This window comes from Oncorhynchus mykiss, chromosome 18 (assembly GCF_013265735.2).
Source record: "Oncorhynchus mykiss isolate Arlee chromosome 18, USDA_OmykA_1.1, whole genome shotgun sequence".
Classification (NCBI taxonomy): domain Eukaryota; kingdom Metazoa; phylum Chordata; class Actinopteri; order Salmoniformes; family Salmonidae; genus Oncorhynchus; species Oncorhynchus mykiss.
This window is the reverse complement of record NC_048582.1, coordinates 27,061,777-27,205,955: the sequence shown is the minus strand read 5'-3', so window position 1 is coordinate 27,205,955 and position 144,179 is coordinate 27,061,777. Positions and strand designations below refer to the sequence as shown.

The window sequence follows — 144,179 nt, the reverse complement described above, 5'->3', positions numbered from 1 at the left end:
ATTTAACCAGATAAGTCCTTGAGAACACATTCTTGTCACGTTCTGACCTTAGTTCCTTTGTTTTGTCTTTGTTTTAGTATGGTCAGGGCGTGAGTTGGGTGGGTTGTCTATGTTCCTTTTTCTATGATTTGGGATTTCTGTGTTTTGGCCTGGTATGGTTCTCAATCAGAGGCAGCTGTCTATCGTTGTCCCTGATTGAGAACCATACTTCGGTAGCCTGGTTTTACTTTTGAGTTGTGGGTGATTATTTTCCGTGTCAGTGTTTGTTTCCACATGGGACTGTTTCGTTTATCGTGTTTTGTTGTTTTTGTTCGAGTATTCGTTTTCATTAAAAAGCATAATGAATACATACCACGCTGCACCTTGGTCCTCCTCTCTTTCTCCCAACGACGAACATTACAATTCTCTGTTACAATAAAGACCAAGATGAGAGCGATGAGAGGGTTAATTGTGTGTGTGTGTGTGTGTGTGTGTGGTGGGGGGAGAGGATATGTAAATATAATCATTAGAATACGCAAAGTGCGAAGTGTGAGAAAAACATTTCCTTGTTTGCTGCTTCTTTGGGCTTAATGTGTCACTTAGTGTATCAAGACAGTCAAGATAACACTAGCCAAGAAACAATAAGGTGCTGCTTGGATATTGTTTAGTACTATTTAAGTATTAAGGAAGCAATAGAGAAGTTTTGAGATGATGGCCAATGTTTTTTTCATGGTTTTGTTTGTCCTTTCAACATTCCGAGGTAAGAAGTCAAAGGTTACACTCATATTATGCAAAGTCTATATTTTAGTTATGGATTTTTTATCTTTAAAAATAAATGACGACTCAATCAAATGTATTTCCACTTTGTAACACGATAAAATGTAAATGAATCCAAAGGGTCTATATACTTTTGCAAGGCACTTTATATTGTTTTATGTCCTGCGGATTCAAGAAGAAAGATGACAAGTTCAACAGGAAAGTGAGCCTGTCAGATAGCCAGCAGCCTTGATTCTTGCACAGAATCCAGATTTTTTTTTTGCAGAGATGTGTGCTCTTTTGTGTGATGAAAATGTCACCCACTGTATTCTGCTGATTTCTACTGTCTCTCGATATTGTTATTACATATTGTTGTGTACTAAACAGCACTATGATTACGTTTTATTAACCTATTGGACACACAGGTAAATATTCTCTGAACCTAACCGAACCTTGTAAGAATGGAACCACTGGAACAACAGATGTAAAAAAGCTTGGTGAGTTACAGGATGGCATTTAGATATTTAATCCATATTATATGCACATCATATTCAAAACATAGATCCCCTTTACACACAACTGATATACAATACATTTGACACAGTTGTTGTGATATACACTCTTAGAAAAAAAGGGTTCTTCGGTTGTCCATAGGAGAACCCTTTTTGGTTTCAGGTATAACCCTTTTGTGTTCCATGAAAAATACTCTGTTGTATCACAATCAATCTGCCAAATGTGTTGTACATCAGTTGTAAAAACCTGACTGTGTACAAGGCCAGTAACATTCATGATAAAGCAGTAGAATTGCCACAAAGCAACAAGTTAAACGTCCCCCCCAAAAAAATATTTTTTATTTCCTTGTTCTTCAGAACGTCTTGGCTTTATTCGACTGTCTATCACGTGTCTGGGTTTGTCGATCATGCTCATTCTCTCATATGCTGTCATCACCCTCCTTCACAAACTGAAGATACACAGGTTGGTGATACTTGCCCTTTTTGGATTTTAGAAGTGCATTATCATATATGACCATTAACAAAAGCATTCAAACTGGATTTTGTAAATGAATGCATGGATTTTTTCAATTTCGGTGAGTCTCTTATTCAATGGGTAAAAGTAATGTATAGCAACCCAGTGTTGTGTTCGAGACCACCTAAAGCGAGACTGATTATTGACTAAGACTGGAGCAAATCAAGTCCGAGTCAAGACCAAGCCCGGAGGGGGTGGGGGGCGAGACCGAGTCAAGACCGGGAGGGGGACAAGGGGTCCGAGTCAAAGCCTATTCCTGAAAAATGCGAGTCCAATTCAAGACCATGATTGCAGTTTTGTCAAATTGCCACCATAATAAGAGTTCAAAATGTCCAGTATTTCTGTGTTCATTTTTCAGAACAACATTATTGCTAACCCAAACACAGTGGAGAACAATGGGTCTTCTAAGGATTAAAATAATTATGATTATAATAATATACTTAATGATTATACTATTACTGTTATTTTCAGTGATATTCTAATGTAATCTCTTCAGTTTTTATTGGGAAGGAAAGGGTTAACACTGAAGAGAAAAAAGACCCAATCAGGATTTTTCTTAGCTGGTCTCTGGGGAGATGAATCTAGCAAGCTAAATCAGACATATCCTAGGCCATCGGAAGCTAGATAAAGGCATCTGCCATTCAACTGTATCAGGGCCTAATTTTGCAGTGACAGTGGAATCAACCAATCACATTTTGACTTAATGGGTGGGAAAATTTTTTAAAACCTACGTTAACTTCTGCCTTCTTGAAGACCAACAGGTCACTGCGCAATAGTGAGCAGCAGTTTTCCCACAGTCTAGCTAGCTTTTGTTGTCGCTAGTTTGCAGTGAATACAGCAGGTGTTATCAAAGAGGATGTTGGTGCTAATTTGTTACCCTCTCCCCTGTCAAAAATAACTTTAAACAGGAAGTTAAGTTTCAAAAGATCATCAGCATCTGGGTGCTTGCTGTCTCTGAAAATAACTTGTGTGTGGAAAATGATTGCATTTAAAGCGGAACTGACAGAATTTTAGCAACATGACATCTTATTAAAATCTTTTCATAAACACCGCGAGGAAGAACTGACACTTTGCACAATTGTTTTGGACAAGAGGCCACATAGATATGGTCATTTTCATGTTTTCATAAATTCTTGTAATGTTTGGGAATTATGTAACGTTATACTAAGGCATTTGTGAAAATTCTAAAGCAATATCAAGTGGGAAAGTGGCTGTGCATTTGGACAATTAATAGATGCTGCAGTAAATTAAAGTGAATAAAAACATCTGTCTTGTCCAAATGCAGTAAGCCTTTATATAAACAAGAAATTTATATAAACAAGAAATGTATATAAACAAGAAATTTATATAAACAAGAAATTTGCCACATGACCTGGGATCCTTCACTTTGAACTGGACTGTGTGTTTTCAGGCAGTTGCAACAGCATGACTTTAGATCATTAGAACACATTCGCCAAAAGTCACAAAATAAACCTGAATGGATTTCTGCAAATATGTCAACACCACGGGAGTCCTTTTACATTTGGGAACTTTACATTCCTATTGATCAAACAACCATAAAAGATAGTCTCTCTCTCCCTCAGTTATGCAGATCAACAACAACAAGATCAACAACTAATCTTAGCCAGAGCAAGATGAGCTAAAATCTAACAAAGGAACATTAGATAAACCCTCTCAAACCTTTTCAGCTAGTTGGTTGTCAGAATTGCACTGATAAACTATTGGAAATTGTAGCCTCGTTATTCTTCTGCAGCTTGCCTGCCTATGCATGCTTGTCCCAAGCAAGCACCCAAGCTAACTGTCTAAAGTTGGCTAGCTTGCTAACTGGCTACTTCCAGACACAAATGAGAGTTCACCTCACCCTGACCATTTTACTCAACGTAGCAGAGCGGGTTGTGCTGTTTAAATGGTATCTAGAGCGTTCTTGACTAACTATTACTTTTTTTGTCTACGTTTACTGACACCGGTCATATTCAGCGAGTGTTGCGCATTCATAAATTCATTGTTCTGCGCTCTGGCGAGAGGGTTCTGAAATCGGAGTAGATAGCCAGAGTGAATTTGCAAACGCAAGAGATAAGCTAACTGGATAACAGTCGTTCAAGTTCTTGCTAGCTAACCAAATGACTCCTGCATCTCTAGCTGTGTATAGCCACCGAAAAATAATATTTGGGGAAAAAGTAATTCACTTACCCACTCCTCCAATAGCATGACATGAAATACTCCTAACAGCTATCCAGCTAATGTTAGGCTCCTGTATTTTACATTGCTACATAAATAGATACGCTAGCCTATTAGCCACATTATGACTGACTTGTGAATATTGCCCTTGCTAGTTTGATTGCACTGACATTCCCAGCCTTAGTTACATTCACCCGTTTTTGTCCAGAATATTGAGTCCTTGAAACTGAAACAGTGCATCCCGAATGGAGGCAGCAAACAATGTACCAGATCAGCTATGATTCAGACCCCTTGACTTTTTAAAAACATTTTGTTACGTTACAGCCTTATTTTAAAATTGATTATATCGTTTTTTCCCCTCATCAATCTACGCACAATACCCTGTAATAAAAAACAGAAATAGCCTATTTACATAACTATTCAGACCCATTACTTAGTACTTTGTCGAAGAACCTTTGGCAGCAATTACAGCTTCGAGTCGTCTTGGGAATGACGCTACAAGCTTGGCACACCTGTATTCGGGGAGTTTCCCCCATTCTCTTCTGCATATCCTCTCAAGCTCTGTCAGGTTGGATGGGGAGCGGCGCTACACAGCCATTTTCAGGTCACTCAAGAGATATTTGATCGGGTTCAACTTCGGGTTCTGGCTGGGCCACTCAAGGACATTCAGAGACTTGTCCCGAAGTCACTCCCACGTTGTCTAGGCTGTGTGCTTAGGGTCGTTGTCCTGTTGGAAGGTGAACCTTCACCCCAGTCTGAGGTCCTGAGCGCTCTGGAGCAGGTTTTCATCAAGGATCTCTCTGTACTTTGCTCCGTTCATCTTTCCCTCGATCCTGACTACTCTCCCACTCCTTGCCGCTGAAAAACATCCCCACATCATGATGCTGTCACCACCATGCTTCACCATAGAGATGGTGTCAGGTTTCCTCCAGAGGTGACACTTGGCATTCAGGCCAAAGAGTTCAACCTATATTTCATCAGACCAGAGATTCTTGTTTCTCATAGTCTGCATCCTTTAGGTGCCTTTTGGCAAACTCCAAGTTGTCTGTCATGTGCCTTTTACTGAGAAGTGGCTTCTGTCTGGTCACTATACCATAAAGGCCTGATTCTATTTTTTAAAATACATTTGCAAACCTGTTTTCGCTTGACCATTATTGGGTATTGTGCGTAGATTGATGAGGGAAAAAACACATTTAATAAATTTAAAAAAAAGGCTGTAATGTAACAAAATGTGGAAAAAATCAAGGTGTCTGAATATTTTCCGAATGCCCTGTATGATTGTCTGTTTGTTTCATATCTGCAAATTAGTTAAAACACTGTCAGTTCCACTTTTAACTGTAGGTCACTGGTTACTTTGTGTGCTAAACGTGAAATGTTTTTTCCAATGGGAAGTAATAGTTGTACATCTCCATTGGGAAATGCTTAATGATGGTGTTTTTGCATTCTTATGATTGGGACATCCTGGCTCATTATGTCAAAGTTTATGGATTGCTCATCCTTAAACATCATACTGTGTGTGACTGCTGTCTTTCCATCAGCTCTATGCAGTGGTGTAGTGAATCCTGGAGAAGTGTGTATACTCAAATTTTGCCCACAAGTTCCTAAACGTCCGGCCCAGCAAAGGAAAGGCCTCCAGTCTGAAAAATCATATTATTTCTTATGTTTTTAAAAATTTGTTTTCCTATAGATTTTTTCAGATTTTCACTCTCAAAATGATGGTCTAAATCCACAACAATGCTTAAACCAAACCAATCTGATTGTGTGGGCCTGTCAGGGCCTGGCTCCCCAGTGGTGAGCCTCTTTCCACCCAGGCCTATCCATGTCTACTTCCCTGATGCAAACAAACAACACTTTGGACTAAACATTTTCAAAACCTGCTTTGCATACCCATTTTTGCCTAAGCATTATTTGGTAGGTATCATAAATTCAAACGTCTTTCCTACCCTACCGGCTACCGATGTCATTTTTCTGTGCCAAAACCAGTTGAGAGCTACTCATTCTTGCTGCCTGCAGATGATATTCAGCTGAAACTAGGCTGTGCGCAGCGTGTGTGAATATTTGTAACGTGCTTTGCGATTGTGTAGGATACTTTGTGCATGATTTCTCTATTGTACTACATAATTGATAAACTGTATACCTCCACTACACTACTTTGATATGCATTAGTAGGAATTAAGAAGTGAGTATACGCAATGTCCACTGAAAAATAATTTGGTATAGGGTTTATACTTTACTTGCGTATAGCCTCCACTACACCACTAAGCCTTTGTGTTTTACAAAAAGTGCAGTCTCCTACATGACTGCGCTGGTATTACGGTGGCTGTCTTTTCAGAATCACAAATCTGTCACACACTTTACTACTTCGCCAACATGTCTATAATACATATAAAGGCTGTTAAGATACCGTTTAATGTTTCAAGAAAGGAGTGTATATATTTGGCATGGCGAAGCGCTTTAATGCACTGACTGAATGGAAGCTGATTGTTAATTAGTTTTTACTCCGCTAGTCTTGGCTGGTCTCTGAAGAAATAACAAGTCCTCACTGTCCAAGACCAAGTCAAGACTGAGTACAAATGTATCTAACACCAAGACAAGACCTAGACACTCAATATGTGGTCTCAAGACCGGTATCGAGACCAAGCACGGTGTCAAGCACTACAACACTATAGCAACCGGCTTCTTCTCAGAGAGTGTGTGGCTCACTTGTTAGAGCATTGCGCTGGAGACAGTATTACAAATGTATGCACTCATCACTGTAAATTGTGCTGTATAAGAGTAAATTACTTAAATGTATGAAGTGATCTCTCCCTTTAAGGCTGCATATCAATCTGAAGCTATTTACCTACAAGTGTTATTGAATGTTGTGTGTGTGTGTGTGTGTGTGTGTGTGTGACAGCACTGATACTCTATTTGTGTTGTAGGACTATGTCTCAACAGGATGTGGTAGAACACCAGCCCGAGGTAGCTCATTAATCTATTTATTTGATTGAATCGTGGCCTTGAAAGGTGTTAAAATGAAAATACCAAATTATGTTTGTTCTGCAAAGCCAGCTATAGATGTGTCTGCTTAATATAAAGTATGTGATGATATGTAGCCTCTGTTGTTCTCAGGTCCCTGGTATGCGTGAGAAGAAAGTAGGCAGAGGGCACAGAAGCTACAAAGAGAAGATCAACTCAATCTACATGCTCATGCCTGACAAATTACCAGCACAGGGAGCAGGACATGACCTTTGACCTGGAAGGTCTCTATCTGGGTGCGTCCCAAAAGCATCCACACTTGTACTTTCCGATCACTTTATATGGTGTCTAAATTAGTTTGCTATAGCCTGTTAATGGAATGCTGCACAAGGTCCACCTTATGGCAACACCTTTATGTACACCACCCACAGACTGTGCCATATAAAAACACCCTTTGGATAATAGTAGAGAAAGAATGCACACATAAATCACTTTGGATAAAATCTGTGGATAAAAGCGTCTGCTAAATGGCATATATTATTATTATGTTACGAAACTCTCATTATGTGGTCATATGGCTCATCATGTGAACATATGAACATACAAGGAGGAATGTCATACCTCACACACACCAAATTGATATGTGCAATCTATGCTCTAGACTGCTTGGCCACTTGGAGTCAAGTCTTCAGTTTTAATCAGCTTTTAGACAAGTTAAGGCACACAGTATGCATTTGCAGTCCCACGAGCTAGCTCACAGTGTAGCAAGCCTGGCTCCTGAAAATGGTCACAGTTTGTGGCCAGGGCTTGAATCCCAGATGAGATATTATTTTAACACTTTATACTGTAGAATTATAATTATTGTGTTAGTGTGTTGCGAAGGGAAGTGCAGCCAACGCCTTGAAAAGATGAAGAATAAACGTAATGAGGAGCTACGTCTTTCTTCAGCCATATAGACAAAAATACATGGCTAATAATGATGTTTATTGTATAGGCTATATTACATAGACGTGTACACTTAAATGTAGAATATATTAAATGCATTATTATAATAATCCTCCACTTCGTCACATGTGCAACCAGAAGTGAATCTTTTTTCCCTCTAACGCCCAGTTACTGCAACCCAAAGATTCTGAGTTTACCGCCTTAGTGGTGTATTCCACCTGGCAGCCTTAACACTGCGCCACTCAGGAGGCACATGCCAGTTATCTGACAAGGCCATTAACCTCTTTGACTTAAAAAAAACAAAACAATGTACAAATATAAATTGTCATGTTGTATAGACCTATGTATTTATCTTTTAAAAACGTGTGTGAAACGGATACGCAAACAGGTGGAATTTTATTGTACAGATGTCGGATCTTAATTTGAGCCTGTTTCATAGCAGGAGGAAATAATCCTGCAGCAGGAGGGTTTGAATAGCTGAAGAAGTATTTATACATAGCCTAACTATAAAACAGGGGTGAGCATGAAGTTTATCGTTCTACTTAGTAGACCTACATCTGTCAATCAACTGATGGGCCAAATCATCTCAACACCACCTTTCATTATATGTTTAGGCTAACGGGTAGCCGACAGAACACTTTGGATAAATGCGTCTGCTAAATGGCATACATTTTATTATTGGGATATAATCAAATAACAAGGGGCCTGTTGCAACCATCTATGGCACTAGATGAACCATCAACGGCACGAGATTATCGCTAGCTGATGTTTTGTTAAATCATCACTTCGTGTGAAATTCACCCACAAAACTGATCTCAATTGCAGCCATTATTGGTCACATCATTACTGCTCAATAAAAGATTATGTAAGTGTTACTGTCACGTCCTGACCTTAGTTCCTTTTTTACGTCTCTATTTTGGTTTGGTCAGGGCGTGAGTTGGGGTGGGAATTGTTGTTAATTCTATGTTTTATTCTGTGTGGTGTATTTCTGTGTTTGGCCTGGTATGGTTCCCAATCAGAGGCAATCGTTGTCTCTGATTGAGAACCATACTTAGGTAGCCTGTTCCCACCTGTGTTTGGGGGTAGTTGTTTTCTGTCTCTGTACCAAACAGAACTGTTTTGTGTTGGTCTATTTTTATTATTTTGTCTTAGTGGTCTGAGTTAAAATAAATATTAACATAAACACTTACCACGCTGCGTTTTGGTCCGATCTTGACTACTCTTCATCAGACGAAGAGGATCATTACAGTTACCTCAGTCCTTCTTGCAACCAAAGTCCTTTAAGATATGTTCACCCTCTGGTTGGTATTATCTTCGGAACTATTTAGTCCTTTTTAACAGGCTAAGGGTGATTTATCTAGTGGACAAGCATTCCATACAACATAAATCAAGTATTTGCTCATTTACCACTGCAAATCTACTGTGGCAATTTACCCGACACTTTGTATGAATGAAAACTTTTGGTGTAGCCTGTTATTATTTTTATTTGTGTTAGCCATTAAAATACTACTGTCTTTAAAATAAAAGTGTCTGTTATGGTCATTTCTTATCAATATTGTGGTATTTAAAATGTGTAACTAAATCAAAGGGGGGGATTGAGGTATTGTGCTAGAAGGGTATGGGTCGGAAATCAAATCCATACCCGCAGGCCTATACAGTTGAAGTCAGAAGTTTACCAACACCTTAGCCAAATACATTTAAACTCAGTTTTTCACAATTCCTGACATTTAATCCAAGTAAAAATTCCCTGTTTTAGGTCAGTTAGGTTCACCACTTCTTTTTAAGAATGTGAAATGTCAGAATAATAGTAGAGAGAATTATTTATTTCAGCTTTTATCTCTTTCATCACATTCCCAGTGGGTCAGAAGTTTACATACACTGAATTAGTATTTTGTAGCATTGCCTTTAAATTGTTTAACTTGGGTCAAATGTTCCGGGTAGCCTTCCACAAGCTTCCCACACTAAATTGGGTGAATTTGGGCCCATTTCTCCTGACAGAGCTGGTGTAACTGAGTCAGGTTTGTAGTTCTGCCCACAAATTTTCTATAGGATTCAGGTCAGGGCTTTGTGGTGGCCACACCAATACCTTGAATTTGTTGTCCTTAAGCCATTTTGCAACAACTTTGAATGTATGCTTGGGGTCATTGTCCATTTGGAAGACCCATTTGCAACCAAGCTTTAATTAACCTCCTGACTGATATCTTGAGATGTTTCTTCAATATATCCACATAATTTTCCTTTCTCATGATGCCATCTATGTCGTGAAGTGCACCAGTCCCTCCTGCAGCAAAGCACCCCCACAACATGATGCTGCCACCCCCGTGCTTCACGGTTGCGATGGTGTTCTTCGGCTTGCAAGCTTTCCCCGTTTTCCTCCAAACATAACGATGGTCATTATGGCCAAACAGTTCTATTTTTGTTTCATCAGCCAGAGGACTTTTCTCCAGAAAGTACGATCTTTGTCCCCATGTGCAGTTGCAAACCGTAGTCTGGCTTTTTTATGGCGGTTTTGGAGCACTGGCTTCTTCTTTGCTGAGCGGCCTTTCAGGTTATGTCAATATAGAACTCTGTTTACCGTGGATATAGATACTTTTGTACCTGTTTCCTCCAGCATCTTCACAAGGTCCTTTGCTGTTGTTCTGGGATTGATTTGCACTTTTCGCACCAAAGTACGTTAATCTCTAGGAGACAGAACGCATCTCCTTCCTGAGCGATATGATGGCTGCGTGGTCCCATGATGTTCATACCTGCGTACTATTGTTTGTACAGATGATCGTGGTACCTTGGAAATTGCTCTACAATTTATTTTCTGAGGTCCTGGCTGATTTATTTTGATTTTGTCATGATGTCCATCAAAGAGGCACTGAGTTTGAAGGTAGGCCTTGACATACATGCACAGGTACACCTCCAATTGACTCAAATTATGTCAATTACCCTAACAGAAGCTTCTAAAGTCATGACATTTTCTGGAATTTTCCAAGCTGTTTAAAGGCACAGTCAACTTAGTGTTTGTAAACTTCTGACCCACTGGATTTGTGATACAGTGAATTGTAAGTTAAATAGTCTGTCTGTCTTTTTGGAAAAATGACTTGCGTCATGCACGAAGTAGATGTCCTAACCGACTTGCCAAAACTGTAGTTTGTCAACAAGAAATTTGTGGAGTGGTTGAAAAACGAGTTTTAATGACTCCAACCTAAGTGCATGTAAACTTCCGACTTCAACTGTATGTATACGCTGAAGGCAATGGCCCTAACCCCTAGACCATCCCAGGCCACGCTTGAACTACATTTTGACACTTGATACGTAACCTTAGGTTCACTAGAAACCATAAGCCGTCCTATTTTTCAATAATATAAACTGTAGATCTAAAAAATCCGGGGCTGTTTTTTTTGTTTTTTTTTGCCAGAGTCACTCTCTTTCATGCGCCATTCCACTCCATTCCGTAGACTACCTCACTATTCTCAAATTCATCTTGTCTTCACATCTGCTATTATATTTATAAATGTCCAGTGTGAATCAGTTGGTAGGGCATGGTGCTTGCAATGCCAGGAGACATATGAAGTTGCATATGAAGTTGCTCTGGATAAGAAATCAAACTTAATTTGTCCCAGGCGCCAAATACAACCGATGCTTGCTTACAAGCCCTTCCCAACTAACCTTGTATGAACCATCCTGATCTTGGGGGTTTACAATCTGTTTTGCTAGATGGAAAGGCTCGCTAGATCAGGACGGTTCGTGCTCGTAAACAAACATTTCATGGTAAAGTCTTACAACCAGTTGTATTCGGCGCATGTGACAAATCACATTTTTACGAATGGAGCTACAGTATATACAGGGAGTTCCAGTACCAGATCAATGGCAGAGGTAAATAGGTATTTTGAGGTAGATACTGTACGTACATGAAGGCAGGGTAAAGTGACTAGGCATCAGGATAGATAATAATGAGAGTACAATAAAGAACAGAGTAGCAGCAGCAAATCATGTGTGTGTGAGTGCATGTGTGTAATGTGTATGTATGTGTGTTTGTGTTACGTTGGTCTGCGGGGGAAAGAGGCGCTGCCGTGCCCTCTTCACAACTGTGTGAGTGTGTGTGAACCATGTTAAGTCTTTATTGATGTGAACGCCAAGGGAATTTAAGCTCTTGACCCGCTCCGCAACAGCCCCGTTGATGTGGATGTGGGTGTGTTCTCCCCTCTTTCTCTTATAGTCCACGATCAGCTCCTTGGTCTTACTGACGTTGAGGGAGAGAATGTTGTCCTGGCATCACACTGCCTCTGACCTCCTCCCTGTAGGCTGACTCAGCAAACTTGATGATGGTGTTGGAGTTGTGCGTGACTGCACAGTCTTGGGTGAACAGGGAGTACAGGAGGGGACTAAGCACATACCCCTGAGGGGTCCCTGTGTTGAGGGTCAGCATGGCAGAGGTGTTGCTGCCTACCCTCACCACCTGGGGCTGGCCCATCAGGGAGTCCAGGATCCAGCTGCAGAGGGAGGGGTTCAGTCCCAGGGTGATGAGCTTGGCGATTTCTCACCTCGTACTGGACTAATATTTTTTCTTTAACTTGTCAGACGCAAAGGATTTACTTCAGACACCGGACAAGGCCCAAATCCCTGTCATTCGCATGAAGAAGAGATGGAGATATCGGGGACGTAGGTCAGTGTGCCTTGTAAGGATCTGACGGCGAGTGGGTAATCCTCCTCTACCATCAGTCCTATTAGCCAAAGTGCAATCATTGGATAATAAACTGGATAAGCTCCGATCAAGACTATCCTACCAACGGGACATTAAAAACTGTAATATCTTATGTTTCACAGAGTCAAATCAAATTATATTGGTCACATACACATGGTTAGCAGATGTTAATGCGAGTGTAGCGAAATGGTTGTGCTTCTAGTTCTGACCATGCAGTAATATCTAACAAGTAATCTAACAATTTCACATCAACTACCTTAAACACACAAGTGTAAAGGAATGAATAAGAATATGTACATATAAATATATGGATGAGCGATGGCCGTGCGGCATAGGCAAGATGCAGTAGATGGTATATAGTACAGTATATACATATGAGATGAGTAATGTAGGGGATGTAAACATTATATAAAGTGGCATTGTTTAATGTGACTAGTGATACATTTATTACATCCAATTTTTTATTATTAAAGTGGCTAGAGATTTGAGTCAGTGTGTTGGCAGCAGCCAATGTAATTGATGGCTGTTTGATATCTGTCTGATGGCCTTGAGATAAGAAGCTGTTTTTCAGTCTCTCGGTTCCAGCTTTGATGCACCAGTACTGACCTCGCCTTTGGATGATAGCGGGGTGAACAGGCAGTGGCTTGGGTGGTTGTTGTCCTTGATTATCTTTTTGACCTTCCTGTGACATCGGGTGATGGTAGGTGTCCTGGCGGGCAGGTAGTTTGCCCTCGGTGATGCGTTGTGCAGACCTCACTACCCTCTGGATAGACTTACTGTTGTGGGTGGAGCAGTTGCCGTACCAGGCAACTGGTACGGCAACTGCCCGATAGGATGCTCTCGATTGTGCATCTGTAAAATTTTGTGATTGTTTTCGGTGACAAGCCAAATTTCTTCAGCCTCCTGAGGTTGAAGAGGTGCTGTTGCGTCTTCTTCACCACCCTGTCTGTGTGGGTGGACCATTTCAGTTCGTCCGTGATGTGTTCTCCGAGGAACATAATACTTTCCACCTTGTCCACTACTGTCCCGTCGATGTGGATAGGGTAGTTCTCCCTCTGTTGTTTCCTGAAGTCCACGATAATCTCCCTTGTTTTTTTGACATTGAGTGTGAGGTTATTTTCCTGACACCACGCTCCGAGGGCCCTCACCTCCCCACTGTACGCCGTCTCGTCATTGGTGGTAATCAAGCCTACCACTGTAGTGTCGTCTGCAAACTTGATGATTGAGTTGGAGGCGTGCATGGCCACGCAGTCATGGGTGAACAGGGAGTACAGGAGAGGGCTGAGAACGCACCCTTGTGGGGCCCCAGTGTTGAGGATCAGCGGGGTGGAGATGATGTTTCCTACCCTCAACGCCTGGGGGCGGCCAGTCAGAAAGTCCAGGACCCAGTTGCCCAGATTCTGAGCTGTAATCGATGACACTTTACATAGGTATTCCTCTTGTCCAGATGGGTTAGGGCAGTGTGCAGTGTGATTGTGATTGTATCGTCTGTAGACGATTCTTGCCATTCTCTTTCGACCTCTCTCATCAACAAGCTGTTTTTGCCCACAGAACTGCTGCTGACGGGATGTTTTTTCTTTGTCACACCATTTTTGGTAAACCCTAGACACGGTTGTGCTTGAAAAGCCCAGCAGGGCTTTCATTTCTGAGACCCTGGATCAGGCGCATCTGGCACCGACGATCATACCGCGGTGCAGGGAACAGATACAGGTGCAGACCTACAATAGAACTGAAGTAACAGTACAAGTTACTGTAATTAAGCACCATTTTTTCAAGATGTTGGAGGAAATCTATGCAAACACAGGAAGAGTGGAAGATGAGTCAAACGCAATGAAGATCATGGATATCGACAACAAAACATATGAGAATGTTGTAACTTTCAAGCCAAGCTTTTTTAAATGTATTTTATTTATTTCACCTTTATTTACCAGGTAGGCTAGTTGAGAACTGGCCAAGAAAAAGCAAAGCAGTTCGACACATACAACAACACAGAGTTACACATGGAATAAACAAACATACAATCAATAATACAGTAGAAAGATCTATATACAGCATGTGCAAATGAGATAGGATAAGAGAGGTATGGCAATAAATAGGCTATGGTGGCAAATGAATTACAATATAGCAATTAAACACTGTAATGGTAGGATGTGCAGAAGATGAATGTGAAAGTTGAGATACTGGGGTGCAAAGGAGCTAAATAAATAAATAAGTACAGTATGGGGATGAGGTAGATTGGATGAGCTATTTACAGATGAGCTATGTACAGGTGCAGTGATCTGTGAGCTGCTCTGACAGCTGGTGCTTAAAGCTAGAGAGGTAGGTAAGAGTCTCCAGCTTCAGAGATTTTAGCAGTTAGTTCCAATCATTGGCAGCAGAGAACTGGAAGGAGAGGCGGCCAAAGGAAGAATTGGCTTTGGGGGTGTCCAGTGAGATATACCTGCTGGAGGCGCGTGCTACGAGTGGGTGCTGCTATGGTGACCATAGCAGCACCATGCTCTCTTGGAGCATGAACTGACATATTGTCCACCCAATCAAAGGATCAGAGAATGAATCTAGTACTGAAAGCATAATCTAAAGCTAGCTAGCACTGCAGTGCATAAAATGTGGTGAGTAGTTGACTCAAAGAGAGAGAGGGACAATAGTTTAGCAGTTTTGGACAAATTAATTTCTTCCAAAATGAAAAAGAAGCAAGAGAGAGAGATTTTTTAAACTTTCAGTTTCACTTACTTAGCTAGCAAATGCAGGTAGCTAGTTTAGCATACTCAAACACTCTGCTCAAACAGAGAGATGCTACGTTAGTAGCTGGCTATGACTATCCAATACGACACTGGAACTCTTCCAAGTCAAGAGATCAAGTGACACAGTTAAATGTTGATCCTGAAACCATAATCACTCATAAGGATTAAAGAGAGAACATTCTGACTAATGTGGAAAACATTTGTGATAAACTTGCGAAGGAGACAAAGACTAACAACCAGAAAAAGTTTGAAAGTGATACTGCTGACTACAAGGAGCAGAAGGTATATTTCTGGAGGGATGGCCAGAGACAGCCAATTGGCACTCCACCACGAATAAACTGGAAGTGTAAACGCCAGCCCAGCCATAATCCAAGAGGGCCATTAATGTAGCGATCAACCAACTCTCTCACATCTGACTCCAGTGACCAATCCAGAGTCAGAGCATCTTCTTTTTTGGGGGATCCCGATGGACGACGTCATCAAATAAGCCATCATCACGACCACTGCCCACCCTGTGTCCCCGCAAGAAATGCAGGAGAGGACTACGTATGAAGACGGCAACACCCAAAGTCCCCGCCCAACACAATGTCATATCGGCTCCTGCAATGCCATCTACTGCTCATCCTGTGTCTCCTTGACCTTCTGCCACTCCCCTAGTACTCTCTCCCTCTCTCTGTGTGTGTGTGTGTGATTGTGTGGGTGGAGACAGGTGTGTAGGAGTCAGAGCAGATCCCCACCAGCTGCAATCTGTTCCATAATTGTAACGACGTTCGTCTGTAGAAGGAGAAGCGGACCAAAAAGCAGCGTGGTGGTTACTCATGTTCTTTAATGGAAAGTGAACGATACATGAAATAACTTAAATCTACAAAACAACAAACGGAACGTGAAAAACCTATACAGCCTATCCTGTGACAACAAACACAGAGACAGAATCACCCACCAACCAAAGACCAAGCAGCGTGGTAGAAAACAGCGGCGACAGCAGCAGCAGCAGCAACAACAGCGGCCGGTATCACAGGACTCCTGGACATGGGAGGAGATACTGAACGGAGAGGGACCCTGGGCACAGGCTGGGGAATATCGCCGCCCCAAAGCAGAGCTGGAGGCAGCGAAAGCTGAGCGGCGGCGATATGAGGAGGCAGCACGGCAGTGCGACAGGTACGAGAGACAGCCCCCACATTTTTTTTGGGGGGGGGGCACACGAGGGGTGGAGCTAAGCCAGGTAGCAGACCTGCGCTCACTCCTCGTGCTTATTATAAGCAGCGCGATACTGGGCAGGCACCGTGTTATGCGGTTAAGCGCACTGTGTCGCCAGTACGTGTCTATAGCCCGGTGCGCTATAGGACAGCCCCCCGAGAGTGTCATGCGAGTGCGGGCATCGAGCCAGGGCGTATGGTGCCTGCTCAGCGGGTCTGGTCGCCGGTACGCAGTTTTGGTCCAGGGTATCCTGCGCCGGCTCTGCGTGCTGTGTCTCCGGGGCGCTGGGAGGGTGCAGTGCGTCCTCTGCCTGCGCTCCGCTCGTGCCGGACGAATGTGGGAATGGAGCCGAAGGGAGAGGTGCGTGTAGTAAGCACTAGATCTCCCGTGCTTACCCACAGCCCGGTTCAACCTGTGCCTGCACTCTGGAGGGTCCGGGCTAGAGTGGTTATTCAGCCTGGGGAAGTGGTGCCAAGGTTGTGCTCCAGTGCTCCCCCACAGCCCGGTCCTTCAGGTGCCTCCTCCTAACCCCAAGCCTCCTGAAGGTCTCCTGTGGCAGCCCCACGCACCAGGCTGTCTCTCTGTCTCCTCCCTGCAGGTGGTCCCGCCTGTCCGGCGCCGCTGCCGGAGCCTCCCGCCTGTCCGGCGCCGCTGCCGGAGCCTCCCGCCTGTCCGGCGCCGCTGCCGGAGCCTCCCGCCTGTCCGGCGCCGCTGCCGGAGCCTCCCGCCTGTCCGGCGCCGCTGCCGGAGCCTCCCGCCTGTCCGGCGCCGCTGCCGGAGCCTCCCGCCTCTCAGAGCTGCTGCCGCACTTGTGTCCCGAGCAGCTGTCCCTCTGTCCCGAGCAGCTGCCCCACCTCTGTCCCGAGCTGCCCCTCTGTCCCAAGCAGCCCCTCTGTCCAGTGGGGTCATGGAGTAGGGTGGCCATGGTGAGAAAGCCACGGAGGCGGACAATAAGGCGGACTAAGACAATGATGAAGTGGAGTCCGCGTCCCGCGCCAGAGCCGCCACCGCGGACAGACGCCCACCCAGACCCTCCCCTATAGGTCAAGGTTTTGCGGCTGGAGTCCGCACCTTTGGGGGGGGGGGGGGGGGGGGGGGGGGGGTACTGTCACGTTCTGACCTCTATTTCCGTTGTTTTGTATTTATTTAGTATGGTCAGGGCGTGAGTTGGGTGGGCAGTCTATGTTTGTTTTTCTATGTTTTGGGGCATTTCTATGTTTTCTGCCTAGTATGGTTCTCAATCAGAGGCAGGTGTCATTAGTTGTCTCTGATTGAGAATCATACTTAGGTAGCCTGGGTTGCACTGTTTGTTTGTGGGTGATTGTCTATGTTAGTGGCTTGTGTCAGCACAGGTCTCATTTTGTAGCTTCACGGTCGAATTTGGTTTATTGTTTTTGTTACTCTTTTGTATAGTGTTCAGTCTTTCTTTATTAAAGGTTTTACCATGGACACTTACCACGCCGCATATTGGTCCTCTGATCCTTCTCGCCTCTCCTCTTCAGACGAAGAGGAGGACGACCGTGACAATAATCAAGACCTCTACAAATACTCAGCCCTGCCACTTCCACGCTGCCAGATCGTAATCTCTGCTCAGTCAGTCTACGTTTCTAGCCGTTTGTTACTATTCAGATCCTGTTATTCTGTTGTGCCTGTTTTCCTTGTCTGACGCTGTTTTCCTCTCCACTACAGTTCTGCCCGCTCTGAATCTGGTCCATGTCTCCAGTCCCACGTCTCGTCATCCTGCTACTCTGTCCTGGATTCTCCACTCTACTACTCCCTTGGATTCCCCTCCAGGCCTGCTTACCCTGTCTCAACCCCTCTCGCTCCAGCCTCAACCTCCGCACCTGGTTTCCAGCAACCCTGACCTGCACTCCATCTCCTCCCTGTGTTTCAATAAAAACCTTGGTTATTTCATCCCAGTCTCCTCGTTTGAGTCTGCTCTTGGGTTCTGCTGTTCCACTCCGCGTAACACACACAGCTTGCAAGACACAGTAATAAACTTGTCCAACATCTGATACATGTTCATCTACCCTAGGTAATGGACCATCATTTGTCCCAACATAACAGGCCAAGGACTATGATACAGTTATAGACTTTCAAAAGTTTTTCCGCAGTCTGAGTTTTTTGGTAATGGGGTTGCTCCCCATGCACCTGCCAATGTTAATCTATTGAACAATATTAGTAACGAGACAGGAAACAGTGCTAATGTTTTTCCTATTGATAACCTGAATGACAGCTAACCTGACTCTCGCCCTGAGGACATGACAAGGGAAAATATACAGTTGAAGTAAAAAGTTCACATACACCTTAGCCAAATACTCAGTTTTTCACCATTCCTGACATTAGATCCTTGTAAAAAATTCCCTGTCTTAGGTCAGTTAGGATCACCACTTTAGTTTAAGAATGGGAAATGTCAGAATAATAGTAGAGAGAATTATTTACTTCAGCTTTTATTTCTTTCATCACATTCCCAGCGGGTCAGAAGTTTGCACACACTCAATTAGTACTTGGTAGCATTGCCTTTCAATTGTTAATCTTGGGTCAAACATTTTGGGTAGCCTTCTACAAGCGTCCCACAATAAGTTGGGTGAACTTTGGCCATTCCTCCTGACAGAGCTGGTGTAACTGAGTCAGGTTTGTAGGCATCCTTGCACGCACACTCTTTTTCAGTTCTGCCCACAAATCTTCTATAGGATTCAGGTCAGGGCTTTGTGATGGCCACTCCAATTCTGTGACTTTGTTGTCCTTAAGCCATTTTGCCACAACTTTGGAAGTATGCTTAGGTTCATTGTCCATTTGGAAGATCCATTTGCGACCAAACTTTAACTTCCTGACTGATGTTTTGAGATGTTGCTTCAATAAATCTACATAATTTACCCCCTCCTCATGAAGCCATCTATTTTGTGAAGTGCACCAGTCCCTCCTGCAGCAAAGCACCCCCACAACATGATTCTGTCACCCAGGTGCGTCACGGTTGGGATGGTGTTCTTCGGCTTGCAAGCCGTCCCCTTTTTCCTCCAAACATAACGATGGTCATTATGGCCAAACATTTCTATTTTTGTTCCATCAGACCAGAGGACATTTCTCCAAAAAGTACGATCTTTGTCCCCATGTGCAGTTGCAAACAGAAGTCTGGCTTTTTTATGGCGGTTTTGGAGCACTGGCTTCTTCCTTGCTGAGAGGCCTTTCAGGTTATGTCGATATAGGACTCGTTTTACTGTGGATATAGATACTTTTGTACCTGTTTCCTCCAGCATCTTCACAAGGTCCTTTGCTGTTGTTCTGTGATTGATTTGCACTTTTCGCACCAAAGTACGTTCATCTCCCTTCCGGAACGGTATGACGACTGCGTGGTCCCATGGTGTTTATACTTGCGTACTATTGTTTGTACAGATGAACGTGGTACCTTCAGGCATTTGGAAATTGCTCCCAAGGATGAACCAGACTTGTGGTAGGTCTACAATTTGTTTCTGAGGTCTTGGCTGATTTCTTTTGATTTTCCCATGACGTCAAGCAAAGACGCACTGAGTTTGAAGGTAGGCCTTGAAATATATCCACAGGTACACCTCCAATTGACTCAAATATTGTCAATTAGACTATCAGAAGCTTCTAAAGCCATTTTATAATTTTCCAAGCTGTTTAAAGGCACAGTCAACTTAGTGTATGTAAACCTCTGACCTCTGGAATTGCGATACAGTGAATTATAAGTAAAATAATCTGTAAACCATTGTTGGAGAAATTACTTGTGTCATGCACAAAGTAGATGTCCTAACCGATATTCCATAGTTTGTTCACAAGATATTTGTGGAGTGGTTGAAAAACGAGTTTTAATGACTCCAACCTTAGTGTATGTAAACTTCCGACTTCAACTGTAGGCTAGACCTACACAGTAAATCAAATTAGGAACCATGGATGGCACATGTATTTTGGGACAACATTAAACTTTGAATCAACTCTCTCCCCGGCAACTGTCCATCCTTGAGCACTTCTCTTCTTGCTGCTGTTGCTCCGTCCAGCTTCGAATGCCTCGAGCGCTATTGGCCAAGTCAGAGAGGGGGGAGACAGACGAGGGAAATTCCTTCGTGGTGCTCAAATTTCGCCAATCTAATTTTCCTATCCTCCTTTGTCTCGGTCTGAACACTGACGTCTCTCCTCTGCCTTTGAGTCATCACCCGCTAACATGGTAAGTTTTTGGAAAAAGGATAACATCTTCGTTTTCATAAATACTCAAGTTTCTTCGGTTTTGTTTTGACTGTCAGGCCGTCACTGAAGCAACTGTCTTATTTGTGTTCTCTGCAGATGTTTCGAAGTGCCCTTTTATGTCTACTAGTCGCAGTCGTTTGCTGTCATGCCGAGGTAAATGCTTTTTATTATTTAGATGTAAAACAATATATACGCTCTAGAGTACGATTAGTCTGTTGACAAACGACTGTTTTCCTTTTTTTTTTTAAATGTATACTTTTTCATTATTTGGCTAATGTACATAATCCAACAGTAACGTGCTTGTCTGATTGGTCAATTTAACTTGGGACATTCTGATGTGTGTACGTTTTTATATAAATAACTAAACAGTAATTTAAAGAAGACAGAGTTTAGAAAAAGAAGGGGCAAAGCCTTGCACATCTGTCCAGCTTCAAAGGTGCAATGTCAACATTCACCAAACCAGTGCATTTGAGTGCATTTTGTGTGTACATTATGTGCCAATGAAATAGCAGCCTATTCTAATTAGCTCCAGACCGTCAGTATCTCTAGGAAAAGTCTTTATCACACATACTTGATATGTAATATATTTTAGAGAACATTAGAAGATAATTAATGTGCTTTCTGCCTTCCATTTACATCAAGCAAATCCTGATCACTGCTGTTGAATGTACTTCACTTCAGCATAGTTTTTTAAAAGTTATTTTTTTGGGGGGGGGTGTTTCACCCCTGTTTCCTGTAAACTACTTCTGATTGGTTGCCATGCAGGAACAGTTGTTCACAGTTGTTTGTAGAGGTGGCCACTTTCGTCATTGACCACCAGTGTAGTGTTGTTGACATGTTGGAGGCTCTGGCTAGGTTCATGGCACTTCTTAATGAACTGGTCTTGTGCTGCGATGGCCAGAGGGGTGATTGATGGTCTCAGAGAAAATAGACCAATATAACAGACAGTTGGGAAAGCCAATGAGGATTTTTTTTTTTTGGTCACACCTCAACCACACACACACAAGCACTGCAGATAGACAAGCGTGCACACCCACACACATGCACAAACGTAGGCACGCACACACACACACACACACACACACACACACACACACACACACACACACACACACACACACACACACACACACACACACACACACACACACACACACACACACACACACTACCAGTTCCCTGCAATGAAAGACTCTAGGTGGTTTTTTTTTTACTATGTATTTGTGTGTGTTTTTTAAACCATCTTTCCCTGTTTAAACAGCTGTGAAATACACAGCTTGGCAGCTCTTAGGTGTTGACAAACGCAGATAACAGATGTGTCAGTCTTTTCATCTACAGCCCTGGGGCCACATCTTCTATATTTGGGATGTATGTGTGTGTGTGCCTGTGTGTGTCTATATCCTCATCTAGCTGCACATGTACACTGAGTCAGAGAACATGCCCTTAGACCTCAACATCCAAAGAGTGGCAGTCCTGACAAGGAAGAAAGAGGAAAAGTGATTGCTGTGTTCAATCATTTTGCTCTGTCTGTCTGGATTTTCCAGTTGTTGGTTTAGATTTCTAAAGGTTCATTTCAAAGCCAGCCTCCTTTCCTACCTGTTTCCCTACAGGTTATACTGTGTCGCAGACAGCAACGACAGTGTTGACTTTTTGAATACCATAGTAGTGAATGAGTATCATTGAATATGTTTTTTTTTAAAACATGCTGCTCCAAGCAGAAACTAGGTTGTTATTTCAGATGTCCTCATTTCAGTTGTAATCTGTTAGTGTGGACACGGACAGTCAACATGGTCTCAGCTGTGTACAGTTTGTTCTGCTTCATCCATGCCCTCCCAGGCCCTGTGAGTTCATTCACAGCCAGCCTGAGGGACTGAGTTATCCAACCCTGGACATGAACATGTAACAGCACTAGAGGAATACATGCCAAATCTGTCAAACTCAAAGCTGTATTTGTGCAAAGGCCCTTGAAAAAGGATACCCAGACAGGGCCATTTTCTATAGATTTCAGAATGGAAAATCGATGTGTTGTTGGAAGTAGGACATAGCTCCATAACCTTTGACTGTTGTCTGAAAGAAAAATAGCTTTAGGTACCAGCTACTGACTGGTAGCACAGTCCTTCTGTAATCTAAAAGCAAGCATTATAGGCAGTACCATGATGCCCATAATGGCCCATAAGAGCCAAGGTGGCTGTTTGTCCTTCACCAGACTGAATTTACTGCTGTATGTCCTTCGGGCCGGTCCTACACAGAAGGCCAGGATTCATGGTTTAGGGGTCCGAGTGGAGCAGGCTGGGATCTGACAGGCATGTGTGATGGCTGAGGAGCCAGCTAAGCCTTAGACGATGAGGAGATCCAACTGCCTCTCTCTCTATTTCCCTCCCTTCTTCCATCTTGTTTTGTGAACATGGTTATGGTGTGTGTGTGTGCGTGCGTGCGTGTATGTGGTTGTGGTTGACAGGCATGTGGTGTGGTGCAGTGCACCCATTCCCCTACTTCTGGCACCACTTCAGAGCCATCCTTAATGCCCTCAGTGGAAAGGCTTGTTTGCTCTCCTACACAGAGCAGCTTGTGAAGCTCATTAAGGGAAGGTTGATGTTTTTCACTGTGTTTTATGCCAGTTTAAGGTTTCCCCCCTCTCTTTCTTTATCTTTTGTCTCTGCTTTTTTTTCCGCTCTCTCCCTGGCTGGCATGTTTCCCAGATTCATAGAGCGAGAGAAAAAAAAGGGAGGGAGAGAGAAGGAGACAGAGAGAAAACCAGACGATTTCTAGCCCTATTAGGGGGGCAATTAGTCTCAAAATGTGGTCTGGATGACTGAAGCTGTTGCCTGGACGGCTGATAAGGAACACAGCACAAATGAGTGCCTAACCGCCAACTGATAAACACAACCTTGTAGTGCAGAAAGGCTATTTACAGCAAGGTTGTCTTGTATTTACACAATGGTATATAACTGTTTATAACTGTGGCAGTTGATACGTCTATTAAGTGTGCTAGCTTGGCCCTCCTCAAGAGTGTGTGATTGGAACAGTGCTTTGCTTAAGAATGCATGCCTTTTCCTAGAGTGTGTCTCCTTCTCCTCCTCCTCTAAACATCTGTCAGCCATTAGCTCACCCTCTCCGCCTGCACAGAGCAACACAGGAACAAGCCTGTTCTGCCATGACACCACTCAGCACCAGCCAAGACTAGCCAGGAAGAGAGGGGGGGGGAGAGGGAGATGAGTTATAGACAGAAAAATAAGAGATTGAGACAGGAGGGGGGAAGAAAGTGAGTGGGTGGGAGAGAGAGAGAGTGGGATGAAGAAGTGAGAAACAAGAGTGGGAGAGAGTGATATAGGCGATGAGAGTTAGTCGAGAGACTAGCCGGGAGAGAGGGTGGGAGGACGGGGGAGAGGAAGGGAGAAGAGGGGAGCTATACACAGTTAGGGGGAGAGGAGTTGAATGGACTGAGCTTCCCAAGGATTTATGGGAGATGGTATATACATGGCTTTTGGGTGGATGAGAGGAGCACTGTAATGGAACTCCATTCACCTAGCATGAGAACGAACTTGAAACAATAAGGCTATAGGCTGATTAGGCTGCTAGAGCCCGCCTTTTTGCTCATGACATCACCTTGGCTTTTATAGGTTCAAACAGTCTTTACGAACGAGACGCTCTATCTAAACCAATCACTTTTAATACGGTGAATTAATTCATGAAAGAATGCAGATGTGTAACCAATATTCAGACGTGTAAGAGGACATCTGGCCTGGGGTGGCCCAGCTGGGAGTGAAACTTTGTCTTTATTCAGACGTGTAACCAATATGACACGGCTAGCTAGTTAGCGGGGTGCGCTCTAATAGCGTTTCAATCGGTGACGTCACTCGCTCTGAGACCTTGAAGTAGTTGTTCCGCTTGCTCTTGCAAGGGCCGGCTTTTGTGGAGCGATGGCTAACGATGCTTTGAGGGTGGCTGTCGTCGATGTGTGCAGAGGGTCTCTGGATCGAGCCCAGGTAGGGGCGAGGAGAGGGACGGAAGCTATGCTGTTACAGATGAAACTTCCAAGAAAATCTGTGAAAAGAAATGGAAAAAGAGGGAGAATCAGAAAGAGCATTTTCAAATAGAATTTGTATCAGAAGTTTTTAAACCACGGAATCGAGTTGTCAGTGCTCAGGTCGAATGTGTGAGTGGAGGAAAAGGATGTGAGTTCTTGGGTTAGAAAGCTGGCCTTTTACCGGGAGGTCCGTGGGGCGACGCACAATTGGCCTAGCGTCGCCCGGGTTAGGGAGGGCTTGGTCGGTAGGGGTGTCCTTGTCTCATCGCGCACCAGCGACTCCTGTGGCGGGCTGGGCGCAGTGTACGCTAACCAAGGTGGCCAGGTACACGGTGTTTCCTCCGGCGCATTGGTGCGGCTGGCTTCCGGGTTGGATGTGCGCTGTGTTAAAGAAGCAGCGGCTTGGTTGGTTGTGTATCGGAGGACGCATGACTTTCAACCTTCGTCTCTCCCGAGCCCGTACGGGAGTTGTAGCGATGAGACAAGATAGTAGCTACTACAACAATTGGATACTACGAAATTGGGGAGAAAAAGGGGGAAAATTGAAAAAAAAAAGAAAAAAAAAAGAAAGCTGGCCTTTTTGGATGCTAGCCGAGGTGTGAGAGACCCTGGGAGGAATTGACTGCCCACCTTAACGCCCTCCTACCTCTGTAAAGCTTAATGTGAAAAAAACGTGTGATTTTTGTCCGAGCAGGACCCTCTGACAAAATGTTCAGGTAATCCCATGTTTTGATTTATTTATGCAAGCATTCTGCTTGTTGGGAACGCAAAACAAAACAAGACAGTAGAACAAAACTCATTACCAGCTTTAGAAAGAACTGGGGTTCATTGCATAATGAAATATGTATGCGTTGACTCAATTCTCTTTGTCAGGTACCATTTCAGGGGGGCACAGCGACTATTATTAGTACCTATTGACCTATCTGATGCCTGAGTCAGGGTCTAAAACGGAGAGGTTAACAAGTCACACATGCCAAAGAATCACTTTGTGCTAGTGCCTTCTAATCCCGACTCTGTCTCGTAAGTAGTGACCGCAAAACCTGGGGTTAAGCAGCTGCTTCTTCCCGAAGAAGTCTCATAAAGACAAAGTTTCACTCCCAGCTGGGCCACCTCAGGCCAGATGTCCTCTTACAAGCCAGGGTCACCTCCTCCGTGATCAGAGCCCTCTGACCCACCCCCCCTACCCACCACAGCAGCTTACTTCCCAACATGGTGATGGTGTCACACACAGCTCAGACCCTTGCGCGTGCATGTGTATTAGGCCTGGGAATTCCCAGGGACCCCTCGACACGATATTATCACGACATCTATTGCGATTCTCACGATTCTATATGTATTGCAATTCCATACTGTGATTTTATTGCGATTCGGTGTTCCAAACGTATTGCTCACCATCTGATGCAGACAAGAGACAGCCATGATGAAATGCATTTTTGATCAGTCATGGAAATGAAAGTGCTGAAAACAAATGGGCTCTGTATTTAGAAAGAAGACGGAGAACAAGCTATGGAGGAACGTTTTGGCGCAGGTACAGCAAACTAGTTCAAAATAATATTGCAATAGGATATGATAGGATATGATATATCGTCAAAATGAATATCCCGATATGTAATTGCCTTGTTTTTTTCACCCATCACTGAAATGTGTGTGCGCTCATGCATGGGTGAGAGCATTCCAGTGTGTGTGCAGGCTAAGCAGCAGTAGCTGGGCTGTGCAAGTGCTAAATGGGTCAGCACAGCTAGAGCCCGCAGCCATGGCTCTGGAAGTCAGAGGGTTTGTCTGGGTGAGCAGTCCCCCGAATCAGGCCTTTGACCTGGGCAGGAATGTCTGGTATGTGGGGTGAGCTCTCTCATTTGGGCCTGATCTGGGAGATAGAGGGAAAGAATGCTGTTCACTTTAGACACACTTATTAAGGCACGACTTAACGGATTGGTATTTTTTTTTGTGTGTGTGTAGTTTAAACTAAAATCATGATCCTATGTAGATGAATGAGACAAGTTTGAAGTTGTTCTGCAATTACATGTAGTTCAAGTTATGTGCTGTATGGAACTGTCACACCCTGACCTTAGATATCTCTGTTTTTCTATATATTTTGGTTAGGTCAGGGTGTGACTAGGGTGGGTACTCTAGTTTTTGTATGTCTAGGGTTTTCGCATGTCTAGGGGGTTTTGTATGTCTATGTTGGCCTGATATGGTTCCCAATCAGAGACAGCTGTTTATCGTTGTCTCTGATTGGGGATCATATTTAGGTAGCCATTTTCCTAATTTGTGTTGTGCGATCTGGTCTATGTGTAGTTGCCTTAGTGCACATCAGTAGCGGCATGTTTCGTTTGGTTGTTTGTTGTTTTGTTAAGTGAGTTTCGATTTTTTTTAAATTATGTGGAACTCTACTCACGCAATGCCTTAGTCCGATCCTTACGACGAACGTGACAGGAACGTAATTGCTGGAAAAATAAAGGATAATTAATGACTCAAGTAAAGGTGAAAGTCACCCAGTAAAATACTACTTAATTAAGAGTCAACAAGTATTTGGTTTTAAGTATACTTAAGTATCAAAATAAATGTAATTCCAAAAACATACTTAAGTATCAACATTAAAAGTGTAAATCATTTAAAGTTCCTTATATTAGTTTTTTTTTACGGCTAGCCAGAGGCAACATTATTTTGGCTACCATGGCTATGCCCCCATTAGATGACAATGCCCCCATCCACGGGGCACGAGTGGTCACTGAATGGTTTGACGAGCATGAAAACAATGTAAACCATACACCATGGCTGTCTCAGTCAACATATCTAAACCCAATTGAACACTTATGGGAGATTTTGGATTGGCGCCTGACACAGCGTTTTCCACCACCGGCAACAAAACACCAAATGATGGAATTTCTCGTGGAAGAATGGTGTCGCATGCCTACAATAGAGTTCCAGACCCTTGTAGAATTCATGCCGAGGACCTTTTAAACTGTTCTGGCTCTGTTCTGCTCTATTAAGATACTATGTTGGCAGTTGCTTGTATATTCTCTCTGCAGGGAGACAAGAGGCCTTTCTTTGCTGTTTGTCCTTCTGTTTAGATGTATAAGGCCCCCTTCCCCAATAGCCGCAGACAGAGCCTTACGTGAGACAACATTTCCTCTACCTCCCATCTCAATTCTTTTTTTGGTCTGATTGCAAAGGACTAATGTGACTCATATGTTCAGTCCACTGTGGGCCCTCTGATTTGGGTCATGGTGAGTTATGAAGTATAGACATTACACACACTCCTCTTCTGGAAAGCACTTCTGAATGAAAGGTCTCAGCAGTCAGCCAGCTGGAAAGATTAGTCATAGAGTGTAATCAGCCCCCACAGCCTTTTTCCTGGCTTTCAAAGAAAAGTATGACATTGGCAATTACATTTTATGTTAAGGGCTTTTGAAGCTTTGATGACGAAGGATCTTGAAGTTACACCTAGGGTGTGACTTTGGTTTGTTTCGTTGAACGGTATCTTTCCATTACTCATCCAAAGTAGTCCATGCATACACACACACACACACACAAACACACACACAAACACACACACACACACACACACAGACACACACACACACACACAAACACACACACACGCACACACACAGAACAGAAAGGAGAGAGTCTTTTCGTCCAATATGACATCGTAATGACCTAAATACAGTAATAGTTTATTATAACTCAAACCCTCACATTGTTGTTTATCAACCAATTAGGAGGATGACAGTGAGTGACACGTCCTTTGTTTGAATCGAAGAAAACCATGTTCATTTGTTTTTGGGACTAGGTCTGTTTCTTGTCTACAGCTGGGCGCTGGAAGGTTTCTCCAAAGTGATCACTCACGGTTGTGTAGAATTGTGCACTCCTTGTGTTTTGCTCACAGTCTGTCCACACTCACTTCCTGTGTTTGAGCCCTGCGGTTCTCTAGTAACTCTCTGTGTTGCTGGTATTAACCTCACCGAAACTCAGTGTTGGCCTTATAGCTCATTCTGTCTGTAAAATACCATTATCCAACACATATCCAATTAATGCACCTTTTGGTTGTCTGACAATGTATAGTCATTAGTCATAGTTTAGTGTAAGTTGTGGTCATCCCCACTACAGTACATCCCAAGTGATAACTCAATCATGGCGTTTTAGTCTTGGCCGCCATTGGAGAACACAGTTGCTCTCCTCACCCTGTGGAGTGGCCAAACCAGGCCCATGTTTGCTGTCTGTCTCTCTGCTAAAGTAATCACTGTTCCCTGTGTGTTATTTCCTGCCTGGCCCCTTCTAGGCCTCTCCCTCCCAAAAAATCCAAAGCGGCTGTGAAATAAAGAGCAGAAACAGTTATACCTGTGTAGCCATTTTAACATTTTCCCCTGAGTCACCTCAGAAGGTGCTGGTGGAGCCAGAATATTTTTTATTGTGAAAGCCATGTAGGCAGTGTTGTGTAGAATTGTGTACCCGTTATGTTTTGCTCACAGTCCCATTCACACTCACTTCCTCTGTTTGAGCCATATGGGCAAAGATGGTGGATAAATGAAGATAGTTCACTCAGTTTACCATTGGGGAAATAATTGTCAGTCTCACATAGACACCAATGCAATAGCAGCTGGGTCTGGTCTAGTTAGTTCAGTGACTTTCATTGAACCAGAAAAAAAACTGGGGGGAAAAACAGCGATTGGGGGTGTCTCGCTTCCTTTTCCGTCTCTGTTATGGGTCTCCAGTAGCTCTCTGGATACACCAGAGAGGATGATGTGATGCGTGAGCATTTACTCTGCCCAAGATCTGTACACGAAAAATAATACCAGAAAGTGAGGGATTTTGGTATTAGGTCAATGAGAGAGTGTCGCATTTGGGTTTAACCGGAGATCATTTAGGTCATTTAGAAACGAAGTTCCTTGGATAACAGATGGAAGGCTCTCTCCCCAACTGATTGGTTCATCTAGTGCTATTAAAGCCATGATTGGTTTGATATGCCTCTGACTTACAGCTTTCTTTTTTCAGTGTCTTAACTTTGCCCTATAAAACAAGTTAGGATTGGATGGGAGAGTCACAGGTTGGACATGCTCCCAAATTCCTCATCTTGGCTCTGCAGGGGAATGTTTGCGCCCTCGTTTCCCTGAAGTGTCTTTCTTGTTGTTGTCTTCCACTCACGCTATCCATCTCCCTCTGGGCACACAGAGAGAGAAGTCAGTCCAGACCAGACACTCCAGCTGAGAATGCAGATCTGTGTGTGTGTTCAAGTGTGTGTGTGTGTGTGTGTGTTGATGGGTGTACTGCTCCTCTGTTAGACAGCTCGAAGACAGAAGTATTTTTTTACCATCAGTTCTTGGCCTGTGGACCGACCCTGCCATAAGTCTTCATGTGGACTAATGAAAATAACATGCCTGAGACAGGAGGTCTCGGCCTGACCTGCATATCGTACAGTGTGTGTGTGTGTATGTCTGCGTGCTAGAGTGCGCACATACTGTACATTCCAGTGCGTACATGTGTGGGTCAGGTCTAGGTTCAAATAGTACAGTGCCTTGCGAAAGTATTCGGCCCCCTTGAACTTTGCGACCTTTTGCCACATTTCAGGCTTCAAACATAAAGATATAAAACAGTATTTTTTTGTGAAGAATCAACAACAAGTGGGACACAATCATGAAGTGGAACGACATTTATTTTATATTTAGAATTTTTTTAACAAATCAAAAACTGAAAAATTGGGCGTGCAAAATTATTCAGCCCCTTTACTTTCAGTGCAGCAAACTCAATCCTTCAGTGAGGATCTCTGAATGATCCAATGTTGACCTAAATGACTAATGATGATAAATACAATCCACCTGTGTGTAATCAAGTCTCCGTATAAATGCACCCGCACTGTGATAGTCTCAGAGGTCCGTTAAAAGCGCAGAGAGCATCATGAAGAACAAGGAACACACCAGGCAGGTCCGAGATACTGTTGTGAAGAAGTTTAAAGCCGGATTTGGATACAAAAAGATTTCCCAAGCTTTAAACATCCCAAGGAGCACTGTGCAAGCGATAATATTGAAATGGAAGGAGTATCAGACCACTGCAAATCTACCAAGACCTGGCCGTCCCTCTAAACTTTCAGCTCATACAAGGAGAAGACTGATCAGAGATGCAGCCAAGAGGCCCATGATCACTCTGGATGAACTGCAGAGATCTACAGCTGAGGTGGGAGACTCTGTCCATAGGACAACAATCAGTCGTATATTGCACAAATCTGGCCTTATGGAAGAGTGGCAAGAAGAAAGCCATTTCTTAAAGATATCCATAAAAAGTGTCATTTAAAGTTTGCCACAAGCCACCTGGGGGACACACCAAACATGTGGAAGAAGGTGCTCTGGTCAGATGAAACCAAAATTGAACTTTTTGGCAACAATGCAAAACGTTATGTTTGGCGTAAAAGCAACACAGCTGAACACACCATCCCACTGTCAAACATGGTGGTGGCAGCATCATGGTTTGGGCCTGCTTTTCTTCAGCAGGGACAGGGAAGATGGTTAAAATTGATGGGAAGATGGATGGAGCCAAATACAGGACCATTCTGGAAGAAAACCTGATGGAGTCTGCAAAAGACCTGAGACTGGGACGGAGATTTGTCTTCCAACAAGACAATGATCCAAAACATAAAGCAAAATCTACAATGGAATGGTTCAAAAATAAACATATCCAGGTGTTAGAATGGCCAATTCAAAGTCCAGACCTGAATCCAATCGAGAATCTGTGGAAAGAACTGAAAACTGCTGTTCACAAATGCTCTCCATCCAACCTCACTGAGCTCGAGCTGTTTTGCAAGGAGGAATGGGAAAAAATTTCAGTCTCTCGATGTGCAAAACTGATAGAGACATACCCCAAGCGACTTACAGCTGTAATCGCAGCAAAAGGTGGCGCTACAAAGTATTAACTTAAGGGGGCTGAATAATTTTGCACGCCCAATTTTTCAGTTTTTGATTTGTTAAAAAAGTTAGAAATATCCAATAAATGTCGTTCCACTTCATGATTGTGTCCCACTTGTTGTTGATTCTTCACAAAAAAATACAGTTTTATATCTTTATGTTTGAAGCCTGAAATGTGGCAAAAGGTCGCAAAGTTCAAGGGGGCCGAATACTTTCGCAAGGCAGTGTATTCAAGAGAATTTAAAATGTTGGGTTTGATTGGGCTTGCCCAGCTCAATGGAACCAATAGAATCAAAAAACTGCAAACCCTCTTGATTGTTTCGCTGATGTATAAAAGGGTGATTATGTATCTATAAGGAGGGATATATATAGAGAGAGATTACACAAGGCTTCATATCGTGTGTCTGTGAAAATCTCACCACACACGCCAGCCAAGCAGTGACATACCAGCAGATACTTATGATTGTTACTAATCATGTCCTGTAATACTTAAGTAGGGCTGTGTGGCCTGGCAGGAAGAGTGGCTGTGTGGACCCTAATGGGGATCCTAATAAAATACCCCAAAATATCAATGGTGAGAGGTCGGGGGTCACAAGGCTCAGGCAGCTGGTGCTCTCTGACCCCCAGTCATGCCTGTCATATCTGTGACACCAGGCTACAGTCTATACATGGTCCCCCATTGGAACCCACTCATATATGCATAAAATATATAATAACATATTGGTGCCATATGTAATATACACTACCGTTCAAAAGTTTGGGGTCACTTAGAGATGTCCTTGTTTTCCGTGAAAACATACATGAATTGAGTTGCAAAAGGAATAGCAAATATAGTCAAGACGTTGACAAGGTTATAAATAATGATTTTTCATTTAAATAATAAATGTGTCCTTCAAACTTTGCTTTCGTCAAAGAATCCTCCGTTTGCAGCAATTACAGCCTTGCAGACCTTTGCGATTGTAGTTGTCAATTTGTTGAGGTAATCTGAAGAGATTTCACCCCATGCTTCCTGAAGCACCTCCCACAAGTTGGATGGATGGGCACTTCTTACGTACCATACGGTCAAGCTGCTCCCACAACAGCTCAATAGGGCTGAGATTCAGTGACTGTGCTGGCCACTCCATTATAGACAGAATACCAGTGGATTGCTTCTTCCCTAAATAGTTTGTGCATAGTTTCATAGTTTGGAGCTGTGCTTTGGGTCATTGTCCTGTTGTAGGAGGAAAATGGCTCCAATTAAGCGCCGTCCACAGGGTATGGCATGGCGTTGCAAAATGGAGTGATAGCCTTCCTTTTTCGAGATCCCTTTTACCCTGTACATTTCTCCCACTTTACCACCACCAAAGCACCCCCAGACCACCACATTGCCTCCACCATGCTTGACAGATGTGGTCAAGCACTCCTCCAGCATCTTTTCATTTTTTCTGTATCTCACGAATGTTCTTCTTTGTGAAGACACCTCAAACTTAGATTTGTCTGTCCATAACACTTTTTTACAATATTCCTCTGTCCAGTATCTGTGTTATTTTGCCCATCTTAATCATTTATTTTAATTGTCCAGTCTGAGATATGGCTTTTTCTTTGCAACTCTGCCTAGAAGGCCAGCATCCCGGAGTCGCCTCTTCACTGTTGACGTTGAGACTGGTGTTTTGCGGGTACTATTTAATGAAACTGCCAGTTGAGGACTTGTGAGGTGTTGGTTTCTCAAACGACACACTCTAATGTACTTGTCCTCTTGCTCAGTTGTGCAAGTGGTCTCCCACTCTTTCTTTTCTGGTTAGGGCCAGTTTGCGCTGTTCTGTGAAGGGAGTAGTACAGAGAATTGTACGAGATCTTCAGTTTCTTGGCAATTTTTCGCATGGAATAGCCTTAATTTCTCAGAACAAGGATAGACTGACGGGTTTCAGAAGAAAGTTCTTTGTTTATGGCCATTTTGAGCCTGTAAACCCACAAATGCAGATGCTCCAGATACTCAACTAGTCTTAAGAGGGACAGTTTTATTGCTTCTTTAAACAGAACAATAGTTTTCAGCTGTGTTAACATAATTGCAAAAGGGTTTTCTAATGATCAATTAGCCTTTTAAAATGATAAACTTGGATTAGCTAACATAATGTTCCATTGGAACACAAGAGTAATGGTTGTTGATAATGGGCCTCTGTACGCCTATGTAGATATTCCATTTTAAAAATCAGCCATTTCCAGCTACAATAGTCATTAACAATGTCTACACTGTATTTTTTATGAATTTTATGTTATTTTAATGGACAAAAAATGTGCTTTTCTTTCAAAAACAAGGACATTTCTAAGTTACCCCAAACTTTTGAACGGTAGTGTATGTGTGGGTTTGTTTGTGTTCTTCACACTCCATGACATATTGGTCCAGTGTCTGTCTGTCTACCATCTGCCCTATAAAATTGTGGGTGTCTTTTGTCTGACTGCGTTGGCTGAGAGAACATGTGTCACTATGCGTGTGGGAGGGCATTTGCCGAAACATTGTTATGCTAAAGTCACTGTGGCTTAGCGGCCCTCGCTGTGAATGAAAGGTCACAGGTCAACGGGCTGTTCAGACTTCCATCTGAAACTGAGGGTCTGGATAGCAGTCTGGGGGACTTAGATAGCAGACAAAAGGGCAACACACTTCTCTCTCTCAATGTTGGTGTGTATGTGTTTGAGTGTAGAAATCGATATATACTGAAATTACATAGTGTTTCTTAAAATGTAACATACTGTTTATCAAGACATCTGAAACAGAACATAATTATAAGGGCGTAATTATAAGGTGAGACCCAAATGCAGACACAGGAGGCAGATGGTGGAGCTCCGATATTTATTATAACAAAGGGAGTAGGCAAAGGCAGGGGGGACAGGCGAGAGTTCATAAACCAGGTCAGAGTCCAAACCGTACCAGGGGAAAGGCAGGGGGGACAGGCGAGAGTTCATAAACCAGGTCAGAGTCCAAACCGTACCAGGGGAAAGGCAGGGGGGACAGGCGAGAGTTCATCAACCAGGTCAGAGTCCAAACCGTACCAGGGGAAAGGCAGGGGGGACAGGCGAGAGTTCATCGACCAGGTCAGAGTCCAAACAGTACCAGGGGAAAGGCAGGGGGGACAGGCGAGAGTTCATCAACCAGGTCAGAGTCCAAACCGTACCAGGGGAAAGGCAGGGGGGACAGGCGAGAGTTCATCAACCAGGTCAGAGTCCAAACCGTACCAGGGGAAAGGCAGGGGGGACAGGCGAGAGTTCATCGACCAGGTCAGAGTCCAAACAGTACCAGGGGAAAGGCAGGGGGGACAGGCGAGAGTTCATCAACCAGGTCAGAGTCCAAACCGTACCAGGGGAAAGGCAGGGGGGACAGGCGAGAGTTCATCAACCAGGTCAGAGTCCAAACCGTACCAGACGATAGGCAGTCTCGAGGTCAGGACAGGCAAGGGTCAAAAACCAGATCCGAGTCCAAAAACAGTACAAGGGGATAGGCAGGCTGGTAGTCAGAACAGGCAGAGTGGTCAGGCAGGCGGGTTCGGAGTCAGGACAGGCAAGGGTCGAAACCAAGGAGGACTAGAAACAAACAGAGACTGGGGAATAATAGGAGCAAGTAAAACCGCTGGTTAACTTTGCAAACAAGATAAACTGGCACAGGGAGACAGGAAACACAGGGATATATACACCGGGATATAATAAGCGACACCTGGAGGGGGTGGAGACAATCACAAGGACAGGTGAACCAGATCAGGGTGTTACAGTAATGGTATACACATTAGAAAACCCTACTGCTAGGAAGTGAAGGGCATTTCACCATCTAGTGACAGCCTTCATGAATGCGTACTGTCTGTCTGTCTGTCTGTCTGTCTGTCTGTCTGTCATTTTGTCAGGCTATCTGTCTGTCTGTCTGTCTGTCTGTCTGTCTGTCTGTCTGTCTGTCTGTCTGTCTGTCTGTCTGTCTGTCTGTCTGTCTGTCTGTCTGTCTGTCTGTCTGTCTGTCTGTCCGTCTGTCCGTCTGTCCGTTTGTCCGTCTGTCCGTCTGTCCGTCCAATACACCAGTGAGTAAATTGTGGTCACTTACTTGTGATCACAGCAGAAAATTATCAATCTCAATAACATTATATTATTTTATTGATTTAATTGCGCAGTCTTTACAAATACAATGTTATCTGACTCAAGCCAAGTAGACCTGGTTCTAGTAAAATCACCCTTTTTCTAAATCTAACATAACTGAAGAATTGTATAGTAATGCATATTGTTCAAATAAACCTAAAATGATTGCATTCCAGTCAAATGTTATACCTGTAAATCTAGCTATTTTAGTCAACACTAGATGGCGATGGCCACCTTCGATGAGATCGCTCTGTAGTTTACTTACGGCAGTAAAGAAGGACCCTTCCTTTATTACTTATTACTGTTAATTCTTTGGAATTTCCTTAGTGTTTCCTTGTATTTTTCTGATCGTGTAGATTAGAAGAATGCATTTAAGAAGTGGCATGTAATCTCAATGTCTTTGCGGGAGGAGATGTTCATTTTGTATTTACGGACATCATCACACAAGTAGAAGGCATCAGATGTATAATCTCCCATGTCTTCTGTGTCTCTGTGTCCCTGTAGGAGGGGAAGAGCAAGTCCAAGGTGTGTGCCAATGTATTCTGTGGGGCTGGCAGGGAGTGTGCTGTGACAGAGAAAGGGGAACCTTCCTGCCTGTGCATCGAGGTGAGTCTTAGCCTATACACACTCACACACACACACACGCAGGCGTGCATGCGCTCACACAAACACGTACACACATACTCGCATGCATGCATGCACGCATGCATACACACTCCTGGCAAAGACCAAAGGTCTCACTGCACAGATTGAAAATGGGTGTGCTCTCTCTCTGTCTTCAGCAATGCAAACCTCACAAGCGCTCTGTGTGTGGCAGTAATGGTAAGACGTACCGCAACCACTGTGAGCTCCACCGCGACGCCTGCCTGACCGGCCTCAAGATCCAGGTGTACCACGACGGACACTGTGAAGGTAGGGGACCCTGAAAAGAATCCCCGGGTTGTCTTAAGGCATAGAAATATATTTCTAGAATGGACAAAGCCCCTCAGACCATGCACATTTCAATGAAACACATATGTACACTCAATATGACTGCTGGTCTTCCCATCACAGAGCATTACCTTGAATTGAAAGTCTGTTCTGGGAGTTCTATTTCTGTGTTCCAAGGAACATTCTGCAATAAAGAGGAGATTAAGCGAAGTGCTTGCAGTTGTTTTGATTGTGTTGTGATTTCTTTCAGAGAAAAAGACAGACAAAGCTGTTGCTGCTAGCCCAAGTAAGTATCCTGCCTAAGGTCATGAGGCCCATTGTCTCAGAGAGGTTAATGAATAATTGATTACAGTTTTTCTCAGTCACTTTGGTGCATTTTTCACATCATCCCTAACATGTGCAAAATAATAAGTGCATTTCTCAGAACTATTTGTACAAACTGCAATATACAATGGATGTGTTTCTAAAGCTAGTCAGTCACTAAAAATCCTGAGTACATCTCTCAAAAGTAAATATTCATGCCAATGATCATGTCAGTGTCATCAGAATGATAAGTCATTGAGTCATTGTTCACGAACAAGGTCGTCAAAATGTTTAGGCATGTTGTCAATGTAACTGTGTACTTTGACAGTATTACCTGATGTAAACTCAGGCTACAGTTTGGATGACAGTTACTGTATTGAAAATGCACAAGGCTGCACTTCTATGGCATATATCAATTTCAACAGTACTATTTACATATTACTGTATGTGGGTTATTGATTGAAGAGACTGGACAAGCCAAGGGGCACAAAGGAAAAAAAACTAAATGAGAAAGAAACACAGGAAACCACCCCTAAGGCACAACTTTGCCCGCAGCACTGTTGTGCTGTCTCTACACATCCAGACGTTCCTGTCTGTCGGCCCACATATTCTCATCCACATCACACCGGATATTTTCCCTTCCAATGCAACGTGGAAAGAATCTTTTGGAATGCCTTATCCATCCTCTGCAGGCGTCTACTGTGATGTCCTCACATGCTGCATCCATTGCAGCCAGCAGGGTCATCTGTGTGTGTGGCTGACGATCGTACACCTTCTACCTCCATGCTGAAAATAACTACTCAATTGAATTAAGGAATGGTGAATAAGGTGGGAGGAATTCTATGAGCATCCTCGGGTGGGTCACAAACCATTGCCTTATGATGTTTGATCGATGGAAACTCACATTATCACAAATGACCACATACTTTGGCAAATCCTCTCTAAGCAGACCCCTCTCATCATCAGGGATGAGAGCCCTGTAGAGAGTCTCTAAAAAGTTGAGTAGATGCTGGGTGTTGTATCGCCCTATAAGGTGGATATGGGTTAGGACACCATGCTCCAAAATAGCAGCACACATGGTGATATTTCCTCCCCGTTGGCCTGGCAAATCCACAGTAGCTCTGTGACCGATGATATTCCGACCCCACCTTCTGCATTTGGTCAGGTTGAAGCCAGCCTCATCCACGTATACAAAGTTGTGAGAGGGTTCACTTGATTCCAACTCCATTATACGCTATATCCCAGAACACACAGTTGAATTTGTTTTGGTAAGGAAGAGTGACATAAAATGTACATACAGTATATTGCATGTTCCTTCCACAGCAATGGACATGTGTGCAGTTTATGCTTACTGTACTATGTTGCTGTAAAGTAGTTACATAGATATATGTTTTACCTGTACATACTGGTACCGTAGCTCCTTAACTCTGTCCTCATTCCTTTGGAATGGTACACGGTACAGCTGTTTCATACTCATCTGGTTTCTATGCAGCACCCTGTCGATGGTTGAGATGCTAACCGTATGGATGTTTTCAAAGACATCGTTGTCTTCTATAATGGTCCTTTGTATTTCCCTGAGTCTCATGGCATTGTTTACTCGGACCATGGTGCAAATAGCCTCCTCCTGTTGAGGTGTGAAAAGGCGTCCTCTGCCACCGGTTTGAGGTAATCTTGCAGTCAGTCCTATGTGGGGAAATGCAGTGATGCATCGCACACTTTCACATAGACAAAAACTATGCGAACACACATTTTACTGTAAAACAAACAGGTGGGTGCATGTAAGGTGCAGTATGTATCTGTATAGAGTATATTTCTGTATGCTGTGAAATACAAGTGGACTACTGTAATATGAAGCATTGTAGGAAGTATACAGTATACTGCTTATATACAGTAACAGTGCACTGTACATTGGTGGACATACCTGTTCTCTCTTCAAAACGTTTGAACTATTGAGGACACTGTTGATCTCCCAATATTCGGCTGCACCCTTCGACCCGCCTCAGCCATTGTAAGGCCATGATTGACAACACGGTCTACAATAGTGGCCCTTATGTCATCAGATATGCGCCTATGTCCTCTTCTGTCTCTTCCTCTGTTTTGCCTTCCACCACGCATCCTTGCTCCTCTTCCTCCTCCTCTTGGCTGTTGACCCTGTTCGTTTCCTGGTCCATCCATTATTGGAAAATTGCAACTCTGTGTTGTGGTCTGTCTATATATGCTTGCCGATTGATTCTTCATGAGATGCAACTTTGAGCAATTTAGACAACTGGTTGATTGTTGGTTGAACTAACACTTTACATTCCTTCATGAGTGAGGGTCAATTTCACCTGCACGATTCATCAATTCACGTTTTTGTACAAAAGGTCTAATAGAAAGGTGTAAAACTGTGCTTGACAGTTAATGACAAATAGTTCAACAATTTTGCATGTAATGGCTTATGCAAGGAACTAATGTCTAGATGTTTTGAGGGGTAAGACTATTCAACAGAGAACCATCTACTATATTTTGATCAACATGACATGAGCAATTGATAATGCTGACACCTGTTCAAAAGGAATAAGAAATTGCTTTAATGATGTGCACAAGTGACTCGACGATTTGGAATTTGTACAAGTAGTGTCAAGAATTGCACTTTTGATCTAAGAAATGCACCAAAGCGACTGAGAAAAACTGTAATAATAGCAGTATGTTCATTTCATGCTATCCTTACATGCACTGTGGAAGATACACTGTTGGATATTCCATTACACTTTCACACGACAGCTATGTGCTCAAGGGAGACACACACACACTCACAACCAGCCCCCCCCCAACACACACACACACACACACACACACACACACACACACACACTCACAACCAGCCCCCCCAACACACACACACACACACACACACACACACACACACACACACTCACAACCAGCCCCCCCAACACACACACACACACACACACACAAACAGCAGTACTCTCACATATTTAGTTCCAGTAAAAACACGCGGTAAATATTAGCGAGTCTGTATAGTCATTCAGCTGTCTGCAGTACTGACCCTCTCTACTCTCTCCCTCTCTGCCTGTGTAGTCGTGTGCTACCTGGCCAACAGGAACGAGTTGCGCAGCCGGGTCATCCAGTGGCTGCAGAATGAGGTGGTCCCTGACGGCTGGTTCGCCAAGGGCTCCAACTTCTCCGACACCCTGCTCAAGTACTTCAAGGTAGGTCGGACTTGTGCGTGTTTGTGGGGTTGGGTGGGTGGATAGGTGTGGGTGTGTGTGTGTGGTTGTGGGCCCAGTGTGTGTGTGTGTGTGTGGTTGTGGGCCCAGTGTGTGTGTGTGTGTGTGTGTGTGTGTGTGTGTGTGTGTGTGTGTGTGCGTGTGGTTGTGGGCCCAGTGTGTGTGTGTGTGGGGAGAGGTAATGATACTTTCATAGTTTAACTATTGTTGTAAAATCATGGAAAAACTGCAGGGGAAAGTACCGCTCACATTATTTAAAGTGGAATGGAGTATTTATTTCTAGTCCTGTACTTCTAGAAAGTCCTCCTCTGTCCTCACCTTAATAAAACGGCTAAGATTACAATCTGTTAGCATGTATGGACTACTTAATGACTCCGTAAGCAGCAGAATGATACATTTCACTTGCAGCAGTTCTACTGAGACAGAATCTGTTGAAAGTTCACCGAGTTCTCCCCCTCTGTCAGTTCGTTTGTTCTGTGGGCCAAGCTTCACAGCATAGAAAAGGCCCCACAGCAAGAACAGACTGTTTAACATTCTTCCCACTGCCCAGCACTTGAACACATAACAGCAGTTATGCAACAGCTCTCCTGCTCTGGCCCCCCAAAGAGTCAATATCATCTCCCACTTTTTGCCTGTGTGGTTAACACTTCTCACAGAAAGCCCATAGAGCTCTGATGGTCATCACCATTTATTTTCATACTCAATACAGCAAAAATAATCATACTAAAGAGTGGTGGAACTGTACTCCTTTAAAGAAGAAAAAAAACACATCTACTGCATCCTCATAGGCTCAAAATAAAATGTATGAATGAATATTCCTACAGGACTATGACAATGGAGACTCCCAGCTGGATTCCACTGAGTTCCTTAAGTTCCTCCAGCACAACGAAACAGCCATCAACATTACCTCATATGCTGACGAGGAGAACAACCGCCTGCTCAGGTGAGCCCCCACCACTGGCCCAGAGTCAGTAGCGCACAGCTGTCACTCGTCACAGACCAGCTCAGATGAGCTGCGCCCACTGGTCGATTCTCACTGAGCCCAGACCAGCTCAGATGAGCTGCGCCCACTGGTCAATTCTCACTGAGCCCAGACCATAATTGGGTAACACTTCACGTAAAGCCTGCAGGTATAATGCATTCTAAAGGTTATTGATAATGCACTGTAAGTCATGAGCAAGTATGACCTGATTATAATGTCTTATAATCATGTCATAATGGTCCTGACTAAATTCCCGACGTTTTGAGTCCGTTGAAATGTTTAGACATATAATGCCAAGTGTTACTTACTGACATTTGCTTAGTGCAGTGCATTCACGTCAAGTAGTAGCAACACCATGATTGTTTGTCTCTCAACATATTGGTATCTCGGTGTATTTCTGTGTTGAATAAGAGTACTTACTAAAAAGACTAGTGACTGTAACCTTGCCGTCATTGTTTTCAATTGCTGCTTGAAGAGAAGAGAAGCGATCTCTACCAACACCTGCTCATATTGTGAGTGGGGCCCAGCACTTATTGAGCTCCCTAAGCAAATGAACAGGGTTTTAATTTCCAGCACCTAACCAGCCATGGTGAGTGTTCTGTAGATTTCTACAGTTGTGACTGTATGGAATCGTCAAAGAATGTAATTGATAAGACTAGGATGAGTGATGTAGATTTATTATATCACAGTTGTTTACATGGTGACCTCGAGACAGGGTGTACGGGGGCAGGGTTGGGGTAGGGGGATGGGTGATTTGGTGGGGCTGAAAGTGCTGTTTTGGCAGTTCTGTTATGGTGAGGCGGCTTGTTTTGATGGGAAGTGGTGGTGGGTGTGGGTGGCAATGGGGCTCAGTGGCACAACACTGGCTGTCCCGTGGGACCATACTCTTCTCCCATGCATCATGGGTCTGGGAGCGAGCGCAGAGAGCGGCACAGGGATTTGGGCAGTATCAACTCTCATTCATGTGTGGAACCTTCCTCCCAATGTGTGTCGGCTAGCTATCTGGGGTCATCTGTGAGATAGACCAGAGTTAAAGGGCAACTGGACTGGCATTAGCCTGATCCCAGATCTGTTTGTGCTGTCTTGCCAACTCCTGTGGTCATTGTCATTCCAATGTTTTAGTTTCAAAAGATGCCAAAAACAAAATAGTGAGGCATGATTTGGTTTCGGCGTGGTTTGTTTTAGGCCCAGTCTAAGGAACATTGAGGAACATTTACAGTGCATTCGGAAAGTAGTCAGAACCCTTCCCTTTTTCCACATTTTGTTATGTTACAACCTTATTCTAAATTGGATGACATAAATCCTCATCAATCTACACATAATGACATAAAAACGTTGTTTTTTTATGTTTGCAAATGTGTTAGAAAAAAAACAAAACAGAAATACCTTTGAACAGGGTATGGTAGTAGGTGCCTGGCGCACCGGTTTGTGTCAAGAACTGCAACGTTGCAGGGTTTTTCAACGCTCAACAGTTTCCTGTGTGTATCAAGAATGGTCCACCACCCAAAGGACATCCAGTCAACTTGACACAAACTGTGGGAAGCATTGGAGTCGACATGGGCCAGCAACCATGTGGAATGCATTCGACACCTTGTAGAGTCTATGCCCCTACGAATTAAGGCTGTTCTGAGGGCAAAAGGGGATGGGTTGCAATGTTTTGTCAACGCAGTGTATATACATTAGCTCCAGTGAAATGAGGGTAACAGTAGTCTGTTTTACTCTATTTCCCTCCTGTGTCTTATTGGCCCTATTGTTAATTCCCACACCTCTCCTGTTGGTCACTAGGAGCCTGTGTGTGGATGCCCTCATCGAGCTCTCAGATGAGAACACGGACTGGAAGTTGAGCTTCGATGAGTTCCTAAACTGCTTCAAGCCTGGCTTCAACCCACCAGAGAGAAGTAAGACTTACACCATATACAGTATCTTCCTGGTATGTTTTTTTTATGTCCAATGTTCAAGCCTTACGTTTAAAAAAAATTAATGATTTGATTATTAGACCCTTTTAAAAACACACCAAAAAAGACACGTTCATAAATAAAATACTGTTACCAAAGAAAATATACATGAAGATGTCCAGAAACTGCTTCTCCAATCAAAATCACAGATTACGCTTGTAGGCGATGTCATGGCCGCGTTAGCTACCTAAGGTCATGCGCAGAAACACATCATCGGGTCTAACGATGTGCAGGTCGTCAAATCAAAAGCATTCCTTCGATATAAAGTTGTTTTTGACGAAAATGAAAACGTGTCAGTTTGTCACTTGCACAAAGTTGTAGTAATTACATGTTCTGCTTCCAACATTGGCTCGAATCTACTGTAGGTTGTGCCTATAGATTTAAAGAAAATGTACAAATAAGGAAGAATTTTCTCCTACTGATTTCCCAAAACCTGGTCCGTTGAGACTGCTTCGCAAGGCGCTCCCGAACGTATTGACCACTTTCATTTCTGGGTTTGAAAACTGTTACTGATCAACATGTCCATTAACTTCCTGTTATCCACTTCCTGCTTCCTGTAGAGTGTGCCCTGGAGGATGAGACCTATGAGGACGGGGCCGAGACTCAGGTGGAATGTAACCGCTGTGTCTGTGCCTGTGGGAACTGGGTCTGCACAGCTGTGACCTGCGAAGGTGAGACTAGCTGTCTCACACCTGCCGTTATAGTAGGCCTTTACTTATCTGGGTCATAGTGTGAGGGGATTTTGAGTTAAGATTAGTTATGTTCTTTCTCTCTCACTCTCTCTATTTATGTCTGACTCTTCCCTCGCTTTATCTCCTTCTTTGTTGCTCTCTATCTCTGTCCATATTGGCTTGTGTCTCGCTTCCTCTGTCCTCCCTCCTCTCTTTATCTTTCTCTCTCTCTTTTTCTCTCTCTCTCTCTATTCCTCTCTCCCTCCCTAAGGCACAGATAAGATGCCTGCTGTGGAGAAGACTGAAGGTGCTGACCAGGAGATGACAGAGGAGGAGTGGACACGGAGAGTGGCTGAGCTCAACAAACATCAGGTTAGTCTGGCACCATGAACAGCACATGACGTTTCACTGCTACTTGATCAAGGGGCAATCTGCAGTTGCTACATCAATTTTTGGACTTAGAAATGAATGATATGTACCCATTGATTCTTAAAGAGTATAGTTTGTAAATGCCTCATGAACTTAGTTCAACTGTCACATTCCATCCGAACCCAACATATAAGCTTGTTTTACTCCAATGTTTGTGTAAGCAAAGTAAATGTAAACAAACATTGTATAGCCTTAAAACATGGTTAAAACTATAATTCTGATATCATGGACGGTCGGTCCTTACATCCATAGCTCTGTCTGTGAATTTGAGAGTGGTTACAGTACATTTCTCCAGCCAATCCCTCAGCTTTTAACCGAAACACTTGAGAAGTGTTCTTGTTTCAATTGTGGATTGCCCCTTTAAGTAACAGTATAGGTCAATGAGGCTGTGTACTTATACAACACACACACCTGTACTTAGAACTTTATGAGTCAATTACTGTCATAATCAGAGCCGATATTTGTCATAGTTTACATGCCCATGCTTCTAGGAATGTCTCACTTTTTGGCTGCATCTTTACTGTACATCAGACCTGGGTTTTGCTTTCTTTTTAGTACTAGGCACATTTGATTGGGCCTGCCTGAGGTGCCAGATGGGCGGGGTTTGCACATTTGGGACTATTTCATTGGTTCCATTGTGTCAGGCAAGCTCAATCAAGAGCGGCTAATGTATTTTAAAGGGGGGAAAACGATATGAACCCATGCTGTGTACACTGTGTATCATAACGGTACTTGTACTACAGTAGCCAATAATCTTGTTCCTTTAACTCTTGTAAGGAAACTGTGGAGAAGATGAAAGTGAGCACTAAGGACATTTAAGAGAGAGAGAGAGAGAGAGAGCCCTCCTTCAGTCCCACCATCAACAATCACTATCTGGCTGAGGCTTTGGAGCTTGTACTGTTGCTAAAGAAATGCATCACTTGTGTTTAGTTTTTATATTTTACAATGTGAATTATTGAGATTTTTTTTTTAAATGTACCAATGTCTATTATAATATTATTGTGTATAGGGGAGACTAGTTGAATTGTGTGTACCTACAAACACAGTACTGTTATCCTATTTGAGTAACACTCCCAAGCCTTGGTAAAAATCCCCATCACCTAGTGGTGGGTTAATATTTGTATTCATTTTAGTTCATTTGTTGTTTTCGTTGTTGTTTCTGTCAGTCAAATTAGCTCATCTGTAGAGAAGAGAAGAGTGTGGGAATTGGAGCTATAAAGAAAGCACAGTTGTAAAGAACTACTTTTCGCAGAAAATGACTTCACAGTTGCCACGACACACACCAACCACATCACAGAGGACAAGCGATTCGGCGAGAAAGCCTTATCAGATGCATTGACCTTACAGGGTGCTATTCCAGACACCTGAGTATTTTACAGGGCCAGTAAATCACATGAAAGATGAACACATGGCTCAGTTGTAAATGTACCTGAATACCATTGTAAATCCATCAACAGTGTGATTACACTTTCCTGGCAGTATAACTACTCATATCATATCTGTGATATATACAGTAAAACCCACTGACCCATAACATCTGATGGTGCCAGGGTTCAATCTGTTAGGAAAAGGAAAATGAAGAGTGTCCGCACTCAGTCTTAGACAAGAACATGTATTCCATCTCTATTTTCTTGTCTATGCACCAACAATATGACAATAATCTATGATTAGATGTGTGCAGGGTTTCCTGCTTTTTCAAGGTAAAGTGATGATTCTAGGGTTCAATCTGTAGGCTACATGTCTACACTGATGAGGTAATGCTGTCCATCTATTTACAAATGGCTTTTCTATCATAGGGTTGTAGAGTTATTACACCATAAAATGAATCTAATGCCAAAACACTAGCCTGGATACTTGTTCGGATTGTGAAGTGAAACTGAAGAATTCAGTATGGATCCAGGCTACCAAAACACACAGATGGTAGTGACAGTACTGTATTGCTAGGAGAGTTTGTGATAACGCCTGTGTCTCCTCAAACCCAGCAAAAAAGATGATCAATTGTAGAATGTTCAGGGGGAAATATTTCAAGGATGCTGCAGATATGGACTAACTAATAGTACTAAAAGTACTTAATAACACAAGTACTCCAGTGCTATGGGTCCCTCCTACTAGTTTGAAATACACAATTGTCTGGTCCGTCTGAGACATACATAATCTGTGCATGCTTTGCCAACAGTACTGCAATCCGTTTCTTTTGGAAGCTGACGCATGTCGGTCTCTCAGGATATAGGTGCTTTGATGGGATGACTTTGTTAGGCACAAGGATTGGGAAAAACTGCCAAAACAACCTCTAGAAAACATTTTAGATTGCATTACTTAAACCAAAGTTCAAATGCAAGATACCTGAAGTACAGTATGTGTAGTAACTTTTAGAAAATAGGTTCACAGCCTAGACTCGAGCTTTCCTTTCTTTGTTCAGAGCTGTATGTCCTGCATGTCAATATTTGAATGTGGTGGATCTCACTTCAATGTCTTTATAATGTGTGGTATTCAGTGCCTTAAATGTTCACTAAGACCTATGGGACATCCTGCTGTCGTTCTCTTAGAGCAATGGCTGTCACTATGAAACCATGCCAAATGGATGGTCTAATTGAAGTTAAAAGCCTGTGTTTCTTTTGTTTGTAATGATTTATTGTCTCACTTTTAGAATAATACCAGCTCGCGTTGTTCGCTGTTACAGTAGACTTTTAATAAAACATTTACTCCCTGTTGATTATTAACACTACTGTACCGTCAAAAAGGTATGCAAGCTTTATACATGTCAATAAATACATTTAATAGACGTAATGGAATGGTTAAGCACATTTTTATTGATACACTTTTGACTGAATGTGTGTGTGCTCCTAGACCTTAGTGCTGCTTTTGATACCATCGATCACCACGTTCTTTTGGAGAGATTGGAAACCCAAATTGGTTTACACGGACAAGTTCGGGCCTGGTTTAGATCTTATCTGTCGGAAAGATATCAGTTTGTCTCTGTGAATGGTTTGTCTGACAAATCAACTGTAAATTTCGATGTTCCTCAAGGTTCCGTTTTAGGACCACTATTGTTTTCACTATATATTTTTCCTCTTGGGGATGTCATTCGAAAACATAATGTTAACTTTCACTGCTATGTGGATGAAACACAGCTGTACATTTCAATGAAACATGGTGAAGCCCCAAAATTGCCATCGCTAGAAGCCTGTGTTTCAGACATAAGGAAGTGGATGGCTGCAAACTTTCTACTTTTAAACTCGGACAAAACAGAGATGCTTGTTCTAGGTCCCGAGAAACAAAGAGATCTTCTGTTGAATCTGACAATTAATCTTAATGGTTGTACAGTCGTCTCAAATAAAACTGCGAAGGACATCAGCGTTACTCTGGACCCCGATCTCTCTTTTGACGAACATATCAAGACTGTCTCAAGGACAGCTTTTTTCCATCTACGTAACATTGCAAAAATCAGAAACTTTCCGTCCAAAAAGGATGCAGAAAAATTCAACCATGCTTTTGTTACTTCTAGGTTAGACTACTACAATGCTCTACTTTCTGGCTACCCGGATAAAGCACTAAATAAACTTCAGTTGGTGCTAAATACGGCTGCTAGAATCCTGACTAGAACCAAATAATTTGATCATATTACTCCAGTGCTAGCCTCTCTACACTGGCTTCCTGTCAAGGCAAGGGCTGATTTAAAGGTTTTACTGCTAACCTACAAAGCATTACATGGGCTTATCTCTCTGATTTGGTCCTGCCGTACATACCTACACGTACACTACGGTCACAAGACACAGGCCTCCTAATTGTCTCTAGAATTTCTAAGCAAACAGCTGGAGGCAGGGCTTTCTCCTATATAGAGCTCCATTTTTATGGAATGGTCTGCCTACCCATGTGAGAGACGCAAACTCGGTCTCAACCTTTAAGTCTACTGAAGACTCATCTCTTCAGTGGGTCATATGATTGAGTGTAGTCTGGCCCAGGAGTGTGAAGGTGAACGGAAAGGCTCTGGAGCAACGAACCGCCCTTGCTGTCTCTGCCTGGCTGGTTCCCCTCTTTCCACTGGGATTCTCTGCCTCTAACCCTATTACAGGGGCTGAGTCACTGGCTTACTGGTGCTCTTTCATGCCGTCCCTGGGAGGGGAGCGTCACTTGAGTGGATTGAGTCGCTGATGTGATCTTTTTGTCTGGGTTGGCATCCCCCCCTTGGGTTGTGCCTTGGCGGAGATCTTTGTGGGCTATACTCGGCCTTGTCTCAGGATGGTAAGTTGGTGGTTGAAGATATCCCTCTAGTGGTGTGGGGGCTGTGCTTTGGCAAAGTGGGTGGGGTTATATCCTTCCTGTTTGGCCCTGTCCGGGGGTATCATCAGATGGGGCCACTGTATCTCCTGACCCCTCCTGTCTCAGCCTCCAGTATTTATGCTGCAGTAGTATATGTGTCGGGGGGCTAGGGTCAGTTTGTTTTATCTGGAGTACTTCTGTCTTATCCGGTGTCCTGTGTGAATTTAAGTATGCTCTCTCTAATTATCTCTTTCTCTCTTTCTTTCTCTCTCTCAGAGGACCTGAGCCCTAGGACCATGCCTCAGGACTACCTGGCATGATGACTCCTTGCTGTCCCCAGTCCACCTGGCCGTGCTGCTACTCCAGTTTCAACTGTTCTGCCTGCGGCTATGGAATCCTGACCTGTTCATCGGACGTGCTACCTTGTCCCAGACCTATTATTTGACCATGCTGGTCATTTATGAACATTTGAACATCTTGGCCATGGTCTGTTATAATCTCCACCCGGCACAGCCAGCAGAGGACTGGCCACCCCTCATAGCCTGGTTCCTCTCTAGGTTTCTTCCTAGGTTTTGGCCTTTCTAGGGAGTTTTTCCTAGCCAACGTGCTTCAACACCTGCATTGCTTGCTGTTTGGGGTTTTAGGCTGAGTTTCTGTACAGCACTTTGAGATATCAGCTGATGTACAAAGGGCTAAATAAATACATTTGATTTGATTTGCGTGCGTGTGTTCTTTGGATACTTAAGCAATAAGGTACGAGAGGGTGTGATATATGGTCAATATACCACGGCTAAGTGCTGTTCTTACGCACAACGCAATGCGGAGTGCCTGTATACAGCCCTTAGCCGTGGTATATTGGCCATATACCACAAACCCCCAAGGTGCCTTATTGCTATTATAAACTGGTTACGAATGTAATTAGAACAGTACAAAATAAATGTTTTGTCATACCTGTGTTATACCTCTCAGGGCTGAACCACCCAGTTTATAGTAGTCATTGTATCATTGCACATGTATTTTATGATTTCACATGTCTCCAGACTTTTGTGACATAAGGTCTACCACTAAAACTAGTAGGGCATATTACAAAATATTAGATATGGTTCCTCATAGGCTAATAGAAATGAGAGCTGGGGTTTCCTATTGCAAAGTTAATTGACCATATGTTTCAGCGTGAAAACATTTACAAAGCATCCACACAGGCGCAGACTTGATTTCTGGACATGGAGACCTGTGGCACCAGAGCAAGCAGGCATGCACGGGTTAATTTAAACTGGGGGCGTAGAATCCAAAGTCTGACCAGCCTTTTTATACCGACTACATATGAACTTGATGCAAATGTGACAGCTGTGCGTGTGCGGTCTGTCTTTAATGGAAAAGGATTTGCACATGAGCAGAATGCATAGAGGCTTTATACGGTCGTGATCAGTGCTGAAAGAGCATATACTTTGTAAAATCACATTGTAATTCATTCATATGTTTGAACTAGGTGGATAGCAATTGGTATTGAATATGGAGCTATTTGCAACAGTTGATCAGGGGGGTTGCATTTTGGACATGTCCCATCTGAATCTGGAGAGTTTAAATTTGGACACTGTCGGTGACGAACGGAGGAGAGTGACCCAACAACTCTACCTGTATAACAACCGACTGACAGTGTTTCCCGCTTCGGTATGTCTGTTCTCCAAATTGGAAGTTCTGGATATAAGCAACAATGGATTAACGGTTCTCTGTGAGGACATTCAACGTTTGTCAAACCTCAAAACACTCATAGCCAAGAACAACCGTTTGAACGAATTTTCGTTCCCAAAGGAATTTGGGTCCATGCAGATAGACACATTGAACTTCAGTGGGAACATGTTTGAAGAGGTGCCCACTCAGTTTCTAAAACTCCAGCGATTAAAATATCTGTCTCTTGGGGGTAACAGACTCAAAGCTATCCCCGCAGAGATAGAAAATATTACCAGGTAAGAATACCGATACATTATAGCGGTAACAATTTAGGCTAACGGTATTTGTTACAAAGCAACTAACTACCTCCACGTTAATTACCATATAATCATAGGTTTTATAGCCACTTAATATAAAGGGGGACTTTTAACAAACAACTATCTGTACACAGCTATGCATGACGAAGGGAGGTTGCTGAAACTTAGATGAGCTTTAAGCTTTTAAGCTTCTGAGCTTTTAAAAACACTTAGCTTCTAATAACCCAACGTTGGGACACTCAAATGTGAATAAAGAAATTGCCATATCAAGGTTATGTTGCCCTTATCATATATATTTTTTGTAATTTAGCATACACTTATACAGAACGACTCCTAGGAGCCATTGGGGTTAAGTGCCTTGCTCAAGGGCTCATCGATAGATTGTTCACCTAGGTCAGGGGTTCAAACCAGCAACCTGTCACTTACTGGCCCATCACTCGTAACCACTAGGCTACCTGCCACCCTACCTGATAATAGCATGCTCATAATAACCATTATGTAGTAGCCGGCTAGAATAATAAGCTCTGTTGCTGTCTTAATGAAATGACTGGGCCTCCAGGACTGCTGCTGTGATTTCATAGTGTGCATTCAGGAACTAGATGGCGAGGGTTAAGATAACGGGCAAATACGTTTGCATAAAATCAATACTGTCGCTGTATTCACCTAGATAGGTTCCACATGAGCATGTGGTTCCTGATCATGTCCTGCATGATGGTGCAGGGGCCCATCGTCTCCGTCTTGGTGCTGCATTGACACACTTCTCTGGAGTCGGCTCGTCAGTGTGGCTTAGCCTGTCTGGCTGGCTGTGTGCCATGTTACAAAATCAGGTCATTTGACATATTGCCTTACCACAGTCCTAGGGACTGGCACCGTGAGAGGAACATGGGGGTTTGGGATTTGGAACAGAGTGGAGAATAAGTTATAGAGTAAAGACAAGATGAAAAGGTCCATTGGACTCCCCCCAAAAGCCCACAGCATCCTTCAAACGGTGTTGTAGCTAAGTTAGCAGCTGTGCTTTGCATCATAAGGCCTTCCCTCTTGACATTTCTATCGTAGGATCTCTCTTTCTCTCTCTCTCTCTCTCTCTCTCTCTCTCTCTCTCTCTCTCTCTCTCTCTCTCGATCCCTTTCTAAAAAGAGAAGACGTTTTACAATCGGAGTTATTTTACCATCATCTCACCTCTTCTGTATATCTTCTGTTGACATAAAATTGTCAAACAGCGGAGTTAAATTCCGAACGCTCCCTCTATCTCCTCTCTCTTTCTTCTGTTGTCAGCTTGATCAGAGATAGTTGGCAGGTGTTCTGGAGGTGTTCAAGAGTGTAGTATGTGTGTAACCTTATCACAGTGGTTCTCCAAAAGCAAACAGATCACTCAGTCAATACAGCCTGTCCTCTGGGATCTTTGAACCCCGGAATTTCAACATGCTTCCTCTGGATTTAAACTCAAACTGTTTAGGCCATTCTTGACCTTTGAACACTGTGCTTTATATAATCCACAGGATTATTTTTGGGCTGTAGAAAACTGGTTCAATTTAAGATCCTACATCTGTATGTTAATTTAGCAATGTTCCCTGTCATTCCAAATGTGAAGAAAAACACTTTTCTCTGATCTGATGCAGTCTGGAGATGCTTTATTTGGGTGGGAACCTCATCATCTCCATCCCCCCAGAGCTGGCCAACCTTCGCGGTCTCAGATACTTGGTCCTTTGTGATAACCGGATACAGAGTGTACCCCCCCAACTCACAAGGTGAGGGCCATCCCATAGGAGAAACACTGACTTTACATAATTTTCTCATGTGACCGACAGTTGTTTTTTTGTTTTTTACTTAGGTCTCCTGTGTGTCATAAGACTGTGTTAGCCTGCTGAGCTAAAGCCATGATTCACGGTCATGTCTGAATATGTCTGTTTGTAGACTCTACTCCCTGCGCTGCCTCAGTCTCCATAACAACCTACTTACCTACCTACCGCGGGAGATCCTCAGCCTGGTGCACCTGCAGGAGCTCAGTCTCCGCGGCAACCCCCTGGTGGTCCGCTTCATCAAGGACATGACTTACGACCCCCCCTCCCTCTTGGAGCTGGCCGGACGGACCATCAAGTCCCGCAACCTTCACTACCACCCCAATGACCTGCCTGGAAACCTGGTACAGTACCTGGACCTGGCCAGCAAGTGTCCCAACCCTAAATGTACCGGTAAGTGGAGGAGAGGGGACAGGTTTAGGTTACATACTTATGTACTAGTATTTGTGAGTGGATCAGAGGAGGCTCGTCCAGGGAGGAAGAGAAGGCTGGGATTCGTCAATAATTTGAGGAAAAATTCAAATAAAACATATTCTTTGTAATAAAATCACACCTTGAGATATTTCTATTGCTCTCATATTGTTGTGCTTACTTGCCTTCTTCCTCTCAGGTGTGTACTTTGACTCGTGTGTGAGGCATATCAAGTTTGTGGACTTCTGCGGGAAGTACCGGCTACCCTTCATGCACTACCTGTGCTCCCCAGAATGCACCTCTCCCTGCAGCTCCAACCCGCAGAGCGACGCTGAGTCGGAGGACGAGAGATGCGTGTCGGCCGACAGGCTGCAGAGAGTGCTTCTGGGATAGAAGAAAGTCAAAGGACCTCGAGTTCAGTGACACACATACTGGATGATGGACAGTTTCCATGACTCCCAACTGACCTGACTAACCCAACTTCTCCTGTGCCAAACACGATAAACACTGACACTAAGCTGTTCACTTACAAAAGAGTGCCACTTTCAACATGAGATGTAGGATTCCTCAAGGACTGATTGTAATGTAAATTAACCACAGTTTATTATTGATATTTGGAGCCGTAGTGTTTTAAACATCTAACTGAAGCTTATGGAGTACTGATTTTGTTGTAGACCACTCATCAAATGTATTTTCATGTACATCCTCAGTTTGTAGTTTCTGTGTTAACATGAAGGGCTGAATGAATTGTATGTCAAATTGATTTTCTTTACAATATAGATTCAGAATCACCTCTCTTCTTAAGTTACCCTTTAATCGTCATACTTTTGTTGACATACTTTTGTCATACTTTTGTTGACGCATGCTCGCACATGCAGTCCTAATATACAGTAGTCTCTGTCGCCTGTAGCATTTACACACCATGCATTAATGCCTTCCCTTATCTCACAAAACAACAACTTTTGTTGTTACTAACCAAGGGGAAAGTTGTGTATGTTAATGAGATGATTTCTTGTTCAAAGAGACTAATCCAGAGCTTGTACTGTGAATTAAATGTTGGTTTGATTATTTTAAATTAACCATTTATTTGAATAAATCGAAATGAATATTTATATATTTTATCTGTTTATTTTATACATACAGTGTATCATTGATATGAGTACTGTTCTGTGAACTGGATACATAAGATAATGCTGTTTTATTTTCATTTTTATGTATTGAACCATTATTTAACTAGGTAAGTCATTTAAGAACAAATTCCTATTTACAACGACGGCCTACCAAAAGGCCTCCTGCGGGGATGGGGGCTGGGATTGAAAATAAAAATATAAGTCAAAACACACATCCCGACAAGAGAGAACACAACACGGCATGAAGAGAGACCCAAGACAACAACATAGCATGGTAGCAACACATGGCAACAGCACAACATGGTAGCAGCACTAAACAGGGTACAAACATTATTGGGCACAGGCAACAGCACAAAGGACAAGAAGGTAGAGATAACAGTGCATCACGCAAAGCAGTCACTGTCAGTAAGAGTGTCCATGATTGAGTCTTCGAGTGAAGAGATTGAGATAAAACTGTCCAGTTTGAGTGTTTGTTGCGGCTGGTTCCAGTCAATAGCTGCAGCGAACTAAAAAGACGAGCGACCCAGAGATGTGTGCTTTGGGAGACTGGCAGAACAGGTGTTGTATGTGGAGGATGAGGGCTACAATAGATATCTCAGATAAGGGGGAGGGAGGCCTGAGAGGGTTTTATAAATAAACAACAAGTGGGTCTTGTGACGGGTATGCAGAGACGACCAGTTTACAGAAGAGTATAGACTGCAGTGATGTGTCCTATAAAAGAGCATCGGTGGCTAATCTGATGGCAGAATGGCAAAGAACATCTAGCCACATCTAGCTGTTCATACCCCTGGCAATAATTGTGTCAATAATTATTCCAATGTGAAGAATTTAGCATGATGTACTTTCATTCATAAAAAAAGTGTAGTATTTTATGATATTGTTTTTGTTCCATTTTATTCCATTTCTGTGTCCAGGTTGTGTTAAAGTTGGCCCTCAGGCAGCAAAGCAGTCCCAAACCATAATGCCACCGCCTCCATGCTTTACGGTTGGTATGGTGTTCTTCTGGTCAAAGGACGTTTATTTTTTGCCAAAGATGGCGTCTGGAATTTTCTCCATTTGTAGATGATCTGTCAGACAGTGGAACGATGTACTTCAAATTGCTTAGAAATTGATTTGTAACCCCTCCCAGACTCACAGGAATCAATAATCTTTCTTCTGAGGGCCTCAGATAGGTATTTTGACCTTTGCTCGATGTGTTACCACACACGCCCATATGGTTGAGACCAAACCAGACCAAGTTTCTAATCTTTGTGGAAGGCTGGACCCTCCCAAGGTACTCTCTAATGATTTCCTAATCATTGTCACCTGTTTTGGTGCACCTGATCCTAATTTTTGCCATTTTAGGTGACGGTAAAGGTAGGGGCATACACATTTTTTCTGCATTTGGAAATTCCATTTTTGTTTATTTTAATTGCATAACCTTTTCAAAGTTAATGTTTTTGTGTGTGATTTGTTAAATTCGGTTACCTTTATCAATGAATGTGGTTGGAATTTAGCTCAAATATCCATGTGTACAAATATGTAAAAAACACATTAAAAAAAGACCACTTTCCAAAGGGTGTATTTACTTTTTCACATGACCGTATTTAAGTTGTTAAGTTATTTTGTCTTCCATATTGTTGATGAACATGCAAGATAGCAACAACAAATTAAGCATTCCTAATCTTGTACCATGGCCATCCCTTTAACGTGTTCTTATTCCTAATCTTGTACCATGGCCATCCCTTTAACGTGTTCTTAAACAGCTCTTAATTGGGTGGTAAAGTAATCCTGCGGATAAAGACATTGCTCTGAATGCTCTTGCAAAAATCCCCATTTCTCTGTGCCCTGGCTTGCACTCATCAACCCTACAGAACTGAAGTGGCAGTGCCAGTTGTATGATGACACATCTCTATTGAGATACACTTATAGGCGAGTGAAAAAAAATTCCCAGGTCTTCTAATTTGAAGAGAGTGAGGATAGAAGTCGCAGGTGGCAAAGGGAAGTCCAAAGACAATTGTAACAAATGAAAAATAACACCTTGCTACTTTTGTAAAACTATCCATGGAAGGCTCTCCCCATTAATGTTAATCAACTCCTGGAACTGTAGAACTGTAGAATTCTGATATCAGGGAAGTGTTATCTCAATTATGGAGTTGAATTGCTTCATTTATGCATTCCACAGCAATGCTGTCACATTTGTGTCTGGGCTGAAGTACAGTACATCGATCTGGGCACTTTTTTCAGTAGTGTCCAACTGGGAGGCAGCTGCGTGGGAAGATAGTTGAAGATGGTATGGCTCATAAAGATACCTGAGGTAAAAGGATAAAAGAGTTTCTATGGATAAGACAGCACTATGAATGTGTAGAACTGCATATATGGGAATGTGCTGACTACAGTGGGTGGGACATGATACGTGACATTTTAAACTTAATGTGTAAAATCAGTGGTGGAACAAGTACTCAATTGTCATAGTTGATAAAAAAGTAAAGACACTGTACCTTTAATAAAAAATGACTCAAGTAAAGTATAAGTCACCCAGTAAAATACTACTTGAGTAGAAGTCAAGTAGTACATAGTTTTAAATGTACTTAAGTACAGTGGTGGATAAATGACTCAATTGCTATACTTCAAAATAAAAAAGTTAATGCTATAAGCAAACCAGACCACATGATTAACTTTTTTTTCTTTACAGACAGACGGGCACACTCCAACACTCAGACATCATTTTCAAATGCAGCATTTGTCTTTAGTGAGTCCACCAGATCAGAGGCAGTAGGGATTACAACGTGTTATATTGACAGGTGTGTGAATTGGATCATATTGCTGTCTTCTGAGTAACGTTTTAATTCCCAGAACTGTAGTAGCCTATCACCTTTCCTCTTTTATGTTGTGTCCAGGACCTCAATGAATGGAAAGCTGAGTAAATAATGCCCTCTTGTGGTGTAAAAGAGTCATGACACCATCACTGTAAAGTTGCAGCTCAACAGACCACGTGTTGTTAGATCCAGACCCTTTTACTGTCAATGGTTTGATCTTGTGAGTTGTAAGAAGAGGAGTTTTTTTGTATTGTTTAACAAAAACTACATCTCCATGCACAGTGTCAAGAAGAGCCATGTCTCTAGCATATGTCCTTCAGTCTTTCTGGATCAATCAAGAGAAAAAAAGATCATAGCACCTGAAAAATAATGTACCTTGTGTTGACTTGGGTTCTTATTCTTGTCCTTGAGCATGAATCAATGGTAAATTAGCTGTGCGACTCTGTGAAAAGAACATGTCATTACGGTGCTTTGTTATGAGTTTCCCGAATTACATAATTAATATTCTCTGACAAGATACACTCAGACAGAGGCAAAGAGGAATGAGGAGCACACAGACATTGCAGGAGAAAGGATTGTAGCAACCAGGGGCACAACTTTCACTGCCCCCCCACACACACACACATTCTGAAATTGCATTTCTGTCCCCCCCCCCCAGTTTTATAATTGGAATGTGATACAAAACGAGGCTACAGTGTACTTTAGGACCATGCAGACGCCTGGGGAAATTATTTTACAAATAATAATAAAATGTCCCCCCCACAAAGTTGCGCCCCTGGTAGCAACTATGCTTTGACTGTATTGAACAGCCTCACAAAGAGTCTGCATGGCAAGCTGGGAAAGTATTCCTCAGGTCCTGCCACTGCATGAATGCCAAGTTCTGTCTATGTAAAGCCTAGTAGTTTCACTGAATGACACCTCCCACTGGGCACACACTGGTTGAATCAACGTTGTTTCCACATGATTTCAATGAAGTTATGTTGAACCAACGTGGACTAGACGTTGAATTGAAGTCTGTGCCCAGTGGGCTATGCTTCAGCAGCTCTGTAAATGTAAAAACACTATAATGAGTAGACCTAGCAGGCCTGACTTTACTGCAGCAGTCCACCCAAGTGAAAATATAGAGTAGGTCTAATCAGCACCACTTAAAAGCAGGTGCCCACCCATAATTTTATTAGGCTATAAAACTCTTGGTGGAGTTTCCCTCTGTGGATTTTGCAGTACTCCCGATTGGGACTGGAGATCCTCCTGGCATTTAAAAATGTTGATGGAATATGATTTATGGAACTCGTTGCTGCCTTGGCTCCATAATGACTCAGCAGGAATCCCACTCAATTACCTACACACATGGAGCTAAGCACCTAGTTACTGTGCAAAAAGAGCCTCCTCACTCAAACTCAGTCTCATCTGCAACACCTGGCAACACAATAGTCTCTCGGCAAGCCAACAAATAAAATACAGCAAATCTACAACTTACTGAACACTTTAATGAAATAGTGTGTCTTAGAGCATCAATCAATCTTCTGTCTCAAAATGCACTGTCCCGTTGAACACTGACATAACTTGCCCAAAAGCAAAATCATTATAGAACATTGTAGAGCCATTATTTTTGTTTCAGATTTTCTGCCATACTCCGGACTATGACTCTTTGTTTGGTTAAGGTGTCAGTTTCCATATAGCTATCAAATATAAATGTGACATTACAAAATGTTCAAGCAATATTGCAGGAAAATACATTTTAGATACAAATGTTGTTTGTGAAAATTTACTGGGGAAGGTCAATCAAGTTTTTTTTTTTCATGAATTCAAGACTTTCTGCGTTCCATTAGTCGTGTCTTGAACATCACAAAAAAACTCATATTCATTTCCTCAAGTGTTTTGCTTGACGGAATACCTAGACTTTTATTTCAAAAAGGTTTCTAAAATGACGACATGTCATTGTGACCAGAGATTAGAAATTAGCCATTAGCTTTTCAACACATTAAGCTAAAGGTGGGTGAGAGAGGAGTGGGTCATTAGGAACTTTTAAAATCTTATAACATTTTTGCGGGGTGGGGGGGAGTTTAAAGAGAGATGTGTTGACGATGATAGCTGGAGGCACTGTATTGCTAAGAAGGCAACACTGCTCCCATTATGGATGCAAACTTTTTGTGCTGAATTATGATCGCCAAGAGCCAGCCAAAAGCCTTAGAGACAGACATAAATATAGCCCGCCGCTGCTGTGGGTTATGAGCATGTGCGTTTACAGCACTTGAATCTTAGATCGACTGGATTTCTTGGTCAGTGGGAATGTATGTAATTGTTTTCATAGGGCCTATTACACATTGGATAACTAAATAAAATCACTCATCTAAATCTAATATTTTTTTTCTAGCTTAAATGATCCTGTTGTCCAAGTCCAGATGTGTTTGCCAACAATGCCACCATAAATGGTCTAGCTAGCCTGTGTCCCATGCCATTATAATCTGTAGCATAATGATAGGAACATTTCTCTCCCTTAACATTTTCCATTAAACTTTAATGTGTCCCGCATCTGACATCCTTGAAGAGGATCAACCTGCCTGTTACTCATACTGAGCTTACCTGAAGTAATTCATTGTCTACTCACACCAGGATGGACAATGAATGGATGAATGAATATATCAGGGTGAGGGAAATAAACTACACAGTTTACTTCTGGATTATCAATCAGACGACAATGTATTTAAAGAATGATGTGGTACAGCAACATCATTCCACTTGTGCAGTCTGGCTGGTGCACCCTCACCCTTCATGTCTACATCCTTCATGTAGCCTACCTGGTTCCACCGTTACAGTAGCGGTGTTTTGGTATAACCACTGAGGAAGATAAACCAAGCAAGTAAAAGAGACATATTACAACCTATGTTGTGATAATTGCGTTGTTTGCTCTATAACCCATTCGTTCATGTGCCACCGTGATATACAATAAGGCAGTGACAGCAAAAAGACAACTGTCACACAGTGGCAGTGTCACGTTCTGACCTTTGTTCTTTTGTTACGTCTTTGTTTTAGTATGGTCAGGGCGTGAGTTGGGTGGGTAGTCTATGTTCTTTTTTCTATGTTGTGGTTTTGTGTTTGGCCTGGTATGGTTCTCAATCAGTTCGTTGTCTCTGATTGAGAATCATACTTAGGTAGCCTTTTCCCACCTGTGTTTTGTGGGTGATTATTTTCTGTTCGGTGTTTTGCTTCACCGTTCAGGACTGTTCGTTTTCTCGTTTTATTGTTTTTGTTCAGTATTCTTATTAAAACAATATGGACACTTACCACGCTGCGCATTGGTCCTCCTCTTCTTCCACCCACGACAGCTGTTACAGGCGGAATATGTTCAGCTACACACATACGTTTGATTTATCCCAAAAAACGGAGAGCAACATCTGTCCTGTGAAGTCCATAAAGCAAATATTTCATGTAACAAACAGTTATATCACCTGCAGCATGGTCGAGCAAGTTCATGTTTGACACTTAACTAATCAACTACTGATTTAGAACCACAGAGTTACTACAAGTAAGCACAAAGGCAACAGGAGCACTGCCTCCGCTATTCCAGCACCATTTTAACTTAAGCATCATCAAATCAATAAGGCTATATATGCTTTGTTTAATTCACTGAAAACAAACTTAAAGATACCAAAAACAATTTAGTCCAATCAAGTGGCGATTTTAGCATGCAAATCTTGATGGGGCAAAGCCACTACACTACACTACACTACACAACACTACACTAAACAATACATTCATTGCACTATAATGGTGACAAACGGTGCCCATAATATGAGAGCAGTCTTTTCAGCACCATGGAGTGAATCCTTACCACCGCTACACCTTTCTACCAGCGGAACCTTTTCTGCCAGTGAAACAGTTCATTCAGCCTCCTTTACTGCCTTTAAAAAAAACATAGCTGATACGGCTGACTTGCTTAAACAAATGTGGTTTCTACTGACATTTGAGATGTACAAACTATGAGCAGATTAGGGGAAATGCGTAATTTTGATTAAGACATTACTAAGCAAGCTAGGATGGACGTAGTCAATAAAACTATTTGTTCAGCACTTTTGAAATGTACAGCAACAGAATTCAGAACATGGTCTGTTTTTACAATATTCTCCCTGTACACCAAGTCAGAAATGTAGGATAAATAAAGGGGGCACATCATCAGACAATGAAAGCTATTACAATATTTTATGATTACGTTTCACTAAAACAGGCTTTAGGCTACATGTGCACCATCGAGTCAGAACAGTAGGCTAAGTTATGAGGGAGGAAAGGGACCAAATTATTAGGGACCCTGATCTCTCTTTTGAAGAACATATCAAGACCATTTCAAGGACAGCTTTTTTCCATCTACGTAACATTGCAAAAATCAGAAACTTTCTGTCCAAAAATGATGCAGAAAAATTAATCCATGCTTTTGTCACTTCCAGGTTAGACTACTGCAATGCTCTACTTTCCGGCTACCCGGATAAAGCACTAAATAAACTTCAGTTAGTGCTAAATACGGCTGCTAGAATCCTGACTAGAACCAAAAAAATTGATCATGTTACTCCAGTGCTAGCCTCTCTACACTGGCTTCCTGTCAAAGCAAGGGCTGATTTCAAGGTTTTACTGCTAACCTACAAAGCATTACATGGGCTTGCTCCTACCTATCTCTCTGATTTGGTCCTGCCGTACATACCTACACGTACGCTACGGTCACAAGACGCAGGCCTCCTAATTGTCCCTAGAATTTTTAAGCAAACAGCTGGAGGCAGGGCTTTCTCCTATAGAGCTCCATTTTTATGGAACGGTCTGCCTACCCATGTCAGAGACGCAAACTCGGTCTCAACCTTTAAGTCTCTACTGAAGACTCATCTCTTCAGTGGGTCATATGATTGAGTGTAGTCTGGCCCAGGAGTGGGAGGGTGAACGGAAAGGCTCTGGAGCAACGAACCGCCCTTGCTGTCTCTGCCTGGCCGGTTCCCCTCTTTCCACTGGGATTCTCTGCCTCTAACCCTATTCAGGGGCTGAGTCACTGGCTTTACTGGGGCTCTCTCATGCCGTCCCTGGAGGGGGTGCGTCACCTGAGTGGGCTGAGTCACTGATGTGGTCATCCTGTCTGGGTTGGCGCCCCCCCCCCCCCCCCCCCCCCCCCCCCCCTTGGGTTGTGCCGTGGCGGAGGTCTTTGTGGGCTATACTCAGCCTTGTCTCAGGATGGTAAGTTGGTGGTTGAAGATATCCCTCTAGTGTTGTGGGGGCTGTGCTTTGGCAAAGTGGGTGGGGTTATATCCTTCCTGTTTGGCCCTGTCCGGGGGTGTCCTCGGATGGGGCCACAGTGTCTCCTGACCCCTCCTGTCTCAGCCTCCAGTATTTATGCTGCAGTAGTTTATGTGTCGGGGGGCTAGGGTCAGTTTGTTATATCTGGAGTACTTCTCCTGTCCTATTCGGTGTCCTGTGTGAATCTAAGTGTGCGTTCTCTAATTCTCTCCTTCTCTCTTTCTCTCTCTCGGAGGACCTGAGCCCTAGGACCATGCCCCAGGACTACCTGACATGATGACTCCTTGCTGTCCCCAGTCCACCTGGCTGTGCTGCTGCTCCAGTTTCAACTGTTCTGCCTTATTATTATTCGACCATGCTGGTCATTTATGAACATTTGAACATCTTGGCCATGTTCTGTTATAATCTCCACCCGGCACAGCCAGAAGAGGACTGGCCACCCCACATAGCCTGGTTCCTCTCTAGGTTTCTTCCTAGGTTTTGGCCTTTCTAGGGAGTTTTTCCTAGCCACCGTGCTTCTACACCTGCATTGCTTGCTGTTTGGGGTTTTAGGCTGGGTTTATGTACAGCACTTTGAGATATCAGCTGATGTACGAAGGGCTATATAAATAAATTTGATTTGAAATTTGATTTGAAGGTGGCACGGCGGTCCTTCTTGTGGGCTCTAGAAAGAAATCCCGACTTGGAATTCCGAGTTGGACGACCATTCAAAATTACTTTCTGTATTTTCCCAGTCGGAGCTAGTTTTGTCTGAGTTCCCAGTTGTCTTGAACTCACTGAAGTCTGAGATTTCCCAGTTCCGAGTTTCCAGTTGTTTAAAAAAAGGCAGAAGTGATGCTGGATTGACAGCATGGCGAATGTATTGAAACTTTTCTGATCTATAGCGTTACCCCCTTTTTCGTGACATCCAATTGGTAGTTACGATCTTGTATCATCGCTGCAACTCCCCTACGGACTCGGTGAAGGTCGAGAGCCAAGCCGCACTGCTTTTTGACCCACTGCTTGCTGAACCCGGAAGCCAGCTGCACCGCTGTGTTGGAGGAAACTGCAGTGGGGGCTGCAGTGGTGCCTTAGCACTAATTGTTGAATTTACCATTTCCAACTTGTTGTGTAATGTTTATGACCAATGAGCACCCCGATACGCTTTATATATAATTTCTCTTCATATGGCAAGGATTGAAAACAATTTGCCAGTAGATTGCCGACTTGATGCATGATGATGACTGCTAGCTTCCCAGCTAAGATTTTGAAAGTATGATGTTGACATGATCAGTCCCAATCAAAGCTATGATAGACATAACATGATCTGATGTAATTTTATCTGTGGCTAATGACCTTGAGTCTTCTTGGATGGGCACTTCTAATGTAAGTCTATGGCAGTAACCAAGGGGCTTGCTGTGACGTAGTGTCCCCATGAGTGACAGAACACTGAGCCAATCACGGAGCAACAAGAGAACATTATCAACCCCTACGCAACGTATTTTCCGTTGGCTGCTCCAACACCACAGAAAGCGCTGAGCTAGGCTAAAACACCTGCATTTTGGAGCTGCCTTACTCAGAAAAAAAAATACATTGTTTGTATGCGGCTTTATTAACTCAATGTTTTTTTCGTTTTTTTTACACTGTTTGCAAACTGATATGTGAAATGTATTAATGACACGTTAAAAAAAATATATATATTATAGCTAAACAGGTGTGGCTCTGCCCTGAATGACGGGTTGCCACTGGTCCAATCAATTTAGCTAAATATCATGTGGTAGTCCATGGTACTGATTTATTTCTGTGTGTGTGTAAGTAAAAACACCCTACTTATAAACTAGTTGAACACCAATGCTATCCTCCTCATTCATGTTGGCAAAAAAGATCTATGGCTCTGTCATACAGTACACGTTTCATTTTTGTTGTCATAGGCTACCTAGCCAGAGCAAAAACCAAGCCATGATCGGGGGAAGGGTACCAAAAAACTTCTACAGCATTGAAGGTCCCCAAGAACACAGTGGACTCCATCATACTTAAATGGAAGAAGTTTGGAACCATCAAGACTCTTCCTAGATCTGGCCACCCGGCCAAACTAAGCAATAGTGAGAAAAGGGCCTTGGTCAGGGAGGTGACCAAGAACCCTATGGTCACTGACAGAGCTCTAGGGTTCCTCTGTGGAGATGGGAGAACCTTCTAGAAGGACAACCATTTCTGCAGCACTGCACCAATCAGGCCTTTATGATTGAGTGGCTAGATTGAAGGTACTCCTCAGTAAATGGCACGACAGCCCTCTTGGAGTTAGTCAAAAGGCCCCGAAAGACTCTCAGACCATGAGAAACAAGATTCTCTGGTCTGATGAAACCAAGTTTGAACTCTTTGGCCTGAATGCCAAGCGTCACGTCTGGAGGAAACCTGGCACCATCCCTACGGTGAAGCATGGTGGTGGCAGCATCATGGTGTGGGATGTTGTTCCGCGGCAGGGACTGGGAGACTAGTCAGGATTGAGGCAAAGATGAACGGAGCAAAGTACAGAGAGATCCTTGATTGAAAACCTTCTCCAGAGCGCCCAGGACCTCAAACTGGGGCGAAGGTTCACCTTCCAACAGGACACTGACCCTTAGCCCAAAGCCAAGACAACGCAGGAGTGGCTTCAGGGCAAGTCTCTGAATGTCCTTGAGTGGCCCAGCCAGAGCCCGGACTGTAACCAGAACGAAAATCTCCCCATCCAACCTGACAGAGCTTGAGAGAATCTGCAGAGAAGCATGTAGCGTCATACCCAAGAAGACACTATGCTGTAATCGCTGCCAACGGAGCTTCAACAAAGTACTGAGTAAAGGGTCTGAATACTTATGTAAATGTGATATTTAACTTTTTTATTTTTAATAAATTAGCAAACATTTCTAAAAAATGTTTTTGCTTTGTCATTGTGGGGTATTGTGTAGATTGATGATGGAAAAAACGATTGAATCAATTGTAGAATAAGGATGTAATGTAACCAATTTTGGAAAAAGTCAAGGGGTCTGAATACTTTCCGAAGGAACACATACTGAAACAGAAGGGAGCTGTTTCGCTCGCTTGGATGCTTTCTCTGGTGAGAATCAGACACTTGCCAATTGACGGAAAATTATTAAAAGAAAGCAAGAGACGAAAGGGAATGTTTTTTACATTTGTTTTATTTGTCAAATATTTGGCTAAGTCTGGCTTTCCTTGGCACCCATGAATACACTCTACTGCACCATTAGGTGGTATGTCGAAATACCTTTAAATACATTTTTTCTTGACAGTAGCGGTAGTAGACGCGCTCATCAACGCGCTCATTGGGCGTTCGTTCTCTACACAAAATTTCGTATGGATTCGCTTTGGATTGGTCGACGTGACCTCCTCGCGTCTGATTGAGCGTGCACAATTCGATATTCCCGTAGTTTAAGATTTGCGTAGAGGGTCGTCCCTAGTTACCACAGTCACAAAGTCATAAACCCCGCCCATTTCTAAAATATATTTTCTTAAAATGTTTTTTATCCTTACCGTATACCTAACCATGGCCTGTAATTAAGACCAAAAATGTATGTTTTCTTTTAATGAATCTTTACAATAGGGGCACATTGACTTTGTGGCTGTGCTATCTAGTGGAAATCGTGAAAAGAGATTCACCCACTCAATAGTTTAAGTAATTTGCGTTGTTCTGCTCGTAGTCTGACAAAGAGAAGTAGCAGACAGAGAAAGAAGGAATCAAAGGAGAATTTCAGATTTAGTGGAGCTGTATCATAACTATTTTCAACAAAACATTTGCGATAGTCTTTCACGTCGCCGTCAGCCAGCAAGGACTATCCACAATTGCTTCCGTGTTTATGGGGGCGAAGTTGTCACTGAAACGTCCGTGCGTTTCTTTCGGCCTAAAATCGTGAATTTTGTTCATTTGTGTCCGATTTGAATGTTGGTCGGTCTGAGACTGGGAGCCGCCATGGCTGGTGCTGTCGGATCCTTTAGTCTCCATATAAGAATATGAAGATTTGTTATTGGACCTGATATTGGTTTCTTTGGGGAATCATTCAATGTAAGCAGACTTGACGTTCATGCCACTGTATGTAGCCTATTCCTGTTTACCGTTGTGTTTAAAAAAAAATGTACTGGCAACTTTGAGAGGCCCAATTTATGAGACACCTATCTCAGGACGTTATTTCATAGAATGCCTTTATAACGTTAGCCTAGGTAAGTGAAAAGAACATACAAAATAAAAGGAATGACAGATTCTTGCTGAATGTGGCTGGACGACAGCTCAAGACCTGACACAGCTGACCGGTTCGAAATTAGTTTGCTAGCTAGCTAGCTGGCTGGCTAGTTCGTGCTAGAACGATATAAGAAGAAGCAGACCTCTATCGTGGAATTAGCTACCAATTATCTTTTAAGTCAAAGACTAATAGAACTGGAAAGTCAAAAGACTAATAGTACTGGGAAAAGTACGATTCGACTGAAGACGAAGCGGGGATATCTTGGATTGGAATATGTCGGGTCGGCCCAGAACCACCTCCTTTGCGGAGAGCTGCAAGACAGTGCCGCAGCCCTCAGCATTTGGCAGTATGAAAGTCAGCAGTAAGTATGACCATAGAGTTAAACGCTAGTTTACGACAACAAAAAATCTGAAATGTTCTCTGTGCTTTTTTTTGTCATAATATTCTGCTGCTGCTATTATGAGAAAATGGTAAATTATTGATATATTGAAGTGGACTAAGCCTAGCCTAATTCACATTTAATACTGAAATGCCATATGGGTCCACACATTTTCAGACAGTAACGTTACTCTCCCATTCACTGTCCAAGTCATATGCTTAGTTAACCGTTGTCACCTAGACCCAACCAGTGCACTTAGAGCCACCGTCTGGTATTTTGCATGACGTTATTAGCATTATGTCTGGGATTATTGAGAAACGTGATCATAAAAAATGTAAATGGATGGTAAGATACCATTGGAGCTTTCCAAATGATCACTGATCATATTATTAACGACCATAAAATAGCCTAGATGCAAAAGTATGTTTGCTTGTAGTGCTCAATGTGTAAACTAGTCAAAATGCCTAGTGGCAGGAGGAGTGATCACTGCATTTGAGCCTTACCTCTACTTTAGAGATTTACCCCTTGATTTTTGGGAGTATTGAAACAATGGATTGGTGAAAGAGCTGATAGGGCATGCCTAGGGGAACACTGTCATGTCCAATCCACTCATTCCCCACCCTGCAGCTCTGAGGCAGACACACCATGGGTAGTGTTGATTGAGCTCTCTCGGGTATCGAGCAGGGTTAGGTCAGATGAAGCCCCGGGGCTGCAGAATTAATCCAGACCAGTAGATTGGAGAGCCTACAGTATGTACTGCAGGTCGGTTTTGCTAGACTGTTGGGTCAGGTGTCACCCACAGTATCATTGGTCTTTGCCAAAGGGTTTGTGAAAGTGGGATAAAAACCTAAAACGCCACTTAACTTTTCTGTAGGATTCCATTGTAGCTCCATTTCATTATACTCGCATCTAATGCCAATATAAGATTGCTTGGTTCATCAAAATAATAACTGGCACATAGAAGCATCAGCCTTTCACCAAATTCATTGATCTTCATCTAAATTCTCCATACTGGATGCTTTTGCTGCATAGGTCTACTTCTAGTAAAGCTTCAACATCTGGTAAATGAGGCTAGTTCTGACTACTACTACTTTTGGAGCTTCACACACAGCCAGCCAGGTCACACAGCTCATCAGCACTTTGTTCAGCTCAATAATTGACAAGTTGCTCAGCGCATGGAGAGCTGCTGGCCCCTGCTCTGCCGTGCAGCATCAGCAGACCCCAGAAAATGGGGGCAGCACCGGGACTTTCTGATTGGTCTGCAGAATCGGGTGTCTGCCTGCGTCTCTGAAGGTATCCATGGTTGGTCATATGACTCCAGTCAGTCCTGACCTGCTAGTGCTTTTTAAAATGTCTGTCTACTGAAAAGCCTGGTCAACCCTTGGAGAGCAAATAACTGTCTCGTTTCAACACATCGACTTAATTACTTTATAAATGGGTCAAAACCAAGTTCCCATCTTTGGAGAGTCATCCTGTTTATGTGTGCACATAAGATGACAGTGGGCTATGCTCTTTTCTCTCACATCAGTGTAGACTTACAGGGCTTGACATTAACTTTTTAGTCACTTGTCCTAGGACAGATTTTTTTTTACTTGTCCAAAATATCAAGTCACTTGTCCTCTTTACAAAATACAATACATATTTTTTACCATAGAGAATCAGACAAAAATGTAGGCAACATGCTTTTTAAATTTTTTACGTTTATTATTATTATTATTATTATTATTATTTAGGCTTTTTTAAGGCTCTCCTGGAGGATGGTTGGCCCCCCTTGGTAGCCTATAAAATATTGCAACATTACAATGACAACCAAGTACTTGTGTTTTTATGAAATAATTCCCTCCAGGGCTCGAAATTAAGAGTGTCCCGCCATCCCTGGGACGATAAAAAAACATGCCTACAGTCCAAAACAGACTCTGGGACAGTTATGGGACCACTGCACATATATTTTTTTATAAACAGAAATGAGGCTGATGCAGCAGGTCAGACCGTTTAGCTTAAAATGCTGATAAATATTTATTACTTCATATTATATGCTCAACAATACGCACATGGCTGTAGGCTATGCATGAATGTTCCAAAATGCAATAAGGGGGAAAACACTGTGCGTGCGGTACGCTTTTGAGACAATCTGTTTAATGTGACGGAGATGAAAATATCCTTTAGAAATTAAGAAATAGGGGAGTTTTAAAGATGCGTCAACTAGCATGGGTTACTATTATGACTAGAATTATGCCTTTGGCTGCTGGACAATAAAACAAAGTTGATTTGAAAACCAATGGAACATGAGAAATGCTGGTTTCAATAGCATATTAATCAAGCCTTTAGACATTAATGTTAATTATCCTTCATTATATTTGTCAAACATGACTGGCGTTTAACTTATATTTATTTCATTAAAAGTCTCATTAAAGTTTGCCTACATTTTCTGCCGCCTTCCTCATATCAGCACCGTTTTGGACATTAGACTAGCCAATATGCATATCACCTACATTTTGAAATGTAAACATTTTGAAAATGAAAAATTGATTTGAATATTATTCTGATCGAAGTAATTGTTTGATATTGTAATTTATATATATTTTTTACTAAAATCTATATTTTTACTTGTCCCGGACAAGAGGACAAGCGTTAATGTCGAGCTATGCCTTGGTGTTTGTTTGCTGATGTACAAATTAAAGAACCTGGACAAAGATGTTGGGAAATAGCTCACCATAAGATTACCTTTTTAGCCCTCATTTATATTCGGAGAAGGCTTTGCCCCCTAGTGGTGTATTACATAGTCTATTGTGTACTAGCCAAGAGGAAATGGAAATAGGGATCTGGACAAGAAAGCATCAGATGTAATGTCCAGCTGGGGAGAGGAGGAGAAGGAGGACGTGAAGGCTGAGTATGTGAACATGGACGGATGACTGGGTGATATGCGGGTGGGTGAGGTGGCGGCATTGATCATAATTAGATATGTTCTCCAAGGGAAACGTTCAGTAGGCACCAAACAGTTGAAAACAGAGTAAACCCTAATCTTTGAGCAGGTAGCCTTGCAGTTAAGAACGTTGGGTCAGTATCTGTAAAATCGCTGGTTTGGAATCCCAGAGCCGGCAAGGTGAAAATATCTGCCGCTCTGCTCTTGAGCAAGGCAGTTAACCCCCAACAACAACTGTTACCGGGCGCCAATGACGTGAATGTAGATTCATTTGGATTAAATGCGGAAGACACATTTATGTTGAATGCATTCAGTTGTGCAACTTACTAGGTATGCCCAATTAGAAATACAAATCTTCATTTGTTTGCTATGGTGAGTCCTACTGAACATTAAACATGGTAATGAAGGTCAGTTGACATGCCTTGGGCTGCGTTTACACAGGCAGCACATTTCTGAAGGTCAGCTTTGAAAAAGATCTAATGTGAAAAAACCTGATGTGATTGGTCAAAGGACTAATTTAGGGTTAAAGGTTTTTTAATATGAATTGGACTGCCTGTGTAAACGCAGCCTTGAAGATGCAGTTAAAACAGCTGATAAAGAACCCTAATTGATTTGGGAGTCTACTGAAGGGAAAAGTAAGTTTAAAGTCCTCATCTAATTGGATCATATGAGAAGACCAAAGTCCACCACATTTTCAAAAATAGCCTTTTTATGGTTGGTTCAAGTCATCATATATTATTTACCTCCATATGTTATCATCAAAAGCGCCTAATTTGTCTTATTCTTCCATGTGGCCTTGCGTTATGCTGTAACCTGTGAGATGCTCATAAAGAAGAGAGGTGCCGTTACGTAATTCCATTTCAGCTGCCCTTGATCCACTCTTAGTAACGCTTAGGGGAGAAAATTGGAGCCAGATATGAGACCTCAGCAGATCCTTCAAGACTGTCGCTAGCTGCCTGGCTCGTTGAATTGGCCTTTTTTCCCCCTCGCACCGACTCACTCCCCTCTGAATGAAAAATAGGATTACATTTGCTGTTTATTCTCAGCAGGCTTACTACGACCCGACTGTCACAAACATGCCAAGGGTCTTGTGACCAGTTCAGTGAGTTGTGCGTCTCCTCTGGTGTCCTGTTTCCTTCCTGTTGCTGAGCTACTGCTGCTCCGGCGTCAGGGCTTCTCCCCCTGGCCTTTGGGATTAACTTCGCTGGTAAGGAACCTCAAATAAATCAATGTCCTTATTGGCGGTTGTGCCACCGGCATACATATATTTGACTCGTGCACATGGTAGTCTTGACATCAGCTAATGTAGCCATAAGCAAAGTATAGCTGAATATGCACATTACACATCAATGAAAAGGGTTTGGGATTTTGTTACATCCCCCAGGTGTTAAGCCCTTGGTCTCAGTGTGTGGGTTATGTCTGTGTTTATTTTGCGGGATTGGCCTCACCTACAGGGCAGTATTTTGGGCTGAGTGTGTGTATGTAGCAACAGAGAAGCATCCTCCGCTTACAACACTATACTTAGTGGCACGGGTGCTCTTTCCCTCCCCGTTGTGCTAAACCGCACCTTATCAGAGGGAATCACGTGCTGACTCACCGTGGCAGAGGCACTATGGCAACCTACAAACCAAGCAGCGTTAGGATACGTCCTCACCTGGTTGTGGTTTGTGTTGGAGAAGGAATGCCAATGTGTTAAGACACATTCTCATAAAAAAAGCTGAAATTTATAGAAATGATGAATTTCTGTCAGTTGATAGCTTATGAGTATTGTCCATCAACATTCTGAATGACGGCAAGAAAAGGCTGGTTCCACCCATCTCTCACAGCTAAACTGAAAAAAGTTTAGGGAATTGGATGATAATAGCAATACTTTCTTTAAAAAAAAAAGTAAAGGTGGCTCTGTATGAAAAAGGTTGTTCACAGCCTGTGTGTATCAGAGAGATTTTGCGTGGGTGGGAAATGTGCCTGTGTTGTCACAGGCTCTGCTCTGACTCATCACATAGCAAAGTGCTGAGCCGGTATCGGGCTCCTCGTCACTCTGCTCACTTTGTTCTCCGAGGAACAGCTTTTGATCCAAAGGCCCTAATCAAACATGCTGTAAGGCAATGTTGAATACTCACACACCCACGCCTACAGTAGTATCACTAACTTGTTTCAGTTCTCTTCACACACACACACCAGCTTTTGGCAGCATTGGGCTAAGACACAAAAACACACGCCTTTCCTTTACAGGATTGCTCAAGCAAATCAAACCCTCATTGCATTCATCCCCTCGCCACGTTGAAGTGAGACATTATTCCTAGTGGATAAGCTGTTGTGTGCGATGAGCTTCACTTTCTCCCCAGTGTACTGCCCTGCTACAGTGCGTGCAGAAGGTAGACCCTTGTAATATAACGGCTAACCATATAGTGCTCAGGCCCTGCAGGCCTGCGCTCCAATTGTAATCGCATTTGTCTGTGTGAACGCATTGGTCTCAGTCTGTCTGCTGAACGTGGCGGTTGGGAACATGGCCCCAGATCTGAAGAACTGGTATTAGCAGCATCATGATGCAACTGCAAACCTAGAACAGCTTGTGGCTCGCTCGCTTGCTTAGTTACTCGCTCTGCTTCCTGCCCCCTCTGAGGAGTTTCCAAAGCAGCTGGCCATGAACAAAAAAAGTATTTAGCTGAAATCTATACTGCAGTCAATGACAGTACTCTGTGAATGCAGGGTTGGGTAGGTTACTTTCTAAATGTAATCTGTTAGTTACTAGTTACATGTCCAAAATTGTAATCAGTAATGTAATTTTTGGGATTACCCAAACTCGGTAATGTAATCTGATCACTTTCAGTTACTTTTGGATTACTTTCCATTAGGCATTAGAAGAAGACAAATTATCTATCAAATGTATTTGGCATCATCATAGTGGTCTCTGACTTGGGCCTTGTTTCAACGCTGAATTTAATGTCATTGAGAAAACAAAGGTGCGATAATATATTTTTTCACAAACATACTTTCTGAATGTAATCCAAGAAGTAATCGAGTTTTTCAAGTGTCTGTAATCTAATTACAATATTTTAGCTGGTCATGAAGCTGGTTAGTTGTTTCATAGTCAGATTACATGTAATCATTTACTCCCCAACCCTGTATTTGTGTGAGGAGGACCGTTTTGATTGCGAAGCTTGTTTTCAAGAACTGAGTGACCAAATGGCAGCTGTGTCTCTGAAACCAGATCTCTATCATTTCCAACCTAAGAGCATCATGTGTTGTCTGTGTCCACTTGTTTGCGTTGCCTGCAAGTGAATGGTTCTCAGCTTACATCCCTCCCTGCGTACATTTGATAATGTGCATCTGGGTAGTGTATCGACTCAGTGTTGATAATGGTAGCCAGTGTGATGTTATGATGATAGTGTGAGTCAGTGTACAGAAGGAAATGAAAGGCTTTGATGTAGCTGTTGACGTGGGCCGAGCCTCTGGTCCCTGTGGGGAGGGGAAATGGCTCACCACCAGTCAGGCTTTGGAATGTGCGAGGAAAATGTAGGTATCTGTGCTCAGAACTCGGTCCTACCGGGAACACATTACATGAGTTCTGCAATCCAAGAGGTTTCGCATTACCTTTCCATTACACAACTCTGAGAAATGTCTAATTAAAAGTTGTAAGATGCCTGGCTTTCATGTGTAGCTCATAGCATAATGTTATTCATGCTATGGAAAGTGTATCAGTGACATAACAATTTCAAACATAATATTTTCATAGTATTAACCCCAATGATTTTTATTTTTTATTTTTTATTTCACCTTTATTTAACCAGGTAGGCAAGTTGAGAACAAGTTCTCATTTACAATTGCGACCTGGCCAAGATAAAGCAAAGCAGTTCGACACATACAACGACACAGAGTTACACATGGAGTAAAACAAACATACAGTCAATAATACAGTATAAACAAGTCTATATACGATGTGAGCAAATGAGGTGAGATAAGGGAGGTAAAGGCAAAAAGGCCATGGTGGCAAAGTAAATACAATATAGCAAGTAAAACACTGGAATGGTAGATTTGCAATGGGAGAATGTGCAAAGTAGAAATAAAAATAATGGGGTGCAAAGGAGCAAAATAAATAAATAAAATACAGTAGGGAAAGAGGTAGTTGTTTGGGCTAAATTATAGGTGGGCTTTGTACAGGTGCAGTAATCTGTGACCTGCTCTGACAGTTGGTGCTTAAAGCTTGTGAGGGAGATAAGTGTTTCCAGTTTCAGAGATTTTTGTAGTTCGTTCCAGTCATTGGCAGCAGAGAACTGGAAGGAGAGGCGGCCAAAGAAATAATTGGTTTTGGGGGTGACTAGAGAGATATACCTGCTGGAGCGTGTGCTACAGGTGGGAGATGCAATGGTGACCAGCGAGCTGAGATAGGGGGGACTTTACCTAGCAGGGTCTTGTAGATGACATGGAGCCAGTGGGTTTGTCGACGAGTATGAAGCGAGGGCCAGCCAACGAGAGCGTACAGGTCGCAATGGTGGGTAGTATATGGGGCTTTGGTGACAAAACGGATTGCACTGTGATAGACTGCATCCAATTTGTTGAGTAGGGTATTGGAGGCTATTTTGTAAATGACATCGCCAAAGTCGAGGATTGGTAGGATGGTCAGTTTTACAAGGGTATGTTTGGCAGCATGAGTGAAGGATGCTTTGTTGCGAAATAGGAAGCCAATTCTAGATTTAACTTTGGATTGGAGACGTTTGATATGGGTCTGGAAGGAGAGTTTACAGTCTAACCAGACACCTAAGTATTTGTAGTTGTCCACGTATTCTAAGTCAGAGCCGTCCAGAGTAGTAATGTTGGACAGGCGGGTAGGTACAGGTAGCGATCGGTTGAAGAGCATGCATTTAGTTTTACTTGTATTTAAGAGCAATTGGAGGCCACGGAAGGAGAGTTGTATGGCATTGAAGCTTGCCTGGAGGGTTGTTAACACAGTGTCCAAAGAAGGGACAGAAGTATACAGAATGGTGTCGTCTGCGTAGAGGTGGATCAGAGACTCACCAGCAGCAAGAGCGACCTCATTGATGTATACAGAGAAGAGAGTCGGTCCAAGAATTGAACCCTGTGGCACCCCCATAGAGACTGCCAGAGGTCCGGACAGCAGACCCTCCGATTTGACACACTGAACTCTATCAGAGAAGTAGTTGGTGAACCAGGCGAGGCAATCATTTGAGAAACCAAGGCTGTCGAGTCTGCCGATGAGGATGTGGTGATTGACAGAGTCGAAAGCCTTGGCCAGATCAATGTATACGGCTGCACAGTAATGTTTCTTATCGATGGCGGTTAAGATATCATTTAGGACCTTGAGCGTGGCTGAGGTGCACCCATGACCAGCTCTGAAACCAGATTGCATAGCAGAGAAGGTATGGTGAGATTTGAAATGGTCGGTAATCTGTTTGTTGACTTGGCTTTCGAAGACCTTAGAAAGGCATGGTAGGATAGATATAGGTCTGTAGCAGTTTGGGCAAGAGTGTCACCCCCTTTGAAGAGGGGGATGACCGCAGCTGCTTTCCAATCTTTGGGAATCTCAGACGACACGAAAGAGAGGTTGAACAGGCTAGTAATAGGGGTAGCAACAATTTTGGCAGATAATTTTAGAAAGAAAGAGTCCAGATTGTCTAGCCCGGCTGATTTGTAGGGGTCCAGATTTTGCAGCTCATTCAGAACATCAGCTGAGCAGATTTGGGAGAAGGAGAAATGGGGAAGGCTTGGGCGAGTTGTTGTGGGGGGTGCAGTGCTGTTGACCGGGGTAGGAGTAGCCAGGTGGAAAGCATGGCCAGCCGTAGAAAAATGCTTATTGAAATTCTCAATTATGGTGGATTTATCAGTGGTGACAGTGTTTCCTATCTTCAGTGCAGTGGGCAGCTGGGAGGAGGTGTTCTTATTCTCCATGGACTTTACTGTGTCCCAGAACTTTTTTGAGTTAGTGTTGCAGGAAGCAAATTTCTGCTTGAAAAAGCTAGCCTTGGCTTTTCTAACTGCCTGTGTATAATGGTTTCTAGCTTCCCTGAACAGCTGCATATCACGGGGGCTGTTCGATGCTAATGCAGAACGCAATAGGATGTTTTTGTGTTGGTTAAGGGCAGTCAGGTCTGGGGAGAACCAAGGGCTATATCTGTTCCTGGTTCTAAATTTCTTGAATGGGGCATGTTTATTTAAGATGGTTAGGAAGGCATTTAAAAAAAATATCCAGGCATCCTCTACTGACGGGATGAGATCAATATCCTTCCAGGATACCCCGGCCAGGTCGATTAGAAAGGCCTGCTCGCTGAAGTGTTTCAGGGAGCGTTTTACAGTGATGAGTGGAGGTCGTTTGACCGCTGACCCATTACGGATGCAGGCAATGAGGCAGTGATCGCTGAGATCTTGGTTGAAAACAGCAGAGATGTATTTAGAGGGCAAGTTGGTTAGGATGATATCTATGAGGGTGCCCGTGTTTAAGGCTTTGGGGAGGTACCTGGTAGGTTCATTGATAATTTGTGTGAGGTTGAGGGCATCAAGTTTAGATTGTAGGATGGCTGGGGTGTTAAGCATGTTCCAGTTTAATGATTAATGGGGGATAACATTAATATGAAGGTATCAACATAATATGGCAAAAAAATCCTGTGACACTGAGACAGTCTTGTAACTGTCTGACTGTCAGTCAGGCAGTATCTCTGTCTGTTCAGCAAGAGGTCATTTTTCTCTCTGGACTTAAGGCAGTCTAAACCTTTCCAATCTAAGCCTTAAGGGTGTCCCACAACAAGGGGTGTAAACCTGTTGACAGAGCAATAATACTAAACCCTTTGTTCAGAAATGGTTAGAGCTCTATCTGGTCAATTGTTTCCATGTTTTCTGTGGGGCTGACCCTCCATAACCCACATCCGAGCCCTGATTCAGGAAATGGGAAGCCGCCAGTGTTAGGGGCCAGTCAGTGAGTCCCTTATAGGAATGGAGGGAGGGTTGGGCTGTCAGTAGACCAGGGCTCTCCAACCCTATTCTTGGAGAGCTACCCTCCTGTAGGTTTTCGCTCCAACCCTAATCTAGTGCACCTGATTCTAATAATTAGCTGGTTGATTAACTGCTTCAGGTTAGTTACAACCGGGGTTGGAGAGCGAACCTATAGGAAGGCAGCTCCCCAAGAACAGGGTTGGAGAGCTCTGCAGTAGACCATTGAACTAATGGATCTGGTCATGTGATCAAATCAAATGTTATTAGTCACATGCGCCGAATACAAGTGTAGACTTGACTGTGAAATGGTTACTTACAAGCCCTTAACCAACAGTGCAGTTCAAGAAGAAGAAAATATTTACCAAGTAGACTAAAATAAAAAGTTATAATAAAAGGAACACAGGAATAACAATAACGTGGCTATATACAGGGGGCACCGGCACCAAGTCAGTGTGCAGGGGTACAGGCTAGTTGAGGTAGTCTGTACATGTAGGTGGGGGCGAAGTGACTATGCATAGGTAACAAACAAACACAGCGAGTGTACAAAAGGGATGCGGGGAGGGGTCAATGTAAATTGTCCGGTGGCGATTTTATGAATTGTTCAGCAGTCTCATGGTATGGCTTGTGGGTAGAAGCTGTTGAGGAACCTTTTGGTCCTAGACTTGGCTTGCCGTGCGGTAGCAGAGAAAACAGTCTAACTTGGGTGACTGGAGTCTCTGACAATTTTATGGGCTTTCCTCTGACACCGCCTATTATATAGGTCCTGGATTAGAGGTCAACCGATTAATCGGAATGGCCGATTTAATTAGGGCCAATTTCAAGTTTTCATAACAATCGGAAATCTGTATTTTTTTTTGCCGAAGATTTTGCCGAATTTTTTATTAATTAATTTTTTCACACCTTTTGTCTAGGCAAGTCAGTTAAGAACACGTTCTTATTTTCAATGACTGCCTAGGAACGGTGGGTTAACTGCCTGGTTCAGGGGCAGAACGACAGATTTTTACCTTGTCAGCTCAGGGATTCAATCTTGCAACCTTACGGTTAACTAGTCCAACGCTCTAACCACCTGCCTCTCATTGCACTCCACGAGGAGCCTGCCTGTTACGCGAATGCAGTAGAAGCCAAGATAAGTTGCTAGCTAGCATTAAACTTATCTTATAAAAAACAATCAATCAATCATAATCACTAGTTATAGTAGTTGTACATAGTTGATGATATTACTAGTTTATCTTGCATGTCCTGCGTTGCATATAATCGATGCGGTGCGCATTTGTGAAAAAGGACTGTCGTTGCTCCAACGTGTACCTAACCATAAACACCAATGCCTTTCTTAAAATCAATACACAGAAGTATATATTTTTAAACCTGCATATTTAGCTAAAATAAATCCAGGTTAGCAGGCAATATTAACCATGTGAAATTGTGTCACTTCTCTTGCGTTCATTGCACGCAGAGTCTGGGTATATGCAACAGTTTGGGTCGCCTGGCTCATTGCGAACTAATTTGCCAGAATTTTACGTAATTATGACATAACATTGAAGGTTGTTCAATGTAACAGCAATATTTAGACTTAGGGATGCCATCCGTTAGATAAAATATGGAACGGTTCCATATTTCACTGAAAGAATAAATGTTTTGTTTTCGAAATAATAGTTTCCGGATTCGACCATATTAATGCCCTAAGTCTCGTATTTCTGTGTGTTATGTTATAATTAAGTCTATTATTTGATAGAGCAGTCTGACTGAGCGGTGGTAGGCACCAGCAGGCTCGTAAGCATTCATTCAAACAGCACATTTGTGCGTTTGCCAGCAGCTCTTCGCAATGCTTCGAGCATTGCGCTGTTTATGACTTCAAGCCTATCAACTCCCGAGATTAGGCTGGTGCAATCGATGTGAAATGGCTAGCTAGTTAGCGGGGTGCGCGCTAATAGCGTTTCAAATGTCACTCGCTCTGAGACTTGGAGTAGTTGTTCCCCTTGCTCTGCAAGGGCCGCGGCTTTTGTGGAGTGATGGGTAACGATGCTTCGAGGGTGGCTGTTGTCAATGTGTTCCTGGTTCGAGCCCAGGTAGGGGCGAGGAGAGGGACAGAAGCTATACTGTTACACTGGCAATACTAAAATTCTTATAAGAACATCCAATAGTCAAAGGTATATGAAATACAAATGGTATAGAGGGAAATAGTCCTATAATTGCTGTAATAACCTCAACCTAAAACTTCTTACCTGGGAATATTGAAGAATCATGTTAAAAGGAACCACCAGCTTTCATATGTTCTCATGTTCTGAGCAAGGAACTTACACGTCAGCTTTTTTACATGGTACATATTGCACTTTTACTTTCTTCTTCAACACTTTGTTTTTGCATTATTTAAACTAAATTGAACATGTTTCATTATTTATTTGAGGCTAAATTGATTTGATTCATTGTATTATATTAAGTTAAAATAAAAGTGTTCATTCAGTATTGTTGTAATTGTCATTATTACAAATAAATAAATGTTTAAAAAGTAATCAGCCGATTAATCGGTATCTGCTTTTTTTTTGGTCCTCCAATAATTGGTATCGGCGTTGAAAAATCATAATCGGTCGACCTCTAGTATACATGCAGGGGACACTATGTTTCTGTGCTTTTCGGGACCATAATGCAATTCTTCCATTTTAAGAAAATACCGCAAATAATTAAGAGAGAAGAATAACAAATAATTAAAGTGTTGTTCAGGAGTCAGGGGCAGGTCCACAGAAATATAATTACTCGAAGGGATAAAGACCCATCAGGCCAGTGCAATTTTACTCAATACTCATTGTAGAACAGGACTTAGGAATGTTAGGAATGTCTGTTCTAGTAATTGTATTTCTGTGGTAGACTGGCCAATTGGATTCCTATCAGACCCAATCTCTTCATGCAGTGCTAAACTGAGAGCGAGCAGCCAATGGATAGACGCTCCAGTGTGTGACTAGAGGATTATTGCACAGCTGCCCAAAGCATGATGCAGTGGTCAGGGTAGGGATTTTCATTAAGGGCCTTTTGCTCTAATGTGCTTTGCTCTGTCTCTCCTTTCAGACCCAGAGATGAGTACGGGGGGTGTTGTTAGAGGATTTACCACAGGAAGAGGTGTTGAGGCCTACACCCTGGTGTCGGGTTTCTCTTTTGACATTTCGAGGATAAACAATAGTCACTGACTGTAGACACTGTCAAACACATTAGAATAATGAACAGTCTCGTCAAATCTGTAATCTCTGATTGTCAGTCTTTAACTTCAGTGATCACCATTATAATCAACATTGTCCTCATTACAATTCCATCCCCTGCAGTAGTAACATGGTGTCAGGCTTCCGGTTGGGTGCTTGTTTTCTGTGCGTGTGTGTTCAGAGGAGGAGGAGATGCCTAATTTGGCAGTACTCTCTGCTCTGTCCCTCCCTTCCCCGTCAGGCTTTGGCAGCTCTGACAATTTGCTCCACTTTCCTGCTACTCAGCACAGAAAGGGAGGAAGTGCGTGACCTGGAGTGGTCTGACCCGCGAGACCAAATTCCCATCTATTCTACCGCATTACGAGCTCAGTGGCTTCCTACATAGAGATGCAGCGTGTTCAGACAGGATTGGCACATTGATAATGTGTATTTAACATTTTGTTAAAACTCTAGTATTTCCTCTATCCCTTGACTTCTGACCCAGACGGTAGCAACGCTGTACAGAGTTCAGTGCTGGATCCCCCGATGTAGCTGTTGTGAAATTCTGCTGCTGCAATGTCTCTTCCCTCGTCAAGCCTCTGCTGTAGCCAAGGCAGTAATATCAGAGGTCAGTGTTAGAGGGGCATAAGGGCACTCTCTGTGTGTGTGCACACAGAGATATGTAAGTTCTGGTTGTAAAACAGATTGCAAGGTGCTAAGAGGTCAGTGCTACACCAACACTCCTACATGGTATAATCACTAATATATAGGCCTAGAGCTAAATCTTCAAAGTATGGAGTGGCCATTTTAAAGCGTCTGGAAAAAATAATCCCCCTGTATTTAACAAACCATCAAGCCCACTCTACGTTCCTTGCAAGATCTGAGATGCTAAATTATCTCTAGTAAATTGGTGAGAGTGGCTGCCAGGCCAAGGTCATGTTCATTAGGACTCGCAACTGGAATGCTTTAAAACATTTAGCCAAGGAAAGCAATTAGGCTTTTTTTACTTATTGAACATGTCCAGGTAGTTTCTCCTTGTTCCAGAGTGTTTTCTAATTATTCCGTTTTGGTGTCTAATGGATAACCAGGACTAATATTTTCCAAGCAAGTCATGTATTTTACTTCCCCGCGTGTCTTCCTTGCAAACAGTGGTGTAGAAAGGCTCAATGGTAATAATGGCTCTTCTCCATTTCTCATGTTGCTAATTCCTATGCAGGGGGACTCTGTCAAGTCACTCATGGACAGAGGTCCAGCTGTTCTTGTGAGATCTGTTTTTTCAGTCATTATGTTTCAAGACCAAACTCCTTCGGCATATCATTCACTTTATGGAATACTTCACCACAGGTGTCTTTCATGCCAATTGGAATGTGGCATGAATACTGTTGAATATCTACTGCCTGGTATGACAACTGCTCGGCCTCCGACCGCAAGGCACTACAAGAGGGTTGTGCGAACGGCCTTGTACATCAAGCTTTCTTACATCAGGACCTCTATACCAGGCGGTGTCAGAGAAAGGCCCCAAAAATTGTCAGACTCCAGCCACCCTAGTTATAGACTGTTCTCTCTGCTACCGCACTGCAAGCGGTACCAGAGCGCCAGGTCTAAGTCCAAGAGGCTTCTAAACAGCTTCTATCCCCAAGCCATAAGACTCCTGAACATCTAATCAAATGTCTACCCAGACTTTTGCAGTACCCCCTCTTGACAACAGAGAGTAGCAGTGGTGTAATCTATTCATAGTCACTTTAATAAATCTACCTACATGTACATACTACCCCAGCACATTGACTCTGTATCGGTACCCCCCTGTATATAGTCTCACTATAGTTATTTCACTGCTGCTCTTGAATTACTTGTTACTTTTATCTCTTATTCTTATCTGTATTTTTTAAACTGCATTGTTGGTTAGGTGCTCATAATTAAGCATTTCACTATAATACACCTGTTGTATTCGGTGCATGTAACTAATAAGATTTGCTTTGATGGGGCATGCTGGTGGAGTTTGCTAGCAGTTTTAGGCTGTATAATGTCGTTTTGGCTTGTCAATTTCCAGAAACAGCATTGTGGTAGACTTCATCATGATGATGCACTTCTTGGAGCGTTCAACCACATTTTAGTTCGTAGAAGAGTAGTACTTTAGGGATTGACAGGTTCTGGCACTGCTATTTATAAAGCTTTGTCAATCAATCAATCAAATGTATTTATAAAGCCCTTTTTACATCAGACAATGTCACAAAGTGCTGTATAGAAACTCAGCCTAAAACAGCAAACAATGCAGGTGTAGATGCACGGTGGCTAGGAAAAACTCCCCATAAAGGCAGGAACCCAGAAAGAAACCTAGAGAGGAACCAGGCTCTGAGGGGTGGCCAGTCCTCTTCTGGCTGTGCTGGGTTGACATTATAACAGTACATGGCCAAGATGTTCAAATGTTCATAGATGACCAGCAGGCTCTAATAATAATAATTACCACAGTGGTTGTAGAGTGTACAACAGGTCAGGAGTAAATGTCTGTTGGCTTTTCATAGCTGTGCATTCAGAGTTGGAGACAGCAGGTACGGTTGCGAGAGAGTCGAAAACAGCAGGTCCGGGACAAGGTAGCATGTCCGGTGAACAGTTCAGGATTCCATAGCCGCAGACAGAACAGTTTAAACTGGAGCAGCAGCACGACCAGATGGACTGCAGACAGCAAGGAGTCATCAGGCCAGGTAGTCCTGAGGCATTGTCCCAGGGCTCAGGTCCTCTGGTAGGGAGTAGGGAGAGAGAATTAGAGAGAGCATACTTCAATTCACACTGGACAACGGATAAGAAAGGAGAAATACTCCAGACATAAGACTGACCAAAACCCCCCCCGACACAAACTAATGCAGCATAAATACTGGAGGCTGAGACGGGGGGTCGGGGGACACTGTGGTCCTGTTCGACGATACCCCCAGACAGGGTCACCCAGGCAGGATATAACCACACCCACTTTGCCAAAGCACAGCCCCAACACCACTAGAGGGATATTTTCAAACCACCAACGTACTTCCCTGAGACAAGGCTGAGTATAGCCCACGAAGATCTCCCCCACAGCATGAACCCGAGGGGGGCTCCAAACCCGGACAGGAAGATCACGTCAATGACTCAACCCACTCAAGTGACGCACCCTTCCTAGGGACGGGATGGAAGAGCACCAGTAAGCCAGTGACTCAGCCCCCGTAATAGGGTTAGAGGCAGAGAATCCCGGTGGAGAGAAGGGAACCGGCCAGGCAGAGACAGCAAGGGCAGTTCGTTGCTCCAGTGCCTTTCCGTTCCCCTTCACACTCCTCGGCCAGACTACACTCAATCATATGACCCACGGAAGAGATGAGTCTTCAGTAAAGACTTAAAGGTTGAGACTGAGTCTGCATCTCTCACATGGATAGGCAGACCATTCCATAAAAATGGAGCTCTATAGGAGAAGGCCCTGCCTCCTGCTGTTTGCTTAGAAATTCTAGGGACAATGAGGCCTGCGTCTTGTGACCGTAGGTATGTATGGCAGGACCAAATCGGAGAGATGGGTAGTAGGAAACCCATGTAATGCTTTGTAGGTTAGCAGTAAAACCTTGAAATCAGCCCTAGCCTTTACAGGAAGCCAGTGTAGAGAGGCTAGCACTGGAGTAATATGATGGAATTTGGGGGTTTTAGTCAAGATTCTAGCAGCTGTGTTTAGCACTAACGGAAGTTTAGTGCTTTATCCGGGTAGCCAGAAAGTAGAGCATTGCAGTAGTCTAACCTAGAAGTGACAAAAGCATGAATTAACTCTTCTGCATCAGTTTTGGACAGAAAGTTTCAGATTTTTGCAATGTTACGTAGATGGAAAAAAGTTGTCCTTGAAACAGTCTTGATATGTTCGTCAAAAGAGAGATCAGGGTCCAGAGTAACGCCGAGGTCCTTCACAGTTTTATTTGAGATGACTGTACAACCATCAAGATTAATTGTCAGATTCAACAGAAGATATCTATGTTTCTTGGGATCTGAACTAGCATCTCTGTTTTGTCCGAGTTCACAAGTCAAAACATTTGCCGCCATCCACTTCCTTATGTCTGAAACACAGGCTTCCAGGGAGGGCAATTTTGGGGCTTCACCATGTTTCATCGAAATGTACAGCTGTGTATCGTCCACATAGTAGTGAAAGTTAACATTATGTTTCCGAATTACATCACCAAGAGGTAAAATATATATGTGAAAACAATAGTGGTCCGAAAACAGTGCAATCTAGGATTGTTTGGTGCTCTTTGGGTTTGTGTTGAGGTCCACGGCCAGGTGCCAGCCATAACGGTAGGTTAGAAGAGCCCTTGCGATCTGCATACAATGAAGGCTTAGGGCCAAGCGGGGTGGGTAAAGAGTGATTTCGGACCGGCTGTTAGTGTTCGACTTTGCCTGTCAACTCACACCTCCAGTAGACTTTCGTTTTCATGTTGTCAAAAGTTGCGATGGCGATGTGCAGTTGTTGAATTGGAGCTGTTTTGTGGGGAAACATTTGGTGCCTGCAGCGCTGCTTCAAACTAGGAACAGTACTAGGAAAGTGCTTAGCTGTTTGCAGTGCACGCCACCCACACATTATCTTAGACTAAAACTACATCCTCATTTTCACCACAACCTTTACGCCTAAACCTTTTATCCTTCTACTGTACTTTCAGGCTGTCTTCATTACGGTGTCTGCCAGAGCCCGTTAACATGGGTAGCCCTGCTCCTAGGAAATTACTCATAGCAAAAAAAGTGGGTTAGTACAGCTTCCAATTTCTGGCTCACATGCTTCAGTCTGAGTCTACGTCTAGAGATGCAGTGACGAGAGAGGATGAGAAATGTTACAGGAGCTTCTTGGTGTAAAGACTGTGTGGCTGAATGAGTTGTCCTATACTGCATCTCTTGTGTGACATTGCTTTATTCTCTTTCTTTCTCTCAGGAGACAAAGATGGCAGTAAGGTGACCACAGTGGTAGCGACCCCAGGCCAGGGCCCCGACCGGCCGCAGGAGGTCAGCTATACAGACACTAAGGTCATCGGCAACGGCTCGTTCGGCGTGGTCTACCAGGCTAAACTGTGTGACTCCGGGGAGCTAATAGCCATCAAGAAGGTTCTGCAGGACAAGAGGTTCAAGGTGAGTACCATTTCACTGCAGAGGCGAATACATTGGAGAGTATTTGTTGCACCGTGTGTTTTTGAGTAACGACAGTTCTTTGTCTTGAGGCCATTGAGTCGCTGTCAGTATGACGTCACTGAAACATCTCACATTAAATGGGCTCACATTTATACTGTCATTTGACTGAAAATACTAGGTTTGTCAGGTCACTTACCGCTGTGAGACTGCTCTCTCATGGTGATCGTAGCCTGCCGTACCACACTGATAGGCGTTTGGTTAATCATCCTGGCAGTCGGTCTGTGCATGATGCCCTAGTCCCCAGTGATGTCATGTCTTGTGAGAACACGCCCCTTCCTGTTGGAGCTGAAACGGGGCGGAGTCTCGTCCCTCCCTAGTCCATCTTCAGCTCAAGCATTGAGTTGATGATTAGTTCATCTCTTCTTGTCGCACCCGAAAGGAAACTCAACCCATGGATTTCCTTAGACTGACGTAACTGTGCTAATAAACAAGTGCTGCAATGGCTGCACAGTGCCAGTGTTTGAAATAGCTTATAATGTGTCTCTGTGGGTAATTTACTCCCTGTTCAGATATCACTGACATGATTTGACCCCCATTCAATTATGGCTGTCACTGTTTTACAATGATCTATGATAGTTGTAGCTGGCCTAAATTATCCTTGTGTGGGCTTCTAATTTAAGACCCTAACAGGGTGCCAAACTCAGACTAGATATTCTCAGTTTCTTATCTTGAACGTTTCATTAGCTCTGTGATGGACACACATGGTTGTGTTTTAGCTGTTTCCCAAATCTCTCCTCGAGTACCCCTTGCCATTCCACTTGTTTGATCTATTCTAATACTAGCACACCTGATTTAACCAACAAGGTGTTGAACCAGGCCTCGCTCGCTCGCTTCCTCCTCCTCTCTCTCGCTTCCTCCTCCTCCTCTCTCTCGCTTCCTCCTCCTCCTCTCTCTCGCTTCCTCCTCCTCCTCTCTCTCGCTTTCTCCTCCTCCTCTCTCTCGCTTTCTCCTCCTCCTCTCTCTCGCTTCCTCCTCCTCCTCTCTCTCGCTTCCTCCTCCTCCTCTCTCTCGCTTCCTCCTCCTCCTCTCTCTCGCTTCCTCCTCCTCCTCTCTCTCGCTTCCTCCTCCTCCTCTCTCTCGCTTCCTCCTCCTCCTCTCTCTCGCTTCTTCCTCCTCTCGCTCGCTTCCTCCTCCTCTCGCTCGCTTCCTCCTGCTCGCTCGCTTCCTCCTTCTCGCTCGCACGCTTCCTCCTTCTCGCTCGCACGCTTCCTCCTTCTCGCTCGCTCGCTTCCTCCTTCTCGCTTCCTCCTTCTCGCTCGCTCGCTTGCCCCTTCTCGCTCGCTCGCTTGCCCCTTCTCGCTCGCTCGCTTGCCCCTTCTCGCTCGCTTGCCCCTTCTCGCTCGCTCGCTTGCCCCTTCTCGCTCGCTCGCTTGCCCCTTCTCGCTCGCTCGCTTGCCCCTTCTCGCTCGCTCGCTTCCCCCTTCTCGCTCGCTCGCTTCCCCCTTCTCGCTCGCTCGCTTTCTCTCTCTCGCTCGCTTTCTCTCGCTCGCTCGCTTTCTCGCACGCGCTTGCTTTCTCTCGCTCGCTCGCTTTCTCGCACGCGCTCGCTTTCTCTCGCGCGCTCTTTCTCTCTCTTGCGCTTTCTCTCTCGCTCTCTCTCTCGCTCGCTTTCTCGCTCGCTTTCTTTCTCTCTCTCTCTCGCTTTCTCTCTTGCGCTCTCGCAACAGCCTTTTCTCTAATCCTGGATCTGTCAGCCCATCTCCGATGAGCCTCCAAAAGCCTTTTAAGACTCATTGAAGAGAGTGTCTGACTGGTCCAGAATCAGAGGAATGTTTCTTCTGGGAGAGTGCAACTAGCTCAGTGTGACAGTAGCTTCTCTAGCCTGTTTGACTTGTCTAATGCTCACATATCAATGTCTCTCTGTCTCAGAACCGGGAGCTGCAGATCATGAGGAAACTGGACCACTGCAACATTGTGCGTTTACGCTACTTCTTCTATTCCAGTGGAGACAAGGTGGGTGGTTGCTGCTCATACGTCAGTATGTCTCTGTGTGTTGTTGCAGGTGATGGAGACTCCCTATTCAACAAGTTTTTGTTTGACACTGGCTAGGCTAAATGTTGCTCCTGAACTTCTGTTTCTACCACTTATATTCTTAGGCTTTCCGTTGTGAATATTTTCATATTAAGTTAAGCTGTTTAGGTTTATACTCTTATATTGTTGGGATTAGGGCCGACCCCATTTTAATAAACTAGTCAATTATTTGTTCAATAAGCTGTTGGTCGACCAAGATTTCTTTAGTCAAGCAGTAGCAAAAATAAAGATATATAATAGAGTATCAGTCAAAGGTTTGGACACCTCATTCAAGGGTTTTTCTTTATTTTACTATTTTCTACATTGTGGAATAATAGTGAAGACATCAAAACTATGAAATAACACATATGGAATCATGTAGTAACCAAAAAAGTGTTAAACAAATCAAAATATATTTTAGATTCCTCAAAGTAGCCACCCTTTGCCTTGATGACAGCTTTACACACTCTTGGCATTCTTACAAACAGCTTCATGAGGTACTCGCCTCGCTTCTAGTCCTTAGGAAACTATGCAGTATTTCTTTTTTTTAATGTATTATTTCTTACATTGTTAACATTTAAGATTTTCTGGGCTATTACATACGAGCGACGTCAACTTACCAACATTACGACCAGGAATACGACTTTCTCAAAGTGGATCCTTTGTTCGGACCACCACCCAGGACATTGGATCTAATCCTATAGGCCGGCCCAAAACGATGTCTTTGTAGAAGAGGTAGACGGAGCAGCCTCCTGGTCAGACTTCGAAGGCATGCACACCACCCACCGCTTCTGAGTATATTACCCGGCAATAGGGTTGCAAAAGGTCGGACAATTTCCAGTAAATTTCTGTACATTTTTGATGGGAGGTTAAGCCCGGGAATTTTGCTTAACTCCTTGACGCTACCCAACCTTGTAGCGGGATCATTTTCGTCAGCAACCTCTGAATAGCATAGCGCAACAGTCAAATAATATTACTAACAAATATTCATATACATGAAATCACAAGTGCCATATTGCGAAACACAGCTTAGCCTTTTTTTTAATCACCCTGTCGTCTCAGATTTTGACATTATGCTTTACAGCGAAAGCAATCCAAGCGTTTGTAAGTTCATCGATAGCATAGCATTATGTACACTTAGCATCAGGAAGCTTGGTCACACAAATCAGAAAAGCAATCAAATTAACCGTTTACCTTTGATGGTCTTCGGATGTTTTCTCTCACGAGACTCCCAGTTACCCAGCAAATGTTCCTTTTGTTCCATAAAGATTATTTTTATACCCAAAATACCGACGTTGGTTTGTCGCGTTATGTTCAGAAATCCACAGGAAAGAGCGGTCACCGCTATATTCCAAATAATATCTATAATGTCCATAGAAACATGTCAAACGTTTTTTGTAACCAATCTTCAGGTAGTTTTAAAAATATATATTCGATAATATTTCAACCGAGTGTGTAGCTTTTTCCATAACAGCGGGAGGAAAAATGGCGGCTTTACTCAATTGGGCACAAACTCACTCTGAGAGCCCCCAGCTCTCCACTTAGGCAATCTGATCCTTCATGCTCATTTTTCTAAATAAAAGCCTGAAACTATGTCTGAAGACTGTTGACACCTCAGGGAGGCCACAGAAAAAGGAATCTGGTTAATATCCCTTTAAATGGAGGCTAGACATGCGTAGGAACAAAAGGGTTTCAAAATAAGAGGCACTTCCTGATTGGATTTTCCTCAGGGTTTCGCCTGCAATATCAGTTCTGCTATACTCACAGACAATATTTTGACAGTTTTGGAAACTTTAGAGTGTTTTCTATCCTAATCTGTCAATTATATGCATATTCTAGCATCTGGTCCTGAGAAATAGGCTGTTTACTTTGGGAACGTTATTTTTCCAAACAAAAATAGTGCCCCCTAGCTTCAAGAGGACCTTTTTTTGTGGGATACACATAAGGAAATTCTAGGTCTTGTGGCATATTTTGGTTCAACTGTCCCCAATTCAATGGAATTGCAACCCTCTCCATGCACAGTGCATTCTTCCATCACATGTGTAGCTGATTCTCAAGATCTTGCCGACTAATGAGATGCTATCGAGCCCCCATTACTACACTGTCTGAGCCAAGGACTGCTTTCTGGTAAGTTTTGATTACAATACTGGGTGGGTTGAATATATTTTATGACATACATTATTTTTTTGTTAACTAGTAAATAGTAACCTACAGCAAAGTGTTCAAATCATTTCTAACTTGTTAACAATTTCTGCTAGTTAGGTTTGGCTGCCATGTGGGTTTTAGCTTGCTTGAGCCTGCTAACTGAGGAGTGTTAATTCACCTGTTTCCATACATGTTTTATAAACTATCTTACAAAAGAGTTGTTTAATCTAACTGCTTAATTATTTATCTGTACATGAAATTGTATTTTATTTTTTCATTTTATTCTAATCTTTACAGGAAAATGCCACTGGCGCACTATCTGATGTGTGGAGACGTTTCACTGCAGCTAATGTAGAAGGATGAGCTGTGTACATTTGCAAATACTGTGCCACATCATATGTGAAGAATGCAACAAAATGCAGAATCATCTGGCAAAGTGCATGAAGTTCCCTCGTCGCTCACAACAACCAACCTCTGACAAAAGTCCCTTTACTTCTGTTCGAGGTGAAAATGCCGGCACCTTATCGATAGCAACAGCACATTGTCCTCCTGGAATTAGACGTTTTTTTGACTCAATGGAGGAATGTAGTCAGAGGAATGTCTTGCTCGAGCTGTGTATGCAACTATTTCACCTCTGATGCTCACAGGCATTGTGTATTGGAAGGGATTTCTGAATGTTCTTTGCCCAGCATACACCACTCCAGCCAGACATGCTTTATCTACTCATTTGCTGGATGCAGAGTTCAAGTGAAGGTCAAGCAAATCATAGAGAAAGCAGCCTGTATTGCATTCATCTCTTATGGGTGGCTGAATGTTCGTGGGCAATGAATAATGAACTACATCTCCACCGCTCAACCAGTATTCTACAAGAGCACAGACACAAGGGACAACAGACACACTGGTCTTTACATTGCAGATGAGCTGAAGGCAGTCCATGACCTTGGACCACAGACGGTATTTGCACTGGTGACAGACAATGCTGCGAACATGAAGGCTGCTTGGTCTAAATTGGAGGAGTCCTACCCTCACATCACAACCATTGTCTGTGCTTCTCTTGCATTGAATCTGCTCCTCAAGGAGATCATGGCACTGAAAACAATGGATACACTCCACAAGAGAGCCGAGGAAATGGTTAGGTATGTGAAGGGTCATCAAGTTAAAGCAACAATCTACCTCACCAAGCAAAGTGAGAAGAATAAGAGCACCACATTGAAGCTGCCCAGCAACACCCGCTGGGGTGGTCTTGTCATGTTTGACTGTCTCCTGGAGGGGAAGGAGCCTCTCCAAGAAATGGCCATATTTCAGTCTGCCGGTTGGGAGAGAGTGGTAAGCAGCCTGAAACTCCTAAAACCTATGGCAGTAGCCATTGCATGGATTGAGGGAGACGATGCCCTCCTGTCTGATGTTCAGACTCTGCTTGCAGATGTAAGAGAATAAATCTGTACTGCCCTTCCTACTTCACTGTTGCGCCAAGCAGAGGAAAGCTGTAATTCTGAAATGCATCAAGAAGTGCGAAGACTTCTGCCTGAAGCCCATACACACCGCACCGTACCTGTTGGACCCCAAGTATGCTGGCAAGAGCGTCCTGTCTGGTGCAGAGATCAACAAGGCCTATGGTGTCATCACTACCGTGTCTCACCACCTTGGCCTGGATGAGGACAAGGTTCTTGGCAGTCTGGCGAAGTACACTTCCGAGCAAGGGCTTTGGGATGGAGATGCAATATGGCAGTCGTGCCAACATATCTCATCAGCCACCTGGTGGAAGGGACTTGTGAATCTGAGGTTCTTTCCCCTGTCGACAAACTGAAATGGTCCACCCACACAGACAGTGTGGTGAAGAAGGCGCAACAGCGCCTCTCCATCCTCAGGAGGCTGAAGAAATTTGGCTTGTCACCTAAAACCCTCACAAACTTTTACAGATGCACAATTGAAAGCAACCTGTCGGGCTGTATCACCGCCTGGTACAGAAAATGCACCGCCCTCAACCGTAAGGCTCTCCAGAGGGTGGTGTGGTCTGCACAACACATCACCGGGGGCAAACTATAGCACCCGATGTCACAGGAAGACCAAAAAGATCATCAAGGACAACAACCACCCGAGCCACTGCCTGTTCACCCTGCTACCTGTTCACCCCGCTTCCATCCAGAATGCGAGGTCAGTACAGGGGCATCAAAGCTGGGACCAAGAGACTGGAAACAGCTTCTTATTTCAAGGCCATCAGACTGTTGAACAGCCATCACTAACACAGAGCGGTTGCTGCCTACATACAGACTCGAATCGTTAGCCACTTTAATAAATGGATCACTAGTCACTTAAAAAAATGCCACTTTAATAATGTTTCCATATCTCACCTTACTCAGCTCATATGTGTATATACTGTATTTTATACCATCTATTGCATCTTGCCTATGCCGCTCGGCCATCGCTCATCCGTATATTTCTATGTACATATTGTTATTCCATCCCTTTACATTTGTGTGTAGTAGGTAGTTGTGAAATTGTTAGATTACTTGTTAGGGTGTTACTGTACTGTCGGAACTAGAAGCACAAGCATTTCGCTACGCTCACATTAACGTCTGCTAACCATGTGTATGTGACAATACATTTTTATTTTAATGCTTTTTCAACTGTCTTGAAGGAGTTCTCACATGCTGAGCACTTGTTGGTTGCTTCACTCTGTGGTCCAACTCATCCCAAAGCATCTCAATTGGGTTGAGGTTGGGTGATTTGTAGAGGCCAGGTCATCTGATGCAGCACTCCATCACTCTCCACCTTGGTCAAATAACCCTGACATAGCCTGGAGGTGTGTTTTCGGTCATTGTCCTCCTGAAAAACAAATGATAGTCCCATTAAGCGCAAAGCAGATGGGATGACGTATTGCTGCATAATGCTCTGGGAGTCATGCTGGTTAAGTGTGCTTTGAATTCTAAATAAATAAGACCGTGTCACCAGCAAAGCACCATCACACCACCACCTCCATGCTTCACGATGGGAATCACACATGCAGAGATCATCCATTCACCTACTCTGCGTCTCACAAAGACACGGCGGTTAGAACCAAAAATCTAAAATTTGTACTCATTAGACCAAAGGACAGATTTCCACTGGTCTTATGTCTATTGCTTATGTTTCTTGGCCCAAGCAAGTCTCTTCTTCTTATTGGTGTCCTTCAGTCGTGGTTTCTTTGCAGCAATTCGAACATGAAGGCCTGATTCACGTCTCCTCTGAACAGGTGATGTTGCGATGTCTGTTACTTGAACTCTGCAGCCCAAATAAATGCTTCAAACTGAGGTCCAGTTAATTGCTGATATTTGAGGCTAAACTTCTGCAGAGGTAACTGTCTTCCTTTGCTGTGGCAGTTCTCATGAGAGCCAGTTTCATCATAGCATAGGTTTTTGCAACTGTTCTTGAAGAAACGTTCAAAGTACAAAAATAAATGATGCACTGTCATTTTATCTTTGCTTATTTGAGCTGTTCTTGCTATAATATGGACTTGGTCTTTTACCAAATAGGGCTATTTTCTGTATACAACCCCTATCTTGTCACAACACAACTGATTTGCTCAAATGCATTAAGAAGGAAAGAAATTCCACAAAATAACTTTTAACAAGGCACAGCTGTTAATTGAAATGCATTCCATGAGACTACCTCATGAAGCTGGTTGAGAGAATGGCAAGAGTATGTAAAGCTCTCATCAAGGCAAAGGGTGGCTACTTTGAAGAATCTCAAATATAAAATATATTTTGAGTTTAACACTTTTTTGTGGGATACTACATTATTCCATATGTGTTATTCATAGTTTGTCTTCACTATTATTCTACAATGTAGAAAATGGTAATAAAAAAATAAATAAAAAACCTTTAATTAGGTGTGTCCAAACTTTTGACTGGTACTGTAAATATCATGGTGTACAAGACACTGATTTCTCGCCTGTCTGAAGTCGACTGATCCATTGTGGAGGTCATGGGGATAGCACGGTCCATCACTCTAAGACATGCTCCTGAAATTGTATATGGTTATATTACAAAAGAACAATGGTTCAACACCAATAAAAATAATATTTTATAACTTGCGCTTTCTCCCGCGTTGGATAGTGGTCGCTGTCCGTGGTTCAGAAACATATCAACGGGCTGTTGAATTGGTGCCTTTTTCCTAGACCATGTTTATCTGTGCATAATAGCAAAGTTAACCAGCATATTGGTGTTGAGAACAATACGTTTGAGACAGCAGCAGAATGAGGAGATGTGAAAACAGCCCTTGCCTTATTGTCTAAGAAAGGTGAGGAGAGCGGAAACCCCAACTTAATTAGGTCTATAATCAATAGCCTAACTGTTAAATGTGCCTGGCTTTATAAATCATCAATATATCTGCAAAAATAAGACATGTCCTGCTTTTGTTACCTGTTTGAGTGTTTAATAGCCTACTGATTCCGTGCTCACGCAACATGTCAAGTAAACAAATTCGGCTGATTTTAATCTTTGCTTTGCTATAATAAAGGCTTTACACTTTTCTTTTGTTACAACATCCTCTCTGACATTATTTACCATTCATTTAGTGTTTACACTGTTCCAAATTGTCAAAACTATTTACAATGCTCCTTTTTCTTGATCTCCTTATTGTTGTCATTATTATGATCATAAGTAATGTCATTATCATTGGAAGGCTTAGTGTAGCAGCCTTGTATAACCACCACTGAGCTGTAGGCCTGAAAGCGCCTCCTGTTTAGTCTTAATACCGTAACTTACTTAGGCCTGTATTTCAATACTTTTATAGTCTACTGTATCTATCAATCAGTCATTCATTGTCCATGTCATCACACAGCATACGAGTCATTCATGATTTGAATTGTAGTCAAGCAGTTTAGTCAAATTAAATCAAGCGAGCCTTGAATAATTAGCTTAAACAATAAATAAGACGTTCCATTTTGGAAATTGCATTCATGAATTAATGCGACTGTTTTTAGTCTTTGCTGTAATAAAGGCCTAACAAAAAAAACGCTGAAATATACTTTTTACTGTTTACATTGTTCCAAACGGTCAGGAAAATTATATTGTATTCTATACAGCATCTGTTTGGCACACATAATATACATGCAGCGCTTGCTCCTTACCTTCTTTTTCTTGATCTCCAGTGTTATCCAGTAGTCACATTTATTCCACACATCTGAATTGCCCTTCACCTCCTCAGCAACCAGTAAACATTCCCCTGTTTCGAGTTTATTTGTCATGTAATTATATTCAAACATGAATATTTGATTAAAACACATAGGATGTGTCAATATATGGAAAAATATACATTTTAAAATCTCGACCCATCAATTGGAACAGACTACTCTTGATCAAGCAATAATTTTTTTTGGGGGGGGGGGACAGCCCTAGTTGGGATATATACGTGAACAAGGGGACATTAGGGTTGTAGCATTAACCTGTTAATAAGAAAAAAGGCATGTTGTGCATTTATATTTGTGTCATTGTGGCTAGACAGACTGACATTGTGGCCTATGTTGGTGTGCAGTGAAGGTCTATTTGCATAGATAAAGTGATACAGTCAGTCTGCCACTATGACCTGTAGTGTGTGTTTAATGTGATGTGATCCTGCAGCCTGGCACAGTGTGGTGGGTATGCTGACACCGGGTGTCGGGCCTCTGGATGTGGGCCAGAGGGAAACGAAGCCTGCTATGTGACCAGACTAAAGGCTGCTGCTCTACCTTAAAAGAGCCGGCTCCTATTCTGCCCTGCCTTGCCCAGTGACGGTATTACGTCTCTCTGGCTGACCACGGGTGCTTCTCAAGGAGCTTCATCTCCTCGCCTCTTGTGATGGGAGAAAACATTTATACAGTTATTAGGGTATTATTTTTGGTGGGGACTAGGAGAGGAAGCCACTTTACACTATTGAGATGTGACCCTTTAGCCTCAGCCAGACCGAACACCAGGACCTAGTGTCTGGAGGTCTGTACACTGATCTGTGTCCCTGCTTGCCCTTTCCCCTCCTCTGACTGTGACTTCATAGACACATGAGACTGTCGTTCCATAGAGAGGGTGGTGCTCATTAGGGCATGCAACAGATTAGTATAATTTTTTTAACTGGGTGGTTGGAGCCCTGAAAGATGGTTGGCTGAAAGCCGTATTTCATGTAATTTTACTGCTTTAATTACATTGGTGACCAGTTCATAATAGCAATTAGGCACCTCGGTAGTTAGTGGTATATTGCCAATATACCATGGCTAAGGGCTCCATGTTGTGTTGTGCCTAAGAACAACCCTTATACCACACCTCCTCGGGCGTTTTTGCTTAACTGTACCGTTCCGGAAAATACACAGAATTACTACTTGTATACTGTTTAATTCCCACCATCTTATGGTTAATCAGGGTCCTAAGTGGTCTTGTTCAAACAGATTTGCCTTTCCTCTTGATTGGTGAAGCACAGCTTTGTGTCATTTATAAGCATATACAAGGCTTGTAGTGAGACTCTGGAAAACAACATCTCATTTAGACACATGTAGCCATGGCACATAAACGACATCCCCCATCTAAAAAAAATCACATTGTTATGACATTTGTGCCATATTTTTCCAGCCCAACATCATAGCCTACCACATGATTTACAGATAATCTATGTTTTTCTCAGTTCATTTAGCGAATACTGGCAAATGCATAAAATAGACGGACACACACACACTGTTACTTGGGGCAGAGCACTAAGCAGTCACTCACTACCTGTTGCTGTCAAACCAATCAGTTATTTACATGGTCAGGAGGGAACAAGGGAAGGATCCAATCACCTGCCTTTTGTGTGAGCCGATGAGCCAATCAGAGGTGTAATTTAGGGGCTGCTGTTGCCTAGTGAGAAAGGCAGGAGAGTGAGTCATCCTTTGTGTGGGGGCTTATTTTAGAGCATGGCTCTATCAGGAAGTGTGTGTGTGTGACTGTGTGGGTCTTGAGAAGACTTAAGGCACAGGGATCAAACACATCTCAGCATGACTTGGCCTTTTTAATTTCCTGTGTGGTAGGAACAGATGATATACAGTTAAAACATATACACAAAACATTTAGAACACCTGTTCTTTCCATGACAAAGACTGACCAGGTGAATCCAGGTGAAAGCTATGGTCCCTTAATGATGTCACCTGTTAAATCCACGTCAATCAGTGTAGATGAAGGGGAGGAGACAGGTTGAAGAAGGATTTTTAAGCCTTGAGACAATTGAGACATGGACCATTCAGAGGGTGGATTTGAATGGGGGATTTGAACAGACAAATGGGGGATTTGAACAGGGTATGGTAGTAGGTGCCAGGCGCACCGGTTTGTGTCAAGAACTGCAGCACTGCTGGGTTTTTCATGCTAAACAGTTTCTTGTGTGTATCAAGAATGGTCCAACACCCAAAGGACATCCAGCCAACTAGCCACGACTGTGGGAAGCATTGGAGTCGACATGGGCTAGCATACCGGTGGAACGCTTTCGACACCTTGTCGAGTCCATGCCCCGACGAATTGAGACTGTTCTGAGGGCAAACGTGAGGGCTGGGTGGAGGGCATGCAACTCAATATTAGGACGCTGTTCTTAATGCTTTGTACCCTCAGTGTATATGTGATCATTCTTAATCTTTTAGTGGGTCATTGAAGACATCTGCGGGGACGGATTCGTAGAAAAAGTGTGATATCCCATTGCCCTAACTAGAACAGTCATCTGTTCCTCTGTTGCCCTGCCAAAAAAACAACCATCTGACTCCCTTGATGTTAAGTCTAGCTTACGTGTCTCTGCCAGATCATACAGTAACTGTTTTTCTTATTTTTTTTCTCTCTCACTGTCTGTCTGGCCAGCGAGACCTGGGTTGTGTTCATTAGGCACACAAAACGAAAATTAGCCTTTCTTATTGGTAGCCACTCAACGTTTCAGTCCGTTTTCTTCCGTTTGGTGCCTAATGAGCAAGAACCATGTTACATTGTGATCACTCCAAAGGAATTCATACATGCTTCTAACCTCCTCAGCCAACTGTCCCAAGTCTGACCCATACTCTAAATGTCTCTGCGTGTGTGTTACAGAAGGACGAGGTGTATCTCAACCTGGTTCTGGACTACGTTCCTGAGACTGTGTACAGAGTGGCTAGACACTACAGCCGAGCCAAGCAGACCCTCCCCATGGTCTATGTGAAGGTAAGACCCCCTCAAGTCTTATCGCGTCATCAAGATACTACTCTCTGTATGTTTCTTTTTAGATCAGTGTTTCTCAACTCAGGTCGCGCACCCAACAGCACACGTTTGTTGTAGCCCTGGACAAAAACACCCGAATCAACTCATCGAGGGCTTGATGATTATTTGGCAAGTTGAATCTGATGTTCTTGTCCAGGCCTTATAATAATAATAATGTTTACTGTTAGGGGACTGAGAAACACTGCTTTAGATGCAATTTTGTGGTAGACCTGGGTCAAATACAAATGTCAAATACTTGAGCTGTTCTTGATTTAGTTTGCTCGGTACAGGGCCTCCCGAGTGGCGCAGCGGTTTATGGCACTGCATCGCAGAGCTAGAGGCGTCACTACAGACCCGGGTTCGATCCAAGGCTATGACGCAGCGCACAATTGGCCCAGCGTGTTGGCCAGTCGGGATGTCCTTGTCCCATCGCGCCGCTGCTCATTGTGGCGGACCGATTTTGTGCATGCTGACTACGGTCGCCAGCTGTAGGGTGTTTCCTCCGACACATTGGTGTGGCTGGCTTCCGGGTTAAGCAAGCAGTGCGGCTTGGCGGGGTCGTGTTTTGGAGGACGCATGGCTCTGGACCTTTGCAACTCCCGTACGGAGTCGGGAGAGGCAGCGATGGGACAAGAATGTAACTGCCAATTGGTTATCACGAAATTGTGGAGAAAAAGGGGTACAAATAAAAATGTTTGCGCGGTACTGTAGAACCAACAGAATAGTCTTGCACAATGAGTGGTGGTGGGATGGTTGTGTGTCTGGGAAGGCAGACAGACTCCTTTGGGCATTTCCCTCCCGTCCTCCTCACCATGCTGTCCTGCGTCATTGTGTAGCGGCCAGTTGAGATGGGGTCAGCGGCCTTATTATAGCGCCCCCACCATCTCTGCCTTTCCAACTTGCCACTTAAGGAAGTGGAAGTAGTGGCATAAACAAAGGGCTGGACTGGAGTCAGAGCCAGGGACTGTTGGCTGAGGCTTCTGGGGGATTTGGACACTGGCACACTGTTATTTTTAGCCCATTGAATACGAGGGAGCATGAATTGCCTCTACTCTATAGGCCTACCACTCATGTCATTATGTGTAGCTAGCTTAGAGCATGCACTAAGTTGTGTGTGTCCACATCTTTCTCTGCAGATGTACATGTACCAGCTCTTCCGGAGCTTGGCCTACATCCATTCCTTTGGGATCTGCCATCGGGACATCAAGCCCCAGAACCTGCTGTTGGACCCGGAGACAGCCGTGCTCAAGCTCTGTGACTTTGGCAGGTGGGCTGGAACATTGAAAGCCATATTGATGCTCATAGAAATATAATTACTAGAATGGACAAAGCCCCTCAGGCTTACACAACAGCAATTTGCTGTGGTCTGGGCCTGAGTTCTAGTAAGATTTTTTTTTTTAATGAGGTTAGGTTTGTGTCTGAAGATATGTCTGAGAACGTTACTAGCTTCGTTACCTTGCTTCCTCCATCCTTTTTTCCTTTGAGAGGAATTGCGCAAACTGCTAACTGGTATACATAAAAGAAAGAGCAGTTTCAAGTCTCAAATTCTCATTTTGACCTTCCTTCCTTCCTTCATCCTTGGTTATCTTTGGCAGTGCGAAGCAGCTGGTCCGTGGTGAGCCCAATGTGTCCTACATCTGCTCACGGTACTACAGAGCCCCCGAGCTCATCTTTGGGGCCACTGACTACACCTCCAGCATAGGTACGCTTCCACTACTAAAACCTTATGCTGACTACACCTCCCATTACTAACACCTTACACTGACTACCTACACGTTACACCAACTATACATCCAGCATATGTACACTCCCACTACTAGTGTGTGTGGGTGTGCGAGTCTGTGTGTGAGTCCTCACAGTATTTCTCCATCCTCTGCAGATGTATGGTCCGCTGGCTGCGTTCTAGCAGAACTGTTGCTAGGGCAACCCATTTTTCCCGGCGACAGTGGGGTGGATCAGCTAGTGGAGATCATCAAGGTAAAAACACCTGCCTTCAAATGTCAACAGACGGACGGTAAGCCGGACCGTCAACCAAAATAATGCACAGAGATACCGTGACGAGATCCTGAGGCCATTGTCGTGCCATTCATCCGCCGCCATCACCTCATGTTTCAGCATAAAGCATGGCCCCGTGTCGCAGGGATCTGTACACAATTCCTGGATGCTGAAAATGTCGCAAGTCTTCCATGGCCTGCATACTCACCAGACATGTCACCTATTGAGCATGTTTGGGATGCTCTGGATCAACCTGTACGACAGCTCTTTCCAGTTCCCGCAAATATCCAGCAACTTTGCACAGCCATTGTAGAGGAGTAGGACAACATTCCACAGGCCACAATCAACAGCCAACTATGCGAAGGAGATTGTGCATGAGATGTGTGCATAAGTTAAATGGTGGTCACATCAGATACTGACTGGTTTTCTGATCCACGTCCCTACCTTTTCTTTTAAGGTATCTGTAACCAACAGATGCATATCTGTATTCCCAGTCATGTGAAATTCGTAGATTAGGGCCTAATTTATTTATTTAAAATGACTTATTTCCTTATATGAACTGCAACTCACTAATCTTTGACATTTTTGCATGTTGCGTTTTATATTTGTGATCAGTGTACATACAAAAAAAAAATATATATATATATATATATATATATATATACACGCATATAAAATATTGATGAGAAAATGTATTTTCAGGACACTCTTAAAATGAATGATCAAGCAAAACAAAACCTGTATGTGAATATTGTAAGTTATTATATGTCATTAATCACTTACATTTGTTAAGTACTACATTTCCCAGAATGCATTAGTTTATCCCTCAAGTTGTCTCTAGAGCCTTCAAAAAGAAGCCAAACAAATGAAATGGGTTGTGGAAATATAATTGGCTATTCTAAGCACTAAGGTTAAGAGTGTGAACATTGTTTCCAGAGAGAACCAATGTATTCTTTGGTGTCTGTGTGACCTGTCAGATTCAATCGATTCCCAAATTCTGAATTGAGAACAACCCTGGTGGTAATGTAACTAATGTAATGAGTGTTTAACTTCCGTTTTGACATACAAGTACTAAGTACACACCTGATACTTCAAATGTACATATCGATGGGAAAACGGTTCCTCTGTCTCCGTGTCTTCCCAGGTTCTCGGCACTCCCACTCGGGAGCAGATCAGAGAGATGAATCCCAACTACACTGAGTTTAAGTTCCCTCAGATCAAGGCACACCCATGGACTAAGGTGAGTCAACAGGTACAGGAACCGTTTTTTACTATTTTAAAATCTGTCGCCTACATCTGAGTGTCTCTTTCTCTGTCGCTGAGTGAAAATATAATTTAAGAGGAAGTTCGGATTCTCCCCCCGTCTTCAAATCTCACTCATGCATCAGTGTTCTTGAGATAAGCATGTTAAACATTTTCACACAGTCACCAGCCTCAGGGGCAAGCAGAGGAACAGCAGTGTACACACACACTCACACAGTGCTCATTTTAGAATCTTCAGGTTGAACAGCATGTGCTCAGTGGGTGCAGGACTCACTATGTACCTCACCACATTGGTGACAAAAGGGACAGCTGGTCCAAATTCGCTGATTATTGTTCTCTGCCGTAGACTCTAACCCTTGAGTGTTTTCACATCTGAAGGGTTGGATAAGTATTCCACCTTTACAAATCTGCACACATCGAAGGGTTACATGCTGATCACACCTCTCGCGTCGCAAAATAAATGTACACGTGCATGTTATTCAATCATTGCACCCACACTGCTCGTGCCCGTCAGCGAGCGTCTTCATGGCTAGGTGCTAAAATAGAAATTGGTTCTATTTGTGAAGCTCAACTCTCTGCAAGTCCGACCTCTCGCATCTCCTCATTGGTTTTTAGGAGCATATACCCACGTGGGTGATTGAAAGATGAACTTAGGTCCACACTCCGGTCGGTTGTAGCAATGCTGTGAAGTTGGTTGCCAACCATCATATAAAGTCCAAAGAAGCCTGAAGGAAGGAGGAGAGATGACGAGAAAGGTATTCGGTTTACCTTTTTATCTGTGGATGAACCTTTCTAGCGCAGGCGTTCTGCTAGCGGTACCCCTCGACAACATTCCACTGAAAAGGCAGCGCGCAAAATTCAAAAATAGTTTTTAGAAATATGTAACTTTCACACATGAACCTCTCTGGGATATGTGGGACGGTAGCGTCCCAACTGGCCAAGAGCCAGGGAAAATGCAGAGCACCTAATTCAAATAAATTTCTATAAAAATCAAACTTTCATTAAATCACACATGCAAGATGGCAAATTAAAGCTACACTTGTTGTGAATTCAGCCAACATGTCAGATTTCAAAAAGGCTTTTCGGCGAAAGCAAACGATGCTATTATCTGAGGTTAAGCACCTCCGTAAACAAAGAGAGAAACCATATTTCAACCCTGCAGGCGCGACACAAAACGCAGAAATACAAATTTAATTCATGCCTTACCTTTGACGAGTTTCTTTTGTTGGCACTCCAATATGTTCCCATAAATATCACAAATTGTCCTTTTGTTCGATTAATTCCGTCAATATATATCCAAAATGTCAATTTATTTTATTCCAACTTGCTCAACGTGACTACATAATATCTTAAAAGTTACCTGTAAACTTGGCAAAACATTTCAAACTACTTTTGTAATACAACTTTAGGTATTTTTTAATGTAAATATTCTATCAAATTGAAGACGGGATGATCTGTGTTCAATACAGGAAGAAGACAAACTGAAGCATGCTTTCTGGTCACGCGCCTCTAACAGTACACTTCAAGTGACCCTCGTTTAAGATGGCCGTACTTCTTCATTACACAAAGGAATAACCTCAACCAATTTCTAAAGAATGTTGACATCCAGTGGAAGCGATAGGAACTGCAAGAAGGTCCCTTAGAAATCTGGATTCCCAATGAAAACCAATTGAAAACAGAGTGACCTAAAAAAAAAAAAAGAATCTGAATGGTTTGTCCTCTGGGTTTTGCCTGCTAAATAAGTTATGTTATACTCACAGACATGATTCAAACAGTTTTAGAAACTTCAGAGTGTTTTATATCCAAATCTACTAATAATATGCATATCTTCTGGGGATTAGTAGCAGGCAGTTGAATTTGGGCATGCATCATCTGGACGTAAAAATACTGCCCCCTGTCACCAAGAAGTTAACAAGTACAATACAGCAAATGAAAGATTAACATCTTGTTAATCTACCCATCGTGTCCGATTTCAAAAATGCTTTACAGCGAAAACATATAATTTATGTTAGGTCATAGCCAAGTCAAAAAAACAGCAATTTTTCCAGCCAAAGATAGGAGTCACAAAAAGCAGAAATATAGATAAAATTAATCACTAACCTTTGATCTTCATCAGATGACACTCATAGGACATCATGTTACATGTATTGTGTATGTTTTGTTCGATAATGTGCATATTTATATCCAAAAATCCAGCAACCGCTGTGTCAGATTTCAAAAAAGCACTTACCTTTGATCTTCATCAGAAGGCACTCCCAGGAATCCCAGTTTGACAATAAATGACTGATTTGTTCCATAAAGTCGATCATTTATGTCCAAATAGCCACTTGTTAGCGTGTTTAGCCCAGTAATCCATCTTCATGAGGCGCAAGCACTTCGTCCAGACAAAAACTCAAAGTTCCGTTACAGGTCGTAGAAACAAGTCAAACGATGTATGGAATCAATCTTTAGGATGTTTTTAACATAAAACATCAATAAGCTTCCAACCGTAGAATTCCTATGTCTGAAGACAAGCACTGGAACAAGAGCTAACTATGAGCCCCTCCTTTATAGTAGAATCCTCAAACCAGTTTCTAAAGACAAGTGGAAGCCGTAGGAAGTGCAACTTGACTCCATAGACACTGTATTCGGTAGGCCAAGCTTTGAAAAACTACCAACCTCAGATATCCCACTTCCTGGTTGGATTTGTCTCAGGTTTTCGCCTGCCATATGAGTTCTGTTATACTCACAGACATCATTCAAACAGTTTTAGAGACTTCAGAGTGTTTCCTATCCAATACTAATAATAATATGCATATATGAGCATCTGGGACAGAGTAGGAGGCAGTTCACTCTGGGCAAGCTATTCATCCAAAAGTGAAAATGCTGCCCCCTATCCCAAAAAGGTTAATTGTCGGAGTAGAGGACCTTGTGCATTTCAGGTAAAATGACAACCCAATGTTTATATACCAGGACAAACTAGCTAGCAACAGCAAACTTGCTAGCTAAATTGCCATACATGTTTAATGCTTTTTGACCTGTCCCCAAATTAATATTTTTTATTTTACCTTTATTTAACTAGGCAAGTCAGTTAAGAACAAATTCTTATTTTCAATGACGGCCTAGGAACAGTGGGTTAACTGCCTTGTTCAGGGGCAGAACGACAGATTTTTACCTTGTCAGCTTGGGGATTCGATCTTGCAACCTTTCAGTTACTAGTCCAACACTCTAACTACTAGGCAGCCTAGCTTTAATTGGTTCAGAGTTTGGTTTGATATTTCAACCTGCGTGTCCTGATCACTTCTGGTGTGGGTGAACAAAATCAACTTGTGCGCGTGTGGTTTGGTCAGCATGTTAGGGCTAAGGGGAAGGGATACAGTTAGGGAGGTAATTGGGACCGCAATATTTGTCCCACGGTTTTACACCAGCTCTCTCGTCTGCAGGAGACAATTTATGCTCGATCTGAAAATGTGGTCGGAGGTGCTGTATGGGTGGTGTGGCCAAGTTGAGCTCCGTACCGCATTTCTTTGCGCCTCTCAAATTCTGTTACAATGCAGAGGGCTCCGTATGGCTCCGCATTGACATGATTGGTTGACGGTAGGTGAGGGCGGGAGGTCCTGTATAAACACAAACTCACTTCTTCCTTCAAAACAGCTTTGGGCTGCTCGGTGAAGTGCAAGAAGTATGAATGCCCCACTTCTGCAGATGCCGTATCACCTTAAATTCTGCACAACCAATGCAGAGATCGGGATTGATGTAGCACCTTTAAGATATGTTTACACTCCCTCTGGTGTAGTACTGCACTGCACTGTCCTCTGGCCTGTTGGTGTCTGAATAAATGTGAATCTACAATACATTTTAGGTCCCACTTTAAACAGCCACTTCAAAGGTTTGATGCCTTTATAAACCCTTTATAAGTCTATAAATGCTTCAGAAAACATTCATAAGCAAAAAAACTACAGATGTAAGAACCATATGTATGTATGTATGTATGTGTATATGTATGTATGTAAAGCTTTGTAAAGTTGTTTAAAGTGGAGCAAGATTTTAAAACCCTGTCATTCCACCTGTCGTGTGTGTGTGTATATACAGTGCCTAGTGAAAGTCTTCACACTTGCACAGTTTTCACATTTTGCAGCCTTAGATTTAAATAAAAAAATGAATTGGAATTTTGCACAGGCACTGTATAATATTTACCTGTCATTGGTTTAGCAGGTGTAGGGTGAAGTTGTCTCTGGACGCTGATCTTTGGTCAGTCTTGCATATTCCCCACTAATGCTTAAGGTTAGGATTGGGGGAAGCTGATCCTAGATCTGTACCTAGGGTAATCTTCACCCAGGAGCTTTAGCCGACATGTCACCTCTAACCTGTGTTATTGACCGGTTTCAGCCTTGTGTGATTGGCTCTCAGGTGTTCCGGCCGCGCACGCCCCCTGAGGCCATCGCTCTGTGCTCGCGGCTGCTGGAGTACACGCCCACAGCGCGCTTCACGCCCCTGGAGGCCTGTGCCCACACCTTTTTCGACGAGCTCCGGGACCCCAACCTCAAGCTGCCCAACGGGCGCGAGAAGCCCCTGCTCTTCAACTTCTCCACACAGGGTATGGCGGGAGCTCAGACACAGCTCTGTATCTCCTACAGAATTACTAGAATGGACAAAGCCCTTCAGACGACTGCAAATTTGACTGGAACACTCATGGGACCACTAAATATGGATGCCAGTCTACTCATCACAGAACTTTGACTTGAATAGGAATGTCTGTTCTAGTAATTGTATTTCTATACATGCCAAATTTGACTACTGATTAGCGTGGTGGTTGATAATGGGGAATGTGACTATTACTCCATTAGATAATTGTGATTGAGATTGAAATTTGATCACAGCGAATTAATGCTGTGACTATGGTTGATGTAATTGTGTCACTATTCCTTGCTGCTTTGTAATGCAGGGCTCCCTTGTAAAAGAGAGCTTGGTCTCAATGGCCCTGCTAAAATAAAGGCTAAAAATGCTATGAAGGGGAATGTGAAAGTTGGGCCTGTGGTTGTAGGCCAAATGGTAGAATGTGTGTATATAGGTAACTGTATTTGGGTGGTTGGCTCTGTGGTTGTAACTGGTAGATGTGGTTATATCCTGACTCTCCACCCTTCTCAAAGTGTGCACTTTCACACTTCTTGTTGTGGATGTGACATTGTTGGAAACACCCTCTAGTCACTATTTACACCAATCCAACTCTTTTAAATCCATGATGGGGAGTATGCAAATTTTGTCCATAGACACAGAATGTGACTTACTGAATTTGAGGATGGTGATTGATTACGATGTGGTCATCAATGCATGCTGTGACTCCGGTAGGATGGTGGTGATAGTCGGGTCTGTAGTTGTACATCTAAGATGTGCTCTCTGTCTATAGGTGATTGTGTTTGACGTGATGTTTCTTTCTCTATGCTTCCAGAGTTGTCCAGTAACCCCTCTTTAGCCTCCATCCTCATCCCCGCCCACGCCCGGAATCAGCCCGGGGCCTTCACCCCTACCAACACCTCCGCACCCTCAGGTCAGTACACTCTCCACCTCCCTGTCTTTCGCTTTCTTTCTCTCTCACCCTCTCTCTCTCTCACCCTGTTTCTCTCTCTCACCCTGCCTCTCCCACTATTGCCATTCCTAAATCAACCCCTAGACACGTTTGTATATCTGACAGGGTTGGATAGGTATAAACTAGGGTTCTTGTGGCAGGGGGCTAGGGGTCAGTGGAAGATTGGGAACCTCTCTCTCTCCCCCTCTGTCCTCACCCTCAGCTCTCAGTACTCCTGGCTAGTCTCTTCTCAGTACTAACCAGGACCTGTGTTCACAATGCGTCTCAGAGTATAGCGTCTAGAGTGCTGATTTTGGACCAGATTTCCCCTTTAGAATATAATGAATAACATGATATGGAAAGGGTGGACCTGATCCCATATCAGCTCTGTTACTCTGAGACGCTTTGTGAATAGTGGCCCAGAGCTCTCCTCATTAAAGGCGAGTAGTGTAACGTACTGCTTCCATTTCCAGATGCCAACAGCGGAGACCGTGGCCATACCACCAACGCTGCCGCCGCCTCCACCTGAGACCTCTTCCTGACCCGTCTGCCCGCTGCCCATGCCCCAGCTCCTGGACAACAACAGTGGCATGGCTGCACACCAACCAACTAATGAAGCAAAGCAAGAAAACTGACGCCCGATAAAGATGAACGCAAGGAAAACCGAATCGGAACTTCGTTATTCCCCTACCACCTCCACCCTCTCCCATCGTTTTAATGTTTGATTATTTATTTGTACAAAAAGGACAACAGTGATATGTTCTCAGAGCTGCTCTTCATCTTTCTGTGCTTTGAAGAGGAGGGGACTGAGTGCAGGTGTGTTTAGTGTAGAGATAATGTATAGCTAAATAAGTATACAAAAGTACTTTGATGTGTTTGTTTCCATAGACAATCTTCCTTTTTTCTTACGCTTGGTATAGTCACCCACTCTCTCCGTGTGGGGGAGGCCTCTACATGCCTCTTGCAACAGCCTTACGTTCAGACTGTGGCCCCTTGGGGCCTCTGTCAACCCCATCCCACCCATTCATACATATACATCTGAAGACCTTGATGACATTGTGACTTTTATTGGTTGACCTCGATATCTGTCTGTGTTCAATGTACACATACACAGTTGATATATTGTAGAATTGTGTCAGCTACTCTCTCTCCTGCTTCAGAAATCACAATTCTGCTACTGTATGCAGCACCATTTTGTGATTCTGCTCGTAAGGCAACAGTTGTCTCGCACCTTCGCATGTTTTTTGGGTTTGTCCCCGTTTTAGCTGCCAGAAACGGTGCAGAAATGAGTTTTCCCCCGTTTTCCCCCTAAGGGTAATGCCGTACCCACAAAACTTTGCCAGAACAGACCTAAGAGCAAGAGATTCTGCTGGTCTTTCATGTGATTTCAATGAAGACCACAACCTCTGTTTTACTTTTCCTGCTGTTGTCAGATAGACATTATGACTAGTAAAGCCTGGTATTGTTCCGTTTCTTGTTAGGTTGGGGTGGGTTTTGGGGACTGGCTATGAAGGATGCTTGGATGAGGGTGTATGCTGTTGATTGTGCTGAATTTCATCACAATCTTTCTTTGTTACCATCTGTGTCCGAATGTTCCCTATAATTTAGTGCACTGCTTTTGACCACAGTCCACATTGCGCTGGGCAAAAGTAGTAGGGAATAGGGTGTCATTTCAGACGCAGCCTCATGTCATTTTAAACCACTGTTGGAAGTCCTTCCTCATTCTGACTTCACCCTTTCCTGCTCTTCTTTTACAACTGAAAGTCCTTCCATCCCATCCCTCAACACTTTGAAGACCTATACAAAAAGTACACACAAATGTGTATGTATTTATGTAAGTAGATGCTCCTCACCAAACTGGCTTACGTGTGCGTGTCTTCCTGTGGTATGTATGGTATGTAAATAGGCAGACCCAAGAACTGTTAACGAGCAAAAACAAAAATGAATGATATAAAGAAGAATACAAAAGAAAAAAACATTCAGGTTAAAAGTTATTGTATAGTCAAACTGTAGATCAGCTTTGTTTTTCTCCTCCAGCCATTTAGTTCAATCTCGACTGTACAGTAGGTGCCAGCTGTATCATTGTAAGGATAACCAGTAATGTATAGTGTATCTATAGGTTGGAGTGCCTTTGCTTCCACTCGTTCGCTCCTCTCTTCCCCAGGTCTCCTCCCTCTATGGTCCTACCTGGAGGCTCTGTTGTAAAATTGCCCTTACGCACAGATCTAGGATCAGCTTGGCCTCCCGAAATCCTAACCATAGTGGGAAAACACAAAACTGACTCGAGACCAGCGTACAGGGCAGATTCACCCTATTCCTTCGTGGAGTGCTGTTGACTTCCCCTTTCCACCTCTCTGATCTTTCATGTTCCACAATTCACTGCAAAGCCAGGCGTCACACAGACCACACATCACCTCGTCACTGTTTCTTTTTGTACGATTGGCTATGTGTCTTTGACTTTGGGATCCCCTTTGGTGGTGGTGGGTTGGGGGAGTTGTAGCATTGATTTTCTCAGACACTTTAAAAATACATTCTCTTTCCAGGAAGGTTTGAGGTGGGTTTTAAAATGTGTTTTTATGGTTTTATGAGCGATGCATGTACAACCCCACATGGTTTTGGGGGGGGGGGGAAGTCTTATCGTATTCAGTATTACTTTCTCAACTATGGCAATAAACAATTTGTCTGTAGGATTTGTGTGTCCACATTCTCAACAGCACTCTGGGAGAGATGTCATGTAGCACCAATCCTTCATGTTTTTTATTACATTTTGTAAAGCATATATTTGTATGCTTGCATCCGTAAATGTGTTGCTATCCAATAATTTGGCCTGTAAAACAAACAATGTGACCACTTCTTGTCTTTAAGGATAATATATGTACAAAACACAATGTTTAAAAAAAAAATATATATATATATATACAATTTTAAAAAGAATGAAGGACTGGGTTATATTCAGAAATTAAGACTTTACAACAGAAAAAAAACTAACATTACTTCTACTTGAATGCCTCTGACTGAAATTTTGATTTCATTTTGAATATAAACCTTTTGTTCTGTGAAGGTATGCTTAATGTCCCCTCTCCCTGTAAATATTTCTGTCTCTATGTGACTTGGTTCAGAGAAATAGTTACCTGGTACTGTAATTTGCATTAAATAAACCGTAGGTTAGCCTGGAAAGGAACAAACTGTGTCATGTCTTTTGTTATGTTCTCATATGCTACCTGGGTTGTGTTTAGAACAGAGAAAACATTGAAACTGAGTTACTTGAGCTTGTATAAGAACGCACGTATTTGTTATTCCGTTGCAAAACATTTGCAACAGTATGTTCCCTACTGAGCACGACCCTGTTTGTTGTTAGCTCAAAGTTGGATGTGTTCCAGTAGAAAGTAGCCTATCCAGTGACACGCTTGTTTTGAGCCCAAAATCAAGAAAATCCGTCAAATTGTAAGATGCAAATCTACCCCAGGTTGTGGCTTAAGGTATTATAATATAGATAGTTGGGACTCACTTCTACATTCCTCATCCTAAGAAGAGGATTAACATTAAATACATTCCAAATGAACAAAATACATTTCATTTTCAGATTTGACATGTATTACCTTGTTCCCTTAATTTCCTCTACCTTTCTGCAGTATTTACACATTTGCCTGAACAATTTGCATGTTTTTGCATCTTCATTTAAAGAAACACAGGTGTTTATCTGGATCTGAGGAACTGCTGAACACAGTTGACTTGGATGGTTCTGTATACAATATTATATTTAACAGTACTGCCTCTTCGGTGGTCTGTGTCTGTTCAATACAAAAGACCGGTCATTACCGTTCTTAAAATATTTACAAGTGACAGACTGTTGCTGATAACAATTGAATAAAGTTTTTTTTTTCGCAGGTTTGTAAATTCATCAGTTCTTCTGCGCTCTGGCACACAGACGAAAGTGCTCTGAATTGGAGTAGATAGCCAGAGAGAACTTACAAAACGCACCCAATGTGACCTACCTGTGTTGAACTGCGTTCCCTCATATTTAAACACTAGCGGCACGCCACTCTATGGGTGGTACATATTTGTGGCATCACAGTCACAAAACCCAGGCAAATAAACAAAAATACAAAACAGTGGAATTTAAAGTTGCCTACCCCATAGACCTGAATGATGCACTTCTTTTAAGACCAAAATTGTAGGACGCAAATTTTCCATGCACCAGTTTATGGCTTATGGTATCATAGGTCTAAATTAGATGTTTGCACCTTCAATATATACAGTGGGGCAAAAAAGTATTTAGTCAGCCACCAATTGTGCAAGTTCTCCCACTTAAAAAGACTTAAAAAGATGAGAGAGGCCTCTATTTTCATCATATATACACTTCAACTATGACGGACAAAATGAGAAAAAAAATCCAGAAAATCACATTGTAGGATTTTTTATGAATTTATTTGCAAATTATGGTGGAAAATAAGTATTTGGTCAATAACAAAAGTTTATCTCAATACTTTGTTATATACCCTTTGTTGGCAATGACAGAGGTCAAATGTTTTCTGTAAGTCTTCACAAGGTTTTCACACACTGTTGCTGGTATTTTGGCCCATTCCTCCATGCAGATCTCCTCTAGAGCAGTGATGTTTTGGGGCTGTTGCTGGGAAACACACACTTTCAACTCCCTCCAAAGATTTTCTATGGTGTTGACATCTGGAGACTGGCTAGGCCACTCCAGGACCTTGAAATGCTTCTTCCGGACAATGTGTTTGGGATCATTGTCATGCTGAAAGGCCCAGCCACGTTTCACTGGCTAGGCCCAGCCACGAAGGAGGTTTTCACTCAAAATCTCACGATACATGGCCCCATTCATTCTTTCCTTTACACGGATCAGTCGTCCTGGTCCCTTTGCAGAAAAACAGCCCCAAAGCATGATGTTTCCACCCCCATGCTTCACAGTAGGTATGGTGTTCTTTGGATGCAACTCAGCATTCTTTGTCCTCCAAACACGACGAGTTGAGTTTTTACCAAAAAGTTATATTTTGGTTTCATCTGACCATATGACATTCTCCCAATCTTCTTCTGGATCATCCAAATGCTCTCTAGCAAACTTCAGACGGGCCTGGACATGTACTGGCTTAAGCAGGGGGACACGTCTGGCACTGCAGGATTTGAATCCATGGCGGCGTAGTGTGTTACGGATGGTAGGCTTTGTTACTTTGGTCCCAGCTCTCTGCAGGTCATTCACTAGGTCCCCCCATGTGGTTCTGGGATTTTTGCTCACCGTTCTTGTGATCATTTAGACCCCACGGGGTGAGATCTTGCGTGGAGCCCCAGATCGAGGGAGATTATCAGTGGTCTTGTATGTCTTCCATTTCCTAATAATTGCTCCCACAGTTGATTTCTTCAAACCAAGCTGCTTGCCTATTGCAGATTCAGTCTTCCCAGCCTGGTGCAGGTCTACAATTTTGTTTCTGGTGTCCTTTGACAGCTCTTTGGTCTTGGCCAGAGTGGAGTTTGGAGTGTGACTGTTTGAGGTTGTGGACAGGTGTCTTTTATACTGATAACAAGTTCAAACAGGTGCCATTAATACAGGTAACGAGTGGAGGACAGAGGAGCCTCTTAAAGAAGAAGTTACAGGTCTGTGAGAGCCAGAAATCTTGCTTGTTTGTAGGTGACCAAATACTTATTTTCCACCATAATTTGCAAATAAATTCATTAAAAATCCTACAACGTGATTTTCTGTTTTTTTTTGTCTCATTTTGTCTGTCATAGTTGAAATGTACCTATGATGAAAATTACAGGCCTCTCTCATCTTTTTAAGTGGGAGAACATGCACAATTGGTGGCTGACTAAATATTTTTTTGCCCCACTGTATCATCAGTAAATGTCTAATCATATAGATAAATCTCAACCTATACGTAAGTAACAGAGTTGAAAATGGCACCAGGGTATTGCTGCTATTCAAGTCTCAGGACTGTTGAGCCAAACGGAGGGTACTGCAAGCCGTCTTTCAATGCTAATTTGACTGTTATAATATCATATTGAGGAACATAATGTGAAGACATTTCCATTGTCCGAATGTGGCTTTAAAAGACTGCATATCAGAGATAGAGAGTTGATACACCATTTGAAATAATGCTACAGGACTTTCACAGGACAGTAAGTCAGACAAACCAGGATTCTGTTTTATGTGTTAGTTCGGTCTTCTCTGCTACAACGAGGTACTCCATATTGAACTGAACCCAGATCCCCTCAAACCAATCAGGTCAGTTTCCTTTTATTCCCAAAACTAGGAACTCTGTGTAGAATAAGAGTGTAGATGTAAGATATTACCTGATAAGTGTCTTTTTTCAATCGACGTCTGAGCAAGTGAATCATTCATTGTTCCCGTTTCAATCAAACATTTGTAGACTACATTAGAATTACTCACTATGTCTGTGAAAAAAACGTCATGAAGAAATTGTGTCAAAAAGCTTTCGCTTCAAATGTTTTATTTATGTGTAATTGATTGACTTTAATTACTTACTTACTTACCCTCTGGTGTTTTTATCCCTGTAGGATAAATACTTCCACAGCATTATGAGTAAATATAGAAAGTATAAAGATCTACTGAGAGATATTTCTCTCTTTCCAGGTCATGTATTTTATTTATATTTATATTATATCCCTGACTGTTTCTTAGTAATAACAGAATCATAATTGGAAAAACAAAGTCCAAAACTGCAGCCCAGAAAACAGAATGGCCATAGGGTTGTTCATGCCCCCCCCAAAAAAGGCCTCTTAAGAAATGTTATGATTTTTTTGTAAAAAATCTGTCCCATTTAAAACACTAGCTAAAAATAGTTTACTGGACTGGCCCATTTGACTCTGGTGGGCTGGTGTGTAAGATATGGCCAGGCCGATTTGTTGGTAGTATTCAGCCCCTGCTACATTTTTAACACAACATTTCAGTATAATTTATAACAACCACTTCCAGCTCATGTTCTATTTGATCAGCGTAGATGTTTGAATGTTTAGAAAATAGTTCAGCAGTTAGTGCCCGTTTATGTGAACGTGTCATGTGTGTTTTTCAACTGTCATTCATTTTGGCACTTGTTTCACCTTGTGTATCGGACATTTTCACTAATGGAATAACACGCAATCTGGCGCACCCCAAGAAAAGCTTGATGGGCCTCTACACTAAGTTGGACATAGAGAAGTACAACAATGTGATGATCAAGAACGTTGTCAAACTGTGTCAGATCCAGGCCCATTGTGCTATCCTGGAGGTAACAGCTTATGTAAAACTCTTATACCTATTTCAGACAGAAGATGTGGTTACCTGTGAAAAAAATACAAAGCAATGTTTACATGACCCGCTTTCAAACCCTTATGTCCCACTTTCTTGCAGGTACTGAATACCCATTTTATACATATCAGTCGGCAACTGGCAAATTGGGAGGGGTGAGGGGGCTGTTGTTAAACCATGTGGCGGTTTGCAATTCAAATTTGGGACATGTTAAATAATGGAAGTGTTAATGAATTTACCTGCAAAAAAGTTGAGGACCATTCACCTAGACCCGATACCTGTATTTTGGTTACAGGGTCTGTGAAAATGCAGGTTTCATGACTCAGTCTTGAGGTGGGACACACACACGCACACACACTCGCACACACTTGATCCAGTGCAATCAAATCTACTCTGTCCTCCAGGTTGGCTTTGGTCCAGGCCTGGGGCTCCAGGAGGCTTTGAAGTACCCGACGGACCCCAGGGGCAGGCTGTTAGGCCTGGACTCAGAGTACATGCAAAAGGTGGCCCTGGAGCGTCTGGGCCCTCAGCTGGCCTCGGGGAGGGTCCACCTGCTCCTGGGCAGGGTGGAGTGTATTCCCCTCCCGGACCACTGCATTAGCGGGGTCTTCCACTCCATCTGCCACCTCTAATGGCCGGACATGGCCACCGCCGAACTGTTCCGTGTCATGAGGCCAGATTAGTGTAAACGCATTATCACAGGCACACACAAGCTGCAATTCCTGATTGCAAACAGTAGAGAGCAGTAGAGTAGCATACACAGATGACAGTATTTCAGTGCACAGCACAGAACCTGTTGGTGTTGTATCTCTCTGTATGACGGTTAATACAACCATTGCAATAGAAGAATCATTCTAAATCTTTGAATACAATCCCCTCCATTTCTTCCTCCCCGGTAGGAGGGAAGATGTTGGCCACGTGTGACCTGGGCTTCCTGCGTCATGGGGTGGAGCGTGGCTTCTTCAAGGGCAAGACAGTGGAGCCTGAGCCCTACCTGCAGGCCCTGAGGGCTGTGGGCTTCCTGGGGGTCAGCATGAAGGACCTGACAGACGAGGGAAAGAGCTTCCAGGTCATCTACACCACTTCTCCACCTCCCTCCACCACCGAGACTCAGACCAGGTAGGGACACTTTGTGTGCACACTCTGGATGTTTGATGGATATAACAGCATGTGTGTCATATAAACAAATGTTACTTCCAAAAAGAGTACGTCTGTTCATACTCAAGGTTGAATATTGAGCACTTGTCTGTTACCGTGATGATTGGTTGTCAGAAATAATTTAAGAATAAAAGTATTTACCTGTCATTCACTTTGCATGGGAGGGTTATACATAGTACAAGCCTGAACTAGTAAGGTTTTTTGGTGACCACAGAGCACACGGTCACCTAGTGTTATATACGAGGTTTACATGTTGAGGATTTTGTTATGGGTGACAAATGCACGTATGTTCAACAATTCATTTGATTATAATTTTCACTTATTTGCATATGACAGATTTCTGTCAATAAAAAGCAATCAATCAATCATTCAAACAGGGTCTCACAGTCCCTTCTCCAAATAGACTACATTTGAAGGAAACAAAAATATCAAGACATTAGAATATGTGGGTGAGCTATCTGATCTGCAGTATTTGAAGACAAGACCTTGGTTGTACTGCTTTTTCTGACCTCCAGCAGAGCATTTGGCACCACTCAGTGGGCCGTAGGGAATTTGGCGAGGGAGGTGGTGTTCAGGTATGTGGATCACGTGTCCTTCAGCCATGCTTGCTTTAATGCAGGTCGACTTGGGGTTCGATTCAATCCATCCGCTAACGTGAACACATTGCCTTTACATTTGTATTGTGTTGTAGCACAGCTCTTCAGCACTACAGATTTAATTGAGCGCTTGGTGTCGGCGAGGATCTCATTATAGGGTGCTCACTCTGTACTCCCAGGTTAACCTTAAGATGAGTTGGAGGCAACTGATGTGGCACGATTCCAGGATGATGTTGTGCTCCCTTAACTGGGTCCAGGTCTCTGAGCCATAAAGCAGACTGGAGACACAAACAGCGTTGCATACTACCACCTTGGTGTGGGTATTATCGATCTTCCAAGACCCTGGCCCGAGACATCCGAAGGAAGAGAAGGCTCTATTGACACGAGAATGAACTTCTGATATCAAATAGAGCAGGAATGTTTCCTCTCTCTGGGGTCTAGATGTGGGGAAGGATGCCAATAGGGTTTCTTAGAGACTGAGAGATAAAAGTTCAAAAGGAAAGGAGGAAAGACTAAGAGTGGTCAAGTCTGGTCCTTGGTTGTTTACCAGAGTTTTTTTGTTCTGTATTCAGGGCACATATGTTAGTGTTAGTTAGTGGCTGTGCCCTGATAGGCTCCCTGCTAAGTTAGCCACAGGCAGTGTCACCCCTGGGTGGTGTCAGTGTTGCTGGGGGGCAAAGCAGGAGCTGGGTTCAGTAGAGTGAACAGAGCTAGCATATCCAACACCGATGGAGCTGCTAGTCCATGATCAGCCACAGCTGGACAGAAGCCCCAGGGAGGAGTTGGGCTCTTTCAGGGGCATGTGAGAGATGCCTTCCAGGGGACTGTCCCCTGGGTGGTGACTATCCCCAGTGGTGTTGGCCTCAGAGTCTGTGGGCACCAGGTGGGGTTTGGGCACCAGGTGATAGCATGACACCGGGTAGGACTTGCTAGACATTCTGTGTGAGCCTGGGGGGAAAGCAGCAGAAGATCCATGCCTAAATAGTGTTTTCTGATTAGCTCAGACAGTTCATCTAGACATAGTTCTAACATTAAAATGTCTGCCTAGATCTAGTGTACCACAGAGGATAATGTTTAACAATGGTCTAAGTAAACCATATAATGAATAGGTACGTGTGTGAATTGTTGTGTGTTTTCCAAACCCATCCCACTTGTCACCAATGTCAGTTCAACATCTAGTTTTGATTTACATTTGGATGAGTTGTCCACTAACGTGAATTCAACTTGAAATCCACAAGAAATGTCACCATGTCAATGGATTTAGGTTAAACGTTGGGTGAAAAAAAAAGACGAAATTCCCTTTTTGCAAATTCAATCAGTTTTCCACGTTGATTCAACGTCATCACAATTTCTTTGTTGAAATGACAAGGAAACGACATTGATTCAACCAGTTTTTGCCAAGCGGGATTGTCTAGCTACAGTACAATGAACTCCATTAATGGTCAAACTGAATATTTATATTAGTTATTGGACGTACCTGCGGTGGAGGACTGCCATTTCCCTCCCTCTCCTTCAACACATCCATAGCAGCACAGGCTTCATTCTAGACATTAAATTGCAACTTGAAAAGGTCCAATGCAGCCCCTTTATCTGAATATCAAATCACTTCTGGGTAACAAATAAGTACCTAACTGTGATTTTTTTTCACCATTTTAATTGAAAACAAAATAAAATAAAAATAGTTTCTTAGCAAAGGGCAATTTCTTAAGCAATAATTTAGCTAGGAGTGTCGGATTGGAAAAATGACCATTTGCAGTGACTGGCTGCAGTGGCAATTTTAGCATGGTGGGGGGGGGGGGGGGGGGGGGGGGGGGGGCGGCAAAGCCACCACAACACTGAACAATACATTAATTGCAATAGAACTGTGACAAACGGTACCCACAAACTGTTAGGGCCTAAATAAAGCTGTCCCAACACCTTACCACTGCTATACCTGGCTACTTAAGTGGAGCCTTGTCTGACAGCGAAACAGTTCATTCAGCCTCTTTTACTGCCTTTTACAAAAACATAGCTGATATGGCTGACTTGCTTAAGCAAATGTAGTTTCTACTGGCAATTGAGATGTACAAACTATGGCATAAGGGGACGACAAGCGGATAAGAGGCAATCCGTAATTTGGATTAAGACATTAATGAGCGAGCTAGGATGGACGTAGTCAATATAACTTATTGTTCAGCACTGTTAAAATGTTCTCCTTGTACACCAAGTCAGAACCGTAGGATAAATAAAGGGGGCACATAAAGCAGACAATGAAAGCTCTTACAATATTCAATGATTTAATTTCTTTAAAAACAGGTTATAGGCTACATGTGCACCACAAAGTCAGAACAGTAAGTGAAATTAAGAGGGGAAAATAGACCAAAATATTAGGGTGAGGCACATGGGCTACTAACAACTTACCACACAACATACACTTAGTATTAATTTCTTAGCAGTATATATATCTCCCTGGCATATTACATCATTTATGCAGCAGCATACAATACATTTTTGGACACCTTGTTGTGCTGTGCTCACTTGAACAGGAAGGTGGCGCCGTTGTCCTTCTTGGGCAAATTTTGTCATTAACTTTGTCATCAAAGTCTGGCATTCTCTGGATTTATGGTGCATTCAAGACAACTGGGAACTCAGGGGAAAAAAACTCTCGTATCATGATGAAGTCAGCGATCTTCAGGTTGTAGCTCTAGAAAGAGGCCCGAGTTCCCGACTTACAATTCCGAGTTGGATGACCTTTCAAAAGGTATTTTCCCAGTTGGAGCTAGTTTTTTCCTGAGTTCCCAGTTGTCTTGAACTCACTGAGGTCAGATTTCCAAGTTCTGAGTTGACAGTCGTTTTGAGCATGGCAGAAATCATGCTGGATTGACAACATTGCCAAATGTTGAATGTCTATCATTTTAAGCTTGGAAAAGAGAACCTTAAACCGAGAATTGGGACCACACACCCACTCCACTGAATAGCAGGCTAGTGATTGCTTTGCAATGCTTGCAGTTAGCTACTGATTTCCTTCCAAACCACTCATTGTTGAATTTGCGATTTCCAACTTGTTGTGTAATGTTTATGTCTAATGGCAGATGAGCACCGATACGTTTTATCTATAATTTCTCTTCATTATTTCTCTTCAAATGACAAGGATTAAAAAGGATTTCCCAGTAGATTGTCGACTTGATTCATGAGGACAGCTAGCTAAGATTTTGAAAGTATGACGTTGACATGATCAGTCCAATCAAAGCTACTGTAGATTTGACGTCATTTTATCTTCGGCCAATGACCTTGAGCCTTCTTGGATGGGCACCTCTAACGTGGCAGCACTGAAGGGGCATGCATTTTCAAGCTCTACCCATAGATTTGGCAGCGACGTAGTGAAAGAACACTGAGCCAATCACAGCGCAACTAGAGAACATTACCAACCCCTTCGCTCCGTATTTTCTGCTGGCTGTCCCAGCACCACAGAAAGCACTGAGCTAGGCTGAAACACCTGCATTTTGGAGTTGCCTTAAGAAAGCAAAAACAAGACCATGTTTGTATGGAGGCTTTAATATCTCAATGTTCCAAAAAATGTTTAACATTTTTACAAACTGATATGTGACACGTATTTATGTGAAAATTTTATGCAAAAGAGGCAACCCCACCCAAAAAAAATGACTTTACTTTTTTTGCAAAAAATATGAGAGCCCCACATGCCCTAAATGACGGGTCGCCACTGATTGGCAGAGAGGTTTGGAACGCTATTGTCAAACAGCTCTTACACTAAACGGGCATTATCATAATTGAATGTGTTTGAGGGAGACTGCCAGCCTTGCTTACATATTTTGTGTCCATTTCCTCCACCCTTCATTTCCAGACCTTGACCACATCTAATTCTTTGGAGAAGTCGGCCTCATTCTCTCGCTGCTCTTGGCTGTGAGACAACTTGCACTTGATGTGCAAAAATTACGCATTTAAAAACCTTTGCACAAGCAGATATGCAACCGTAATGTAATGATATCACAATAGTATTTTCAGTCAAGGAAACTTAGAAGTAAATCCTTTGCACCATCACACTTAAGCTTACAACTTCCAAGAATAACTTCTGAAAACTTCTTACTAAGAGTGGCAAATGTGCTCTGGAGAGCAGCTGGCAGACGGGATTGGGCCAGCCAGAGATGGCACTGGGAGGTAACCACCTGTGCCATGGCCAGTCTGTTGGCGCGGGCCACATCCCTCTGGAGCAGGGAAAGCCGGCAAGACACCTTCATAGGTTCCAGAAAGAGCTCCTCTGCGCCCTCCCGCAGCCGGGGCAACAGAGTCTGCAGGTAGGCCTGCAGCAGCATTGTAAGGCAGCCAAGAGAGCAGAGGGACCCATATGTGGCTTTCAAGTCCAGATCAAAGACTCTGGAGAGTCCCGGCTAGCTAAGTTCCCCCCTATAATCTCCCGGCCCCGGGACTTCCAGGGCAGCTATCATGGTGTCCATGGTCTGGTACTCCCAGAGGCAGAGTGACTCTGCCCCCGCAACATAACTCCATGGTCCAGTCTCTGCTGTGAGTCGGAAGCGCCCCCTGACAGAGGCCCAGCTCTCCTGCAAGGCCTCACGGAACTCAGCAGAGATGGGGACAGATGGAGTCATCACTGTCCACCAGTTTGATATCCAGTGCAGAGGCTACCTGAGTGAGTAGGCTCCTCATAGCCTCTCGAGCCGCTGGGGGAGATGAAGCCACGCTGCCGGCTTCGGATGGCCTGTCAGCCTGGTAGCCCAGCTCACGGTGGTGAACAGTGTCAGCATCTTCCCGCAGGAACAGCCGATCACTGGCCTACAGGGAACAGCTGTCGTCGTCATTGAAGATATCAACCTCCTGACGCAGGGCATGCGCCCTCCACTCAAGGTGATCCAAGCGGTACGACTCCTGTCCTAGCCTCGTTATTGTAACTTAATTTTTACCTATTTATTTTATTTTTTACTTTAGTTTAGTTAGTAAATCTTTTCTTAACTATATTTCTTGAACTGCATTGTTGGTTAAGGGCTTGTAAGTAAAGTGACAAATAACATTTGATTTGATTTTGATTTGAAAAAGCTCTGGGCTCTTCTGAAGGCCAGACTCCTGAACAATGAGAGAAAAGCCACAGAGCAGTGTGTGAGCAGGTTATACAATGTGTTAAGTGTTCATGTAGACATTGTTGAGGTTACTCAGACCTGTAATGCTCCAAAGTTGTCATGCTGTCATAATCACCCATTTCTCTTTTGACTGACTAGGCTATCATACAGGAGATGCATCAAAATAAAGAACTTGGCTGGGGTGTGTGGAGCCAGAGACAACAGTGGGGTTAAACTGTAGAACCCAGTTCCTATATTTGAGTATAAAAATAGATTTTTTCAAACAAAACTACTCTACATTTTACCTCTAGAATCCTCAGGATGACAAATTAGAGCAAGATTACTGAATGTAAGTACATTATTTACCTTCAGAGGTGAATGTATCAAACCAGTTGCCGTGATAAGTGTGGTATTTTTTGTTGTAATAGCTACTGTAAATTGGACACTGCAGTTTTATTAACACATCCTTTGCTCGCTTCAAGGCAAACAATACCGAGCCAATCAGGAAGACTCTCGTTGCTCCGGATGACCAGGCCCTTTCACACTCTGAGGCTGACGTGAGGAAAAACTCTCAAAAGAGTGAATACTCACAAAGCCGTCAGCCCAAACCCAGATGGCATCCCTGGCTGCATCCTCAGAATGTGTGCTGACCAGCTGGCTGGTGTCTTCTCTGACATCTTCAAACTGTCCCTGTCCCAAGCCGTAATCCCCATCTTCTTCAAGGAGACCACAATCACCCCAGTGCCCAACAAAAACAAGGTGACATGCCCAAATGACTATCACCCCGTCACACTCATCTTGGTCATCATGAAGTGCTTCGAGATATTGATCATGGCTCACATCAAGGCTAGCATACCAGGCACACTGGACCCACTCCAATTTGACTGTTCATTGATTACAGTTCAGAATTGAACACTATTGTTCCCTCCAAGCTGGACACCAAACTCAGACAACGTGGGTCTGGACACCACCCTCTGCAACTGGATCCTGGAATTCCTGACGAGCAAACTACAGCCTGTGGGGATTGGCAACAACACCTCTTCCACACTGACTCTTAACACAGGTGCCCCCCCAGGGGTGTGTCCTCCGTCCTCTGCTGTACTCCCTGTTCACCCACGACTGCATGGCTTTGCACGACACCAACTCCATCATCACGTTTTCTGACCACACAACGGTTATAGCCCTGATAACCAACAATGATGAATCAGACTATAGGGAGGAGACAAGTGAACTGGCATTGTGGTGCCGGGACAACAACCTCTCCCTCAACATCAGCAAAATAAAGGAGTTGATTGTTGACTTCAGGAAGCAGAGGGAACATGCCCTGATCCACATCAATGGGACTGCAGTAGAAAGATGCAGTTTTAAGTTCCTCGGCATCCACATCACAGAGGACATGACATGGACCATCAACATTACCACTCTTGTCACGAGGGCGCAACAGTCTACTTCCTATGTTTGCTGAAGAAATTCAGCATGCCACCCCAGGTCTACTCCAAATACTATCGCTGCACCATCGAGAATGTCCGACCACGACTGCAAGGCCCTCCAGCGGGTGGTCAAGATGGCACAGTACATCACTGAGGCTGTGCTGTCAGTCATCCAGGACATACTGAATATTCTGTATATTGAGGAAGTCCAGCAGTATCATCAAGGACCCCACACACAAGATGTTCACTCCCTTACCATCGGGCAGACGGTATCATAACATGAGGTCTGATACCAAAAGGCTTAGAGAAAGTTTCTATCTACAATCCATCAAACTGCTTAACACTTCAGCTGGACTGACCACCTGCACTGACTCTCTGCACCGTAGCACGCGCACACACACACACACACACACACACACACACACACACACACACACACACACACTGCTACAATACTCATATTATTATTGCTAAATACTGCACAGTTTAAACACTTGCCCCCTAATCCCACCTTCTACAAAACACGTGTAAATACTGGACAGCTTCTACCCAAGATTCTACCCCCAAGTAACAACATTGCCAAATACATTGACCAAAAATAGAAACGCAACATACAAAGTGTTGGCCCCATGTTTCATGAGCTGAAATAAAATATCCCAGAAATGTTCCATACGCACAAATGTGTTTACATCCCTCTTAGTGCAGTTTTGTCACACAACACAATGGCACAGATGTCTCAAGTTTTGAGGGGGCATGCAATTGTCATGCTGACTGCAGGAATGTCCACCAGAGCTGTTGCCAGATAATTGAATATTCATTTCTCTACCATAGGCCACCTACATATCCAGGCTGTATCACAACCGGCCGTGATTGGGAGTCCCATAGTGCAGCGTGCAATTGGCCCAGCATCGTCTGGGTTTGGCCGGTGTAGGCCGTCATTGTAAATAAGAATTTGTTTTTAACTGACTTGCCGAGTTAAATAAATGTTAAATACATTTTTTTTAAAAACATTGTCGTTTTAGAGAATTTGGCAGTACGTTCAACTGCAAACTACGTGTATGGCGTTGTGTGGATGAGTGGTTTGCTGACATTGTGAACAGAGTGCCCTATGGTGGCGGTGGGGTTATTGTATGGGCAAGCCACGAACAATGAACACAATTGCATTTTATCGATGGCTATTTGAATGCCCATAGTGAGGCCCATTTTTTTTAGGTATTTGTGACCAACATAGGCATTTCTATATTCCCAGTCATGTGAAATCCATAGATTAAGGCATAATGAATTTGTTTCAATTGACTGATTTCCTTATATGAACTGTAACTCAGTAAAATCGTAGAAATTGTTGCATGTTGTGTTATATTTTTGTTCAGTATAGTAAGCCAAATAGCTACTCAGAATATCTGCATTGACCGCTTTTGCACAAACTCGTTCTGACTATGCACACATACTTATATTGACACTCCAACACACACACATAATAGTTATGGTGCTTTTAAGACAACTGGGAACTCGGGAAGAAAAACGAGGTCATATCATGAAGTCATGAACGCGGCATTATTCTCGTTGACTTTGTGCCGGATGTCGTCAGCTACATACAGGAAATGAAAAGGAAGAGGAAAAAGGCCCAAATTCGATACAAACAGAAATGTACAGCTCTGATAACAACGCTAGTGATATTGTTCACTTTCAAATGGAGGACTAATGTTGACTCTCGGAATCCATGGAGACCCATGAAGAAACGCCAATAATCTACACAATGGAAAACAAGCCGATTGTGACATGTTAGTTAACCTTTGAGTTGTCTCGTTAACGTTAGCTAGCTAGCAATGTTAGCCTACAGTATACCTCAGTGGTTGCTGTGCGGTGTGAATCTGAGTGACACCTCAACCAATGCAGTGGCCGCTGCAGATAATCTATGTTGTCTAACCGGCATGCTAGCCAGCTACCGTATACAGTTTTTAAAGATTGTTTCAGAAGTCCTACATTGACAATTTTGAAAAGGGCATAGCTTGCTAGCTTGGCTACAGTTAGTAGCTAACTAGCCAATAAAATAGCCTATTCCTTATGCAGCATTTCGGCATCCCCTCACTTTCTTATTTTACAAAGTCGGCTCGTGATTTTTTAGCTAGCTAGTTAACAAGCTACTAATCAAACGAGGCCTGTATAAGAAGAGCAACAAGTAGTACACTGCGCTGGCTGTTCAAGTTTGAGCAGAGGACTGTCAATGTATAAATGACAAGTTCAAATCAAATTTTATTGGTCACACATGGTTAGCAGATGTTAATGCGAGTGCTTCTAGTCTCGATCATGCAGTAATATCTAACCAGTAATCTAACAATTTCACAACAACTACCTTTTACACACAAGTGTAAAGGAATTAATAAGAATGTGTACATATAAATATATGGATGAGCGATGGCCGAACTGCATAGACAAGATGGTGTAGAGTACAGTATATACATATGAGATGAGTAATGTAGGAGATGTAAACATTATATAAAGTGGCATTGTTTAAAGTGACTAGTGATACATTTATTACATCCAATTTTTAATTATTAAAGTGGCTAGAGATTTGAGTCAGTATGTTGGTAGCAGCCATTCAATGTTAGTGATGGCTGTTTAACAGTCTGATGGCCTTGAGCTAGAAGCTGTTTTTCAGTCTCTCGGTCCCAGCTTTGATGCACCTGTACTGACCTCGCCTTCTGGATGATAGCGGGGTGAACAGGCAGTGGCTTGGGTGGTTGTTGTCCTTGATGATCGTTTGGACCTTCTTGTGACATCGGGTGGTGTAGGTGTCCTGGAGGGCAGGTAGTTTGCCCCCGGTGATGTGTTGTGCAGACCTCACTACCCTCTGGAGAGCCTTACAGTTGTTTTCGGTGACAAGCCAAATTTATTCAGCCTCCTGAGGTTGAAGAGGCAACCTAGACAATACCCTGACAGGACGTACTTTCGAGAACATATTTTCTAGCTAGCTAGTGTAGTTCGCTATTATGTAGCCTAAGGTGTGCAGTGAGACCTAGCTAGATGGCTAGCTAATAAAATGTAACGAAACAAAAGAGTCACAGATCTTGTTGATCCCTGAAAATGGAATAAGATGCTGGTTGGAAGCAGAGTACCTGTCTGCTTTCCCTTTCTCTCTCTCTTCACTACTGTCTCTCAACCCCGACACACAGGTGCTGGCGACCAGAGCCTGTTCACTTCCCTCTACACCTCTCTGGCACAGCAGTTACCCAAGGAGCCCATGGAGTGGAGGAGGTGAGCTATTGGGATGTTTGCACTTCGCTATCAGATGTGTGTGTGCAGGCATGCGCAACTGTGTGATCACCGCAAAGTTGTGTGTGTACGTGTTTGAGTGTGTGGCTGACTGTTTTAAGTTCCTTTGTTTTCAATGCCAATGTCTCCTCATCTGAAGGTCCTACGGACGCGCACCAAAGATGATTCACCTCGAGGCCAACTTTGTTCAGTTCAAAGAGGAGCTGCTTCCTAAGGACGGAAATAGAGCCTTGCTCACCTTCCCCTTCCTGCACATATACTGGACAGACTGTTGTGTGAGTAGTCAGCTAGTCACTATTTGATTTAGTAAGAACATATTGGACAGACCGGCATTGTTGGTCAGCTCCAATAGCGCTCCAATAGCGGTTTGTGTGCACGTCTTATATGGGTGTATTAATGCTATTTGTATTTCTAAATCTCAACATGTAAAGCACGCCTCCCATTGGCCATTCGGATGCATAGGCTGTAGCCTGTCTACCATTGACTATCAGCCCGTCACCCACCACTTTGCAATGTGAGCTTGAGGCAGTATAATTGTTTGAAACCTGTCCGTTTTACTTCACTTAAAATAATGAGGCATGTCTTACCTTGCTTCAAAGTAGCCTTGTGAAAATCCATCCATAGAAACGTGGAGGCAATTATTTTATATGGACTTTGTCATGCCGTTAACCAACGTTTCTCTCCTGTTCTAATGGTTTTCGTATCAACTTTCTTTCATTGTCCATAAGCCAATTTCACAATCCTAGTCATGTAGCAAGCCATCAATAGTAGTTGCTATTATATTCCCCCTCTTTCTAAGTTTCTGACAGAGATTTTCATCTCTGTCACATATGGAACATTAGGTACGCTGTTTTGAACTGTGTTTTCCACTAATTGCACTTTGGCAAATGTTTGAAAATGACGTTTTATTGGCTCCTCCATTACAGGAGTTGCATGTTCAATAATAGGCTATAGCCTTTTGACTGTAAGATGATAGGCTTGCTATTGTTGCATGTTTCCGTTAAGCTCTTAATGAAAAATGGCCAGTCCTTATATGCATGCATCGTATCAGAGAGGAAGAGGCAAAGCGAGAGGTTTCACTTTAGCCAAAATCTGTCCAATTCGTTTCTATGGGCTTATTTTGGGCCTAAGCTTGTCGCCAGCCTTCCCGCCTTGGGATGACTCACATTGTTAGGGCGGGAACATAAGCATCTCGTCATTATATACAGATCTGATATAATTTTTTGGGGGCACGTCATTTTACTGTTTGGAAAATGTTTTACTGTTTGTTGACCGCTTAATGAGGGTCAGTTTGCATCCCTAGCATGGAATCTACAAGGTGTCAAGCGTTCCACATGCTGGCCATGTTGACTCTAATGCTTCCCACAGTTGTGTCAAGTTGGCTGGATATCCTTTGGGTGGTGGACCATTCTTGATACACACAGGATATTGTTGAGCCAGCAGTGTTGCTGTTCTTGACACAAACCGGTGCGCCTGGCACCTACTACCGTACCCTGTTCAAATGCACTTAAATCAATTGTCTTGCCCATTCACCCTCTGAATGGCACACAATCCATGTCTCAATTGTCTCAAGGCTTAAAAATCCTTCTTTAACCTGTCTCCTCCCCTTCATCTGCACTGATTGAAGTGGATTTAAGAAGTGACATCAATAGGGAATCATAGCTTTCACCTGGTCAGTCTGTCATGGAAGGAGCAGGTGTTTTTAATGTTTTGTACACTCTGTGTGTGCGTGTGTGTGTCTCAGGACACAGAGATGTACAAGGCGTCGGTGAAGGATGACATGCTGCGGTGGCAGAGCACCCTGCGGCTGGACGGCTCGGTGGACTGGCTCATCGTGGTGGTGGAGAGCGAAGCCAAGAAGAAGAACAAGACCAACATCCTGCCGCGCACCTCCATCGTAGACAAGATCCGCAACGACTTCTGCAACAAGCAGAGCGACAGGTCGGCAACATCACCGCTCTTATGTCTTGTTAGAACAGAATCCGAGCTATTTTGTCTACCAAGGGACCCTCCTGGAGATCTACTGGGCGGGCATGCTCTCTTCTGATCCATTTCTGTTGTGTAACACACCAGATTCATCTTATCAATGACCTGAGCAACTAATTTAGTAGAATCAGATGTGTTAGATGAGGGATGGCGCAAAAGCCTGCAGGAGTGTGGCTCTCCAGGAGGACTTTTCTCTCTAACACCACCTCCCCCCACTCTCTCTCTCCCCTCAACATGGTTCAGGTGTGTGGTTCTGTCTGACCCTCTGAAGGAGTCGTCTCGGTCCCAGGATTCGTGGAGCTCCTTCCTGACTAAGCTGCGCACCTTGCTGCTCATGTCCTTCACCAAGAACCTGGGCCGCTTCGAGGATGACATGCGCACGCTCCGCGAGAAACGCACCGAGCCCGGCTGGAGCTTCTGCGACTACTTCATGGTGCAGGTGGGTCCCTCCCACCGCCTGTCAATCATCCATGCTCTACGGCAGGGGAAGCAGTTGTAACCTATTTAACCAATGGGGGTGTGTGTGTGTTGTGCAGGAGGAGTTGGCCTTTGTGTTTGAGATGCTGCAGCAGTTTGAGGATGCTCTGGTCCAGTATGACGAGCTGGACGCTCTCTTCACTCAGTATGTCCTCAATTTTGGGGCTGGAGGTAGAGTGGCATTGTTTACTACCCTTACCATGGCTCTACAGTGTGACCATTTTACATGCATATCCGCCTAAATATTTAGCCGTATGATCTAGAATTTTTATTTAGCAGCACCAGTGTGCTAAGAAATGAAGTATTCCAGCTTTATTACTCCCCAAAATATTTAATTGTGCTTCAAAATGTATTCATGTATGCCTACATTTTTCAACTTAGGTGCACACGTGCTCCTTGTAAAAAGGTCAGCATAGAGCCCTGCCTACCTGTACTATAGGCCTATTTGTGTGTATGTTTACTGTACTACTCAGGGCAAAATCTTATTATTGTGTCCATGTCTGTTGTGTCTCTTTCTATGTTGTGTCTTTCAGACGGGGCCAACTGGCTGGGCTCGTTCTGTGCCCCGGTGAAGCGCTGGAGCGGGCTGCTCTTGCGGCGGCCCATCGACATGGAGAAGCGCGAGCTGATCCAGCGTGGTGAGGCCAGCCTGCTGGACCTGCGCAGCTACCTCTTCTCCCGCCAGTGCACCCTGCTCATCTTCCTCCAGAGGCCCTGGGAGGTCACCCAACGAGCCCTGGAGCTGCTGCACAATTGTGTCCAGGAGCTGCGCCTGCTCGAGGTATAGTGTGTTTTTGAGTACTGTATTGCAGTCCGACTGGGCCAAACTGCTGACATAAGAATCACCTTCGGTCCCAAATTACTACTCATTATGTGATGAAGATGAACTATTCTGCAGTGCACCTCATCTTGCTCAAACTGATCCCCTCAAACACTCTGATTCTGGCCATGCACATTCCAGTGTTTCCCCTACCATTGTGTAACTCTGTTGCCTCCTGACAACAAAAAGTTTGGTTGGAAACATTAATTTTGGTGTCATACATTGGCTTTGGGTTGTGTATGAGCGGTGTGTTTGTGTGTGTGGGGTGCAGATGGAGAAGGTTTGTGGACTCAAAAAAGTATATAAAATGTAAATCTAGAGATCCTCATCCTGTGTGTGTAGGTGTCTGTGGTCCAGGGGGCGTTGGACTGCTGGGTGTTCCTCAGCTGTCTGGAAGTGCTGCACAGGATCGAGGGCTGCTGCGACCGCGCCCAGCTAGAGGCCAACTGCTCCCACACTGTCGGCCTGTGGACCTACGCCACAGAGAAGGTACCCTACCTACCTACCTACGTATACAGTGCATTCAGGAAAGTATTCAGACCCCTTGACTTTTTACACATTTTGTTATTGCACAGCCTTATTTTAAAATTGATTACATTTATTAAATAAAATGTTTTCATCAATCTACATAATGACAAAGCAAAAACAGTTTTTTAGACATTTTCACACTAGCCTGTGTAAGGGCTATTTGACCATGAAGGAGAGCGATGGAGTGCTGCATCAGATGACCTGGCCTTCACAATCACCTGACCTCAACCCAATTGAGATGGTTTGGGATGAGTTGGACCTCAGAGTGATGGAAAAGCAGCCAACAAGTGCTCAGCATATGTCGGAACTCCTTCAAGACTGTTGGAAAAGCATTCCAGTTGAAGCTGGTTGAGAGAATGCCAAGCGTGTGCAAAGCTGTTTTGAGGTCTTGACTATAATTTTACAATGTAGAAAATAGTACAAATAAAGAAAAAACATTGAATGAGTAGGTGTGTCCAAATACTTTTGTCTGGTACTGTAAGTATTCAGATCCTTTACTCAGTACTTTGTTGAACACCTTTGGCAGTGATTACAGCATAGTCCTCTTGGGTATGACACTATAAGATTGGCACACCTGTATTTGGGAAGTTTCTCACGTTCTTCTCTGAAGATCCTCTCAAGGTCTGTCAAGTTGGAGGGGAGCGTCGCTGCACAGCTATTTTCAGGTCTTTCTGGAGATGTTCGATCGGGTTTAAGTCCGGGCTCTGGCTGGGCCACTCCCGGACATTCAGAAACTTGTCCCGAAGCCACTCATGCGTTGTCCTGTTGGAAGGTGAACCTTCGCCCTTGTCTGAGGTCCTGAGCGCTCTGGAGCAGGTTTTCATCGAGGATCTCTCTGTTCTTTGCTCCGTTCATCTTTCCCTCTATCCTGACTAGTCTCCCAGTCCCTACTGCTGAAAAACATCCCCACAGAATGTTGCTGCCACCACCATGCTACACCGTAGGGATGATGCCAGGTTTCCTCCAGACGTGACCCTTGGCATTCAGGCCAAATAGTTCAATCTTGTTTTCATCAGACCAGAGAATCTGTTTTCTTATTGTCTTGAGAGTCTTTAAGTGCCTTTTTTCAAACTCCAAGTGGGCTGTCATGTGCCTTTTTACTGAGGAGTTGCTTCTGTCTGACCATTCTACCAGAAAGACCTGATTGGTGGAGTCCTGCAGAGAAGGTTGTCCTTCTGGAAGATTCTCCCATCTCCACAGAAGAACTTCTCAGTTTGGCTGGGTGACCAGCTCTATGAAAAGTCTTGGTGGTTCCAAACTTCTTCCATGTAAGAATGATGGAGGCCACAGTGTGCTTTTTTTGGTACCCTTCCCCAGATCTATGCCTTGACACAATCTCTTTGCTCTGACATGCACTGTCAGCTGTGGGACCTTATATAGATAGGTGTGTGCCTTTCCAAATTATGTCCAATTAATTGAATTTACCACAGATGGACTCCAATCAAGTTGTAGAAACATCTCCTAGGATGATCAATGGAAACAGGATGCGCTTGGGCTCCCGAGTGGCGCAGCGGTCTAAGGCACTGCATCTCAGTGCTAGAGGCGTCACTATAGACCCTGGTTCGATTCTGGGCTGTATCACAACCGGACGTGATTGGGAGTCCCATAGGGCGGTGCACAATTGGCCCAGCGTCGTTAGGGTTTGGCCCGGACTAAGCCGTAATTGTAAATAAGAATTTGTTCTTAGCTGACTTGCCTAGTTAAATAAAAATAAATACATTTAGAGTCTCATAGCAAAGGGTCTGAATACATACAGTTGAAGTCAAAAGTTTACAAACACTTATGTTGGAGTCATTAAAACTTGTTTTCAACCACTCCACAAATGTCTGGTTAACAAACTATGGTTTTGGCAAGTCGGTTAGGACATCTACTTTGTGCATGACACAAGTAATTTTTTTAACAATTGTTTACAGACAGATTATTTCACTCACAATTCCAGTTCGTCAGAAGTTTACATACACTAAGTTGACTGTGCCTTTAAACAGCTTGGAAAATTCCATAAAATGATGTCATGGCTTTAGAAGCTTCTGAGAGGCTAATTGACATAATTTGAGTCAATTGGAGGTCTACCTGTGGAATAATTTCAAGGCCTACATTCAAACTCAGTGCCCCTCTGCTTGACATCATGGGAAAATCAAAAGAAATCAGCCAAGACCTCAGAAAACAAATTGTAGACCTCCACAAGTCTGGTTCATCCTTGGGAGTAATTTCCAAATGCCTGAAGGTACCACGTTCACCTGTACAAACAATAGTACGCAAGTATAAACACCATGGGACCACGCAGCCATCGTACTGCTCAGGAAGGAAACGTGTTCTGTCTCCTAGAGATGAACGTACTTTGGTGCGAAAAGTGCAAATCAATCCCAGAACAACGGCAAAGGACCTTGTGAAGATACTTTTGTACCCGTTTCCTCCAGTATCTATATCCACAGTAAAACAAGTCCTATATTGACATAACCTGAAAGGCCGCTCAGCAAAACAACCATAAAAAAGCCAGACTATGGTTTGAAACTGCACATGGGGACAAAGATCTTACTTTTTGGAGAAATGTCCTCTGGTCTGATGAAACAAAAATCGAACCATTTGGCCATAATGGCCATCGTTATGTTTGGAGGAAAAAGGGGGAAAGCTTGCAAGCTGAAGAACACCATCCCAACCGTGAAGCACGGGGGTGGCAGCATCATATTGTGGGGATGCTTTGCTGCAGGAGGGACTGGTGTACTTCACAAAATAGATGGCATCATGAGGATGGGAAATTATGTGTGTATATTGAAGCAACATCTCAAGACATCAGTTAAAGTTAAAGCTTGGTCGCAAATGGGTGTTCCAGATGGACAATGACCCCAAGCATACTTCCAAAGTTGTGGCAAAATGGCTTAAGAACAACAAGGTATTGGAGTGGCGATCACAAAGCCCTGACCTCAATGCTATAGAGAATTTGTGGGCAGAACTGGAAAAAGTGTGTGCAAGAAAGGAGGCCTACAAACCTGACTCAGTTACACCAGCTCTGTCAGGAGGAATGGGCTAAAATTCACCCAACTTATTGTGAGAAGCTTGTGGAAGGCTAGCCAAAACATTTGACCCAAGTTAAACAATTTAAAGGCAATTCTACCAAATACTAATTGAGTATGTAAACATCTGACCCATGTGATGAAAGAAATAAAAGCTGAAATAAATAATTCTCTCTACTATTATTCTGACATTTCATATTCTTAAAATAACGTGGTGATCCTAACTGACCTATGACAGGGAATTTTTACTAAGATTAAATGTCAGGAATTGTGAAAAACTGAGTTTAAATGTATTTGGCTAAGGTGTATGTAAACTTCCAACATCAACTGTATCTAAATGAGGTCTGGTTTTTATTTTTAATGAATTTGCAATCAATTCTAAAATCTGTTTTCGCTGTGTCATTATGGGGTATTGTGTGTAGGTTTATTGGGGGGAAAAATTATTTAATCAATTTTAGAATAAGGCTGTCACGTAACAAAATGTGGAAAAAGTCAAGGGGTCTGAATACTTTCCGAATGCACTGTACCGACTGCACCTCTGATTTAACGCACACCACTGCAGGTACACTGTGTTATGTTAGCCCCTACCCTGCGGACCTACACTGTTCTAAAGGCATCAGTGCTTCTTAGTCCAAGACTAGGCTTAATCTGTGTCTGCGAAACTGGCCCGAGGGGTTTTACGTGGTCAAGAAACTCTGATAACACACTTTCTGGTGATCGTCGTAAGATTCCATTTCCAGCTTGTCATTGTGGCCCTATGTATGTTGTGACGCGTGTGTTGTTGTGTTCCCAGCTAAAGTCTCTGGGCTACCTGTGTGGCCTGGTGGCCGAGAAGGGCCCCACCTCCGAGGACCTAAACCGCACCGTAGACCTTCTGGCTGGCCTGGGGGAAGAGAGACCAGAGACGGGTATTACACACACTAATGCCCTAGGCTTTAGCTCAGCAGGCTAACACAGGTGTGCTGGAGACTCAGTTGGTTCACAATAGGCCCTTAGTTATAAAGTAGTAGTACCTGAGCATTGCATTAGAATGGATAATGTTGGATGGTGTCATTTGATAATGGTTGAGCTGTGTTGTATGCCATGTCAAAACCACTTAGCCCTCTGTTGTGCAGATGACTCTGTTTGAGGTTGAAGTGGGTTACTTTTACTGTCAACGCAAACGCATCATTGTGAGGACTTGGAAGTTCTTTGCGCCAAGGAAAAAGCTGAAATGGTCTTTAGAGATAGTCTAAGTGTCTCTCCTGTGTTCTCTCTTACAGTCAACAGCCTGCAGAGCCCTTACAAAAAACTCAATGAGGCCTTATCGTCTGTGGAGGCATTTGAAAAACACTATCTGGTAAGTGCCATGTTGATTAGGTGGAAAATGGTGTAGCCAGTAACAGTAGTCCTTGTTTAGAGCTTTGATTAGGCTTCATAATCTTGTGTGTGGGTGTGTGGGACACTTCCTAGACAGAGTGCCTCTGTTTATAGTTTTGGTATCTAGTTCATTGGGTCCCATTGCCCTCCGGGCCTGCTCTCTTTAGGCACTGGGGCAGAAAGCCATCACAGAGCTAAACATTCTTATTTAGTGAATGTCATCTTTGTCCTCTGATGAGCCTTCTCCCCCTCCCTATCTCTCTCTCTCTCTCTCCCCCTCTATTCCACTCTCTTACCCTTTCTCCCTCCCTCCCTCTTTTCAGGAGCTGTCTCATGCTGCAATGGAGATGTACAGAGCCATAGGCAGGATGCGCTCATCCCGGCTCATTGGAAAGAGTCTAGCTGAGTTTTACATGTAAGCCTTTCTCTCTATCTTTTTTTGTGTTCTCTCTGCCCTCTGCCTCCCACTCTCCATCTCTGAATGGTGTTTCCAGTGAGGGAATCATTTAGATTAAATGTAGTATACCTGTTGTAAGTTTTCAAACGATGAAGGTTGCTGGAAAAAATTATTAGCCCCAGTCAGCTAAATGTGCTAATGACTAATGAATGAAAGATTATAGGGTTGCTCTAATTGATTGATGCTAAATGAATAAAAACTGTGTTAACTGTGTGTGTGGTTTGTGTGCGTAGGAAGAAAGGTGACCCGGAGAGAGCAGAGTGCTTCCTTGATGACTCTCTGAGGTCCTACGTGGCAGAGGGGTGGAGCCTGCAGGTGACTCATACCCGGAAGCAGATGGCCGAGTGTCAGAAGCTCTTGCAGCAGACTGAAGAGTATCCTTCAAAAATGCTGCGTTCAAAACAACTGGGAACTCTGGGGGGGGAGGGGGAGGGGGAGGGGGGGGGGGGGACAAGCTCCGACTGGGGAAAAATCGTTTTGAATGGTCATCCAACTCAGAATTCCAACTCGGAAACTTTCTAGAGCTCTGACTTGAAGATCACTGACCTCGTGATTTGACAGAGTTTACACACTGACCACCTCACTACAGGATCGTATTCATTATAGCACACTGTTGCAAAACAAAACAAGTGTTTGCCATTGGACAAGTTCAGGTAGTCCCTGTCTGTTTCCTTCTGTTTTTTTCTGTTCTGTGCCTTGTGTATATGACCCAATGTCAATCAGTCTCAGTGGACGTGTTCGACATTGAAACCAATTTTAAAGGCTAATCGAGACTGACTACGAATCACCTTGCATCATAAATAACTGCTCAATGTTATTTTGTAGGTCAGTCAGCCACAATTTATCCTTAATACATCACGGTTTAGATGCTCTCAACATGGACAATGTCTTCATTGGTGTACATTCAATATGACCCAGGGTCATGTTCAATAGGGCCAACCGTAGCTACATTTTTTCAATGGAAAACAAAAACGTGGGACTCCTATTGGAAAGATGGTACCTCCCTGGTTCATACCTTTTCGGAGCATTATTTCTTTCCCCTATTTTGTGTCTACTGAACACAACCCAGCCTTCTGTGCTGTCACTTGTTTGAGAGGTCATCTGTTAATTGAGTGGGTGGACTAAAGATTTTCATCATGGGTAGCTAGGTGAATAATGACCACAAAGGAAGGTTGGCTACTATTTTACTCCTATCCAATCCGCATGCTCGGTAGGGAATCCTTTCTGAAGGCTTTCTCACTCTCCTTTCACTCTCCCATTGCATTGAAATAGTCAAGATACAGACACCTGGCTATCTTCTAGTTCAGGTTTCCTTGACTCACTGTGCCAGCTACCTGCAGACCAGTGCCTTGCTGGCGGGCGACGCCAACCTGACAGAGGAGGAGAGGAAGCACTTCTACCAGGTGATCCTTACCTTCGCCAGCCAGCCCCCGGCACCCTCAGGTGAACACACACACACCACGTACACTCGAGACATGGCAGGAACAGTCAGTTGTTTGTCCTCATTGATGCAGGAAGAACTTCTGAGAGACTTTCCAACTAAACTGGTCAAACATGTAAACAGCGGCTAGCTTTTCGCCCAAGACTGATCAACATTAGCCTGGTCCCCAGATCTGTTTGTGCATTTTGCCTGCTCCATTGTCATTGTCAAGCCTAACAATTCCATAAGAGAACAGAAAGACTGGCACCCAGGCTAGACCAACATAACTCTGACTTCACAATGTTGCCATGTAATGCCATGCCCTCTGTCACTTCCCTCTCTCATCCCCCTCTTCCTCCTCTCGTCTCTCCAGACCAGACTGTGGCTCTGAGCATGGCGGCGTTTGCCCAGCTGCGCCAGATGCAGTTCAGCCCGCCTGGCGCCGTGGTGCACGTGGGTGCCGCCCTGCAGCTGGAGCTGCGCGTGCGCTGCCTGATGCCTGTGGCCGTGCAGGTAGAGCAGCTGGCTGCCACTCTCCACTTCAGCCTGGAGCAGGGCGGGGCGAGGGGCCGGGCGGGCGGCACCCAGAGGAGGACAGGCCAGGAACCACAAGGCCAGGGGGACGGGGTGGTCCTGTTCCCCCAGGGAAGCTCCCTAGCTGGGGCCGGGATGGGCGCTTCGCTACCCCCCGCACTGGAGCTTTATGAAATGCAGGACCGCAGCCCGTCGGACAGCTCGCTCAACTCCACGGGGGTGGTGTGTAAGAACATGCACCTGCTGCTGCGGCGCCACGACAGCTCAGCCTCCCTAGACACGCCCACCGCCGGGGCCCTCCCGGCAGCGGTTGCCGTGGACGACGGGGCCCAGATGCTGAGGGCACGCGACATCACGCTACAGCCCGGCGACAACAGCATCTTGTTCACGGCCCCTGTACGTTTGTTTTTTTGTTTTTTCAGCCTCCTATAATATCAACAGTCATGTCTCGAGTCCACCCCATGGATCATTTTCAATTGGTCTAAAGAAATCTGTAATCTCCTTGCGTCCTCTCCATTAAAGCAGAATGGGGAACGCTGTCAGTTAGAGGTCAAGTGTCACTTTATCACTCCTTGTCGGTCTCTCTTTTTCTCTTCCCCCTCTCTCCACTCTCTCGCCCTTTTCTCTCTAGACTGGAGAGCCGGGCTCGTACACGTTACGTCAGCTGTGCGGGAGCGTGGGGAGAGTCCAGTTTGTCCAGTCTCACATCTACCCTGTGGTGCAGTACGAGGTCTACTCCCAGGAGCCTCAGCTCACCATCGAGCCCCTCTCAGGTCTGTCTGTCTGGCCCTCTGTCCCCCTCTTTTGCCATAAACAATGGATGCTAATCGCTGCCTGTTGGACTGGGTCATCCTTGTATTTTGACATTTGTGACTGTGTAACTGTGTGTATCTGTGTTTGCCCTCCAGACAACCTGTTGGCAGGCATTCCCCAGAAGGTGAAGTTCACCATAGCAACAGGCCACTACAATGTGAAGAAGGGTGACGCGCTGCAGCTTAGCAATACAGACTCCATGCCCATCCTCCACTCTAGCTGCTGCTCTGCTACCATCCTGTCCAGCACGGGAGGTCAGCCTTCCTTCCATCCACTCTGGGTCAAGGGTCAGAGAGGTTAAAGGGATAGTTCATCCAGATGAACAAATTTTCCTCGTTACATTGAAAGTAGTCTATAGACGGGGAGAGACTGCAATCCACACCTTTTGTTTAACTAGACACTGCTTCCAATCACTAATATTAGCCCAGGCAGGTCTGGGGGTTACCATGGAGATCAATGACCCTCGGTCCTTAGGGGGAGACACCTTTAGCGTTCCATGCTGACTGCCTTTCCCTACTTATGCTGTTGCTAACTATTTTCTGTTCTCGCTCTCTCGAACCCTCTCTCCATCTCTTTGCAGAGCGCGTGGGGGAGCGTGCTCTTTCTGTCCAGTCATCGGAGAAGGTGACCAGCATTTCCCTGCCCCCAACCCCTCCCTACCACACCCTGGAGTTCCAGCTGGAGGTGCTGTGCCACATCCCCCCCACGCCCTTCAAGCCCGACATCGAGCGTCTCACCAATGGCGAGGTTCGCCACCGGCCCAAGAGCCACAGTCAGGCAGACAGTGGCATGATCCACATCGACCAGAAGGTTAGAAGACCGTTTGTCCTCCTAACCTATAGAACCCCAGGACCACCTTTATGTCATTTATTTGGGTCATGTTCATTAGGCTCCCAACGGAAGACAACAGACTGAAACGTAGGGACTACCTGGATTTGTCCAATGAGTATTCCGCCTCAAAATGTTTGAAAGTGTTTTGTTACGCTGTGCCCTAATGAACATGACCATGCCTAACAGATGTTTACAGCCCTGTGTGTTCTCTTTCTCTCTCCATAGGTCTCCATCGACTGTCCTTGGTCCATCTACTCCACGCTCATATCCCTCACCTTCTATGTCCCTTTCAAAGCCAAGCACTCAATACTCTCTGCTGGGAAAAGGTAGGGGAGACACTCCATCTGCTTTTACTGTATGGGGAAACATTTTTGTCACGCACAGTCACAGATGTGTGCAAAAAAATACAGCATGATTTCATTTGAACCTTTTTAAAATGTATTTACTGAGTGATGCACCAAATGCAAATTCCAATTGCAGTATTTGGAACCTGCGTTGGGTAATATACCTTCTCGTCTACAGGATTTGAAATGCCCCAAAAAATAAATAGCTGAGCCCTCGGTGTCTATTCATTGACGTGTCTGCTCAGTCATTTAGTAAGGAATCTATGGTGACGTTGAGAATCTGACTCCTCTGACTGGTCACACAGGAAGTATATACAGGTGTGTCTCCAGAACGTGTCCGACACAAACTTCCAGCTGGCGGACCCGGTCCTCACAGAGCGCCAGCCCACAATCCCGGTGGAGCTGCTCTCATTCAATGCTAAAACACAACAGGTGAGTAACTGACCGTGCACACACACTTCATCCCTCACTCACTCGCTCACTCACTCATCTGTTCGGATCCTCTTTGCCTCAGACGGTGTGCAGTCAGCAGTCAGTCTTCTGCCTGTGGGAGATGCGTTGGGCCAAACACCTCCCGCTGTGCCTGCAGTGTGCATTCTCCGCCAGCTTCGCGCCCGTCTCCGCCTCTGACGCACACACAGCCTTCAAACCCTACCGCTACGAGTTCCAGCTGGACCGGGTCTCTGTGCGTATACTCAAGACCCAGCTCTGGGTCCCCATCATTAGGCACCACATGAAAGAAAAACACATATTTTTTGTTTTTCATTGCAAAACTAATGAACACAACCCTGTTCTCATCACAAACAAACGCCGTTCTGGTTCTCGAACATTGTTCAATGTTGCTAACCGTGGACTCTGCTAAACCCTCCTCTCCAGACCCTTTACAGCTTGAAAGCCGAGATCTTGCCGTCGTCTGGTGACCAGCACTGTCGCACCGGCGCCCTCTGTGGCCTCGAGGTATCGATCACACGGCAGGCAGAGCCCAGCGAGACTGAAGGGGAGGAGGAGGAGTCTACAGAAATAGAGGGCCTGAGGACCACCAAGCTCATGTATGAAGGTAGGACACGGGAAGGTGTGTGTGTGTCCGTCCATGTCCGTTATTTACCTATCTACCCTGGTGTGTGTTGTCTGCAGTGGTGGACAACAGCAGTAACTGGGCGGTGTGTGGCAAGAGCTCGGGGGTGGTGTCCATGCCCGTGGCTGCCAGCGCCACACACAGGGTTCAGATGGAGGTCATGCCCCTGTTCGCTGGGCACCTGCCCTTCCCCAACATCAAAGTGTTCAAGTACCTGCCCCACAGTGCCGTTCCAGCCATTCAGCCGGACACAGGTATGTAACCCACAGCTGCAGAACGATACTTAAGCTCAGTGCGTAGCCATGTCTCCCATTACTTAACAAAATGGTGGTCAATATTTTGTGCCGTCTTTGTCAACCTCTTATACGCTGTTTATATTATTTGCTTACAAGCGTTATTACAGCATGTGTTGTACTCTCTCTCTCACACACACTCGGTCACATGCGCTCGTCTCCCTCTCTCTCTCTGGCTGCTCACAGACAGCTGCTTAGAGAACGACACCATGTCCCTGCTGGACAAAGGTCTGGACGACCAGGGCGACACGGCCAGCATCCGTAGCCGGGGCAGCATCCACTCGGTGGGCAGTGGGGAGCAGCAGAGGGGTCTGCCCATGCCCCGGCTGGAGCCCTTCAGTCCGGGACAGGTGTTCTATTGGAGCCAGGGGCGGCAGGTGCTGGTGCTGCCTGTTACTGACGACCACGTGATGGAGGTTAACGTCACATGACCCCTGTGGGCCGCTGCCCCCGCCCCTCGCTGTGCCCCCACCACGCCTGGACCTCTGTGGTTTGGTTCCTGGCTGTGGTTCTGGAACCGGGACGTGGCATGGCGGCAGAGAACTGACACTGGCTCTCCTCTCAGGACTCATTGCTGGGCGACCACTGGCCCTGCTCCTGTTCTGGCCTGAGTTCCATCTGCTCTATTTTTAACTTGTCAATCTTTTTCAGTATTCACTGAATTCTCATATGAAAATACCCCTCTCTCCCCCCACTGTCAGAGAAGAGGGTTTGGTGTACCTGTAATACTAGCTCTTTTATTGGTTCTTGCTCGGTGGAACCCCCCCACGCACCTGTGACTGGCTTGCTGGTTCCACTGATCGTCAACACAACCTTCTGTATGAGGCACACATGGACACACTGTGTTTGGACAGGGGTGCTTCGGTTTGTGGTTGTTTGTATTGGTTGGTGTGTGTCTGGCAAGTTGTGATAGATGAAAGGAAAGAGCGGAGCCAGTTAATTTGTGTGTGTGTGTGTGTGGGCAATATCATCTTCATATTTCCTCCTCACTCACTTTCAGCCCCTTGCCCCCCAAACCCTGCTGAATCCTCTATCCTTTGCTGTAGTCATAGTGCCACCCTGGCCACTGTACAAACTGTTCAATATGTACATATTATTCCAGAGGAATCACTGTACTGACTGACTGTGTGCAAAGGCTGCACCAAAAACAAATTGTCTCGAAGGAATAGGTTAGAGGTAAAATATTTTTGTTTTCGAGCAGGTGCGAGATGCACTTAATCTGAGTACTAACGAACACATGCTTTTGGCTCTGGAAGAGGACCTATTTTTGCCTTGTTTCTTGTTGTTCAGGTTTTAAGGTTCACTGAAATTCACTTATTCAAGTATTGGTGAAATCTGAGAACAATGGGATGAAATTGAACTTGGTTGTTTTCAGTGACTTTTTTTTCTGAAAGTGACCGTCTGTTTTGAAGTGTTACCATCATGTGTTCTGTATGACTTTGTGGTTTACTTGAATGCTGAGCAGGTAAATTCTATGTTTAGTAAATGTGGTTTCTGACCTTTTTTTTTTTTCATTTTTTTTTTTCAGACATTCGCTGTTGCTACGGTAACTGTCAGGGAGAGCACTTTCTTATCATAGCACAATTCTTTTAACAAAAACAACAATTTAGAAGGAGTGGAAATTCGCTTGTATAAATGCGATTGACGTTGGTTTATTGACCTATTTTTGTACTGTGTCGCCGGTCAAGTTCTGTTTGTTGCTCTGTGTCTGTCGGTGTGGTTGGTAGGTATCTACTGGAGGCCGATGAGGGCTTTGGGCCTGAGGCCTTAGCACACCCCCTCAGCTATACTCCTGTCCTGTATTCCTCGACCTCTGGGCTTGTATCTAGCATAATCCCACAAACAGAAAGTAGTGCTCACCGCCAGGACGAAAGGCAGGACGATTGTTCCCTCTATCTGGCCATCTTAATGAAAGAGAACCCCCCCCCCCCCCCCCCCCCCCCCACACTCAGAATCTACATACAGAACGTAGTTGCCCGATCCTACAGCAACATAACATGGGCCTGTCTTTCCATGTGTCCTCTGTGTGTCCTCGGGTGTCTAACTGGTCAGGAAAACTATGATATATGAAGACTATGATATATCAGTGCTCGTCTATGTACTCATCTTATTTTATGCCCAGCTGTATTTATTGTCTTTTTTATATATTATTTAACGGCAAATAGCTGGAAGGGATGGAATCAGTCACTCACAAAAAATAAATAATGCCATTGGGAATTGTCTGGTGATCTTTTTTTTTCTTCAAGTCATTGGTCACTGAAATCAGATTAAAAAAAATTGTATGTAAATTATTCCATAGAAGTTCAGCACCACTGATTGTTTTCAGATGAATTATTTAAACGAATCATATGTATGCATTATACAGTTGAAATTAAATATACCTATGTTTTAATGTGACTGTGTTCTGGTGCTCAGTAGAGTATTTGTGCGAAGAGAAACTGGACGGTTTTTGGGGTGGCTCAAATTAAACACCTACAAGGCCTGATTTGGCTACTATAAGCCTGTATGGTATCAACTAACTTGATCCTCAATGTGTTTCCTCACTCCTAAGTCGCATGCAATCTTGTCACACCCATAGCTTTTGTATATGAAGGGTGAGAAGTCCAAGTCTGAGGAACAGAAGACTGCAGGAGGGGGGCAGAGCAGGTCAGAGGGGGCAAGCCATGGAGGAACTTGTTGGTGCACATGAGGCTCTTAGGTGATGGGAATCTGACAGGGGGATCCAATGTAAGGTTGGGACACATGTCTTACATTTTCAGTAGCCTTTATATATAGAAGAAATCCTCAGATGCAGGGCTATTGTGGCAGGTTATGTAAAGCAGTTCTGTAAAAAAGTATTGGTGTAGGCCTAACTGACACTTAAATACACCAATACTTTTTTACAGAACTTCTTTACAATACGCGCCACGGTAGCCCTGGAAAACAGTGTGCTATATTAGCCATTGTGTGTTGTGACTAGGGCTGTTGCGGTGACCGTATTACCGCAACACCTAGCGGTCATGAAGGGAGTCAAATTCCATGTCACGGTAATTAGGCTTCTCCCATCAGCTTAAATCACGTGAAAAGCATCCTCCATTTGCTATTTAAGTGCACAAAATATGTATTTTTTCCCGCTGCCCCTGTTTCGAGACAGATGCATGATTCTTCAATTTTTTTATTTGACGGCCTGGCGAAAGGCCTCCTGCGGGGACGGGGGCTGGGATTCAAAATAAATCAAATAAAAATATGGGACAAAACACACATCACGACAAGGGAGACAACACGACACCTACATAGAGACCTAAGACGACAACATAGCATGGTAGCAACACAACATGGTAGCAGCACAAAACATGGTACAAACATTATTGGGCACAGACAACAGCACAAAGGCCAAGAAGGTAGAGACAATACATCACGCAAAGAAGCCACAACTTTCAGTAAGAGTGTCCATGATTGAGTCTTTGAATGAAGAAATCGAGATAAAACTATCCAGTTTGAGTGTTTGTTGCAACTCGTTCCAGTCGCTAGCTGCAACGAACTGAAAAGACGTGCGACTCAGAGATTTGTGTGCTTTGGGGACCTTTAACAGAATGTGACTGGCAGGACGGGTGTTGTATGTGGAGGATGAGGGCTGTAGTAGATATCTCAGATAGGGGGGGACTAAGGCCTAAGAGGGTTTAATAGATAAGCATCAACCAGTGGGTCTTGCGACAGGTATACAGAGATGACAAGTTTACAGAAGAGTATAGAGTGCAGTGATGTGTCTGTTCTATATGGAGCATTTGTGGAAAATCTGATGGCCGAATGATAAAGAAAATCTAGCCGCTCAAGAGCACCCTTACCTGCCGATCTATGAATTACGTCTCCGTAATCTAGCATGGGTAGGACGGTCATCTGAATCAGGGTTCATTTGGCAGCTGGGGTGAAAGAGGAGCGATTACGTTCGTAATGGCTGCGATTTTACCCTTGCTGATAGGCAGTGGCTGAGACAGCAGATTGCTTTAGGACTTGGTCAGGTGGTTTAAGCATGTCCCAGTTTAGGTCACCTAGCAGGACACATTCAGACTAAGTGTAAGGGGCCAGGAGAGAGCTTAGAGCAGGTAGGGTACAGGCCGGTGCTGATGGAGAGACAAATCTGCCCGATTCCAGCCTTGTTGAAGCACCCCCAGATCATCACCGATCCTCCACCAAATTTGACAGTGGGTGCGAGACACTGTGGCTTGTAGGCCTCTCCAGGTCTCGCACCCACTGTGAAATTTGGTGGCGGATTGGTGATGATCTGGGAATGCTTCAGCAAGGCTGGAATCGGAACAGATTTGTCTTTGTAAAGGATGCATGAATCAAGGCGCGTACAAGGTTGTCATGGAAGAAAACTTACTTCCTTCTGCTCTGACAATGTTCCCGAACTCTGATGATTGGTTTTTCCAGCAGGACAATGCTCCATGCCACACAGCCAGGTCAGTCAAGGTGTGGATGGAGGACCACCCAATCTCCACACCTGAACCCCATTGAAAACCTCTGGAATGTGATAAAGAGGAAGATGGATGGTCACAAGCCATCAAACAAAGCCGAGCCGCTTGAATTTTTGCGCCAGGAGTGGAGTCACCCAATATCAATGTGAAAGACTTGCGGAGAGCATGCCAAGACGCATGAAAGCTGTGATTGAAAATCAGAGTTATTCCACCAAATATTGATTTCTGAACTCTTAAGTTAAAAAATGAGTATTGTGTTGTTTAAAACTGAATATAAATTTATTTTATTTGCATTATTTGAGGTCTGACAACACTGCATCTTTTTTGTAATTTTGACCAGTGGTCATTTTCTGCAAATAAATGCTCTAAATGACAATATTTTTATTTGGAATTTGGGAGAAATGTTGTCAGTAGTAAAGAATAAAACAAATGTTCATTTTACCCAAACACATACAGTTGAAGTTGGAAATGTACATACACCTTAGCCAAATACATTTAAACTCAGTTTTTTACAATTCCTGACATTTAATCTTAGTAGAAATTCCCTGTCTTAGGTCAATTACGATCACCACTTTATTTTAAGAATGTGAAATGTCAGAATAATAGTAGAGAATGATTTATTTCAGCTTTTATTTCTTTCATCACATGGGTCAGAAGTTTACATACTCAATTAGTATTTGGTAGCATTGCCTTTAAATTCGTTAACTTGGATCAAACGTTTTGGCTAGCCTTCCACAAGCTTCTCACAATAAGTTGGGTGAATTCTGGCCCTTTCCTCCTGACAGAGCTGGTGTAACTGAGTCAGGTTTGTAAGGCCTCCTTTCTTGCACACACTTTTTCAGTTCTGCCCACAAATATTCTATAGGATTAAGGTCAGGGCTTTGTGATTGCCACTCCAATACCTTGACTTTGTAGCCCTTAAGCCATTTTGCCACAACTTTGGAAGTATGCTTGGGGTCATTGTCCATTTGGAACACCCATTTGCGACCAAGCTTTAACTTCCTGATGTCTTGAGATGTTGCTTCAATATATTCACATAATTTGCCTACCTCATGATGCCATCTATTTTGTGAAGTGCACCAGTCCCTCCTGCAGCAAAGCACCCCCACAACATGATGCTGCCACCCCAGTGCTTCACGGTTGGGATGGTGTTCTTCGGCTTGCAAGCATCCCTCTTCTTCCTCCAAACATAACG

General features: G+C 43.6%; 4 protein-coding genes across 7 annotated transcripts; all 4 read left to right on the top strand.

The window, feature by feature from the left end:
- The first annotated feature begins 20,507 nt into the window (after positions 1-20,507).
- Positions 20,508-46,978, top strand: LOC110495935 (follistatin-related protein 1). The gene is made up of 11 exons (XM_021571467.2): positions 20,508-20,656; positions 20,773-20,829; positions 36,196-36,297; positions 36,474-36,603; positions 36,872-36,907; positions 40,006-40,136; positions 40,979-41,097; positions 42,922-43,034; positions 43,652-43,762; positions 44,034-44,134; positions 44,969-46,978. Exons 1-11 carry the CDS (start codon positions 20,654-20,656, stop codon positions 45,008-45,010), a joined length of 945 nt encoding a protein of 314 aa, XP_021427142.1. The 5' UTR covers positions 20,508-20,653; the 3' UTR covers positions 45,011-46,978.
- Positions 46,979-49,668: 2,690 nt separating this feature from the next.
- Positions 49,669-53,761, top strand: LOC110495934 (leucine-rich repeat-containing protein 58). The gene is made up of 4 exons (XM_021571466.2): positions 49,669-50,418; positions 52,059-52,187; positions 52,354-52,631; positions 52,849-53,761. The coding sequence occupies exons 1-4, from the start codon at positions 49,964-49,966 to the stop codon at positions 53,040-53,042; spliced, it is 1,056 nt and encodes a 351-aa protein (XP_021427141.1). The 5' UTR covers positions 49,669-49,963; the 3' UTR covers positions 53,043-53,761.
- An 11,707-nt stretch (positions 53,762-65,468) lies between these two features.
- Positions 65,469-108,976, top strand: LOC110495932 (glycogen synthase kinase-3 beta). Of its 4 annotated transcripts, none has more exons than XM_021571464.2 (11): positions 65,469-66,417; positions 84,395-84,588; positions 86,518-86,601; positions 96,846-96,956; positions 98,129-98,259; positions 98,588-98,694; positions 98,872-98,969; positions 100,132-100,239; positions 104,640-104,826; positions 105,679-105,777; positions 106,269-108,976. In XM_021571464.2, exons 1-11 carry the CDS (start codon positions 66,330-66,332, stop codon positions 106,322-106,324), a joined length of 1,263 nt encoding a protein of 420 aa, XP_021427139.2. In that variant the 5' UTR covers positions 65,469-66,329; the 3' UTR covers positions 106,325-108,976. The 4 variants fall into 4 exon arrangements, with proteins under 4 accessions (XP_021427139.2, XP_021427137.2, XP_021427140.2 ...); XM_021571462.2 differs by having other exon boundaries at positions 104,619-104,826; XM_021571465.2 differs by having other exon boundaries at positions 65,470-66,417; positions 100,132-100,227.
- A 13,902-nt stretch (positions 108,977-122,878) lies between these two features.
- LOC110495931 (trafficking protein particle complex subunit 10) lies at positions 122,879-140,927 on the top strand. Its single transcript, XM_021571461.2, has 23 exons — positions 122,879-123,090; positions 124,483-124,564; positions 124,722-124,857; positions 126,327-126,523; positions 126,812-127,007; positions 127,105-127,216; positions 127,579-127,826; positions 128,208-128,354; positions 132,198-132,312; positions 132,667-132,743; positions 133,087-133,178; positions 133,454-133,594; positions 134,551-134,663; positions 135,014-135,570; positions 135,806-135,947; positions 136,083-136,241; positions 136,568-136,797; positions 137,044-137,144; positions 137,468-137,594; positions 137,677-137,847; positions 138,039-138,219; positions 138,297-138,491; positions 138,717-140,927. The coding sequence occupies exons 1-23, from the start codon at positions 123,030-123,032 to the stop codon at positions 138,959-138,961; spliced, it is 3,825 nt and encodes a 1,274-aa protein (XP_021427136.2). The 5' UTR covers positions 122,879-123,029; the 3' UTR covers positions 138,962-140,927.
- The last annotated feature ends 3,252 nt before the right edge of the window (positions 140,928-144,179 follow it).

Coding starts and splice junctions, on each gene's coding strand:
- LOC110495935 (XM_021571467.2), top strand. Junction 41,098..42,921: donor GAGAACAACCGCCTGCTCAG/GTGAGCCCCCAC, acceptor GTTGGTCACTAG/GAGCCTGTGTGTGGATGCCC. Junction 44,135..44,968: donor CTGAGCTCAACAAACATCAG/GTTAGTCTGGCA, acceptor AACTCTTGTAAG/GAAACTGTGGAGAAGATGAA.
- LOC110495934 (XM_021571466.2), top strand. CDS start 49,964: ATGGAGCTATTTGCAACAGTTGATCAGGGGGGTTGCATTTTGGACATG. Junction 50,419..52,058: donor GAGATAGAAAATATTACCAG/GTAAGAATACCG, acceptor GATCTGATGCAG/TCTGGAGATGCTTTATTTGG. Junction 52,188..52,353: donor GTACCCCCCCAACTCACAAG/GTGAGGGCCATC, acceptor GTCTGTTTGTAG/ACTCTACTCCCTGCGCTGCC.
- LOC110495932 (XM_021571462.2), top strand. CDS start 66,330: ATGTCGGGTCGGCCCAGAACCACCTCCTTTGCGGAGAGCTGCAAGACA. Junction 104,827..105,678: donor CTTCAACTTCTCCACACAGG/GTATGGCGGGAG, acceptor CTATGCTTCCAG/AGTTGTCCAGTAACCCCTCT. Junction 105,778..106,268: donor CAACACCTCCGCACCCTCAG/GTCAGTACACTC, acceptor TTCCATTTCCAG/ATGCCAACAGCGGAGACCGT.
- LOC110495931 (XM_021571461.2), top strand. CDS start 123,030: ATGGAGACCCATGAAGAAACGCCAATAATCTACACAATGGAAAACAAG. Junction 136,242..136,567: donor CATCCTGTCCAGCACGGGAG/GTCAGCCTTCCT, acceptor ATCTCTTTGCAG/AGCGCGTGGGGGAGCGTGCT. Junction 137,595..137,676: donor TCAATGCTAAAACACAACAG/GTGAGTAACTGA, acceptor TCTTTGCCTCAG/ACGGTGTGCAGTCAGCAGTC.